At 39.8% G+C, this 144179-nt stretch overlaps 3 protein-coding genes and 1 long non-coding RNA gene across 18 annotated transcripts in view; 1 reads left to right on the top strand and 3 right to left on the bottom strand.

Annotated features, from left to right (window-relative positions):
• The window catches only part of LOC133557135 (cerebellar degeneration-related protein 2-like), a 16924-nt gene extending 12121 nt beyond the window's left edge, over nucleotides 1–4803 (bottom strand). Inside the window, exons 1-2 of the mRNA XM_061907378.1 lie at nucleotides 4740–4803; nucleotides 4281–4394 (exon numbers count right to left, since the gene is read on the bottom strand). Coding sequence (XP_061763362.1) covers nucleotides 4281–4394; nucleotides 4740–4803 — 178 coding nt within the window. The remainder of the gene's footprint in view (nucleotides 1–4280; nucleotides 4395–4739) is intronic.
• Nucleotides 4804–22719: 17916 nt separating this feature from the next.
• LOC133557178 (uncharacterized) lies at nucleotides 22720–73564 on the bottom strand. Of its 2 annotated transcripts, XR_009807717.1 has the most exons (7): nucleotides 73501–73564; nucleotides 71719–72154; nucleotides 71613–71656; nucleotides 57611–57665; nucleotides 54915–55015; nucleotides 52248–52383; nucleotides 22720–22985 (listed from the first exon to the last, which is right to left on the bottom strand). It is a non-coding gene; the product is annotated as an uncharacterized LOC133557178 (long non-coding RNA). The 2 variants fall into 2 exon arrangements; XR_009807716.1 differs by lacking the exon at nucleotides 54915–55015.
• On the top strand, nucleotides 38264–99206 carry si:ch73-127m5.1 (neurotrypsin). Of its 3 annotated transcripts, XR_009807715.1 has the most exons (16): nucleotides 38264–38405; nucleotides 54537–54579; nucleotides 64022–64264; nucleotides 71741–71879; nucleotides 71952–72130; nucleotides 79806–79953; nucleotides 80029–80207; nucleotides 83804–83945; nucleotides 84012–84232; nucleotides 86307–86448; nucleotides 86516–86764; nucleotides 88981–89106; nucleotides 89191–89456; nucleotides 92404–93347; nucleotides 94363–94391; nucleotides 94856–99206. XR_009807715.1 is itself a non-coding variant. In XM_061907441.1 (14 exons), the coding sequence occupies exons 1-14, from the start codon at nucleotides 38331–38333 to the stop codon at nucleotides 92790–92792; spliced, it is 2541 nt and encodes an 846-aa protein (XP_061763425.1). In that variant the 5' UTR covers nucleotides 38264–38330; the 3' UTR covers nucleotides 92793–99206. The 3 variants fall into 3 exon arrangements, 1 of the variants encoding a protein (XP_061763425.1); XR_009807714.1 differs by having other exon boundaries at nucleotides 92404–96044; nucleotides 96103–99206; XM_061907441.1 differs by having other exon boundaries at nucleotides 92404–99206.
• A 6088-nt stretch (nucleotides 99207–105294) lies between these two features.
• Nucleotides 105295–144179, bottom strand: part of LOC133557175 (calcium/calmodulin-dependent protein kinase type II subunit gamma-like) — a 167374-nt gene continuing 128489 nt past the window's right edge. For 4 of the 12 annotated variants that reach the window (XM_061907429.1, XM_061907428.1, XM_061907433.1 and 1 more), the window contains 8 exons: nucleotides 140599–140643; nucleotides 140496–140541; nucleotides 140265–140345; nucleotides 120246–120380; nucleotides 115683–115758; nucleotides 115526–115620; nucleotides 111076–111312; nucleotides 105295–108301 (listed from right to left, as the gene is read on the bottom strand). In XM_061907429.1, the coding sequence (XP_061763413.1) occupies nucleotides 111080–111312; nucleotides 115526–115620; nucleotides 115683–115758; nucleotides 120246–120380; nucleotides 140265–140345; nucleotides 140496–140541; nucleotides 140599–140643 (711 nt within the window). In that variant the 3' untranslated portion in view covers nucleotides 105295–108301; nucleotides 111076–111079. The remainder of the gene's footprint in view (nucleotides 108302–111075; nucleotides 111313–115525; nucleotides 115621–115682; nucleotides 115759–120245; nucleotides 120381–140264; nucleotides 140346–140495; nucleotides 140542–140598; nucleotides 140644–144179) is intronic. The other 8 variants (XM_061907439.1, XM_061907438.1, XM_061907436.1 and 5 more) reach the window with 3 other exon arrangements.

Here is a 144179-nt window from a genome sequence, read left to right as displayed (position 1 = left end):
AATCATCTGGTCCTGACGGGCGACCTGGTGCCCGCGGGCACCGCGTTGGTGACCCCTGCTTTAGAGTAGGCCAACCCATGTTGTTCCTGTGGATGTCAACACAAGTTGTAATTACTGCAGCGACTGAAACAGACAAAGTAATGTGTGAATAATGTAAATAACTACATGAAGCATCTGTGGCTGTGAAGTGAACACTAGAAAGGGTGTTAATACTGTATAGAGTAGGCTAACCCATGTGGTTCCTGTGGATGTCAACACAAATTGTAATTACTGCAGTGACTGAAACAGACAAAGTAATGTGTGAATAATGTAAATAACTACATGAAGCATCTGTGGCTGTGAAGTGAACACTAGAAAAGGTGTAAATACTGTATAGAGTAGGCTAACCCATGTGGTTCCCGTGGATGTCAACACAAGTTGTAATTATTGTAGTGACTAAATAACAGTGAGTGAAAAAGACAGTGATTTATTTGGATGAATGCACTTATGTCAACTCTATCATTCAAACGTTGCCCTTTTTGTATGTTCAATTGCAGAAAAATCAGGAGCTCCAGGTACTGGGCACCAGGACATCTGTCCCCTGGCTTATTTTCTTTCTTTTTTCATTAAATTGAGATCACATGGCTGTTTAATGAAGTGTTTTGTCCGTAGTACCACTAGGACAGTCTGACTATAACATTACACGCCTTGTCAGCACTTTACATGTAAGTCCCAAGTGAGCCAAAGTAATTGTTCACAGCGGTGCATTTTTCTGCTGGGTCGCTTTAAAAACACTTAAGTACACGTCCAAATATGAAGTCATCATGTAAAAAGTGTTTTGGAACTAGAAGTGCATAATGAAGATGAAGTACAGACATTAAAAGGAAGCTGTGCTCCTAAAGAAGTGCAGACATCATCTTCAGCACCACAAACATTCTTCTGAATAAATCTTCCCTTCCTCACATTCATCTTCTTCTTCTTCTTTCACTTTGCAGCTTTCCAACTCCTCATCGACACCAAAGTCAGACGTTGGATCACCAAAGCAACATTTACAGGACAAACATTTATGCCATTTTTACATGAAATCTTTAGCAGGGAAAGTTGATCCAATATATTTTGGAGATTTTAATTTGTACAAGTTTGATGCACATTTCCTAAAAGATAGTTCATCTCACCAAGATAAAATACTCTTAAGATGATTGATCTATTATACAATTATTTATTTATTCTCTAATATAAACTACGTTTGAAAATATATGTTGTTATATCCTCATGAGTACTTTCTTTATTTTAATAAAAGTTGACTTTTTTCAAGTCCACTGACAATTTTTTTTGTAATAATTCAATAAAAAAAATTTTTGTAATAATATAATAAAACATTTTTTGTAATAATATCATAAACATTTTTTTATTTTTTTTGTAATAATATATAATACAACTGCCCTGAGATAAGGTTGCGACTTGTCCAGGGTGTACATCACCTTCCGCCCAAATGCAGCTGAGATAGGCTCAAGCGACCCCAAAAGGGACAAGCGGTAGGAAATGGATGGATGGATTGATAATACAATTAATTTGTACTTTTAGGTTCTATTCAATTAACTATTTAATTTTTTTTTTTTTACCAGGTATTTTAAGCTGGATTTAATTTTTTTTTTTTTTAAATATTTTATCCACAATTGAAGTTTTTCCCACTGACATTTTATGCTGAACTTAAGTGTTTTCAAGTATTTTATCCAGAATTCAAGTTTTTTCCTGGAATCTTACAAGTTTGCTGCACATTTCTTAAAACATTTCTAATAAATCTAACCAAGATAAAATACTGCAAGATAATTTATCCGTTATAAAATTATTTATTTATTCTCCAATATTAACTGTTTGAAAATGTATTTTAAATCCCCAGTAAGCCACACTCTTATGTTCCATTCAATTAAGTAACTATTTTTAAGGTTTCTTTACCAGATGTTTTAAGCCAAATTTAATTGTTTGTCAAGTATTTTATCCATAATTGAAGTTTTTTTTGGAAGGTTACATGTTTGCTGCACATTTCTATTTAATCTAACCAAGATAAAATACTGCAAGATAAAATGATTGATTTATTGTCTAATATAAACTAGGTTTGAAAATATATTTTATACCCCCAGTAATACCTTTTTGATAAAACAAGTTGACGTTTTTTAATTTACTTTGACAATAATAGTTTTTCAGAGATTTCACGCAGAATTTAAGCATTTTGAGGATAATTTAAGCATATTAGGCAGAATCACGTATTTTCAAGCAAATGTGTTTTCAGACATTTTAAGCAGATGTTAAGTGTTTTTCAAGCATTTGGAGCATGGAAAAAAAATCAAGTATTTTTCAGTCATTTTAGGCAGAATCAAGAGTTTTTCAAGTTGAATTAAGAGGTTTTAAAGCGTTTTACGCATAATTCAAGCTTCTACCAGCCACGTTAAGTTATTTTTAAACACTTTTCAGGCATTTTGAGAAGAACTTAAGCATTTTTCAAGCATTTAAGGCAGCAGCAAGTGCTTGAGCAGATTTTGAGTTTTTTCCAGAAATTTTAAGAAGAATTTAAGTGTTTTTCAAATATTTTATCCAGAATTCAAGTCTTTATACACATTTTAAGCTACATTGAATTTTTTAAAGTATTTTACCAAAAATTTTAGTTTTTCCCAGACATTTTAAGCCTAATATAAGTGTTTTTCAATTATTTGATCAAAAATTCTAGTTTTTTTCCTGGAATCTTACATGTTTGCTGCACATTTTTAAAAAACATGTCTATTCAAGCGAACCAAGATAAAATACTGCAAAATGATTTATCCGTTCTAAAATTATTTATTTCTTCTGTAATACAAACTAAGTTTGAAAATATATTTTATATCCCCAGTATTACTTTATAGATAAAACAAGTTGACATTTTTTAATGTACGTTGACATTTTTCGTAATAAGATTAAAAACTAATTTTGCAGCCTCATGGTCCTTTTGGCAACACTTTGATAAATATTTATTGAGGAATTGAAGTGAAATAGTTTTTCAGACATTTTAAGCAGAATTTAAGCATTTTGCGAAGAATTCAAGCATTTTTAAGCATATTAGGCCAAATCACGTATTTTCCAAGCAAATGTGTTTTCAGACATTTTAAGCGGATTTTGAGTGTTTTTCAAGCATTTTGAGCATGAAAAATTCAAGAATTATTCTGTCATTTCAAGCAGAATCAAGCGTTTTTAAAGCAGAGTTACAGTTTTTCAAGTGTTTTGTGCAGAAATCAAGCTTCGACCAGCCACTTTAAATCATTTTTAAACACTTTTCGCACATTTTAAGGAAACTCTAAGCATTTTTCAAGCATTTAAGGCAGAAACAAGCGTTTAAGCAGATTGAGTTTTTCCAAAATGTAATTTTTTTCCTGGAAGGTTAGATGTTTGCTACACATTTCTTTTTAATCGAACCAAGATAAAATACTGCAAGATGATTTATCCATTATAAAATGTATTTAATCTCTAATATAAACTATTTTTGAAAATATATTTTATATCCCCAGTATTACTTTGATAAAACAAGTTGACAATTTTTCATCCACTTTGACAATTTTTGCAATAACATTAAAAACTAATCATGGTCCATTCACTTTGGTAACACATGTACGTACATAAATATACACACACACATACATTATATATATATATATATATATATATATATATATATATATATATATATATATATATATATATGTGTATAAAATATGATCCCTCCTTTAAGACACTTGCATTGACCTTAAAAAGTTGAAACTGGATGCCTGCACTATGGATATGGATATATATATATATATATATATATATATATATATATATATATATATATATATATATATATATATATATATATATATATATATATATATATATATAAAAATACCTCAATTTCCCTCGCACATTGTTCCAGATATGGTTCCACATCCAGCAAGGACTTGCCCAGCTCAGCAGCAGCCAGTGGAGGTCAGCACACAACACAATCAAAGACTTTAAAATCATCTCCAACTATGTGCTTGTCAACATAATTCTCAATGAAATGAAGATGTGAGAAAAGACTAATCATGCTGACAAGGTTGCAGCCATCAATGTCAAATAAATAAATATATATATATTTATATATACTTTCTGCACCTCCACTCATTTGGTCTTTTATCAATAAAGCCATATTCCATTTTTACTTAGCAGCGTATATCCATCCATTGTTCCTACCGCTTGTCCCTTTAGTGTGCAGAAGGTAATTGAGTCGCCCCGATGGCGGGGACATTGCTTACCGCGTTCCAGGTCTTGCTTGTCGTACCATGGCTCCTCCTCCTTCAGCTCGAACTCTTCGTCCACGCTCACGTCCGTCAACATATTCTCAGCTGGAACGTCAATGGCCGACAATACTTGCAAGAATCAGAGTTACATGACGAGGAGACACTTTAATGTGTCTTTTTGTACGGCGCTTGTCTGACTGCTGCGGCATCATCATGAGGACACCCCGCTGTGTCAAGTGCGACCATTTCCGCTTGACGGGACTCCAAAATAAAAGCCCTTATTTGAACCGATCACTTAATTCGGTACAGTGAAGTCTCGTCCCAAAACAGACATATATGAAATCGAATGTTAACTTATTAAAATAGATATTTTTACTGATAAGAAAAGTTATTTTCTATAAAGTGTGTCATGTATTAGTACGCGTAGGTCATTTTCAGCTTTTATATTGAAGGTATGATCTTACGGTTCCTAACCTGCTAGTGACACCTGCGTCTCATGGCTGCGCGCCACGTACTTGTGGCCACAAGAGGGCGCCATTTCAATGACAAACGGAAGACTTCATATTATTATATTATATTAAACTTTGATATTTACCGGTTACTTAACCCGAAAAGTAATTGAATCATTAAAAAAAATGTATTTTCATAAATCTAAATTAATTACTTTTATTAGCCTTACTTTTTTGACTTTGAGTTGGAATTTTTAAAATCATAATATATATATATATATATATACACATTTATATATATATTTATATACATATATAAATATATGTATACATATGTATGTGTATGTATATACATATATATATATACACATACATATGTATACATATATTTATATACATATACATACATAAATATGTATATATATATGTAAACATATATATACATATGTATATATATATACACATATGCATATATACATATATGTACATATATACACATATTTATATACAAACATATATACATACATATTTATATACATATATATATATATATGTATGTACATATATACAGATATACATATACATGTGTACCTATATATATACACACATATATATGTATACCTATATATATATATACATACATACTTATATTTCTATACATATCCATATATATGTATATATTTATATATATATGTGAGTATATATATATATGTATATATGTACATATATGTATATATACGTATATATACATATGTATATATATATATATATATATATATATATAGTAACTTTGATTTATGAAAATGCAATTCTACTAATAATTCAATTACATTTTGGGTTCAGTAATTAGTAAATCTTTTTTTTTTTCCGTAATAAATAACTTCAAATGTAAATATTTTGATTATTTTAAGCATACGCATTTTTTTTTTTAAACGCATCATGACGCCATGAAAGCCGACAAACATAATAAAACATTACTTACTATACGATGCCGATTTATCGAATATTGTTATGGTCCAGTTTAGATGAAGAATGACTGTCTTTTCGCGTCTTTATTATTTTTAGACTGTCAAAGTCAACCAACTATAAATAGTTTTCTGGGCGAAATGGAGGACTTCCCTTTTTCTCCGTCGTAAGCAGACTTTCACCTGCGTGTATTTAGGAGTTGGAATGCATTTAAAAATATACATTTGTCATCACGTCTGAGCGATAGGCAACATTCCCAATAAAGCGTAATACTCCTTTAAAGTTGAATACAATTGAATGCAGTGCATTTATTTGTTTTCTGTCAAAACAGAAAGAAGGAATACATTTAGTAAAAAAAGATAAGAGTACTTAAATGATGTCCAGACTTTTGCGGGCCACATCTGGCCCCCCGGGGCCCTGAGTTTGACACCTGTTGTATAGCACATTATATTGTGTTCAAAGCATACAATCCTTCACTAAAATAGGGACTTTTGTTGAGACTAGTGCCCATTATTCATCTTTACATTGTTTTGGAGCAAGAAATATGCTTCTGTACACAAACTTTTCCATTTACGAACCCTGTTCAAGAACCAATTGAGTTCGTAAATCAAGCTTTTGCTGTATATTAATTTGAGCCACCATCAATTGTAAAATGGCAAATCTTTAGAACGCTCTCCCTGACTACCTGAGGGCACCACAGACTGTGAATGCTTTTTGAAAAAAGGCTTAGTTTGAGCCACCATCAAGTGTAAAATGGCAAATCTTTTGAATGCCCTCCCTGACTACCTGAGAGTACCACAGACTGTGAATACTTTTTAAAAAGGCTTAAAAACCTTTCTTTAAAAAAAAATAAAAAAAATAAAAAAAGCATTTATTAGATACATGTGTGCTCGTTCTAGCGATTAGGCTGTTGTAGTTTTTTTATTTTGTTTTACTATTTATTTGACTTGTTGGGGGCAGTTATTTGTGGTTCTAGCGTTGTTGCTTTTTTAAATGCGCTGTAGCACTCTGAGGTTGTTTGTTCAACGTAAAGTGCTTTTACAAATAAAATCTATTATTATTATCTCCTTCTGGTGCTCCGCCCTCACCTGCCTGTCGCTGGTGTTATCCCCACTTCACCCAGCCATGCATCCATCTTCTCTCCTCCGCCATCTGGGCTTTGCATCTGTCAGCAATAAACTGAGAGAGAGAGAGAGAGAGATAGATAGAGAGAGAGAGAGAGAGCGAGAGAGAGAGAGAGAGAGAAGGTCATACAGCAGGGGTGTCCAAAATGAAGCCTGCGCACATTTAAAAAATTATTTTACGCAAAAAAATATAAAATGTGGAATTAAGGAGCAAACAAGTGTAATGTAACGAGGAAATGTTGCAATATTGACACTAATAAGAAAGCTGCCATGCTTTTTTTTTAATGATAGTTTTACTTTAAAACTACTGAAAAATCAACAGACATAACTGAAGTTGATGTATAGATTTAAGCAGTGAAAGCATTGATTTTTAACATTTTTACGAGCGGGAGCTTTTTGGATCCATAAGATCTTCAGTGTGATTTTTAAAACTTTCCTTGTTCAAAAAAAACAATAATAAAAAAACTAAAAAAAAAACTTAATGCAACGAATAGATTACATCTATAGATTTAAGCATTGAAAGTGTTGATTTGTATTATTTGTATGTAACATTTTAACAGTAATATTAAAAAAAAATGGGGGTAGGGGGGTGTTTTTAAAAAAACATTTTTATGAGTGGGGGATTTCTGGATCATTTAGTGTTTGTTTGTTTTTACTTTCCATCCATCCATTTCCTACCGCTTATTCCCTTTTGGGGTTGTGGGGGGGCGCCCTTTCATTTTTCCAAAAACAATAATAAGTCCCCCCCAAAATTTTGTGTGTTTTTTTTATTTTCACTTTCATTGATCAAAAAAAACAATGATAATTCAAAACCAATGTTTTTGTGTGTGCGTTTTATTATTATATATTTAAGGCTCTCATTACTGCACATCAAATATTCCATTTTGAAAAGTGTGTTATTGCATATTTGGTGTTTTTGCCGTTAAGAACAGGCCTTCATTTAAAAAAGGACACAAAATAGAAAATAATAAAAATAAAAGCTTTTTGCAACAAATAGATGTGAAGTGGATCTATTGATTTAAGGAGGGAAAGTGTTGATTTTGAACATTTTTATGAGTGGGGGCCTTTTGGATCCCCGAGACATTTAGTGTGTTTAAAAAAAACAATAATAAATCAGAACATTTTTTTTCACCTAATTAAGGTTCTAATTCAGGGGTGTCCAAACTTTTTCCACTGAGGGCCACACTGAAAAATCAAAGCAAGCGGGGGCCATTTTGATGTTTTTTTTAAAAAAAACCAATACTATATATGTGTAAAAATATATATTCAGGCCTCCACTCAGGCTTCATCCCATGGACCCCAAAGGGTTTTGGTCCAAAAAAATATTTAAAATGTGTCATTATTTTCTATTATTGTTATTCAAGGTTTAAATCTCTAGAGCAGGGATGTCAAAGTCAAATAAAGAGTGGGCTAACATTCTAAACTGAACAAAGCTGCGGGCCAAAGTTGAACATCCATCCATCCATCGCTTATTCCCTTTTTGGGGGCGCTCACGCCTATCTCAGCTACAATCGGGCGGAAGGCGGGGTACACCCTGGACAAGTCGCCACCTCATCACAGGGCCAACACAGACAGACAACATTCACACACTAGGGACCATTTAGTGTTGCCAATCAACCTATCCCCAGGTGCATGTCTTTGGAGGTGGGAGGGGCCTATCCCCAGGTGCATGTCTTTGGAGGTGGGAGGGGCCTATCCCCAGGTGCATGTCTTTGGAGGTGGGAGGGGCCTATCCCCAGGTGCATGTCTTTGGAGGTGGGAGGGGCCTATCCCCAGGTGCATGTCTTTGGAGGTGGGAGGGGCCTATCCCCAGGTGCATGTCTTTGGAGGTGGGAGGGGCCTATCCCCAGGTGCATGTCTTTGGAGGTGGGAGGGGCCTATCCCCAGGTGCATGTCTTTGGAGGTGGGAGGGGCCTATCCCCAGGTGCATGTCTTTGGAGGTGGGAGGGGCCTATCCCCAGGTGCATGTCTTTGGAGGTGGGAGGGGCCTATCCCCAGGTGCATGTCTTTGGAGGTGGGAGGGGCCTATCCCCAGGTGCATGTCTTTGGAGGTGGGAGGGGCCTATCCCCAGGTGCATGTCTTTGGAGGTGGGAGGGGCCTATCCCCAGGTGCATGTCTTTGGAGGTGGGAGGAAGCCGGAGTACCCGGAGGGAACCCACGCATTCACGGGGAGAACATGCAAACTCCACACAGAAAGATCCCGAGCCTGGGATTGAACCCAGGACTGCAGGACCTTGGTATTGTGAGGCAGACGCACTAACCCCTCTGCCACCGTGAAGCCCAAGGTTGAACAAATTATTAAATGGGACCCAAACAAGTTTTGCATTGAATATTGAACGAGCAAGGCTTGTATAACTTTATAGTGACATGCAAAATCGATTTTCAAATATTGTAGCATCCTGGAAGAGTTAGTGCTGCGAGGGGTTCTGGGTATTTGTTGTGTTGTGTTTATGTTTGGTTACGGTGTGGATGTTCTCCCTAAATGTGGTTGTCATTCTTGTTATGGGTGGGTTCTCAGTGTGGGACATATTTGTAACAGTGTTAAAGTTGTTTATACGGCCACCCTCAGTGTGACCTGTATGGCGGTTGACCAAGTATGCCTTGCATTCACTTGCTTGTGTGTAAAGTCCACATATATTATGTGACTGGGCCGGCACAATGTTTGTGTGGAGAAAAAGCGGACAGGACGACAGGTTGTAGAGGATGTTGAATGCAGTGCCTTTAAGGCACGTCCCCAATGATGTTGTTTGGGTGGAAATCGAGAGAAATTCGGGATAATGGTTGCCCCGGGTGATTTTCGGCAAGGGCACTGAAATTCGGGAGTCTCCCGGGAAAATCGGGAGGGTTGGTAAGTATGAGTATTAGTGGTGAATGTGGTGTTATAATACCGGCGGGCCAGCTCTAATGTTAATTTGATATTACCTCAAGGGCCAAATTAAATTACACGGTGGGCCAAATTTGGCCCGCGGGCCAGAGTTTGACACCCATGCTGTAGATAAACATTAGGTCTACTTGTCAATATAACGTTTTTAAAGATTTAAGTTGTATGCCCGTTTTGTCAAAGAAAACCCTGTTTTGTTATGGAAAAACACACACAAAATATGCAATAGTTTCTGCCAATAGAATTTTAAAGTGGAATATTTGAGATTATAGAACAATTGGAGCCTTAAAAATGTCGACACATAACACCATTGATTTCAAGTTATTATTATTTTAGCAATGACACAACAAAAAAAAAAGTCGCACTATAATTATTGGGGATCCAAAAGGGTCCTACTCATTAAAAAAAATATATATATACATACATATATTTATATATATATATATATATACATTATTATTATTTTTTTTTTACTGTTTACTTTAGACACAATCAACTTGAGATCAACTTCGGATCCATCTTTCAATTATAACTTTTATTGTTGTTCATGTTTTTTGTTTGTTCTTATTTGTCAGGGGTATTTGTTGTTGAACCCCATGATGCAGAGATGGAGGCAGGCATTGGATAAGAAGACATGATTTAATTAAAACTAAACAAGAACAAACAAAAAGCACGCACGTGGGCGGAATAACAAACTAAGGGAGCTAGCACTGGGAGCTAGAAAAACAAAAAGGAACTTTAGCATGGAAGCCAGCAGATAGCAAACAGAAAAACTGGAAATAACTAATGCTAACAGAAACAGCTTACCGCTACGACGACCAGGACAAAGTGTAGCACGACAGGTAGTAGCTGTAACAAAATGACACGACAAGAGTGACATGTGGCAACGACAATGCAATACAATGATCCAGCACTGACTGGAGGAACAAAGCAGGTAAAGTAGGAGCTGGCTGATTGACACCAGGTGTGACCAGATGCCAATCAGCCGCAGCTGACACAGAGAGACAAACAGGAAGCTGTATCAAAATAAGAGCACTAGACAGGAACTAAGGACAGGAAATACTAAACAGACGGAGGAGAAACTAAAACACAAACAAACTGTCAGTGGCAACTCTGACATTATTAGGCCCTTCTTTAGAAAAAACAACTTTTGTTTTTTATATGGCAAACACAAAATATGCAACATTTTCCCCAAAAAATATCTCAAAATGGAATATTTAATGTGACATTGATTTAGATTATTATTATTAAAAAAAATAATAATAATAACAGCCTGCATGGCAGCTTTGTGTTATTGGAGTAAACATTGCAACATTTTCTTGTCACATTTCACCTGTTTTCTCTTTTATACCACTTTTTCTGTTTTGAATGTTTTTAATCTTATTTCTAGAATGAGCTTAGGGACACACCTGCTCTAATTACTTCATATCTAATCTAATATTACATTTTAGAAAAAAAAATTAGGGAATATATTGCAAATTTGGCGTTTTTGCCATTTAAAAATTGTTTTGCCATTTGAAAAAAAGGAAATAAACAAAAGAAAATAAAAGCTTTATGCAACGGACAGATCTGAGGTTGATCTACATATATTTAAGTTATAAAAATAAAATAAAATATTGCTATACGACTAATTTATACACTTTAGCGATCGAGACTCTTTTGGGTCCCCGGGACCTCAAACGTTGCCCAAAATTGAGGTGAGCCCAAAGACAGTGCTTCTCAACCTTTTTTCAGTGATGTACCCCCTGTGAACATGTTTTTAATCCAAGTACCCCCTAATCACAGCAAAGCATTTTTGGTTGAAAAAAAGAGATAAAGAAGTAAAATACAGCACTATGTCATCACTTTCTGATTTATTAAATTGTATAACAGTGCAAAAATATTGCTCATTTGTAGTGGTCTTTCTTGAACTACCGTATTTCCTTGAATTGCCGCAGGGAATATAGTATGTGCCTGCCATTTTCAAAATGGAGGAGGCTGATTTCAATGCCGGTAATTTGAAATCGCACAAAGGGAAGAAGATTAAGAGCTATTCAGTAGGATTTAAGGTCCAAGCTTACATCACACTCAAATTTTTACTGCATACCTTTGGTAAGTGCCGGAGTGAGAAGAGGTTTTAAAATAATTAGCGCATGCTTACTTTTACCGCATGCCTTTGGTAAGCGCAGGAGTGAGAAGAGGTTTTAAATTAATTAGCGCCCCGGTTGCAATTCAAGGTAATACAGTATTTGGAAAAATATATATAAAAATAATTAAAAACTTGTTGAAAAATATACAAGTGCTTCAATTACAAATGCAGATTTCTCCAGATAGAAGTAATCATCAACTTAAAGTGCCCTCTTTGGGGATTGTAATAGAGATCCATCTGGATTCATCAACTTACTTCTTAACATTTCTTCACAAAAAATAAATCTTTAACATCAATATTTATGGAACATGTCCACAAAAAATCTAGCTGTCAACACTGAATATTGCATTGTTGCATTTCTTTTTACAGTTTATGAACTTACATTCATATTTTGTTGAAGTATTATTCAACAAATATATTTATAAAGGATTTTTGAATTGTTGCTATTTTTAGAATATTTTAAAAAAAATCTTGTGTACCCCTTGGCATACCTTCAAGTACCCCCGTTTGAGAACCACTGCCCTAAGGGTTACAATACACAGAAGTCTGGACACACCTTCTCATTCAACAGGAAGTCAGGCATCGTTTGTCTGGATAATCATGGCTGACTAACTACACAGACTTTGCTCCGGAGATTTCTCCTCAAGAGTAAATGGAGCCGAGCGCTTGGTTTTAACGTCCTTTGACCTGGCTTCCTGCCGTGCGTTTAAGAGACACTGCTGTGTTTAGATGAAGACAGGTGTGGACAATATTGGAGACACTTGTCCCCACACCAAAAGTGAACAGCGAAGGAGAAAAACTATTTTGATGTTTTGCAGCAGTTGGCACAACATGTTTATAAAGTCTTTACTTCGTTTACTGGGATTGCTCACTCTTTCTTTATTTAACCGCAAACTGTATCAGTGTTTAAATAACATCGATACTAGCTATAATGTTTTGTCATCTTCTCGAATTGAACGCAGGCTGTGAAGATTGTGTATTCCATGTGAGAGGTATCACTCCCAGGTTTTTTTGTTGTTGTTGAGCAAATTGTTGCACTCAACCACTAGGGAGCCGTTGGAGAAGAACAAAGCTGGTTTATTAGACTTCATCTTCATTAGCAAAACTACTTAATGTTTTATTTTGGTAGCAAAAAGTAAACAAAAGATTGTTTTTTTTTTTGCACTCATTAAAAGTTGACGTTAATGTGACGTCTGTTTGGCATTGTGGTGCAGGGTTCGATTCCCTTGAGGATGCGTCAAAACGATGAACACAACAAAGGTAAGATGTAATAGATTTATGAACAGAAACACCGGAGCTAATAAAAAGGCAAACCAAAAACGCTAGTATGAGTACAAATAGACAAAGTAAAATGGCACGTGGGCACAAAAGGTAAAAACAAATCATCAGTATGTAAACTGGAAAAAACACAAGGGTTTGGCACGAGAAGCTAGCGAGAATATAAAAACAGAGAAAGTAGCAGTCGTCACCTGTTGCATGAGAGCAAATGATGAACCCAGAAAGAATGAAGAAAGAAGGCTGGCTTATATAAGTAGCAGGTGTGCGGGACCGAGACTAGCAGGTGGACTGATGAGTAACCATGGTGACGGACTAAACAGGAAGTAAGCGGGTCGGAAGGAGAATGAACAAACATGTGATGATCTGAGTAACGGATCGCAACAGTTAAAGTAGCAATGACTGTCACACACACACTAAGTGTGGCCAAATTATTCTCTGCATTTGACCCATCACCCTTGTTCACCCCCTGGGAGGTGAGGGGAGCAGTGAGCAGCAGCTGTGGCCACGCCCGGGAATCATTTATGGTGATTTAACCCCAAATTCCAAGCCTTAATGCTGAGTGCCAAGCAGGGAGGTCATGGCTCCCATTTTTATAGTCTTTGGTATGACTCGGCCGGGGTTTGAACTCACAACCTACTGACCTCATGGCGGACACTCTAACCACTAGGCCACTGAGTATTTGTGTTTTTTCATGTCACAAATGTATTACTTCAAAAATCATATATATATGATCTATCATTTTTTGATGAGACGTTACAAAGGACATGATGGTATTGGTAATGGGGGACTAGTTTGAAGAAACTAGAATATAAAACATGTTTTTTTGTTATGTACAAAAGTCCACATGTTCATTCATAGTTTTGATGCCTTCAGTGACAATCTGCAGTGTAAATAGTCATGAAAATAAAGAAAACGCTGTCATAAAAATGTTTGTCAATTATCAAAACAAATTTCCGTTCTCTGAGTTCCCAGTGAACAGACAAGAGGTCGTCTATGTTGCACCCAAACAAGGCTTGGAAAATTCCACTGTGGACGACGGCAAGAGACGGGAGCACTTATCTATTTTGATCCAAGATCTGCCCAAGCCCTCCCACCTCCAAAGACATGCACCTGGCCGATAGGCCCCTCCCACCTCCAAAGACATGCACCTGGGGATAGGCCCCTCCCACCTCCAAAGACATGCACCCGGGGATAGGCCCCTCCCACCTTCAAAGACATGCACCTGGGGATAGGCCCCTCCCACCTCCAAAGACATGCACCTGGGGATAGGCCCCTCCCACCTCCAAAGACATGCACCCGGGGATAGGCCCCTCCCACCTCCAAAGACATGCACCTGGCCGATAGGCCCCTCCCACCTCCAAAGACATGCACCTGGCCGATAGGCCCCTCCCACCTCCAAAGACATGCACCTGGGGATAGGTTGATTGGCAACACTAAATTGGCCCTAGTGTGTGAATGTTGTCTGTCTATCTGTGTTGGCCCTGTGATGAGGTGGCGACTTGTCCAGGGTGTACCCCGCCTTCCGCCCAATTGTAGCTGAGATAGGCGCCAGCGCCCCCCACGACCCCAAAAGGGATTAAGCGGTAGAAAATGGATGAATGGATAAAATGAGATGTTCTTATTTAAACGGGGATAGCAGCTCCATTCTATGTGTCATACTTCATCATTTCACCATATTGCCATATTTTTGCTGAAAGGATTTAGTAGAGAACATCCACCATAAAGTTGGCAACTTTTGGTCGCTAATAAAAAAGCCTTGCCTGTAGCGGAAGTAGCAGACGATGTGCGTGATGGAACGGGTTGTGGAGCTCCTCACATCTGAACATTGTTTACAATCATGGCCACCAGCCGCTAGAGCGATTCGGACCGAGAAAGCGACGATTTTCCCATTAATTTGAGCGAGGATGAAAGATTTGTGGATGAGGAAAGTTAGAGTGAAGGACTAGAAAAAAAAAAAAAAAAAGGCGAGGGCAGTGGGAGCAATTCAGATGTTATTAGACACATTTACTAGGATAATTCTGGAAAATCCCTTATCTGCTTATTGTGTTACTAGTGTTGTAGTGAGATTATACTGTCGTACCTGAAAGTCAGAGGGGTGTGGCCACGGGTGTGGTGACCGCCAGTGTCTCTGAGGGAAGCCAGGCAGCTGGCTCTTTGACAGCTGCAGGAAGAACGACGCAAGCTCCGCTCATGTGTACGGTAAAAGCCGTACACACAATTCTCTCACCGAAACCTGCCGGTTGACGTGTGGTCGGGAACCATTTTCGCTTGACCGCTCTGTTCCATAGTAAAGCTTCACCTTCGGGAATGTAAACAAGGAAACACCGGCTGTGTTTGTGTTGCTAAAGGCAGCCGCAATACACCGCTTCCCACCTACATCTTTCTTCTTTGACGTCTCCATTATTAATTGAACTAATTGTAAAAGATTCAGCAACACAGAAGTCCAGAATACTGTGTAATTATGCGATTAAAGCAGACGACTTATAGCTGGGATCGGACGTCACGCGCACGCATCATCATACCGACGTTTTCAACAGGATACTTTGCGCGAAATTTAAAATAGCAATTTAGTAAAGTAAAGCGGCCGTATTGTCATGTGTTGCAATGTTAATATTTCATCATTGATATATAAACTATCAGACTGCGTGGTCGCTAGTAGTGGCTTTCAGTAGGACTTTAATAGATGTCATCAGTGTTTGAAACTGACTAATGCATCGAAACAAGAAGGCGTGTCCAAACTTTGGCCTGTACTGTGTATACTTTTGGTTCTGAAAAAGAAAATAATATCCAAATGGCCCCTGCATTCTTATATTTTTCAGCGTGTGGCCCTCAGTGGTCTGCACAGCATCTCTGATCTGGTCTCCTGCACAGTCGTCCATTTGTTGAAAAGATCATTCCACAAACGGCAGTCCTCGTTATTTGATCCTGAGATATGTCAGAAAGTGACAAACATCACGTTGACAAATGTGAACGCCAGCACAGGAGGTTGAACCTCGTCCTCCGACGCCAACGCCGCGGAACAGGAAGTCAGATAACGTGAAGGAGAGGAAATTGAAACATCACATGAGATGTGTGTGTGTGTGTGTGTGTGTGTGTGTGTGTGTCTGTGTGTGTGTTTCTACCCTTCTTGAGACATCAACAAGGAAAAGTAGCTTCCATATGAGGAGGTGTGAACAAGTTATAGTCCCAATACAGAACAGTTGCATCTAATAGAGAACGTTGGTGACATCAATTAAAATGAAGATGGTCCCAAAAAGGTCTTTTTATTTTCATTTAACTGTGTCGGTTTTTAAAGAAAAATTCTTACTTTTTTAAATGTAAAACTATGACCTTTTAATGCCAAATGGTGATATTTGTCAAACAATTTTTTGTTGTTGTTATTGTAAAATAGTGACTTTTTTAAAAAAAAATACAAATGATGACTTTTGTCAAAATTTTGCAAAGTAAAATTAAAATGATTGCCAAAATGTAAAAATGTTCTTATAAAAGTGCGACTTTTGTCGAGTAAAATTACGACTTTTTTCATACAATTGCCAAATTTTTACGCTTTTCCTGTAAAATTGTGACTGTTATTGAGTACAATTACAACTTTTACTACAATATTTTTAATTGACTGCCGGTTTTAAAAGTAAAATTATTACTTTTTTGGACAAGCGGTAGAAAATGGATGGATGGATGGATATTACTTTTTTTTACGTAAAATTATGACATTTTTAATGCAAAATGGTGACATTTGTAATATAAAATTCAGATTTTTATCACAATATGGCCAATTCTTTTTGGTGTTCTTGTTAAATAGGAAAAAAAAAGTTGACTTTTGTCATCATTTTGCCAAGTAAAATTCCGATTATTGCCAAAAAGTTAAACATTTCTTACGAAATCGTGACTTTTGTCAAGTGAAATTACGACACTTTTGATAAATTTGCCAAAATGTTAAGCAAATCTTGTAAAATTGCGACTATTATTGAGTAAAATTCCAACTTTTATCATAATATTGCACAAATCTTCAGTTTTCATGTAAAATTTTGACTTGCGTTGAGTAAAATGACGACCTTTATCATAATAATGCCAAAATTCTAAGTTTTTCTTGTGAAATTGTGACATTTTTCTTGTGAAATGCCAACCAATTTTTCACAAAAAACTTTTAGATACTTGCGTGGTATGCAAATATTATTAATGTTGTAAATACACATCTCTATTTATCGAGAAAGGCTGGCCCTAAAGAGGGAGGCATTTTTCAGAGGTCTCAAGAAGGTTAGAAACACGTGTGTGTGTGTGTGTGTGTGTGTGTGTGTTTTTCTACCCTTCTTGAGACATCAACAAGGAAAAGTAGCTTCCATATGAGGAGGTGTGAACAAGTCATGGTCCCAATACAGAACCGTTGCATCTAATAGAGAACGTTGGTGACATCAATTAAAATGAGGATGGTCCCAAAAAGGTCTTTTTATTTTCATTTAACTGTGTCGGTTTTTAAAGAAAAATTCTTACTTTTTTTAATGTAAAACTATGACCTATTAATGCCAAATGGTGATATTTGTCAAACTATTTTTTGTTGTTGTTATTGTAAAATAGTGACTTTTAAAAAAAAATACAAATGATGACTTTTGTCAAAATTTTGTAAAATTAAAATTATTGCCAAAATGTAAAAATGTTCTTATAAAAGTGCGACTTTTGTCAAGTAAAATTACGACTTTTTTCATACAATTGCCAAATGTTTACGCTTTTCCTGTAAAATTGTGACTGTTATTGAGTACAATACAACTTTTACTACAATATTTTTAATTGACTGCCAGTTTTAAAAGTAAAATTATTACTTTTTTGGACAAGCGGTAGAAAATGGATGAATATTACTTTTTTTTAAAGTAAAATTATGACATTTTTAATGCAAAATGGTGACATTTGTAATATAAAATTCAGATTTTTATCACAATATGGCCAATTCTTTTTGGTGTTCTTGTTGAATAGTGACTTAAAAAAAAAAAGAGTTGACTTTTGTCATCATTTTGCCAAGTAAAAGTCCGATTATTGCCAAAATGTTAAACATTTCTTACGAAATCGTGACTTTTGTCAAGTGAAATTACGACACTTTTGATAAATTTGCCAAAATGTTAAGCAAATCTTGTAAAATTGCGACTCTTATTGAGTAAAATTCCAACTTTTATTATAATATTGCACAAATCTTCAGTTTTCATGTAAAATTTTGACTTGCGTTGAGTAAAAATGACGACCTTTATCATAATACTGCCAAAATTCTAAGTTTTTCTTGTGAAATTGTGACATTTTTCTTGTGAAATGACAACCAATTTTTCACAAGAATCTTTTAGATACTTGCGTGGTATGCAAATATTATTAATGTTGTAAATACACATCTCTATATATCGAGAAAGGCTGGCCCTAAAGAGGGAGGCATTTTTCAGAGGTCTCAAGAAGGTTAGAAACACGTGTGTGTGTGTGTGTGTGTGTGTGTGTGTGTGTAACAATAGACTCGGTGTACTCCCTCACAGATTGCTACTCATCCCCTCCCGCGGCGAGTGCGTCTCTCTTGCTGACATTAACCATAATGACTCGCCAGAAGATACAATTTGGTGTCCCGTTTCCATAGCAACCAACCAGCGGGGATTGGATGAGGAGGACGGGCATGAAACAGGATTGGAGAAAAGAGAGGGGGGGAAGAAAAAGGCTTCGGGCGTGATCTTTAGTGTGCGAAGTGTAATTTGTTGTCATTTTCCTCTGGTGTTATTGTACGGGAACATCCATATGTGGAAGATGTGATTAGCATGTGTGTTGCCATGACAACCAAGCAACCTCTGTTTTTATTTTTTTGGGGCATGACATGAAAGAATGAGACAAAGCCACTGGCGAAGCAAACACACACCATGTGCACCCCGGCCAGTTCATTAGGAACACCTGCACATGACTTTACATTCATTTTGTTGGTCAGTTTTATTTGGGTCCCAGGTATCTACTTTGAGGAGCAGACTACAAACTACAAGGAACATATTGCTTACTCATTTTAAGTATGACTTAATGTTCTTTACGAAGGCAGATTGTGTGATATTATTGATATCAGGAGTATCCCATCAACAGTTTCACCTGTGAGTCTACTTTGTTCAAAACTATGTTAAGCCTCCGAAACGACGAAAAACAGACAGAAAGTGTTGTAAATCATATGTTTATTTTTGTTTTAACGTTCAATATTTAAAATGTTTTAACAGCTTTAGACGTATCCATAGATATGACGTTTTTGTGTATTTGTAATGGTTTTCATTTGTCACGTGCTATCCATCCATCCATTTTCTACCGCTTATTCCATTTGGGGTTGCGGGCGGCGTTGGTGCTTTGTTACATGCTATTTTTGTAAAAAAAAAATCAATAAATAAAAATTAATACAGGTAAAACACAACACATATGCACTATTCCCTAAAAGTATTTAAAAATTATTTTTATAATAATAATCATAATTCAATAATAAGAATAATAATTAAATAATAATTTTTTAAATGTTCAATGCTTTAAATGTTTCAACAGCTTTAGACGTATCCATAGATATGACATTTTATGTATTTGTAAAGTTTTTTTTAATTTGTTTTATGCCGTCCATCCATCTACTTCCGCTTATCTGAGGTTGGGTTGCGGGGGCAGCAGCCTAAGCAGGGAAGCCCAGACTTTCCTCTCCCCAGCCACTTCGTCTAGCTCTTCCCGGGGGATCCCGAGGCGTTCCCAGGCCAGCCGGGAGACAGTCTTCCCAACGTGTCCTGGGTCTTCCCCGTGGCCTCCTACCGGTTGGACGTGCCCTAAACACCTCCCTAGGGAGGCGTTCGGGTGGCATCCTGACCAGATGCCCGAACCACCTCATCTGGCTCCTCTCCATGTGGAGGAGCAGCGGCTTTACTTTGAGTTCCTCCCGGATGGCAGAGCTTCTCACCCTATCTCTAAGGGAGAGACCCAAACTCATTTGGGCCGCTTGTACCCGTGATCTTATCCTTTCGGTCATGACCCAAAGCTCATGACCATAGGTGAGGATGGGAAGGTAGATCGACCGGTAAATTGAGAGCTTTGCCTTCCGGCTCAGCTCCTTCTTCACCACAACGGATCGGTACAACGTCCGCATTACTGAAGACGCCGCACCGATCCGCCTGTCGATCTCACGATCCACTCTTCCCTCACTCATGAACAAGACTCCTAGGTACTTGAACTCCTCCACTTGGGGCAGGGTCTCCTCCCCAACCCGGAGATGGCACTCCACCCTTTTCCGGGCGAGAACCATGGACTCGGACTTGGAGGTGCTGATTCTCATTCCGGTCGCTTCACAGTCGGCTGCAAACCGATCCAGCGAGAGCTGAAGATCCCGGTCAGATGAAGCCATCAGGACCACATCATCTGCAAAAAGCAGAGACCTAATCCTGCGGTCACCAAACCAGAACCCCTCAACGCCTTGACTGCGCCTAGAAATTCTGTCCATAAAAGTTATGAACAGAATGGGTGACAAAGGACAGCCTTGGCGGAGTCCAACCCTCACTGGAAATGTGTCCGACTTACTGCCGGCAATGCGGACCAAGTTCTGACACTGATCATACAGGGAGTGGACTATGTTCTGACACTGATCATACAGGGAGTGGACTATGTTCTGACACTGATCATACAGGGAGTGGACCGCCACAATAAGACAGTCCCATACCCCATAGTCTCTGAGCACTCCCCACAGGACTTCCTGAGGGACACGGTCCAATGCCTTCTCCAAGTCCACAAAGCACATGTAGACTGGTTGGGCAAACTCCCATGCACCCTCAAGAACCCTGCCCAGAGTACAGATCTGGTCCACAGTTCCACCACCAGGACGAAAACCACACTGTCCTCCTGAATCCGAGGTTGGACTATCAGACGTAGCCTCCTCTCCAGTACACCTGAATAAACCTGACCGGGAAGGCTGAGGAGTGTGATAATAATTTCATAATAATTTCATAATAATTTCTTAAATATTGAATGCTTTAAATGTTTGAACATCTTTAGACGTGTCATAGATACTGTGTGTTACCTTATACACACACCATGATAATACTCCTATGTTGAAGCACATCACAGCTTAACAAAGTCATACTAAAACATTTTGAAAGATTTTTGAGCGCCGTGTGTAATGTTCTATACTTTCACTGGAACATATGTGAGTGTGAATGTTGTCTGTCTCTCTGTGTTGGCCCTGCGACGAGGTGGCGACTTGTCCACGGTGTACCCCGCCTTCCGCCCGAATGCAGCTGAGATAGGCTCCAGCACCCCACCGCCACCCTGAAAGGGACAAGCGGTAGGAAACGGATGGACATATAAAATGTTGGTGTTGTTTACTTGAGTCATATTGCCATCACAGTGCAGTCTACACGTATCTCTTATGTTTGACTGCCATCTACTGGCATACTTGCCAACCCTCCCGGATTTTCCGGAAGACTCCCGAAGCTCAGCGCCTCTCCCGAAAACCTCCTGGGACAAATTTTCTCCCGAAAATCTCCCAAAATTCAGGCGGAGCTGGAGGCCACGCCCTCTCCAGCTCCATGCGGACCTGAGTGACGTGCCGACAGCTTGTTTTCACGTCCGCTTTCCCACGATATAAAAAGCGAGCCTTCCCAATGACGTTATAACTGTAGAATGATGGAGGGCGAGTTCTTGGTTTCTTATGTGGGTTTATTGTTAGGCAGTTTCATTAACGTCCTCCCAGCGCAGTAACAACACACAACAACAGCAGTCACGTTTTCGTCTACCGTAAAGTAGTTTGTCTGCCGTAAACAGCAATGTTGTGACACTCTTAAACAGGACAATACTGCCATCTACTGTACATGCATATATGACAGTAAAATCTACGGCAGGAGTCACCAACCTTTTTGAAAGCAAGAGCTACTACTTGGGTACTGATTAATGCGAAGGGCTACCAGTTTGATACACACTTAAATAAATTGCCAAATATAGCCAATTTGCTCAATTTACCTTTAACTCTATGTTATTGTTAATAATTAATGATATTTATCTTTGTGGAAACACTGATCATCTTAATGATTTCTCACAATAAATATATATATTTTTGATGTCATGTTTTAAAAACCAATCTGCACTTTTCTAGCTGTAAATATACTCCTCCCCTCTTAACCACGCCCCCACCTCCCAAAATCAGAGGTCTCAAGGTTGGCAAGTATGTCTTCTGGTCACACTTATCATTACACTATGTACAAAATCAAATTGCTTCGAGGTTGGTAAGCAAAACCGGAATTATTCCTTACATTAGGCGCACCGGGTTATAAGGCGCACTGTCGAGTTTTGTGAGAAAAAAAACAGATTTTAAGTGCGCCTCGTAGTTGGTAAAATACGATATTTGTTAAAAAAGGAAAACATGAAAATGCAAAAAAAGAATCAGTTTTTAGTCAAGGCAGACTAAAGGGTTCATGTGTGCTAAGTAAAAGTGTGTAACAGAATAAACATATACAATAAAGATGAATAAATAGCAGAAATGAGTAGAGCAAATGTTTCATGTTGGAATAAAGCACAGCTAAGATGGCCAGAGAGAGCAAAGAAAAGACAAAACAAGATTTGGGTCAAAGATAGCAAGCTCTTATCAAATAAAAGAAAGAAAAAGACAGTGTTGGCAGGCAAGTCCTAAAAAAAGGAAATCATTTTCCCCCAGTAATCTTCCAGCCTGGAGCATGTGCGGGTAAAACTAAAGCGTATGTGAAGTGGATAAAGTTGAATTAATCCCGGCTTGAAGGCAAAGCGGCATGCAGGAGGAGAGATAAAGAGCAGGAGGAAGTCATCTCCGGAAAACAAAGGTCTCCTTCTAGTTTTGCGTGCAGGCCGTACCTGAAGGCAGCACGGGATGGTGGCCTTGCAAGATCAGCGTGGTGGTGCCGAGTCACCTGGGAAGACGAGAAAAAGGACACGGAAGCGTCATTTTCCTGGAAACAAAAGAAGGTGAGGCAGAAATGCTGCTGACAAGTACGAAAAGGCTGCAGTTTCCACATTTCCCACCGCTTCAATCGGCATCAAACGTGGCGCCGAACTTGTGTTTAGTTCCAGAACCAAGAACTCACTTATCTTATTCCTCATTTGTTGACAAATGAAAGTTAATTGAGGGAAACAACAAACTGCTGATCAATACTGCACCAGATGTAGGAGTGAGGAGTAACAAACAGGTGAGCGTGTGGCACACTCACTAGATGTACTGTCACTGCCCTGATACTGTGTCGCTGTTTCATAGTAGTGAGGAGTAACAAACAGGTGAGCGTGTGGCACACTCACTAGATGTACTGTCACTGCCCTGATACTGTGTCGCTGTTTCATAGTAGTGAGGAGTAACAAACAGGTGAGCGTGTGGCACACTCACTAGATGTACTGTCACTGCCCTGATACTGTGTCGCTGTTTCATAGTAGTGAGGAGTAACAAACAGGTGAGCGTGTGGCACACTCACCAGATGTACTGTCACTGCCCTGATACTGTGTCGCTGTTTCATAGTAGTGAGGAGTAACAAACAGGTGAGCGTGTGGCACACTCACCAGATGTACTGTCACTGCCCTGATACTGTGTCGCTGTTTCATAGTAGTGAGGAGTAACAAACAGGTGAGCGTGTGGCACACTCACTAGATGTATTGTCACTGCCCTGATACTGTGTCGCTGTTTCATAGTAGTGAGGAGTAACAAACAGGTGAGCGTGTGGCACACTCACTAGATGTATTGTCACTGCCCTGATACTGTGTCGCTGTTTCATAGTAGTGAGGAGTAACAAACAGGTGAGCGTGTGGCACACTCACTAGATGTATTGTCACTGCCCTGATACTGTGTCGCTGTTTCATAGTAGTGAGGAGTAACAAACAGGTGAGCGTGTGGCACACTCACTAGATGTACTGTCACTGCCCTGATACTGTGTCACTGTTTCATAGTAGTGAGGAGTAACAAACAGGTGAGCGTGTGGCACACTCACTAGATGTACGGTCCCTGCCCTGATACTGTGTCGCTGTTTCATAGTAGTGAGGAGTAACAAACAGGTGAGCGTGTGGCACACTCACTAGATGTACGGTCACTGCCCTGATACTGTGTCGCTGTTTCATAGTAGTGAGGAGTAACAAACAGGTGAGCGTGTGGCACACTCACTAGATGTATTGTCACTGCCCTGATACTGTGTCGCTGTTTCATAGTAGTGAGGAGTAACAAACAGGTGAGCGTGTGGCACACTCACTAGATGTACTGTCACTGCCCTGATACTGTGTCGCTGTTTCATAGTAGTGAGGAGTAACAAACAGGTGAGCGTGTGGCACACTCACTAGATGTACTGTCACTGCCCTGATACTGTGTCGCTGTTTCATAGTAGTGAGGAGTAACAAACAGGTGAGCGTGTGGCACACTCACTAGATGTACTGTCACTGCCCTGATACTGTGTCGCTGTTTCATAGTAGTGAGGAGTAACAAACAGGTGAGCGTGTGGCACACTCACTAGATGTACTGTCACTGCCCTGATACTGTGTCGCTGTTTCATAGTAGTGAGGAGTAACAAACAGGTGAGCGTGTGGCACACTCACTAGATGTACGGTCACTGCCCTGATACTGTGTCGCTGTTTCATAGTAGTGAGGAGTAACAAACAGGTGAGCGTGTGGCACACTCACTAGATGTACTGTCACTGCCCTGATACTGTGTCGCTGTTTCATAGTAGTGAGGAGTAACAAACAGGTGAGCGTGTGGCACACTCACTAGATGTATTGTCACTGCCCTGATACTGTGTCGCTGTTTCATAGTAGTGAGGAGTAACAAACAGGTGAGCGTGTGGCACACTCACTAGATGTACTGTCACTGCCCTGATACTGTGTCACTGTTTCATAGTAGTGAGGAGTAACAAACAGGTGAGCGTGTGGCACACTCACTAGATGTATTGTCACTGCCCTGATACTGTGTCGCTGTTTCATAGTAGTGAGGAGTAACAAACAGGTGAGCGTGTGGCACACTCACTAGATGTACTGTCACTGCCCTGATACTGTGTCGCTGTTTCATAGTAGTGAGGAGTAACAAACAGGTGAGCGTGTGGCACACTCACTAGATGTACTGTCACTGCCCTGATACTGTGTCGCTGTTTCATAGTAGTGAGGAGTAACAAACAGGTGAGCGTGTGGCACACTCACTAGATGTACTGTCACTGCCCTGATACTGTGTCGCTGTTTCATAGTAGTGAGGAGTAACAAACAGGTGAGCGTGTGGCACACTCACTAGATGTACTGTCACTGCCCTGATACTGTGTCGCTGTTTCATAGTAGTGAGGAGTAACAAACAGGTGAGCGTGTGGCACACTCACTAGATGTACTGTCACTGCCCTGATACTGTGTCGCTGTTTCATAGTAGTGAGGAGTAACAAACAGGTGAGCGTGTGGCACACTCACTAGATGTACGGTCACTGCCCTGATACTGTGTCGCTGTTTCATAGTAGTGAGGAGTAACAAACAGGTGAGCGTGTGGCACACTCACTAGATGTACTGTCACTGCCCTGATACTGTGTCGCTGTTTCATAGTAGTGAGGAGTAACAAACAGGTGAGCGTGTGGCACACTCACTAGATGTACGGTCACTGCCCTGATACTGTGTCGCTGTTTCATAGTAGTGAGGAGTAACAAACAGGTGAGCGTGTGGCACACTCACTAGATGTACTGTCACTGCCCTGATACTGTGTCGCTGTTTCATAGTAGTGAGGAGTAACAAACAGGTGAGCGTGTGGCACACTCACTAGATGTATTGTCACTGCCCTGATACTGTGTCGCTGTTTCATAGTAGTGAGGAGTAACAAACAGGTGAGCGTGTGGCACACTCACTAGATGTACTGTCACTGCCCTGATACTGTGTCACTGTTTCATAGTAGTGAGGAGTAACAAACAGGTGAGCGTGTGGCACACTCACTAGATGTACTGTCACTGCCCTGATACTGTGTCGCTGTTTCATAGTAGTGAGGAGTAACAAACAGGTGAGCGTGTGGCACACTCACTAGATGTACTGTCACTGCCCTGATACTGTGTCGCTGTTTCATAGTAGTGAGGAGTAACAAACAGGTGAGCGTGTGGCACACTCACTAGATGTACTGTCACTGCCCTGATACTGTGTCGCTGTTTCATAGTAGTGAGGAGTAACAAACAGGTGAGCGTGTGGCACACTCACTAGATGTACTGTCACTGCCCTGATACTGTGTCGCTGTTTCATAGTAGTGAGGAGTAACAAACAGGTGAGCGTGTGGCACACTCACTAGATGTACTGTCACTGCCCTGATACTGTGTCGCTGTTTCATAGTAGTGAGGAGTAACAAACAGGTGAGCGTGTGGCACACTCACTAGATGTACGGTCACTGCCCTGATACTGTGTCGCTGTTTCATAGTAGTGAGGAGTAACAAACAGGTGAGCGTGTGGCACACTCACTAGATGTACGGTCACTGCCCTGATACTGTGTCGCTGTTTCATAGTAGTGAGGAGTAACAAACAGGTGAGCGTGTGGCACACTCACTAGATGTACTGTCACTGCCCTGATACTGTGTCGCTGTTTCATAGTAGTGAGGAGTAACAAACAGGTGAGCGTGTGGCACACTCACTAGATGTATTGTCACTGCCCTGATACTGTGTCGCTGTTTCATAGTAGTGAGGAGTAACAAACAGGTGAGCGTGTGGCACACTCACTAGATGTATTGTCACTGCCCTGATACTGTGTCGCTGTTTCATAGTAGTGAGGAGTAACAAACAGGTGAGCGTGTGGCACACTCACTAGATGTATTGTCACTGCCCTGATACTGTGTCGCTGTTTCATAGTAGTGAGGAGTAACAAACAGGTGAGTGTGTGGCACACTCACTAGATGTATTGTCACTGCCCTGATACTGTGTCGCTGTTTCATAGTAGTGAGGAGTAACAAACAGGTGAGCGTGTGGCACACTCACTAGATGTACTGTCACTGCCCTGATACTGTGTCGCTGTTTCATAGTAGTGAGGAGTAACAAACAGGTGAGCGTGTGGCACACTCACTAGATGTACTGTCACTGCCCTGATACTGTGTCGCTGTTTCATAGTAGTGAGGAGTAACAAACAGGTGAGCGTGTGGCACACTCACTAGATGTACTGTCACTGCCCTGATACTGTGTCGCTGTTTCATAGTAGTGAGGAGTAACAAACAGGTGAGCGTGTGGCACACTCACTAGATGTACTGTCACTGCCCTGATACTGTGTCGCTGTTTCATAGTAGTGAGGAGTAACAAACAGGTGAGCGTGTGGCACACTCACTAGATGTACTGTCACTGCCCTGATACTGTGTCGCTGTTTCATAGTAGTGAGGAGTAACAAACAGGTGAGCGTGTGGCACACTCACTAGATGTACTGTCACTGCCCTGATACTGTGTCGCTGTTTCATAGTAGTGAGGAGTAACAAACAGGTGAGCGTGTGGCACACTCACTAGATGTACTGTCACTGCCCTGATACTGTGTCGCTGTTTCATAGTAGTGAGGAGTAACAAACAGGTGAGCGTGTGGCACACTGACTAGATGTACTGTCACTGCCCTGATACTGTGTCGCTGTTTCATAGTAGTGAGGAGTAACAAACAGGTGAGTGTGTGGCACACTCACTAGATGTACTGTCACTGCCCTGATACTGTGTCGCTGTTTCATAGTAGTGAGGAGTAACAAACAGGTGAGCGTGTGGCACACTCACTAGATGTACTGTCACTGCCCTGATACTGTGTCGCTGTTTCATAGTAGTGAGGAGTAACAAACAGGTGAGCGTGTGGCACACTCACTAGATGTACGGTCACTGCCCTGATACTGTGTCGCTGTTTCATAGTAGTGAGGAGTAACAAACAGGTGAGCGTGTGGCACACTCACTAGATGTACGGTCACTGCCCTGATACTGTGTCACTGTTTCATAGTAGTGAGGAGTAACAAACAGGTGAGCGTGTGGCACACTCACTAGATGTACGGTCACTGCCCTGATACTGTGTCGCTGTTTCATAGTAGTGAGGAGTAACAAACAGGTGAGCGTGTGGCACACTCACTAGATGTACTGTCACTGCCCTGATACTGTGTCGCTGTTTCATAGTAGTGAGGAGTAACAAACAGGTGAGCGTGTGGCACACTCACTAGATGTACTGTCACTGTCCTGATACTGTGTCGCTGTTTCATAGTAGTGAGGAGTAACAAACAGGTGAGCGTGTGGCACACTCACTAGATGTACTGTCACTGTCCTGATACTGTGTCGCTGTTTCATAGTAGTGAGGAGTAACAAACAGGTGAGCGTGTGGCACACTCACTAGATGTACTGTCACTGCCCTGATACTGTGTCGCTGTTTCATAGTAGTGAGGAGTAACAAACAGGTGAGCGTGTGGCACACTCACTAGATGTATTGTCACTACCCTGATACTGTGTCGCTGTTTCATAGTAGTGAGGAGTAACAAACAGGTGAGCGTGTGGCACACTCACTAGATGTACGGTCACTGCCCTGATACTGTGTCGCTGTTTCATAGTAGTGAGGAGTAACAAACAGGTGAGCGTGTGGCACACTCACTAGATGTACTGTCACTGCCCTGATACTGTGTCGCTGTTTCATAGTAGTGAGGAGTAACAAACAGGTGAGCGTGTGGCACACTCACTAGATGTACTGTCACTGCCCTGATACTGTGTCGCTGTTTCATAGTAGTCAGGAGTAACAAACAGGTGAGCGTGTGGCACACTCACTAGATGTACTGTCACTACCCTGATACTGTGTCGCTGTTTCATAGTAGTGAGGAGTAACAAACAGGTGAGCGTGTGGCACACTCACTAGATGTACTGTCACTGCCCTGATACTGTGTCGCTGTTTCATAGTAGTGAGGAGTAACAAACAGGTGAGCGTGTGGCACACTCACTAGATGTACGGTCACTGCCCTGATACTGTGTCGCTGTTTCATAGTAGTGAGGAGTAACAAACAGGTGAGCGTGTGGCACACTCACTAGATGTACTGTCACTGCCCTGATACTGTGTCGCTGTTTCATAGTAGTGAGGAGTAACAAACAGGTGAGCGTGTGGCACACTCACTAGATGTACTGTCACTGCCCTGATACTGTGTCGCTGTTTCATAGTAGTGAGGAGTAACAAACAGGTGAGCGTGTGGCACACTCACTAGATGTACTGTCACTGCCCTGATACTGTGTCGCTGTTTCATAGTAGTGAGGAGTAACAAACAGGTGAGCGTGTGGCACACTCACTAGATGTACTGTCACTGCCCTGATACTGTGTCGCTGTTTCATAGTAGTGAGGAGTAACAAACAGGTGAGCGTGTGGCACACTCACTAGATGTACGGTCACTGCCCTGATACTGTGTCGCTGTTTCATAGTAGTGAGGAGTAACAAACAGGTGAGCGTGTGGCACACTCACTAGATGTATTGTCACTGCCCTGATACTGTGTCGCTGTTTCATAGTAGTGAGGAGTAACAAACAGGTGAGCGTGTGGCACACTCACTAGATGTACTGTCACTGCCCTGATACTGTGTCGCTGTTTCATAGTAGTGAGGAGTAACAAACAGGTGAGCGTGTGGCACACTCACTAGATGTACTGTCACTGCCCTGATACTGTGTCGCTGTTTCATAGTAGTGAGGAGTAACAAACAGGTGAGCGTGTGGCACACTCACTAGATGTATTGTCACTGCCCTGATACTGTGTCGCTGTTTCATAGTAGTGAGGAGTAACAAACAGGTGAGCGTGTGGCACACTCACTAGATGTACTGTCACTGCCCTGATACTGTGTCGCTGTTTCATAGTAGTGAGGAGTAACAAACAGGTGAGCGTGTGGCACACTCACTAGATGTACTGTCACTGCCCTGATACTGTGTCGCTGTTTCATAGTAGTGAGGAGTAACAAACAGGTGAGCGTGTGGCACACTCACTAGATGTATTGTCACTGTCCTGATACTGTGTCGCTGTTTCATAGTAGTGAGGAGTAACAAACAGGTGAGCGTGTGGCACACTCACTAGATGTATTGCCACTGCCCTGATACTGTGTCGCTGTTTCATAGTAGTGAGAAGTAACAAACAGGTGAGCGTGTGGCACACTCACTAGATGTATTGCCACTGCCCTGATACTGTGTCGCTGTTTCATAGTACTGAGGAGTAACAAACAGGTGAGCGTGTGGCACACTCACTAGATGTACTGTCACTGCCCTGATACTGTGTCGCTGTTTCATAGTAGTGAGGAGTAACAAACAGGTGAGCGTGTGGCACACTCACTAGATGTATTGCCACTGCCCTGATACTGTGTCGCTGTTTCATAGTAGTGAGGAGTAACAAACAGGTGAGCGTGTGGCACACTCACTAGATGTACTGTCACTGCCCTGATACTGTGTCGCTGTTTCATAGTAGTGAGGAGTAACAAACAGGTGAGCGTGTGGCACACTCACTAGATGTATTGCCACTGCCCTGATACTGTGTCGCTGTTTCATAGTAGTGAGGAGTAACAAACAGGTGAGTGTGTGGCACACTCACTAGATGTACTGTCACTGTCCTGATACTGTGTCGCTGTTTCATAGTAGTGAGGAGTAACAAACAGGTGAGTGTGTGGCACACTCACTAGATGTACTGTCACTGCCCTGATACTGTGTCGCTGTTTCATAGTAGTCAGGAGTAACAAACAGGTGAGCGTGTGGCACACTCACTAGATGTATTGTCACTGCCCTGATACTGTGTCGCTGTTTCATAGTAGTGAGGAGTAACAAACAGGTGAGCGTGTGGCACACTCACTAGATGTATTGTCACTGCCCTGATACTGTGTCGCTGTTTCATAGTAGTGAGGAGTAACAAACAGGTGAGCGTGTGGCACACTCACTACATGTACTGTCTATGCCCTGATACTGTGTCGCTGTTTCATAGTAGTGAGGAGTAACAAACAGGTGAGTGTGTGGCACACTCACTAGATGTATTGCCACTGCCCTGATACTGTGTCGCTGTTTCATAGTAGTGAGGAGTAACAAACAGGTGAGCGTGTGGCACACTCACTAGATGTACTGTCACTGCCCTGATACTGTGTCGCTGTTTCATAGTAGTGAGGAGTAACAAACAGGTGAGCGTGTGGCACACTCACTAGATGTACTGTCACTGCCCTGATACTGTGTCGCTGTTTCATAGTAGTGAGGAGTAACAAACAGGTGAGCGTGTGGCACACTCACTAGATGTACTGTCACTGCCCTGATACTGTGTCGCTGTTTCATAGTAGTGAGGAGTAACAAACAGGTGAGCGTGTGGCACACTCACTAGATGTACTGTCACTGCCCTGATACTGTGTCGCTGTTTCATAGTAGTGAGGAGTAACAAACAGGTGAGCATGTGGCACACTCACTAGATGTATTGCCACTGCCCTGATACTGTGTCGCTGTTTCATAGTAGTGAGGAGTAACAAACAGGTGAGCGTGTGGCACACTCACTAGATGTATTGCCACTGCCCTGATACTGTGTCGCTGTTTCATAGTACTGAGGAGTAACAAACAGGTGAGCGTGTGGCACACTCACTAGATGTACTGTCACTGCCCTGATACTGTGTCGCTGTTTCATAGTAGTGAGGAGTAACAAACAGGTGAGCGTGTGGCACACTCACTAGATGTACTGTCACTGCCCTGATACTGTGTCGCTGTTTCATAGTAGTGAGGAGTAACAAACAGGTGAGCGTGTGGCACACTCACTACATGTACTGTCACTGCCCTGATACTGTGTCGCTGTTTCATAGTAGTGAGGAGTAACAAACAGGTGAGCGTGTGGCACACTCACTACATGTACTGTCACTGCCCTGATACTGTGTCGCTGTTTCATAGTAGTGAGGAGTAACAAACAGGTGAGCGTGTGGCACACTCACTAGATGTACTGTCACTGCCCTGATACTGTGTCGCTGTTTCATAGTACTGAGGAGTAACAAACAGGTGAGTGTGTGGCACACTCACTAGATGTACTGTCACTGCCCTGATACTGTGTCGCTGTTTCATAGTAGTGAGGAGTAACAAACAGGTGAGCGTGTGGCACACTCACTAGATGTACTGTCACTGCCCTGATACTGTGTCGCTGTTTCATAGTAGTGAGGAGTAACAAACAGGTGAGCGTGTGGCACACTCACTACATGTACTGTCACTGCCCTGATACTGTGTCGCTGTTTCATAGTAGTGAGGAGTAACAAACAGGTGAGCGTGTGGCACACTCACTAGATGTACTGTCACTGCCCTGATACTGTGTCGCTGTTTCATAGTAGTGAGGAGTAACAAACAGGTGAGCGTGTGGCACACTCACTACATGTACTGTCACTGCCCTGATACTGTGTCGCTGTTTCATAGTAGTGAGGAGTAACAAACAGGTGAGCGTGTGGCACACTCACTACATGTACTGTCACTGCCCTGATACTGTGTCGCTGTTTCATAGTAGTGAGGAGTAACAAACAGGTGAGCGTGTGGCACACTCACTACATGTACTGTCACTGCCCTGATACTGTGTCGCTGTTTCATAGTAGTGAGGAGTAACAAACAGGTGAGCGTGTGGCACACTCACTAGATGTACTGTCACTGCCCTGATACTGTGTCGCTGTTTCATAGTACTGAGGAGTAACAAACAGGTGAGTGTGTGGCACACTCACTAGATGTACTGTCACTGCCCTGATACTGTGTCGCTGTTTCATAGTAGTGAGGAGTAACAAACAGGTGAGCGTGTGGCACACTCACTAGATGTACTGTCACTGCCCTGATACTGTGTCGCTGTTTCATAGTAGTGAGGAGTAACAAACAGGTGAGCGTGTGGCACACTCACTAGATGTACTGTCACTGCCCTGATACTGTGTCGCTGTTTCATAGTAGTGAGGAGTAACAAACAGGTGAGCGTGTGGCACACTCACTAGATGTACTGTCACTGCCCTGATACTGTGTCGCTGTTTCATAGTAGTGAGGAGTAACAAACAGGTGAGCGTGTGGCACACTCACTAGATGTACTGTCACTACCCTGATACTGTGTCGCTGTTTCATAGTAGTGAGGAGTAACAAACAGGTGAGCGTGTGGCACACTCACTAGATGTACTGTCACTGCCCTGATACTGTGTCGCTGTTTCATAGTAGTGAGGAGTAACAAACAGGTGAGCGTGTGGCACACTCACTAGATGTACTGTCACTGCCCTGATACTGTGTCGCTGTTTCATAGTAGTGAGGAGTAACAAACAGGTGAGCGTGTGGCACACTCACTAGATGTACGGTCACTGCCCTGATACTGTGTCGCTGTTTCATAGTAGTGAGGAGTAACAAACAGGTGAGCGTGTGGCACACTCACTAGATGTACTGTCACTGCCCTGATACTGTGTCGCTGTTTCATAGTAGTGAGGAGTAACAAACAGGTGAGCGTGTGGCACACTCACTAGATGTACTGTCACTGCCCTGATACTGTGTCGCTGTTTCATAGTAGTGAGGAGTAACAAACAGGTGAGTGTGTGGCACACTCACTAGATGTACTGTCACTGCCCTGATACTGTGTCGCTGTTTCATAGTAGTGAGGAGTAACAAACAGGTGAGCGTGTGGCACACTCACTAGATGTATTGTCACTGCCCTGATACTGTGTCGCTGTTTCATAGTACTGAGGAGTAACAAACAGGTGAGCGTGTGGCACACTCACTAGATGTACTGTCACTGTCCTGATACTGTGTCGCTGTTTCATAGTAGTGAGGAGTAACAAACAGGTGAGCGTGTGGCACACTCACTAGATGTACTGCCACTGCCCTGATACTGTGTCGCTGTTTCATAGTAGTGAGGAGTAACAAACAGGTGAGCGTGTGGCACACTCACTAGATGTATTGTCACTGCCCTGATACTGTGTCGCTGTTTCATAGTACTGAGGAGTAACAAACAGGTGAGCGTGTGGCACACTCACTAGATGTACTGCCACTGCCCTGATACTGTGTCGCTGTTTCATAGTAGTGAGGAGTAACAAACAGGTGAGTGTGTGGCACACTCACTAGATGTACTGTCACTGCCCTGATACTGTGTCGCTGTTTCATAGTAGTGAGGAGTAACAAACAGGTGAGCGTGTGGCACACTCACTAGATGTACTGTCACTACCCTGATACTGTGTCGCTGTTTCATAGTAGTGAGGAGTAACAAACAGGTGAGCGTGTGGCACACTCACTAGATGTACTGTCACTGCCCTGATACTGTTCTCATATAATGCTCATCTGCCATCTCATGGATTAAAAAAAGTTTAAAAAAAATGCCAATTGACTCAAAATACACCCCAAAGTGGCTTAGTAGTTAGAGCAGGGGTGTCAAACTCACTTGAGATCGGGGGCCACATGCAGAAAATATTTACTCCCAAGTGGGCCGGACTGGTAAATTCACAGCACGATAACTTAAAAATAGAGACAACTTCTGGATTTTTTTTTTGTTAGAACAAGCACATTCTGAAATTTTACAGATAGTAAAGTTGTTTTTTTTTGGCTTACATGTTACCGTTGATAGTATTTCCAACAGGAAATGAAATGGTATTATCAAAAACACTGAACATTTAGGAACACACACCAGAGTAGCAGCAATTGGTGCTGTATATGATGAGATGGTAACAGCAGCCACGTATTGCTTCTTTACTCTGCATGGGTTCAATTACAAAGGTCACATGTGACTAAACATACAGTCCTGGTCAAAAGTTTACATCCACTTGTAAAGAAGATGATGTCATGGCTGTCTTGACTTTCCAATCATTTCTACAACTATCATTTTTGTTGTGATAGAGTGATTGGAGCACATACTTGTTGCTCAGAAAAAAACATTCATGGAGTTTGGTTCTTTCATGAAATTACTTGAGTAGTTTTTTCACAACATACTTTTTACTTTTACTCAAGTAAATATTTGGTGACTACTCCTTACTTTTACTTGAGTAATACTCTAGTGCAGTGGTTGTCAAACGGGGGTACTTGGAGGTATGCCAAGGGGTACGTCAGATTTTTCAAAAATATTCTAAGAAAAGCAACAATTCAAATATCCTTTATAAATATATTTATTGAATAATACTTCAACAAAACATGAATGTAAGAAAATGCAACAATGCAATATTCAGTGTTGACAGCTAGATTTTTGTGGACATGTTCCATAAATATTGATGTTAAACATTTCTTTTTTTGTGAAGAAATGTTTAGAAGTAAGTTCAAAGAATCCAGATGGATCTCTATTACAATCCCCAAAGAGGACACTTTAAGTTGATGATTACTTTTATGTGTCGATATCTTTTTTTATAATTGAATCACTTGTTTATTTTTCAACAAGTTTTTAGTTATTTTTATATCTTTTTTTCCCAATAGTTGAAGAAAGACCACAACAAATGAGCAATATTTTGCACTGTTTAACAATTTAATAAATCAGAAACTGATGACATAGTGCTGTATTTTACTTCTTTATCTCTTTTTTTCAACCAAAAATGCTTTGTTCTGATTAGGGGGTACTTGAATTAAAAACATGTTCACAGGGGGTACATCACTGAAAAAAGGTTGAGAAGCACTGCTCTAAGGTAACAAACAGTACTCTTGAGTACAATTTCTGTCTCTCTACCCACCTCTGGCCTTTACCTCCCTGCTTGGCACTCAGCACATCAAGTGCTGGAATTGGGGGTTAAATCACCCAAAATGATTCCCGGGCGCGGCCACCGCTGCTGCCCACTGCTCTCCTCACCTCACCTCCAAGGGGGTGATCAAGGGTGGTGGGTCAAATGCAGAGAATCATTTCGCCACACCTATAGTGTATGTGTGACAACTTTAAAATGAACTTGAATGTTCTCCACAAGTGTATGTAAACTTTTGAGCAAGACTGTATTTATGACAGTTAAAGTCCTACTGAAAGCCACTACTAGCGACCACGCAGTCTGATAGTTTATATATCAATGATGAAATATTAACATTGCAACACATGACAATACGGCCGCTTTAGTTTACTAAATTGCAATTTTAAATTTCCCGGGAATTTCTTGTTGAAAACGTCGCGGAATGATGACGTGTACGCGTGACGTCACGGACTGTTAGGAAATATTAGCGCTGCGCACACACACACAGCTAAAAGTCGTCTGCTTTAACTTCATAATTACACAGTATTCTGGACATCTGTGTTGCTGAATCTTTTGCAATTTGTTCAATTAATAATGGAGACGTCAAAGTAGAAAGATGGAGTTGGGAAGCTTTAGCCTTTAGCCACACAAACACACGGTGATTCCTTGTTTAAAATTCCCGGAGGTGAAGCTTTCCTATGGATCAGAGCGGTCAAGCAAACATGGATCCCGACCAAATGTCAACCAGCAGTTTTCGGTGAGAAAATTGTGGTAAAAAGTCGCCACTTACCAGAGATCAGCTGAGCGTGTGCCGTCCATAAAGCTGCCGTTGACTTCCATCAGACACTGTCCTCAAGACACCCGTGACACACACTTCCGACTATCAGGTACTATTTAACTCACTAAAACACTAGCAACACAATAAAAAGATAAGGGATTTCCCAGACTTATCCTAGTAAATGTGTCTAAAAACATCCGAATCCATCCCAATATAATCGCCTTTTTCTTTTTTTAACCTTGATTTTTTTTTCTTTTCTTTTCTAGTCCGTCGCTATCAATATCCTCAAACACAAATCTTTCATTGTTGCTCAAATTAATGGGGGAATTGTCGTTTTCTCGGTCCAAATAGCTGTTTTTGTTGGAGGCTCCCATTAAAAACAATGTGAGGAGCCCTCAACCGGGTGACGCCATCGTAGGGGTGTAACGGTACGTGTATTTGTATCCAACCGTTTTGGTACGGGGGTTTCGGACAACTTCGGAAGCTGAAGTCTTCACAAGCTGCTCTGCTTTCTGCCCCTGTCTCTGCCTCATTGTCCCGCCCACACAACCATCTGATTGGTTACATACAAAGCCAATCAGCAGTGCGTATTCAGAACGATGTAACAGCCAATCAGTAGTGCGTATTCAGACTTCAGAACGATGTAGTCAATGCTTTAGCGTCGAGCAGATATTCGTCTAGCAGTGGAGGAGCGGACTATACCCAAATTATACTAAACACTTCCCAGTCACAACTATTACTAACATCACTATGAGCCCGTTGACCTTCTAGAAACTTAAACTGCAGCTCGGCTCACTCACAGTATAGGCTTGAGGTGAGGGCTAATTAGCTTTTAGCGTAACGTTAGCTCATTTTTTTGTGTGAGTCTGTGTTATTTCATTGAACTCCATTTTTGTTTAGGGATGAATAGTCTCTCCTATTGCAATTGTACTATTTTTCAGCTATAGTTACATGAATCACTAGTAATTTAGCAGCCTAGTTTTGAATAGCAGGGTCCCTGCTATCACATGTTGATAAAAATACAACATTTACATAATAAAAGTCAACTACAGTCTTCCCAAATGCTGTAATAAATTAAGCATGATGACTTGACATTAAACAGTTTCAATGGAAACTGTTTAATGTTAAACTTTTTATATGTAGAAGAAAGGTTTTGTCATTTTATTTAATCAAAGCAACAACTTGAGGCAGTTTAATGTGGATTAACGTGGGCAGAATTATTATAATGTTCCCAATGTTAAAAGGATAAAGCCATTGTTTACAAATTTGGTAAATAAATAACCCAAAAATGTATATTTTGTTGATTTCTTACTGTACCGAAAATGAACTGAACCGTGACCTCTAAACCGAGGTACGTATTGAACCGAAATTTTTGTGTACCGTTACACCCCTACGTCATCGTCTGCTACTTCCGGTAAAGGCAGGGCTTTCTATTAATGACTAAGAGTTGAGAACTTTATCATCAATATTCTTTACTGAATCCTTTCAGCAAAAATATGGCAAAATTATGCAGTATGACACATAGAATGGACCTGTTGTCCCCGTTTAAATAAGAACATCTCATTTCAGGAGGCCTTTAAGTTATAAAAGTGAGGTGTTTAAGATTTGACATGAATTTGCATACAGAGAGCAAAAAAGAGGACATTTTTCTGCAGAGCTCAACATATTTCCACTCCACTGCACGGGTGCGCATGCATGTGCGTGCGCGCGCCCGCATGATCTCCATCCCCTTTTTTTACTGCCGCACCCTGCGCTCTACCTCCCTAAACGCCCCCCTCCTCAGCATCATCATCATCGTCATCCTCCTCCTCCTCCAGCAGGGGGCGTGCTGGGTCGCGCGGCCACGGGAGCGGAGGAGCGGCGCGCGCTCTGCCGGACACACGCAGCTGCAGGGCGGGTAAAAGATGGCTCTCAGTGGCCGGCGGCTGTTGTGCTTGATCGGGGGAGCCTGCTTCTGGCTGCCGGTGTGCTGCGGCCAGGTAAGACCACCCTCTATCCCCCTGTGTTGTATTTGATACTGTATGCATAGTGGAGTGGGGAGGAGGATGAGGGGGATGCAGGGGGAGGATGATGGTGCCTTTTCTTCCACGCGTGTGAGTGATGGATTTCATTGATGGTGTCCACAAATCAATGCAGGGAGAGTGAAGCTTTGTTGTTAAGCATCTACCAGCAGAACTATGTGCTTCACGGCTAAATGCACTCCATTTTTATAGTAGAGTCCATTGTCTTATTGTCTCATTTTTTACTTCTTATCATGTCCTGTAGTTTTACCCATACTGGGGTAACTATTACATTGTTTCTTATAAACACATGCTGCAATTTTTTTTCCAAGACTTTTTAATTGTTTGGTTATTGCAAACATTTTTTATGTTTATATGCATTTTTGATGTCTTCATTTTACTGCATGCTGCTTATGTGCATCCATGTCTTTATTTTCCTCTATTTTGTGCACGTACTGTTTTCTTCTCGTGATCTGTAGTGCTCTTATCCACATTATATTTGATATATTATGCATTATCTATATTATGCATATCTTACGCACAATATATTTTCTTCTAGTGGTCTGTAGTGCTCATATGCACATTATATTTGATATATTATGCATTAAATATTGTATATTATGCATATAATATTATGCATATCTTATGTACAATATATATATATTTTTAAATTATGTCTTTATTTTCTTATATTTAGTGCACTTACTCTTTTTTTCTAGTGATCTTATACAAATTATACTTTATATAATATGCATTTTATATTATGCATATCTTATGCACAATATATTTTTTGTATATCTTTATTTTTTTCTATTTTGTGCACATACTGTTTTTTCTAGTGGTCTGTAGTGATCTTATGCACATTATATTTGATATATATTGAATTATATGTTGAAGAGGTTCATTTAGCCTACTGACGTGTATTTATTTATAAATGGATGATTTATACAGGCTAGTAAGGTAAAGTGTTGTTTCCTGACAACTTTTGGCTACCTTGCTTCTCACCTCTGATGAAGGCTGCAGAAGCAAGGTAGCCGAAACTTGTCAGGTACAACACTTTACCTTACTAGCCTGTATAAATCAACCATTTATAAATTATGAATGATATATTATGCAGATTATATTATGCATATCTTAAGCACAAAATATTTTATATATTTTTTCTGTGTATTTATTTTCTTCTATTTTGTGCACATACTGTTTTCTTCCAGTGGTCTGTAGTGCTTTTATGCATATCATATTTGATATATTATGCCTTATTTATATTATATATTATAGACAATATATATATTAAAACAATTTCTATGTAATAACAGTAACACAGTCATCGAAAGTAACGCACTTTATATTTGTTAAAATCTCGAAGTGCTACAAAGTAAAAGAAAAAAGAAAGTTATAATATATAATAGAAAATTAAAAGTGAAATAATAACATTAAAAACACTAGATAAACGGAAACAGATTAAATAGAAATAAAAATATTAAAGTACTAGATAAAAAAGACAGGCAAGTAGTGCATTTAAAAAAAAGAAGGCAGAGAAATTAGATCTTTATTTCCTCCTATTTTGTGCACATACTGTTTTCTTCTTGTGGTCTGTAGTGATCTTATGCACATTTTATTTCATATATTATGCACAATATATTTTATAAATTTTTTTCTATATCTTTATTTTCTTCTATTTTGTGCACATACTGTTTTTTTCTAGTCTGTAGTGCCTCTATGCACATTATATTTTATGCATTATATATATTATACATTATGCATATTATATTATGCATATCTTATGCACAATATATTTTATATATTTTTTCTATACTTTTATTTTCTTATTTTTAGTGCACATACGGTTGTCTTCTAGTGGTCTGTAGTGCTCTCATGCACATTATATTTGATATATTATGCATTATATATTGTATATTATGCATATTATATTTTGCATATCTTATGCACAATATATTATATATTTTTATATATATTTTCCCCAGTGTTTAAAATATTTCATCTTCCCTATTGAATTAAAAGCCCCTTGAGTCAATTAAGTGTGCCTCTTGTCCAATTAAAGCGACACGGTAACGATCTTGAATCCGTGCAGCCTCCTTCCTCCCCTTTAGTGTGATATCATGCGAGGTGTGCTCCCATGTGCGCCCTCAGGGTGTAACCTGCACGCCGCTGCAGGCCAGATGTCATGTTCAGCCATCCCAAAAGCTACACATTCTTATTGTCGGTTTTAACCAGCGCCCCCAATAGGGAATAAGCTGCAGGAAATGGATGGACGGATGGACTTTACCCTCAAAAAATGATGAAGGAATCACTTCATCATTAAAGCAGTGGTTTTCAACCTTTTTCTGAGCAAAGGCACATTTTTTTTCATTGAAAAAATCCAGAGGCGCACCACCAGCAGAAATCATTAAAAAATGAAACTCAGTAGACAATAAAAAGTCGTCGCAATTGCTGGATATGACTTTAAAGCATAACCAAGCATGGATCACTATAGCTCTTGTGTACTGTCACCACCTGCCCTTTTTTTTTTTTTCCTTTGTCATGAAAAAGGGACGTTTTTGTCATTTAAAAAGGGAGGTTTTTGTGGTTGGTGCACTAATTGTAAGTGTATATTGTGTTTCTTATGTTGATTTAATTTAAAAAAATATATATATATATACATATTTTTTTTTTAATTTATTTATAAAAATTAATAAAAAATTCTTCTGCGGCCGCGGTGGTTGGGGACCACTGTTCTAAGGCACAGCCCACGTACTCCACTATTCATTCGGGAGGTCCCTGGTTACATCACTGAGGCTGCTTCTGAAGGAAGGGGGGTAATTTCAGCAGCCATTTCAGCAATATATGATTATTCAGAAATGGAAATGTGCTGACACTCGTGATATCGCCCTGTCTCTGCTTTGTCTGCGTCACGGTACCAGATGTTCTGGACACAAACACTGATACGAGACGACTCGCAATTGAAGATTGCAAAATGTCCCTTTGCACAGATAGAAAAGTACAACTTCAGCACAACTGACAATAACAATAGCAATGGCCTTTAAGCACAAGAGTTGTGTGATAACTTACACATTTATTCTAACTTTGTTTTAGCAATCAAGACTATTTAAGTTGTTGATATCCTACTTTGCGGGGACATTGTTGATTTTCACGTCATGTTCGGATACTCTGTGGATGCCGTCTTTGCTCCACATTTATTAAAGTAGAAAACTATTTAAGCCAAAGTGGAAATTGTTGCTAATTTGTTGTAGAAATACTGACCAAAAAATATTGTGCCTTGTCTGCTGTGGTGTGCAATTGAATTCCCTGATGGGATTTTGTTACTCAAGGGAACATGCTGGAATCTTTTTTCTATCACACACTTGTGGGGATTTATTTTCAATTGGACCATAAGGTCTTTGGTAATTTTTCTTAACTGGAACTCAGAAAGGTTCCAGTTAAGAAAGCCAGTAAGTCTTTGCTGTCGTCCAGCATTCTGTTTTTATTTTGCTGCCAGTTCGGTTTTAGTTTTGTTTTGTATAGCCTTACCTAAGCTTCAATGACTTTTCTTTGGGGTAATCCCCTTTTGTTTAATTTTGGTTTTAAACAGTAGATACCTTTTTACCTGCACACTGCCTCCCGCTGTCGCCTGCATATTGTGATCACGACTAACCATGTTTCCTAGATCTACAAAGCAATTAGCTACAGGCTTCCGCCTACTGATATGGAAGATTGTATCTGGTGTGCCGTGTGGTTGGTTGGGTAGTGTGGTTGAAAAACACTACTTTAGTGTGATATCAGGCGGGGTGAAGTGAAGTGAATTATATTTATATAGCGCTTTTTCTCTAGTGACTCAAAGTGCTTTACATAGTGAAACCCAATATCTAAGTTACATTCAAAGCAGTGTGGGTGGCACTGGGAGCAGGTGGGTAAAGTGTCTTGCCCAAGGACACAACGGCAGTGACTAGGTTGGCAGAAGCGGGAATCGAACCTGCAACCCTCGAGTTGCTGGTACGGCCACTCTACCAACCGAGCTAAACCTATGTGCGCCCTCAGGGTGAAACCTGCATGCCGCTGCAGTCCGGCTGTCACGTTCTAGCGATCCTACAAGCTCCAAATTGTTATCGTCGGTTTTAACCTTGTGACTTTACCCTCAAAAAAAAAAAGATCAGAGAATCAATTAATCATTAAACAACATTCATTTTTCACACTGTAGCTCGTGTATTACAACTGTGTGTGCGTGTGTGTGTGTGTTTAATCATTAGTGCAGAACATTGGGGGGTAAATGGAGGGTTGGTGGGTGAGCAGGAATTTAATTAGTCTTGGTGAAATAGCACACTGCAGAGGAGCTCGGCATCTTTTCCCCCAATCAATTCAGCTCGGAGAACAACACCCCAAAATGTGTTCATGCTAATGCCTTGTTAGAGTGCAGGTCAAAACAGGCATCGCTCTAAAGCGGTGATTCTTAGCAATTGTTGCAGAAGTACTTACTTGTAATAGACTTTTTCACCACCTGTTATGGTTACGGTTTGAGTTTATTTCCAACAATTACAACACGACACATCACAGTTTCCAGTTTTTCTTTTTAACATGTTGGAAAGGGAGCAGAAAGAAGCAGAGTTTATTTTATCCCACACTTTTCCATTACATAGCAAATGCTAGCACGAGTGCGCCTAATGTACGGAATAATCCTGGTTTTGCTTACCGGCATGGGAGCAATTTTATTTGGTACGTAGTGTAATGATAAGTGTGACCAGAAGATGGCAGTCAAACATAAGTGATACGTGTAGACTGCAATATGATGGCAATATGACTCAAGTAAACAACACCAACATTTTATGTGTTTATATTATACATTACACACGGCGCACAAAAATCCATCAAAACGTTTTAGTACGACTTTGGTGAGCTAGGAAGCTGCACCGCTTGATGGATTGGCGTATTAAATTTACCTGTATAAAGTAAGACATTATCTGGCATTTTGTTTCGTAATATTATGTAAAAGCAACTTTTCTTACCTTCTGGTATCTGCTGATCTGTATTTGGGATCTGTATAAGTCATGAAAAATGATGCGCTTCTGTCTTTGCAGTCCGTGGCAACACCGTAGTTGCTAAGCTCCTTTTTTTTCCTCTTTCTTCTTATTATGGGACATTTATCCTCCGCTGTTGCCTTTTCTAATATAAAGTAGTGTAAAGTTCTTACTTATAACAGTCAGTAAACTCGCCATGAAAGTGCTAAAACATACCGGCGTAGTGAGTTTACATTATTCACCCAAGGAACTTTAGTTATTAGAGAGTTCCGGTAAAGTCTGAGTGTCATTAAAACAGCTAGCTCCATCTTTTGACACTTCTTCCACTCCTGTCCTTGGTTATAAGGTGCACTGAAGAGTTTTGTGGGGAAAAAAGGATTTTAAGAATGATAACAAAAACTGGTTAAAGGTTAGAAAAGCTTCTCTTAGCTGCTGATGTTGAGCTTTTTTTTAATTTTTTATAAATGTGTTTTTAAAATCATATTTATGAAAATTATAACATTCTACAGTAATAATTCTAATAAACGATAAGAGAGCAACATAATTTCCAAGCTAATCACAGTTTTACAATTCAATTGAGAAGACAGATAAATATAATAGTACAAAATTAAATAATGTACTAATAAAACAATAAAAATGATAAAAACAGCTATATGAACTATAATAATCATAATTATATAACAACAAAACTGTTGTTTAATATTTTCAACTCAAAAAATTGACTCTTTAAAAAAATTGCTAAAAAATGTTTTTGTTTTTTCTATTATCATTTCTTTTTTAACGATTTTCAAAATTTATGAATCAATTAGGAGTCGGAGTAAATAAAAACCGCGGTTTGAATGTGAATCGATTTAAAGAATATGTTATCATTTAATGACCGTATCACTTTTATTCAACACTCTTATCATATTGTCATCTGTCATGTGACTTACCTGCCCAGGGACTACAGGTGGAAAATAGCAACCTGGCTCAAGGGATCTTCCTTTGTTTGACAAGATTCATGTTTTTCTGCATTTTAAATGAATCAATTCCATTCCATTTTTCCTGAATGAAGCACTTTTGGGCAAAGGTTTAGACACATACAGTAAATATACAGCACACAGACAAAGTATCGGGAAACCAACAGGAAGTTAAATTCTCATTTTTTGCCATTATATGAAGTACCGTATTTTTCGGACCATAAGGCGCACTTAAAATCCTTTAATTTTCTCAAAAATCGACAGTGCGCCTTATACCCCGCTGCGCCTAATGTACACAATAATTCTGGTTGTGCTTACCGACATCGAAGCAATTTTATTTGGTACATGCTGTAATAAGTGTGACCGGTAGATGGCAGTCACACATAAGAGATACGTGTACACTGCAATATGACGCCAGTAAACACCACCAAAACTTTAAATGTTCTGTTGAAAATAAAGAACATTACACACGGCGCTCAGAAATCCATCAAAATGTTTTAGTACGACTTGGAAGCCGCACCGCTTGATGGATTGTCGGCGAATTACGGCTAACGTAGTCAGACATAAAAGTATTACTACGGTGTGTGTATAAGGACCGCAAAATGGTACCTATTGGCAGATACATTATCTGGCGTTTTGTTTCACAATATTATGCAAAACAAACTTTTCTTACCTTCTGTTAACTTCTGATGTGTATTTGAGAGCTGCATAAGTCCTGAAATTTGCGCACTACCTCCACTGTAGTCCGTGACGATACCGTAGTCAATAAGCTTCTTGTTATTCACCCTCTGTTGTTGCCATTTCTAATATAAAGTAGTGTAAAATTCTAACTTATTTCTTGTTATGGAAGCACTTAAACATACCGGTGTAGTGAGTTTACATTATTCACCCAAGGAACTTTAGTTATTAGAGAGTTCCGGTTGGACGTTTTTTCACGGGACACATTTCCGGCCTTGTTTTTGCGTTAGTGAGCCACGGATGAGGAGATGATATTCCGTTAGTAATTGAAGTAGAGTACGAATTTCGTTAAAACAGTTATCTCCATTTTTTGACAATTCTTCCACCCCCGTCCTTGCACGCTACACCGTTACAACAAAGATGAGGGTAAGAAGACGCTGTCAAAGGTGAGCCACGTAAATAAGACCGCCCACAAAACGGCACATCCAGAAGCGATTGTCAGAAAGCAACTTGAAGATGGTCTGTAAAACATCATCTATGCCAGTTTTTTTCAACTACTAGTGTGTAGGGTTGGGTATCGAGTATAGAGTATCGATTGGAACCGGGACTAACTTTCCGATTCTCCAGGAATCGTTCAAAAGTTTAAATTTCGATTCCTAGTTGATACCCTGTCCGCCGACCGGAAAAAAAAAAAAGTCCGCCGACCCGGAAAAAGAAGCCGCTGAACACCAACGAAAAAGCGCCCACTGCCAGAAGTGTTAGCATAGCTGAGCCTATGTAGCCGAGCGAGTCAGTCAAGCATGGATAGCGGGCGTCGACGGTCGAAAGTGTGGCTTTATTTTACTAAAAAAATTTTAATATCGGCGAAATGTAACACGTGCGACAGGACTGTTTCGTGCTTAGGAGGGTGCACGTCGAACATGATGAAGCACCTCCGAGTTCATGGAGTACAAATAAAAGCGTGTCCCGTCTTCGACAGGAGACACTATCTATAAAGAACATGGACATGAAACTGCTACAGAAAAACACCAGCAAAACAGGAAGGGCCACCAAAATAACAAAAATAACAACGCAAGACAAGAACTAAAGCACTACACACAGGAAAACACCAAAAAACTCAAAATAAGGAGTTTCATTTTTTTAACTTTTTCTGCTGGTGGTCTGCCTCCGGATTTTTTCAATGCAAAAGATGTGCCTTGCCTCAAAACATTTTGAAAAATCACGGATGTATGCAACATTTTGACCAAAGAACCATCATCACATGTTATATAGACTACGAAGAAGTCTTTTACATTGAGGAAAAAAAAAAAAAATCATATTTTGACTCCATATAATCCGGTGCGCCTTTTGTATGAAAATAGACCCGCTCATCGGCAGTGCGCCTTATAAGCCGGTGCGCCCTATGGTCCGTAAAACACGGTAATTCCTCTGCGCATTTATTTCCGTTTCCATAGCAGCGCACTTCCAACTTCCGGCAACAATTGTGTGTTCCAATCATGGCAGACTTGGTAACAGAAAACAAAGACAGCTATTTTTGGACAAATGAGGATTCATCACCTTATCTTTTAGAATCTGAATATATGGAGGATGAACTGTTGCTTATAGAAGCCAGCACAAAGGAAGGGTGAGACGTCGGAGCAGACGGAAGCCGGGAGAGTGATGTGAAAGTGACTTTGGCGCTGTAAACGTGGAACTTTGGCCTAAGCTATTTCGACATAAATGGAGTGCTTGCCTAAATCAACCGGGTAAAAGAAAATGTCCCCCAGCCAGCTGTATCAAACACACAACTGTCCGTCGAATGAATCATTATAATATCGATCATGATAGACGCATCACGTCATGATTGTTAGTACAACTACAGTACATACGTTGTCTGGCTCGCTGTGTACAAACAAAACATGAAAAGTTGGCTAATACTTTACAGATACTGTGATATGATTGTTCATGTTCATAATATGACCCGTTTATTGCACCCTAAAATCCCGTGCGCCTTTTGTATGAAAATAGACCCGCTCATCAGCAGTGCGCCTTATAATCCGGTGAGCCCTATGGTCCGGAAAATACGTTAACTGAATACTTTGATCCCCCATTGTTAGAATAATTATGTATTATCACACAATTCTTATGCTTAAAGGCCGTTGCTATAGTTATTATCAATTATGCTGAATGCCTTGCAAGGCGCTAATAACCACGACCCATCAGGAGCAAGGGTGAAGTGTCTCTATCAAGGACACAACGGACGTGACAAGGTTGGTAGAAGGTGGGGGTTGAACCAGGAACCCTCAGGTTGCTGGCAAGGCCACTCTCCCAACCTCGCCACGCTGTACCCAATGTATTTTGGTATCAAGCTAGCGCATTTTTTGGAAAAGTGGAGCCTTACTTTACTCACATTGGAGCGTTTTTTTGAGTCGATTGCTGTGTTGGCATTGAAAATTGTAACATTACCTCTAGGTAGTTTGAGTACTGTTAGAATAATTATGTATATATTATCACACAACTCTTATGCTTAAGGGCTATTACTATAGTTATTATCAATTGTGCTGAAATGTTATTTTTCTTTGTCTATGGCAATCCAAAAGATTGCAAGCCAGTTTCGTATCAGTGTTTGTTTCCAGAATCGGCCTGCTGACTGCCAAGCCGAACATCGAGTACCGTGAAGCAGACAGAGCAGAGACATTTGCATTTTTGTATACCGTATTTCCTTGAATTGCCGCAGGGCATATAGTATGCCGGGTCAAACTCGCGTCACAAAATAATTAGCGCATGCTTAGTACTACCGCCTGGTCAAACTCGTGACGTCACGAGTGATACTTCCCCTGTCATCATTTTCAAAATGGAGGCGGCTGATTTCAACACCGGTAATTTGAAATCGCATAAAGAGAAGAAGATTAAGAGCTATTCAGTAGGATTTAAGGTCCAAGCTTACATCACACTCAAATTTTTACTGCATGCCTTTGATAAGTGCCGGTGAGACGAGGTTTTAAAATAATTAGCGCATGCTTACTTTTACCGCATGCCTTTGGTAAGCGCACGAGTGAGAAGAGGTTTTAAATTAATTAGCGCCCCGGCGGCAATTCAAGGAAATACGGTAATCATATATTTTGTCTAACTGGAGCTGTCGAGATTACCCCCGTCCCCCAACGACAGTTTCAGTGATGTAACCAGGGACCTCCCAAATAAATAGAGGAAGTACAAGGGTTGGACTTTCAGAACGTAGTTTGGATCTGTAACTACAGTACAGCCTGAAACACGTCTCTCCTCAATGAGCAAAATTTAACTCTGTCTCTGCTTGATTCCTTGCTTCTCGTCTGTTTAATAGATGTCATCAGTGTTTGAACCTGACACCCATTCATTATGTACACTTAGAGCAGGGGTGCCCACACTTTTTCTGCAGGCGAGCTACTTTTCAATTGACCAACTCGAGGGGATCTACCTCATTTATATATATCATTTATATTTATTTATTTATGAAAGAGACATTTGTGTAAACAAGTTAAATGTGTTTAATGATAATACAAGCATGTGTAACATATAGATGTCTTTCTTTCGCGAAGACAAGAATATAAGTTGGTGTATTACCTGATTCTGATGACTTGCATTGATTGGAATCAGACAGTAATGATGATAACGCCCACATTTTCAAATGGAGGAGAAAAAAATGTGTCCTTTCTGTACAATACCAGATGAAATTGGTTGGTTTTTGGCATCTAATTCATCCAGCTTCCACACACTTTACAAGAAAAACATTGGCGGCAAATTCCGTAGCTTGCTTGATTGACATTCATGGCACCCGAGGGTCTTGTGAGATGACGCTGGCTGCTGCCACTTCATTATTATGAAAAAATGACAGAGAGGAAGGCGAGAAACACTTTTTATTTCAACAGACTTTCGCGCCGTCCCTTCCGTCAAAACTCTAAAGGCCGACTGCACATTTCCTATCTTCACAATAAAAGCCCTGCTTCATGCTGCCTGCGCTAACAAAATAAGAGTCTCGGAAAGTTTGCGTGCACAAGTGATGTGCACGCCAGCTTTCTGAGGGATCACTTGTGCACGCCAGTTTTCCGAGACTCTGTATTTAGTTAGCGCAGGCAGCATGAAGCAGGGCTTTTATTGTGAAGATAGGAAATGTGCAGTCGGCCTTTAGAGTTTTGACGGAAGGTACGGCGCGAGAGTCTGTTGAAATAAAAAGTGTTTCTCGCCTTCCTCTCGGTCATTTTTAATAATAATGATCTTGCAGCAGCCAGCGTCATCTCACAAGACCCTCCGGTACCGTGAATGTCATTTAAGTGACGTCTTGGTGAAGATTGATGATCACTCATTTTTAGGTCTATTTTTTTTAAAAGCCTGGCTGGAGATCGACTGACACACCCCCCGCGGTCGACTGGTAGCTCGCGATCGACGTAATGGGCACCCCTGACTTAGAGTATGAATGGTGTGTGTCGCCAGCTGTGCAAGCATCACAACAGATTAACATCCTAATTGAAGCGTGTGATTGATATGATTGCAGATATTAGCGCCTGTGTTCATGTGCCCAGGTCACATGTCCTTTGTCTGATATTATGGGGGTATGGCTGCTACTAGATGTGTGTGTCAGCACTTAGAAGGTGAAGCCTCTTGTATTTCTACGCCACTGTCATCACTTTTACCCTCGCACACAGTGTGTGTGTGTTCTGGCAATACTGACTTATTGGGGACATCGCTGTTATACCAGGGGTGTCCAAACTTTCCACTGAGGGCCACACAATGAACAACCAAAGCAAGCGGGGGCCATTTTCATAATTTTTATTTGAAAAACCAATACTATATATGTATAAAAAATATACATTTAGGCCTCCACTCAGTTATGATCCCGGGGACCCCAAAGGGTTTTGGTCGAAAAAAATATTAAAAATTTGTCATTATTCAGTATTATTATTTTCATTATTATTCAAGTTTTAAATGTCTAGATCAACATTTGGAAAAAAAAAATGGAAAAAACAGAAAATATGCAATATTTTCACCCAATAACTTTTTTAGGTGGAATATTTGAGATTATATAATAATTAGAGCCTTAATTTTGGATTTTGATTTATTATTATTTTTCGAGCTATGACAATTAAACAAATCACACTAAAATTGGGGATCCAAAAGTGTCCTACTTATTAAAGTGTTAAAAAATAAATTATACATTTGTTTTACTGCTTACTTTTAGCACAATAATCTCGAGATCAACTACAGATATATCCGTAAATTTTGAGTTTTACTGTTTGTGTTTTTGTTTGTTTGTTTATTTGTTTGTTTCAGGCCCTTCTTTAAAAAAGGAGCTCAGTTTTTTATATGGCAAAACATAAAATATGAAACATTTTCCTCAAAAAATATCTCAAAGTGGAATATTTAATGGCGTAATTGAAGCCTTGATTAGGTCAATAATTCAAATTGACATTGATTTTGATTCATTATTATTTTTAGAGAAAGAAACAGCCTGCATGGCAGCTTTGTGTTATTAAAGCATTGCAACATTTTTTGTTACAATTCACCTGTTTGCTCTTTTATACCACTTTTTATGTTTTTAATTTTTTTCAACTGTATTCTTAAAATGTGCCTACTGAAATGAGATTTTCTTATTTAAACGGGGATAGCAGGTCCATTCTATGTGTCATACTTGATCATTTCGCGATATTGCCATATTTTTGCTGAAAGGATTTAGTAGAGAACATCCACGATAAAGTTCGCAACTTTTGGTCTCTAATAAAAAAAAAACTTGCCTGTACCGGAAGTAGCCGACGATGTGGGTGTGACGTCACGGGTTGTAGAGCTCCTCACATCTGAACATTGTTTATAATATGAGCCTCCAGCAGCAAGAGCTATTCGGACCGAGAAAGCGACAATTTCCCCATTAATCTGAGCGAGGATGGAAGATTTGTGGATGAGGAAAGTTAGAGTGAAGCACAAAAAAAAAGAAAGAAAAAAAAAAGAAAAAGCGACGGCTCCAGGCGGCGGCAGGGGGACCGTTTTAGATGTAATTAGACACATTTACTAGGATAATTCTGGAAGATCCCTTATCTGCTTATTGTTTTAATAGTGTTTTAGTGAGATTGTAAAGTCATTCCTGAAAGTCGGATGGCTGCAGTGAACGCCAGTGTCTCTCAGAGAAGCCGAGGAGCCAAGATCACAGCTGCGTTTTTGAGCTGGAGGAGGAAGTCCCATAATCCACTGAAACCAGAGCCGACTTAATATCACAATTTTCCCATCCAAAAACTTGCTGGTTGTTGTAGAGAAACATGTTCGCTTGACCGCTCTGTCTTAAAGCTTCACAACAAACAAAAACACCGGCTGTGTTTCGGTGCTAAAGGCAGCTGCAATCCACCGCTTTCCACCAACAGCATTCTTCTTTGACGTCTCCATTATTAATTGAACAAATTGCAAAAGATTCAGCAACACCGAAGTCCAAATTACTGTGTAATTATGCGATGAAAAGAGACGACTTTTAGCCGTGTTTGGGCCAGGGCTAATATGTCCGCTACAACCCGACACGTAACAAAAAGGCGTCATCATACGCCTCATCATTCCGTGACGTTATCAACAAGAAACTCTGCGGGAAATTTAAAATTGTAATTTAGTAAACTAAAGCGGCCGTATTGTCATGTGTTGCAATGTTAATATTTCATCATTGATATATAAACTATCAGACTGCGTGGTCGCTAGTAGTGGCTTTCAGTAGGCCTTTAAAGAATGACCTGCGGGCCCCAAATGGCCACCCAGGCTGCACTTTGAACACCCCTGGTTTACACAGTCACCTTTAGGGGACCTCTGACGGTATGGGGACACAAAAACAGGTCCCCTAAAAGGAAACCTTTCCAAATGATTCTGAGGTACATGTCATATTTAATTTGAACTTTTTTTTCCTCCAAAGGTCCTCAGTAGTCATGAACAAACTTGTGTGAATTATGCAAAATTTACATTTGGTCCCCATGAACCATATTAACTCTTTTTTCCCCAGGGTGCCCAGTAAGTATGATCAGCACATTACTTCATCAATCCAGAGATTTAAAGACGTGTATGAGCTAACTGGGCTGTGGCCGTTTGACCTCATTTTTTTGATGCCTCCACAACCTGTAGCAAGGGTGGTCCCCACAAGTCATGATCAACAACTTGGTCCCCATTCCAAATGATAACCTGTATGTGTGTTTGTGTACCTTTGGTGTCTTCCCCTTGTGGAATGTGACCTGATTTCCGGGAAAGGAGACAAACAGCTGTCAAACTTTCTTGCTTTACCTGCTGACAGGAAGCACACCCGCGATACACAAGTGACATCGGTTGTGGTTTTGACTCCTGAAAAACAAAGATTCAGCATCATTTACACATGCAGTCAAAAATTTACATACACTTCTAAAAAACATGATGTCATGGCTGTCTTGAGTTTCCAATCATTTCTACAACTATCATTTTTGTTGTGATAGAGTGGTTGGAGCACATACTTGTTGGTCACAAAAAAACATTCATGAAGTTTGGTTCTTTGATGAATTTATTATGGGTCTACTGAAAATGTGCTGGGTCAAAAGTATACATACAACAATGTTAATATTTGCTTACATGTCCCTTGGCAAGTTTCATTGCAATAAGGCGCTTTTGGTAGCCATCCACAAGCTTCTGCTTGAATTTTTGACCACTCCTCTTGACAAAATTATTGCAGTTCAGCTAAATTTGTTGGTTTTCTAACATGGACTTGTTTCTTCAGCATTGCCTACACGTTTAAGTCAGGACTTTGGAAGGCCATTCTCAAACCTTCATTCTAGCCTGATTTAGCCATTCCTTTACCATCTTTGAGGTGTGTTTGGAGTCATTGTGCTGTTGGAACACCCAACTGCGCCCAAGACCTAACCTCCGGGTTGATGATTTTAGGTTGTCCTGAAGAATTTGGAGGAAATCCTCCTTTTCTATTGTCCCATTTACTCTCTGTAAAGCACCAGCTCCACTAGTAGCAAAACAGGCCCAGAGCATAATAATACCACCACCATGCTTGACGGTAGGTGTGGTGTTCCTGGGATGAAAGGCCTCACCTTTTCTCCTCCAAACATATTGCTGGGTATTGTGGCCAAACTGCTCAATATTTGTTTCATCTGACAACACATGGACAAAGATAAGACCTTCTGGAGGAAAGTTATGTGATTAGATAAAACAAAAATTGAGTCAAGAGGAGTGGTCAAAAATTCAAGCAGAAGCTTGTAGATGGCTACCAAAAGCGCCTTATTGCAGTGAAACTCGCCAAGGGACATGTAAGCAAATATTAACATTGCTGTAAGTATACTTTTGACCCAGAACATTTGCTCACATTTCCATTAGACCCTTAATTAATTAATAAAAGAACCAAACTTCATGAATGTTTTTTGTGACAAACAGGTATGTGCTCAAATCGCTCCATCACAAAAAAATAAGCGTTTTAGAAATTATTGGAAAACACCACATTGTTTCTCTGGGAGCAACTGTGAGTCACCAGCATTAAAATAGATTTAGAAAAAAAAAAGGGTAAGAGAAAAATAACAATACGAAACAATTTGGCAAAGCACTGTGCAAAAGTGCACTAATTAAATGTGTATTAGTGCATTGAAATATTAACAGTTTGATACGATAAACTGTTTAATTTTTAAAAAAATTTAAAAAGGTCAAGGACATGTCTTTTTTGATCAGGTTTTTTACTGAATATGATCCTCTTAGGGATTTTATCTTTTATTCTGTCATGTTATATTTTATTTATTGCTATTATTACTACTATTATTCTGTAAATTTTTCATTATTATTTACATTTTATTTTTACATAATATTTAAATATATTTTAAAGTGTTTTTTAGATAGCGTTAATAATAGTTATTCTCCAATGTGGACGCCTCAAAGGTGGCATTTTTCCTCAACTCTTAGTTGTTTTTTTAGTTGTCTTTTTTTTTTTTTTTTTTTGTTATTGTCATTAGTGATGTGCGTGTGTTTTCTTCTTTTGTGTGTATGTATAGTACTTCATATTGGAACTTGCCTGTGTATGAAAAGTGCTATATAAATAAACAGAGGTCCATTAATCCATCCATTTTCTATCGCTTATTCCCTTTGGGGTCGCTGGTGCCTAAAGGTACACAATAAAAATAATTCACATCCGAATCGTGATTCTTATTTAACTGTTTCTAAGTCGCATCAAAAAAATTTTTTTTCGGTAAGTATCAATTTTTTAAAATATGTTTTGGGCCACCTTTATGCAACCAGAAGTAGCTTTTCTAACCCATAACCTGTTTCAAAAATAAATTGATTATAATTATTATACCAAATAATCCATTGCGAGAATTGGCTTGAATAGAGAATTGATTCCGAATCGAATCGTCATCCCAGGAATGGGAATCGCACCAAATTATTAGGCGCCAAAAATTCACACACTGATGGATAAAGTTTGATTTAATGATTGATTTGTGTTTGTGTGTGTGTGTGTGTGTGTGTGTGCACAGGTGGTGGCGGAAGACAGTTACCTAAACGAGGTGCAGAACTCAGGTAGGCATCCCATAATGCTCTCTGCTCATCCAGAACCACCACCATGCCGCCATTACGCCTCACTTTGCATCTTTTGTTTTCTTACATTCCCTTTCTGTATACTACCATTTTAATTCACTCTTATTTTCAACACCTCCCTCTTTTGAAATGTCAATGATAAATATTGTCAGTGTCAACGTCTAAAAGATCTTGTCAAAAAGACTTGTCAGTAATAAACACAGAGAAGGGGTATGTGGAATTAAATTAACTCTGCTTCCTCCTGCTCCTTTTCGGGACATGTTGACTTGTGCGACTTAATATAACTTATAATAATGTCAGAAATAAATAAACAATACCATTGTTTTGATGCAAAGGAGCCTTTTTTTTTTCTTTCTTTCGTTCTTCTTGTGCTTCACCCATTCCGTCCACATTCCATTTGTCTGTTCCGGCTCCTTCCCTTGAAGAAGAGATAAGGGGGGCAATGATGGGGGTGGGGCGCTCATAAATCAGTGCTTTTCCACTCAGGTTGTTTCCACCATTGAGCACCTGCACTCATTAATGCATGCATACTGCAGCTGTTAGCATCACATGCCATTTATTTATTTGTAAAAATGTGTGTGGTTTTGTACAGTGTGTACGTTGATAAAAACAAAACAAAAAAAACACCCAGACCCCCTCCCCTTCTTCACAGAGCAAGTGTAAACCGTGTCTAATATTCTTTGTGGCGGGGAAATGGATTATACGAACAGGGAGGCTGAGTGTTCCCATAGCGATGATGAGCAGAGTGCTGTTGTCGTGGCAATGATGGAAGGAGGTGGGAGGGGGGCGGGGGGGGTCGTGTTGGCAGTGTGTGTGTGTGTGCGCCCAGAGTTTCATCTCTGGTGGGATGGGGGAGGTGGGAGACAAATTAATTGGCATTGCTCGAACTATTCATTATTTATGAATGCAAATTTTTGAAGATTTTTTTTTTCCAGTGTTGTGAAATAATTTTAAAAATATTGTTTTGTTTTATGGTTGATAATATTTTTTGGGGGACTATTTCAAAAAAAAGAAAAAAAAAAAGTAATATTTCTGTAAATCAATATTTCAGGACTTGATTAAGCATAGTGTATTAGAAAAATAATAATCATAATATAATAATGATGGTAATAATAATAACTATTATCATAATTGTTATTGTTATTATTATAATAAAAATAATTATTACTATTAATATTATTACCAGAGAACAAACTGATAAGCCTGATTTATCTGGGGTTTGGACTGGAAATTTGCATGAAAGGCAACAGCATCAAGCATAACACCACCGGGACAAATAAATGAATTAAAAAAAAAAAAAAAAATTATTATATATATATACAATTTAAAATACTATATATTAAAAAATACAGCATTTCTTCTATGCCAAACTAATTCATCCCACCTCACAAGGTGTGACATATCAAGATGCTGATTAAACAGCATGATTATTGCCCAGGTTTGCCTTAAGCTGCCCACAATAACACCCCACTCTGAAATGTGGGAAAACAACTCAGAGAAGTTCATCCGCATGCTTTTCGTCATCATCGGGTTCTAGACCTGACTGCAGGTCATCGTCGAAACCGGCTTGAGTATGGCATGCACACAGATACCGTGACAAGATCCTGAGGCCCATGGTTGTGCCATCACCTCATGTTACACACCCCGAAGACACCCAACAAAGTAAAACTGCACATTTCAGATGGCCTTTTATTGCGGGCCTTGGGCTGCCCACGATAAAAGCCCACTCTGAAATGTGCACTTTTATCACACCGCACAATGCCACAAATGTCACCATTTTTGAGGGAGCGTGCAGTTAGCATGCTGAATGCAGGATTGTCCACCAGAGATGGTGAATGTTTGTTTCTCTACTATAAGCCGTATCCAAAGGCGTTTCAGGGAATTTGGCAGTACATCCAACCGGCCTCACAACCGCAGAACACGTGTAACCACAACAGCCCAGGACTTCCGTGATCGTCTGAGACCAGCATAACCAAAAAACTGCTGAACAAACTGTGAGAAACCGTCTCAGGGAAGCTCATCTGCATGCTCGTCATCCTTATCGGGGTCTCAAACTGACTGCAGTAAGTGAATGCTCACATTCCATGGCATCTGGCACTTTGGATAGGTGTTCTCTTCACGGATGAATCACGGTTTTTACAGTTCAGGGCAAATGACAGGCAGCGTCTGTGGCGTTGTTTTGCAGAGCGGTTTGCTGATGTCAACCTTGTGAATGGAAAGGCCCATGGTGGGGGTGAGATTGTGGTATGGGCAGCAAGTATGTTACGGACAATGAACACAAGTGCGTTTTATTGATGGCATTTGAATGCACACAGATACCGTGACGAGATCCTGAGGCCCATCGTTGTGCCATCATGTTGTACCATCACCTCATGTTACAGACCCCCAAGACACCCAACAAAGCAAAAATGCACATTTCAGTGTGGCCTTTTATAGTGGGCAGCCTAAGGCACACCTGTGCAATAATCATGCTGTTTAATCTGCGATTGTGAGGCCGGATGGATGTACTGCCAAATTCTATGAAACGCCTTTGGAGACGGCTTATGGTAGAGAAATGAACATTTGATTCACGGGCAACATCTCTGGTGGACATTCCTGCAGTCGGCATGCTAACTGCACGCTCCCTCAAAAATGGCGACATTTGTGGCATTGTGCTATGAGATAAAACTGCACATTTCAGAGTGGGCTTTTATCGTGGGCAGCCTAAGGCACACCTGCGCGATAATCATGCTGTTTAACCAGCATCTTGATATGCCACACCTTGTGAGGGAGGAAGGATTATCTTGGCAAAAATGAAAAGCTCACTAACACAGTTTTAGACACATTTGTGAACAATACTTGAGAGGAATAGGTATTTTGTGTGTATAGTAAAAGGTTTACATGTTTGAGTTCAACTCAAAAGTGTTGCATTTATATTTTTGTTCTGTATAAATAAAGAATAAAAAAATATATATGAAATATTGAATGGAAAAAAGATACAAATTAAATTAAACAAGACAAGTATAGTACTTACATTATTCTTCAGAAGGTGTCACAATGGATGTTTGCAATGGTGTAGGGATGTTAACCTAAAAAAATAAAAATACATCCATCAACAATTTGTGTACAATTTCCTGCTAATTTCTGATAAAAATCTCAACAATAATCTTAAAGAAACTTGTGTGATGAAAAAAGACATTGTTTAACTGAGGGTCAGGTTCAAACACTGATGACATTTACTAAACAGACAAGAAGTAAGGAATCATGCAGAGACAGAGTTCAATTTAGCTCAATGAGGAAGACGTTTTGGCCTGTACTCTTAGTTACAGATCCAAACTACGCTCTAAAGTCCAGCCCACATGCTCCTCTATTTATTTGGGAGGTTACATCACTGAGGGTGCTGCTGAAGAAAGGGGGTAGTCTCAGCAGCCCCAGTTAGACACAATATATGACTATTCATGAAATGCAAATGTAGAGACACCCGTGATATCGCCCTGTCTCTCCTCTGTCTGCGTCACGGCACTCGATGTTCACCCATAGCAGTCAGCAGGCCGGTTCTGGACACAAACACTGTTGCGAGACGATGTCCTTTTGCACGAATAGAAAAGTACAACTTTAGCACAATTGATAATAACTATAGTAACAGCCTTTAAGCATAAGAGTTGTGTGGTATATTACACATAATTATTGTAACACTGAGATTGCAGTTAATATACTTTAGTGTGTAATCAACAGTTGACCAAAATAGAGACAGTCAATCAGAAGCAGTAGAAACTAGAAAAGCACTCCAGCAGCACTGAGAGCGGACTCAGCCAAACGACCTCTAGGTAACGTTGCAATTTTCAATGCCAACCAAGTAGTTAACTCCAAAAAACGCTCCAACGTATGTAAAGTAAGACTCCCAAAATTCCCAAAAAGTTGCTAGCTTGATGCTCATATACATTGGCTTTGCTATTGACAAGCTACTGATTAGCATTAGCGATTTTACTACGCGATTTCAACCCCTCCAAATTTGGTAATGAAAACCACAACTTAAGATGCACGTTACAATCAAAGCTGGTGTGTAAATAAGTACAATACTTACAGTATTAACACTTTCGGGGCGCAACAAAAGACTAGACAGCAAGACACACCATAACTATACATTACTGCCATCTAACGTCTTAACTTTGCAACTGTAATTGAACATCAGAAATGCCATTATAATAAGTTTTAAAAACTGGACATCAGTTATAATAATCCGATCATTGTTAAATGTTGCTATAATTTATTTTATTATCAGAAAACAGTTAAAATTTATTAACACAAAAAAGTACCGAAAATTGGTATCATTGAGTACTGGTATCGATTCCTAGGTGCCTGAAATGTTTGTTTTGTTCATTTGTCACTTCCAAACAGGCTGCAAGAGGCTCCCTTATTGCATCAGCCGCATTTAATTTTTCTTTCCACTCAATTTGTCTCTGTAGGTGGCGGCGGGGATGCAAGCCTATATACACACACGGATAAGTTTAGTCTCATAAAGTTAAAGGACCAATGATTGTCACACACATACTAGATGTGGCGAAATTATTCTCTGCATTTGACCCATCACCCTTGACACAAACGTAGGATAACATTTTAGAATGACCCTCAAAATACAAAACCCAAAACCAGTGAAGTTGGCACGTTGTGTAAATGGTAAATAAAAACAGAATAAAATGATTTGTTTAGTTTTTTTTTTTGTCATGAAAAAGGAAGGTTGTTTTGGGTTGGTGCACTAATTGTAAGTGTATCTTGTGTTCATTATGTTGATTTAATTTAAAAAAATAAATAACAAAAAAATTCTTCTGCGGCCTGGTACCAATCGAGCCGCGGCCCGGTGGTTGGGGACCACTGATTTACACAACGTGCCAACTTCACTGGTTTTGGGGTTTTTAGAATCATGTGTTCCTTTTCCTATTTCTGAATTATCAATGAATTTCCATCAAAATCCGCTCACAGCTTTTTGAGCTATGTAGCCAACTTACTAACTGACTAGCTAACTAACTGACAGACCACAACAACAAAGTACGCTTATGGTAGAAGTAATAAAGAGCACTTTGCTTCGGCTTTGTGTAACTGACAAGTTCAAGTATTCAAATGTGACATCAAATATGCAAGAGGAGTCCATTTTTAACACTGGATGGGGGGTCACTTAAAAGTGGTCCACTTTGTTATGGCGTGCATGAATAATTCACGACGTACAAGAAGACAGCGGAGTGATATGAAAACAGTCCTAATGGGCGACTCTTGTAGCAGCTGCTGTACGAGTTAAATCTAATCACGCTCTCTGTCTGCACTACAACAACAAATAGCAGCATTTCTTCCTATTCTTTGCACTTTGTATTGTTTATTGATCCGGGATGGATGCTCACCTACTTTCTGCTCTTCCTCTTATCTCTCCACAAAGTGAGTTTGACCGTGTGTGTGTGTGTTCTTGTATTTCTACCCTTCTTGAGACATCAACAAGGAAAAGTAGCTTCCATATGAGGAGGTGTGAACAAGTTAGGACATAAATCATGGTCCCAATACGGAAAACCATTGCGTCTAATAGAGAATGTCTCATTTGCACACCTGGTGGTCCCAAAAAGGATGGATTTTTCAAATTGACTGTGTGTCACTTTTAAAAGTGCTCCCCCTCTGGTCAACATATGAAATGACAAGTGGGTGTAAACAATTTGAAGTGCTCCCCCTCTGGCCAATATATGCAATAACAAGTGTGTGTAAAAAATTGAAATGCGCCCCCTTTGGCCAAAATTAATAAAAACCAAATAAATGTGTATATAGAGACATACTGTAATAAAGTAAATAAGAAAAAAATAAGAAAAATAACTAAAAGCAGTCTTATTCTCACAATGTGTCGACTTTTTTCTTAAAAAATTGGGAACACTTTCTCATATTCTTTCTGCTTCTATAGTATTGCAATATTTTCTCGTAAAATTATTACTTTTTAATGTAAAATTATGACTTTTTAACACAAAATTGTGACATTTTTCATGTAAAATTCTGACTTGTATCACTATATTGGCAATTGTTTTGTTGTTTTTGTAAAATTGTGACATATTTTGAATAAGATGATGACTTTGCTCATAATTTTGCCATGTAAAATTCCGATTATTATGACAATATTGTCAACATTTTTAAGTTTTCTTATACAATTGTGACTTGTCGAGTAAAACTACGACTCCTTTAATAAAATTGCCAAAATGTTGAGCTTTTCTTGTACAATTGTGACTGTTTGAGTAAAATTCCAACTTTTATCATAATAATTCACATTTTGTTTTTTTTGTAAAATTTTGACTTGCGTTGGGTAAAATGACGGCTTTTATTATAACACTTCCAAAATTCTAAGTTTTTCTTGTGAAATTGTGATCTTTTTCTTGTGAAATTCCAATTAATTTTTCACAATAAGCTTTTTTATATTTGCATAGAATGTACATATTATTAATGTTGTAAATACATATCTTTATATATCTAGAAAGGGTGGTCCTAAAGAGGTAGGCATTTTTCTCAGGTCTCAAGAAGGTAAGAAATACGTGTGTGTGTGTGTGTGTGTGTGTGTGTGTGTGTCAAAGCGATAAGACTGCTGCCATTAATCACAGTTTGGTATAGCAGCTTGCACAGACAAAATCTCAGGAAGGTTAAAGCAGGCGTGTCCAAACTTTTTCCAGGGAGGGCCGCATAAATAAAATGGAAGGGTGAAGCATTTTGTACATTAAAGATACTAAAACCAGTACAGTGTATGTCAACCAATATATGCTAAACCTGGGCTTCTTTACCTTTTTGACCCCGGGGCCCAACTTTTCCAATACAGAGGGCCCCAGGGCCCCACTCAAACATTAATACTGAATTAGTAATCCTACTTGATTTTTTTTATATTCAATAGTTATATCTAACCTACTTACACTTTACAACATTGTTAAATGATACGAAAACACATAAACCTTAACCAGCAAGAACAAGACATTGATACAACGATTATGCACACCGGATTATAAGGCGCATTAAAGGGGTTATATTATAATTTTTTGGTAAATGGAAAACACATTTACAGTTTTGGTGTTGTTTTACTGCAATCATATTGCAGTCTACACATATCTCTTATGTGTAACTGCCATCTACTGGTCACACTTATTACACCATGTACCTAATAAAATTGCTTCGAGGTCAGTTAGCACAACCAGAATTATGCCGTACATGAGGCGCCCCGGGTTATAAGGCAAACTGTCGATTTTTTAGAAAATGAAAGGATTTTAAGTGTGCCTTATTGTCCGGAAAATACGCTACATGTCCTTTAAAAGTGACTTTGAAACAACGTTGCAAAATAGTTAGCATTTGTAAATTGAGACAACGTTGGATCCACGTTGTTGGTTTGGAAATGACCAAATTTCAATGGTCAAAACAACGTCACGACATTGAATAAACTTCGTCAAAAAGCATGCTGCTTCAACATTGTATTTGTATTGCAGAATATTGGCTGGGAAGTAACAAAATATTTGACGTAACTATTTAACGTATTAACAGGTATCATTTGTCAAGTAACAAAATATTTGACGCTGAGGTGTACTCCTGCAAAATTAGCAAAAAAGCTAACATGCTAATCATTAACGTGCTCACAGGTATAATTTGACAAGTAACAAAATATTTGATGTTGAGGTGTATACCTGCAAAATTAGCAAAAAAGCCAGCATGCTAATAATAACGTGATAACAGTTATCATTGGTCAAGAAACAACATTTTAGATGAGGTGCATGTCTGCAAAATTAGAAAAAAAGCTAACAAGCTATTATTAATGTGCTCACAGGTATCATTTGTCAAGTAACAAAATATTTGACGCTGAGGTGTATACTTGTAAAATTAGCAAAAAAGCCAGCATGCTAATAATAACGTGCTAACAGGTATCATTGGTCAAGTAACATTTTAGATGTTGAGGTGCATGTCTGCAAAATTAGCAAAAAAGCTAACACGCTAATAATAACGTGCTCACAGGTATCATTTGTCAAGTAACAAAATATTTGACGCTGAAGTGTATACTTGTAAAATTTGCAAAAAAACCAGCATTCTAATATTAACGTGCTAACAGGTATCATTGGTCGAGTAACAAAATATTTGACGCTGAGGTGTAAGCCTGCAAAATTTGCAAAAAAAGCTAGCATGCTAATATTAACGCGCTAACAGGTATCATTGGTCAAGTAACAAAATATTTGACGCTGAGGTGTATGCCTGCAAAAATAGCAAAAATGCTAAAATGCTGAGGTGTATGCCTGCAAAATAAGCAAAAAAAGCTAGCATGCTAATATTAACGCGCTAACAGGTATCATTGGTCAAGTAACAAAATATTTGACGCTCTGGTGTAAACTTGAAAAATTTGCAAAAACGGCAACATGCTAATATAAATGTGCTCACAGGCATCATTGGTCAAGTAACAAAATATTTGACACTGAGGCGTATGCCTGCAAAATTATCAAAAAAAAAGATAGCATGCTAATATTAACGTGCTAACAGGTATCATTCGTCAAGTAACAAAATGTTTGACGCTGAGGCGTATGCCTGCAAAATTAGCAAAAATGCTAAGATGCTAATATTAACATGCTAACAGGTATCATTTGTCAAGTAACAAAATATTTGACGCTGCAGTGTATACTTGAAAAATTTGCAAAAACGGCAACATGCTAATATAAATGTGCTCACAGGTATTCGTCAAGTAACAAAATATTTGACGGTGAGGTGTATACCTGCAAAATTAGCAAAAAAGCTAACATGCTGAGGTGTATGCCTGCAAAATAAGCAAAAAAAAAGCTACCAAGCTAAAATTAACATGCTAACAGGTCAAGTAACAACATTTTTGATGTTGAGGTGTATGCCAGCAAAACTAGCAAAAAAGCTAACATGCTAATATTAACGCGCTCACAAGTATCATTTGTCAAGTAACTAAATATTTGACGCTGACGTGGATACCTGCAAAATTAGCAAAAAAGTTGACATGCTAATATTAAATTGCTATCAGGTATCATTCGTCAAGTAACAAAATATTTGAAGCTGAGGTGTATACCTGCAAAAATTTGCAAAAAAAAAGCTGGCAAGCTAATATTAGAATTGTTTGAGGTCCATTAAAAATCAACAGAGGTCTTGCATTGTGCCAGAGAGGAGGTTGAGCCATGGAAGCAGTAAGAGCAGACAATAAAACTTTTATGCGCCGCTGTTACGAGGTCACTTGGGAAGATTTTAGAAAATAAAACCAGCATCTACTTGCTTTTATGGTCTTCAGTCTGAGCGGCTCTGCTTGTCTTGATGCCCTAATTTCTCCTCACATCCGCCTCACACTGTGTCGCTCTTCATGGGGGATTACTCAGAGTGTCAGTTCTTTAACTATTTCTTTTCCAAAGTCCTTTCTAAAGTTATCCAACTATGTTCCATCCCCTGCCAGTCCCCCTGTCCTGCTCCGAGGGATTCACCGAGCTGGGCTACTACAATGGCACCGTGTCCCAGACGGACTCGGGCGTGCCGTGCCTCAAGTGGACCGAGTTCCCCGACTATGTGGTGCAGTACCCGGGCCGGGGGCTGGGAGACCACAGCTACTGCCGGAACCCGGATCGGGAGTCCAACCCGTGGTGCTTCTTTCGACAGAACTCGGGGGCCATCGGCTGGGCCTACTGCGACTGTCACCAGGGTAAGAGCACCAAGGGGGGAGACTGTTTGCTTCGAGTCTTATCAGGACTCGCCGGATCACTTCTAATTACATTCCATGACGGAAAAGCGGTTTAATTTGCCCGTGTCAAACCCACTAATAAGCTGTGCGGAACCACAGCTCACACGCTGACTGATGCGCCCCAGATCCAGAATGCTGCCCACAGTTTTGCAGACTTCAAAGCTGTTTTTCCGATCGTCCTAATAAAATCAAAAGCAACTTCAAACGACACGATATTACCAAAAGTATTTGACCACCCATCCAAATGATGAGAATCAGGTGTCCTAATCACTTAGCCTGGTGTTTCTGGGAAAGAATGGGCCGCTCAGTGATTTCCAGCATGGAACTGGCACAGGATGCCACCCGCACAACAAATCGAGTCGTGAAATTTCCTCGCTCCTAAATATTCCAAAGTCAACTTTATTATAAGAAAAGTGAAGAATTTGGGAACAACAGCAACTCAGCCACCAAGTGGTAGGCTACGTAAACTGACAGAGAGGGGTCAGTGGACTCTGAAGCGCATAGTGCAAAGACTTTCTGCCCAGTCAGTTGATACAGAGCTCCAAACTTCATGTGACCTTCCAATTAGCCCACGTGCAGTATGCAGAGAGCTTCATGGAATGGGTTTCCAAGGCAGAGCAGCTACATCTAAGCCATACATCCCAAAGTCCAATGCATAGCGTGGGATGCAGTGGTGTAAAGCATTGGTTCTCAAATCGGGGTACGTGAGATTTTTTTTAAGTATTCAAAAAAATAGCAACAATTCAAAAATCCGTTATAAATATATTTATTGAATAATACTTCAACAAAATATGAATGTAAGTTCTTAAACTGTAAAAAGAAATGCAACAATGCAATATTCAGTAATGACAGCAAGATTTTTTGTGGACATGTTCCATAAATATTGATGTTAAATATTTCTTTTTTTGTGAAGAAATGTTTAGGATTAAATTCATGAATCCAGATGGATCTCTATTACAATCCCCAGAGAGGGCACTTTAAGTTGATGATTACTTCTATGTGGAGAAATCTGTATTTATAATTGAATCACTTGTTTATTTTTCAACAAGTTTTTGGTTATTTTTAAATATTTTTTTTCCTAATAGTTACAGAAAGACCACTACAGATGAACCATATTTATATAATATAATATTTATACAATTAAAAAAATCAGAAACTGATGACATAGTGCTGTATTTTACTTCTTTATCTATTTTTTTCAACCAAAAATACTTTGCTCTGATTAGGGGGTACTTGAATTAAAAAAATGTACACAGGGGGTACATCACTGAAGAAAGGTTGAGAACCACTGGTGTAAAGCACGTCGCCACTGGAATCTAGAGCAGCGGAGATGCCTTCTCTGGACTGATAAGTCACGCTTTTCCAATCAGGCAATATGATGGACGAGTCCAGGTTTGGAGGTTGCCAGGAGAACGCTACATTTCAGACTGCATTGTGCAGAGTGGGAAATTTGGTGGAGGGGGAATTATGGTGTGGGGTTGTTTTTTCAGGAGTTGAGCTTGGCCCCTCATTTCCAGTGAACGGAACTTTCAATACTCCGGGATACCAAAACATTTTGGACAATCCATTCTCCCAGCCTTATGGGAACAGTTTGTAGCGGGGCCCCTTCCTCTTCCAACATGACTGTGGACCAATGCACAGAGCAAGGTCCATAAAGACGTGGATGACAGAGTCTGGTGTGGATGAACTTGACTGGCCTGCACAGAGTCCTGACCTGAACCCGATAGAACACCTTTGGGATGAATTAGACCGGAGACTGAGAGCCAAGCCTTCCCGACCAACATCAGTGTGTGACCTAACCAATGCGGTTTTGGAAGAATGGTGGAAAATTGCTATAAACACACTTTTTAACCTTGTGGACAGCCTTCCCAGCTGTAATAGCTGCAAAAGGTGGACTGACGTCATATTGAACACTGTGGGTTAGGAATGGGATGACACTTCAAGTTCATATGTGAGTCAAGGCAGGTGGCCAAATACTTTTGGCAATATAGTGTATGATGTCGCTCCACCTTTTGCAGATATTACAGCTTCAACTCTTCTGGGAAGGCTGTCCACAAGGTTGCAAAGTATGTTCATATAGGAATTTTCCACCATTCTTCCAAAAGCGCATTGGTGAGGTCACACACTGATGTTGATGGAGAAGGCCTGGCTCTCAGTCTCCGTTCTAATTCATTCCAAAGGTATTCTATTGGGTTCGGGTCAGGACTCTGTGCAGGCCAGTCAAGTTCATCCACACCAGACTCTGTCATTCATCTCTTTATGGACCTTGCTTTGTGCACTGATGCACAGTAATATTATTAAGTTAAAGTTAAAGTATCAATGATTGTCTCACACACACACACACACACACACACACACACACACACACACACACACACACACACACACGGTGTGGTGAAACTTGTCCTCTGCATTTGACCCATCCCCTTGTTCACCCCCTGGGAGGTGAAGAGAGCAGTGAGCAGCAGCGGTGGCCACACCCGGGAATCAATTTTGGTGATTTAACCCCCTAATTCCAACCTTCGATGCCGAGTGCCAAGCAGGGAGGTAATGGGTTCCATTTTTATAGTCTTTGGTATGACTTGGTCCGGGGTTTGAACTCACAACCTACCGATTGGGAGCATGGACTTGTCCAAAATATTTTGGTATCCTGGAACTAAGGGGCAAAGTCCAAACCCTGAATAACAACCTCATATTGTCAGTTTACGTGGCCTACCACTTGGTGGCTGAGTTGCTGTTCTTCCCAAAATCTTCCATTTTCTTACAATAAAGCAGATAGTCGACTTTGGAATATTTAGGAGGGAGGAAATGTCACGACTGGATTTGATGCACAGGTGCAGGCATCCTGTGACGGTTCAACGATGTTAATCACTGAGAGAGGCCCATTCGTTCACAAATGTTTGTAGAAACAGTCTCCATGCCTAAGTGCTTGATTTGATACACCAGGCCAAGTGTTTAGGACACCTGTTTCTCATCATTTGGATGGGTGGCCAAATACTTTTGACCATGTAGTGCATCTTTCAAATGTGACTAGGAGAGGATGAAGCGTGTCTGCTGCCCTCAAGTGGTTGAATTAGGCAATTAACAACTTAATTGCTGTTTACAAAGCAGTTCTTTACTTTTTCTTTGCTCTACAATCCACATAAAAAATATATAAAAAGTAATATTCGAAACAAACACGATTTTGATGAAGGCCGACTGGGAACTGCTATTTTTTTTTTGTCTATTATTCACATCATGTGAGACAAGAACACATTTTTCTTTTTTTTTTTAAATGCATTCTAAATCGTAAATACATGTTAATAAAAGTCAGCTGACAATGGCAGTAATGAGATTCTCTCTATTGAAGGGGAACATTATCAGCAGACCTATGTAAGCGTCGATATATACCTTGATGTTGCAGAAAAAGACCATATATTTTTTCAACCGATTTCCGAATTCTAAATGAGTGAATTTTGGCGAATCAAACGCCTTTCTATTTATCGCTCTCGGAGCGATGACGTCAGAACGTGACGTCACCTACGTAGTCAACGCCATTTTCTCCACCACATTACACGCAGCAAGTCAAATCAGCTGTTATTTTCCGTTTTTTCGACTGTTTTCCGGTACCTTGGAGACATCATGCCTCGTCGGTGTGTTGTCAGAGGGTGTAACAACACAAACAGGGAGGGATTCAAGTTGATTTACGTAGAATGTGCATCGATTAGCACGGCATGCTAATCGATGCTAACATGCTATTTAGGCTAGCTGTATGTACATATTGCATCAATATGCCTCATTTGTAGCTATATTTGCATCCAGCCTTTCCCTCCACCCACATTTAATGCCAAATAAACACTTACCAATCGACGGATTTAAGTTGCTCCAGTGTCAAGAGATGCGAAAGTCCCTCGTTTGGTTTTTACCGGCGATGCTACGACAGACATGGCACAGAGATGGCAAAAATGTCTGGATATCCTGCGACACTCAAAGCAGATGCCTTCCCAACGATAAAGTCAACGAAATCACAAAGGTGAGTTTTGTTGATGTTGTTGACTTATGTGCTAATCAGACATATTTGGTTGCGGCATGACTGCCAGCTAATCGATGCTAACATGCTATTTAGGCTAGCTGTATGTATATTTGTAGCTGTATTTGCAACCAGCGTTTCCTTCCACCCACATTTAATGCCAAACAAACACTTACCAATCGACGGATTTAAGTTGATCGAGTGTCACAAGATGCGAAACTTCCGATCATTGTTTTGCACATTTTACCAGCGATGCTAAGGCAAACATGGCCGAATAGCGTCAATAGCTATTCGCTCAATAGCTTCAGTTTCTTCTTCAATTTCGTTTTCGCTATCTGCCTCCATTGCCAACCATCCGTTTCAATACATGCGTATCTGTTGAATCGCTTAAACCGCTGAAATCCGATTCTGAATCCGAGCTAATGTCGCTATATCTTGCTGTGCTATCCACCATTTGTTTGTATTGGCATCGCTATGAGACGTCACAGGGAAATGGACAGTGGCTTCGCAGATAGCGAAAATCAGGCACTTTAAATCTTTTTTCAGGGATATTCCGGGATGGGTAAATTTTTTTAAAAACTTCAAAAAATAAAATAAGCCACCGGGAACTGATTTTTATTGGTTTTAACCCTTCTGAAATTGTGATAATGTTCCCTTTTAAGCCTATAAAGCACAAGTGTCAAACTGAAGGCCTGGGGGCCCAGATGTGGCCCGCCACATCGTTTATTTTGGCCCCTCGAATGCCTGGAAATAATATGCATCGATAAAGTACTGTAACTTTTTTTTTTTTACTTGCTCCGAATTACGTTGTTTACGGCCACTAGGGGTCGTTACCGTGAGATTCTACGATGTTTCCATTGTGTGTTTAAAAGTTCCGTTTGTGAAAAACAAAACAAAAAAAACCTAACTTTTAAACATTAAAAAAAGTGTATAATTATCAGCTAATTTTAAAATGTTGCAATAAAACATTTGATTTTATCATCAGAAAACAATTCACATTTATTAACACACAAAAGTACCTCAAACTGGTACCGGTATAGACATTTTTGCTTTGTTCGTTTGTCTCTTCCAAACAGGCTGCAAGAGGTTTCCCTTTTTTGCATCGGGGGCATTTCATTCATTTTTTGAGTAGTGGAACAAAATAAGCGAAGTAAACCCTCCTGTCAGTAATCCACTCCATTTGTCTCTGTGGGCGGTGGCGGGGATGCAACCACGGATACGTTTAGCCTCATAACATGTAACATTTTAGAATGACCCCCAAAATATAATTATGTGTCCCTTTTCCTATTTCTGAATTTTCATTGAATTTTCATCATTTTTGCGGACTCAATTTTGAAACACCAATTTTGATTCAAGGAAATTGTCAGCATGAATTGATGTAAGAAAAATAAATTAAGTTCACAAAATTAGAAATGCAAAAAATCTGTGTCAAAAAAAAGCTTTCATGATAATATAAAAAATAACCTTCATACCTAGCAGCGTTTCACTTTATCTTTTTTTGATTGAACAAAATTTAATAATTATCCTCTAAAGCAGGGGTCACAAAAGCGGTGCCCGCGGGCATCAGGTAACCTATTAGGACCAGATGAGTCGCCCACTGGCCTGTTCTAAAAATAGCTCAAATAGCAGCACTTACCAGTGAGCTGTCTCTATTTTTTAAATTGTATTTATTTACTAGCAAGCTGGTCTCGCTTTGCTCGACATTTTTAATTCTAAGAGAGACAAAACTCGAATAGAATTTGAAAATCCAAGAAAATATTTTAAAGACTTGGTCTTCACTTGTTTAAAGAAATTCATTTATTTTTTTTACTTTGCTTCTTATAACTTTCAGAAAGACAATTAAAAATTAAACCTTAAAAATTATTTTATGATTTTTAAACACATATACCGTTTGACCTTTTAAATTCCTTCCTCTTCTTTCCTGACAATTTAAATCAATGTTCAAGTAAATTAAATTTTTCTATTGTAAGGAATAATAAAAAAATAATAATTTAATTCTTCATTTTAGCTTCTGTTTTTTTCCACAAAAAATATATTTTAAATATTTCTTCAAACTTATGATTAAAATTCAAAAAAATGATTCTGGCAAAGTCTTTTGAATTTCTTTTAAAATTTTTTACCTGGAAAATCTAGAAGAAATAATGATTTGTCTTTGTTAGAAATATAGCTTGGTCCAATTTTTTATATATTCTTACAAAGTGCAGATTGGATTTCAAACTATTTAAAAGATGTCATCAAAATTCTAAAATTAATCTTAATCAGGAAAAATGACGAATGATGTTCCATAAATTATTTAAAAAAAAATTCAAAAGTATTCGAATTAGCTAGTTTTTGTCTTCTTTTTTCGGTTGAATTTTGAATTGTCGAAATTTAAGATAAACTATATTTCAAAATTAAATTTTCTTTTTTTTTCGTGTTTTCTCCTCTTTTAAACTGTTCAATTAAGTGTTTTATTCAGAATTCATTCTCTACAAAAAACCTTCCGTAAAAGGAAAAAAAAACATACGACGGAATGACAGAAATACCCTTTTTTTAAATTTATCTGTTTGTATATATATTTATTGTGAGAAATCATTAAGATGATCAGTGTTTCCATAAAGATAAATCTCATTAATAATTAATAATAACAGAGTTAATGGTACATTGATAAAATTGGCTATTTCTGGCAATTTATTTAAGTGTGTATGAAACTGATAGCCCTTCTCATTAATCAGGACCCAAGAAGTAGCTCTTGGCTTCAAAAAGGTTGGTGACCCCTGCTCTAAAGGCCTTAGTGGCCAAATGCGTGGACAGCACCTTTTAGCTCTTATTTCCAAAATTGTGTACACTACTGAATTGGGGTCTTATGGCCACTTATGTGGACACCTATGCTGCCATCTGGTGGTGTCATAAGAGTATAACATACAATGGAATTTGGGAAAAAAAGTGTGAAAATAAGAATTAGCATTTCATTAAACATGTAGTGCACATTTGTGTACTTATGGACTAAGTACATCATATCAAAAGATGATTCTTAGTTTTTATTTTAATTAGGGTCCTATAAGCCCCAATTGCAAAGAGAACTAAAAAAGCATGTAAACAAACAGCTTGGGCTTTAAGAGGTTCTATAATAAAATAAAATCTAACTTAAAAAAAAAAGTGTATTTTTATACTGTAAAAGTATACTGTGCTCTAAAAAAACCTGATTAAACACAATTGTTATTTTTTTTTTTTTTTTAAGTGATAGATTTGCAACTTTTTTGACAGAGAAAAAGAGGTGGCACTTCAAAATGTCCACAGATGATCATAGATAGCACTTACTGGGAGTCGCTTCCTTTTTCTCCGAGTCATGTTGCTTACGGCCACTAGGGGACGATACTGTGAGATTCTACGATGTTTCCAGAGATTAATGAACAGGCTAACTTACCTTCTGGTTTTCTGTCCTCTAGGCGCGGCTCGGCTGGTGGGCGGCTCGTCATCCAGCAGCGGCCGGGTGGAAGTCTACCTGAACGGCCAGTGGGGGGCGGTGTGCGACTCTCACTGGTCCGACAGAGACGCCAGCGTCATCTGCAGGCAGCTGGGGTTGAGGTAGGCGGAGCCACTGCTGGCGTACGCCATGCGATTGGATGTTCTCACCGGGTCTGGGTTTCTCCCGGACAGCGACATCGGCACGGCGCTGCAGCACTCCCAGTTCGGCTCGGGCTCCGGCCTCTACCACTTTGAGCGGCTGGGTTGCCGTGGCGACGAGAAGAGCTTGAGCGCGTGCAGGAGCAAGACGTTTGTCACGGGAGACTGTAACCATGGAAACGAGGCGACGGTGCTCTGCGCGCCTCCTGAAGGTCAGCAACGTTTTCCCCACTCACCTGCGACCGACACAACTATGTGAAGGAAAATGTTATACATATATATACATGTATGTATGTATACATATATATACACACACATATATAGATACATATATATACATGTATGTATATATACATATATATACACACACATATATAGATACATATATACACATATAAATACATACATACACATATATATACATATACATATATACATACATATGTCTTGATTGGATTATCCAGAGAATAGTGCTCGATACGTCGATATATATATATATATATATATATATATATATATATATCCATTTTCTACCGCTTACCGCTTATTCCCTTTCGGGGTGGCGGGGGGCGCTGGCGCCTATCTCAGCTACAATCGGGCGGAAGGCAGGGTACACCCTGGACAAGTCGCCACCTCATCGCAGGGCCAACACAGATAGACAGACAACATTCACAGTCACATTCACACACTAGGGCCAATTTAGTGTTGCCAATCAACCTATCCCCAGGTGCATGTCTTTGGAAGTGGGAGGAAGCCGGAGTACCCGGAGGGAACCCACGCATTCACGGGGAGAACATGCAAACTCCACACAGAAAGATCCCGAGCCTGGATTTGAACCCAGGACTGCAGGAACTTCGTATTGTGAGGCAGACGCACTAACCCCTCTGCCACCGTATATATATATATATATACACATACATATATATATATATATATATATACATACATACATATAACTACATGCATCTGCTTTTTTCATATCATGGAATGACAAACATATATATATATATATATATATATATACACACACACATATATACGTGTATATATATATATATGTGTATATGTATATGTGTGTGTGTATATATATATATATATATAAACCCTTTTTACTCTTTTATATAGCTTTGAATCATGTTTTTAATCACTGTTTGATAATGTATGGATTGTATTTCTGTCTTAAGTCATGTTATCATGACTTGGACTCCACCTGCTGTCTTATTAGCAAACACTAACTGGAGTTCAGCTTTGACACATTTCTGCTGTGCTTATCATCAATGCAACACTCAACAGTTCGTTTAGCATCTCCTTGTAACATGAATAGCATTTAGCAGCCTATTTTCAAGTATCTCTGAGGATTTAAGTGGTGAACTTTCTCTGAAAACTAAAACTAACTTTATTTTGCTTCGTCACCGTGGTTACCGTCGGACCAACGTCCGCCATCTTAGAAAACAACCCTGAATGTGACTCGTTTTTAACTCATAAAATCAACAAAACAGACCTTAGCTTAACATTTCTTACTCTAAAATGTACATAATAAAGTATGCTACGGCTTATATGTGTTATATGCAAACCAGCTTACCTGCAAAACAATTAAAACTGCGTTACAGCCGGAGCTTGTTGCGTCTGCTTTGTTTCATATCACATACTGACAGTCTTCTTCTACCGCGCCTGCTACTTATAGCAAAGGCACCAAGCGCCCTCTGCTGGTCTAACTAAATATCGCATGCTGCAAAGAAATACATTGTAAACCTTGACGTCATAAAAAATTAGTATATAAACAGTATTTAAATTGAGTTTTCTGACATTAAAGAGTGTTTAATGGGGGGCGCAACTATTTTAATCCACGTAAATCACTTAGTGCCACATCTATTAGAACCATTACAAATTCTTACTTGATTTGGATATTACGAAAACACAACTGCATATTTACGAAAAAAATTGAGCAGTAAAAAAAATGATTCAGCTATTATGCAAACACACATTGAAGGCAAAATTGTGGTTGCTGTTTATGAAATCACGTCTATTAGGGTAATTGAGGACTGATTTGGATGGTTACGAAAACACAAATTAGGGGTGTGGGAAAAAAATCTATTCATTGATTGATTGATTGATTGATACTTTTATTAGTAGATTGCACAGTTCAGTACATATTCCGTACAATTGACCACTAAATGGTAACACCCCAATAAGTTGTTCAACTTGTTTAAGTCGGGGTCCACGTTAATCAATTCATGGTATTCGAATATGAATCACGATTCTCACGTTGTGCGATTCAGAATGGATTCTCATTTTTTTTTTATCGATTTTTTATTTATTTATTTATTTAATTTTTATTGTTTATTTTTTTTTTCAATCCAACAAACCGATACACAGCAATACCATAACAATGCAATCCAATTCCAAAAGCAAAGCTGAGCCAGCAACACTCAGAACTGCAATAAACAGAACAATTGAGAGGAGACACAAACACCACACAGAACAAAACAAAAGTAGTGAATATTATCAACAACAGTATCAATATTAGTTATCATTTCAGCATAGCAGTGATTAAAAATCCCTCATTGACATTATCATTAGACATTTATAAAAATAATCAAAAAGAACAATAGTGTCACAGTGGCTTACACTTGCATGGCATCTCATAAGCTGGACAACACACTGTGTCCAATGTTTTCACAAAGATAAAATAAGTCATAGTTTTGCTTCCTTTAATAGTTCAAACAAATTTACATTATTGCAATCAGTTGATAAAACATTGTCCTTTACAATTATAAAAACTTTTTTTTTTAAATCTACTACTCTGCTAGCATGTCAGCAGACTGGGGTAGATCCTGCTGAAATCTATGTATTGAATGAATACACAATCCTTTTCAATCGGAAATATGTCCTTTTTGAATCGAAAAAATCGATTTATAAGCGAATCGCGACCCCAAGAATCGATATTGAATCGAATCGGCGGACATTCAAAGAATGCATATTTATGAAAACCATAGTTCAGTTAAACTTTCTTCAACGATTACGCAAAAACTTGCTTCAGTAACATTAAAGGCGAAAGGCTAAATCGTCTTCGCTGTTAACGAAATTTTGTCTGTTAGGATCATTACGAATTTTCACTTGATTTGGATGTTACAAAAACACAACTGCATATTTACGAAAAAAAAATTGTTCGGTAAAAAAAGTTCTACAATGATTACGCAAACATGTGCGTAAGACAAGTTGAAGGCTAAATTGTCTTCGCTGCTAACGAAATCACGTCTATTAGGATCATTATGAATTTTCACTTGATTTAGATGTTACAAAAACACAACTGCATAGTTACGAAAAAAATTGTACGGTAAAAAAATTCTTCAACCACTACGTAAATATGTGCGTAAGACACGTTGACAGCTAAATTGTCTTTACTATTTACGAAATCACGTCTCTTAGGTTAATTGAGGACTGATTTGGATGTTTACAAAAACACAAATGCATATTTATGAAAACCATAGTTCGGTTAAACTTTCTTCAACAATTACGCAAAAATGTGCATAACATTAAAGGGTAAAGGCTGAATTGTCTTTGTGTTAACAAAATCACATCTATTAGGATCATTATGAATTTTCACTTGATTTGGATGTTACAAAAACACAACTGCATATTTACGAAAAATATTGTTCAGTAAAAAAAAAATTCAACGATTACGCAAACATGTGCGTAAGACACGTTGAAGGCTAAATTGTCTTTGCTGTTAACGAAATCACGTCTATTAGGATCATTATGAATTTTCACTTGATTTAGATGTTACAAAAACACAACTGCATAGTTACGAAAAAAATTGTACGGTAAAAAAATTCTTCAATCACTACGTAAATATGTGCGTAAGACACGTTGACAGCTAAATTGTCTTTGCTGTTTACAGAATCACGTCTCTTAGGTTAATTGAGGACTGATTTGGATGTTTACAAAAACACAAATGCATATTTATGAAAACCATAGTTCGGTTAAACTTTCTTCAACAATTACGCAAAAATGTGCATAACATTAAAGGGTAAAGGCTGAATTGTCTTTGTGTTAACAAAATCACGTCTATTAGGATCATTATGAATTTTCACTTGATTTGGATGTTACAAAAACACAACTGCATATTTACGAAAAATATTGTTCAGTAAAAAAAAAATTCAACGATTACGCAAACATGGGCGTAAGACACGTTGAAGGCTAAATTGTCTTTGCTGTTAACGAAATCACGTCTATTAGGATCATTATGAATTTTCACTTGATTTAGATGTTACAAAAACACAACTGCATAGTTACGAAAAAAATTGTACGGTAAAAAAATTCTTCAACCACTACGTAAACATGTGCGTAAGACACGTTGTCAGCTAAATTGTCTTTACTGTTTACAGAATCACGTCTCTTAGGTTAATTGAGGACTAATTTGGATGTTTACAAAAACACAAATGCATATTTATGAAAACCATAGTTCGGTTAAACTTTCTTCAACAATTACGCAAAAATGTGCGTGACATTAAAGGGTAAATGCTGAATTGTCTTTGTGTTAACAAAATCACATCTATTAGGATCATTACGAATTTTTACTTGATTTGGATGTTACGGAAACAACTGCATATTTACGAAAAAAAAATGTTCGGTTAAACTTTCTTCAAGGAATATGTAAACATGCACGCAAGTCGTATTAAAGGGTATTGGCTAAATTGTTTTCGCTGTTTATTGAAATTACTTCTATCAGGATCATTACGAATTCATACTTGATTTGGATGTTTCGTAAACACAACTGCATATTTACGAAAAAAAATGTTCGGTTAAACTTTCTTTAACAATTACGCAAACGTGCGTAAGGCTAAACTGTCATCGCTGTTTAATGAAGTCATGTCTATAGGATCATGAAGGACTATAACTTTATTTGGATGTTTACAAAAACATACGTGCATGTTTACGAAAACCATTGTTCCGTTAAATTGGAAAAGATTAAGAAGTTTAAAAAATTTAATAAATAGATGAATTTTGGTGTAGAAAACCATGTTAAATCGTTAATTAATAGTGATGTTAATGGAAATGTAAGTTAGGTTAGATCACGAAAATGTACGTTACATTTACGAAAAAACATTTGTATATTTGACAACACAATGGTTTGGTTCAACTCTCTTAGACTGTTGGGAAAACACATAAATTAGGTACTGCGACAGCAACATTGGCTCCTAGTTGATTTTGACGTCTCAATAAATCGTAAGTTTGGTAATTGAGGAGTCCAAATGATTACAAAAGGGATTATGAAAACGTACATGAGGTTCACTCCTTGACGTTTACGATATCGTATTTGTATATGTACGAAAAAGAACATTTGTTAGGTTCGACTCTAAATGGTGTTCATAGATTACGAAAAGGTATGCTCGGTTTATCGGAGAAATCATTACAAAGACGCATGTTAGGTTGACTGGAAATTAGGAAAATGTTCTAGGAGTGAGCAAAAAATGTATCCCAATTTGAGTCATGATTTTTATTCATTCCAAATTTAAAATTATTCATAAATTTCCATTGTATATTTTTTTCTAAGAATCAATTTTTAATGATACATTTTCAGGTCCTCTACATGCTACCAGAAAAAAAGTATTTCTAATTTGAAAAAGTTTCGTTGTAACTACTGTACCAAATAATACAATGCGAGAATCAGTTTGACTCGAGAATTGCATTTAATCAAGAATCTATACTGAATCGAATTGCCACCCCAGGAAATCGGAATCGGATCAGATCGTTAGGTGCCCAAAGATTCACATCCCTAAAATGTAGTCTGTGTTCATCAAATATTAAATGACTAGCCTACGTTTATTTAAATAAGATTTATCCACGGTGTACAAAAAATGCTAAATGTGTTAGCGCAAAAACGTTCACTGAAGACACCCCAGGAATCGGAATCGGATCGAATCGTTAGATGCCCAAATACTCACACCCCTAAAATATACTCTGTGTTCATCGAATATTAAACGATTAGGCTAAGTTTATTTAAATAAGGTTTATTCGTTGTTTACGAAAAATGCTACATGATATGTGTTAGCACAAAAACGTTCACTGAAAACACCTTAAGAATCGGAATCGGATTGAATCTTTAGATGCCCAAAGATTCAAACCCATAAAATATACTCTGTGTTCATCGAATATTAAACGATTGGGCTAAGTTTCTTTGAGTAAGGTTTATTCGGAATTTACGAAAAATGCTACATGATATGCGTTAGCACAAAAACGTTCACTGAAGACTTCCCAGGAATCGGAATCGAATGGAATCATTAGACGTTCAAAGGTTCACACCTCTAAAATGTACTTTGTGTTCATCGAATATTAAATGATTCAGCTAAGTGTCTTTACATAAAGTTTATTCGCTGTTTACAAAAAATGCTAAATGTGTTAGCACAAAAATGGTAATTGAAGACACCCCAGGATTAGTAACCGTATCGAATCGTTAGATGCACAAAGATTCACACCTCTAAAATGTACTCGGTGCTCATCGAATATTAAACGATTAGGCTAAGTTCATTTAAATAGGGTTTATTTGCTGTTTACGAAAAATGCTACATGATATGTGTTAGCTACAATCGGGCGGAAGCGGTAGAAAAATGGATGGATGGATATGTGTTAGCACAAAAACGTTCACTGAAAACACCTCAAGAATCGGAATTGGATTGAATCGTTAGATGTCCAAAGATTCACACCTCTAAAATGTACTCTCTGTTCATCAAATATTAAATGATTAGGCTAAGTTTATTTAATTAAGGTTTTTCGCTATTTACAAAAAATGCTACATGATATGTGTTAACACAAAAACGGTAACTGAAGACACCCCAGGAATCGGAATCGGATTGAAACATTATATGCCTGAAGATTCACACCCCTAAAATATACTTGGTGCTCATCGAATATTAAACAATTAGGCTTAGTTTATTTGAATAAGGTTTATTCGCAATTTACGAAAAATGCTACACAATATGTGTTAGCACAAAAACGTTCACTGAAGACACCCCAGGAATTGTAATCGGACTAAATCGTTAGATAGCCACAGATTCACAGCCCTAAAATATACTCTATGTTAATTGGATATTAAATGATTAGGCTAAGTTTCTTTGAAAAAGGTTTATTCGCTGTTTACGAAAAATGCTAAAAGTGTTGGTACAAAAACAGTAACTGAAAAAGCCCCAGGAAATGGAATTGGATCGAATCGTTAGATGCCCAAAGATTCACACCCCTAAAATATACTCTGTTTTCATCAAATATTAAAACGATTAGGCTAAGTTTCTTTGAATAAGGTTTATACGCTATTTACGCAAAATGCTACATGTGTTAGCACAAAAATATTCACTGAAAACACCCCAGAAATCGGAATCTGATGGAATCGTTAGATGACCACGGATTCACACTTCTAAAATAAACCCTGCATTCATCGAATATTAAACGATGAGGCTGAGGTTCTTTGAATAAGGTTTATTTGTTGTTTACAAAAAATGCTACCTGTTGTTAGCAAAAAAACGTTCACTGAAGACACCTCAGGAATCGGAATCGGATCAAATCGTTAGTTGCCCAAAGATTCACACCTGTAAAATGTACTCAGTGTTCATCGAATATTAAATGATTAGACATGTTAGCACAAAAACGTTCACCGAAGACGTAAACGTACACAAGGTTAATTAGAGAAAATGTGTATTAAGTTATTTGAAGATCATATATCATATAAAAGACCCTTCATTTTCTTTCGGGTTTTTAGTCGCAGGCTGTAGGTTGCCTTTGATGTTTGTTTGTTTCTCAGCTCTAATTTGTGCCTCAATGTGTGAGAAAAAGGTCATGATCCTAAAAAGTGACGTAAAAAGAAGGCGACATGTGACTTTTGGCCCCGCTCAGGAAGCGGACCTCCACTGCGACTGGTCGGAGGCGAGGAAGACTTCGAGGGTCGCGTGGAGGTCTTCCACAGCGGGAGGTGGGGCTCCGTGTGCGACGACCAATGGGACGACAGGGACGCCGAGGTGGTGTGCAGACAGCTGGGCTACAGGTAGAGACCACACACCATAATACTCCCCGAAGGAAATGTAGCCGAAATAGAATGAAATGTGTGTGTGTGTGGCAGTGGTGTGGCCAAGGCCTGGTCCTGGGCACACTTTGGTCAGGGTGCTGGTCCCATTATGCTGGACGCTGTGCGCTGCACAGGAAACGAGCTGTTCCTGGATCAGTGTTCCCATGGCGACTGGGAGCAGCACAACTGTGACCACATGGAGGACGCCGGCGTCTCTTGCAGCCCATACACAGGCACAGCACGCACACACACACACACACACACACACACACAAGTATTTGTTACTCCTTCTTGAGAGCCTTTCTAGATATATGAAGATGTGTATTTACAACATTAATAATATATACATACTATGCAGATATAAAAAAGCTTGTTTTGAAAAATAAGTTGGAATTTCACAAGAAAAACGTATAATTTGGCAGTATTATAAAAAGTCTTAATTTTACTCAACGCAAGTCAAAATGTTACAAGAAAAACGGAACATTTATGCGATAATATGATAAAAGTCGCAATTTTACAAGAAAAGCTTTGAATTTTGGCAATTTTATTAAAAGAGTCGTAATTTTACTTGACAAAAGTCACAATTTTATAAGAAAACTGTAAAATGTTGGCAACATGTTAATAACAATAATAATCTGAATTTCACTCCGCCAAACTATGACAAAAATGTCACTATTTTATAAGAAAGACAAAAAAAAAATTGGCAATATTGTGATACAAGTCAGAATTTTACATGACAAATGTCAGCATTTTGCATTAAAAAGTAATAATCTTACAAGGAAAAAGTCATAATTTTACAAGAAAATATTGCAATATTACAGAAACAAAAATGATATGAAAATTTGTTCCAAATTTTATAAGAAAAAAGTCGACACATTATGGAAAAAAACTGCTTTTAGTTAATTTATTTTTTGTTGGTAATTGTTTTTCAATCTTCATGATTTACTTCAAGTTATTACAGTATGTCTCTATATACATGTCTATTTTTATTTTTTAACGAATTTTGACCAAAGGGGGCACATTTCAATTTCTTACACCCACTTGTTATTTCATATGTTGACGAGCGGGGGAGCACTTTTAAAAGCGACACACAGTCAATTTGAAAAATCCCTCCTTTTTGGGACCACCCTCAATTTGATAGATGTCACCACCAGGGGTGCCAATGAGACATTCTCTATTAGATGCAATGCTTTTCCGTATTGGGACCATGATTTATGTCCCCACCTCCTCATATGGAAGCTACTTTTCCTTCTTGGTGTCTGAAGAAGGGTAGAAATACCAGAACACACACACGGTCAAACTTCTATTTCTATCTTCCGCACATCAATCAATGATCAGCAAGCAGAAACAGCTGCGTTGATGGAAGTAAGTCCCACACACGGAATGTACGACGGCCTCGAGAGAAGAATAAGTCATAAAAGTATCTAAATCAGCAGGTGTCCATAGTGCGGCCCCCAGATCCCTTTTAAACACTTTCTAAAGCACACGCGTCAAACTCAAGGCCCGGGGGCCAGATGTGGCCCGCCACTTCATTTTATTTGGCCCTGGAATGCCTGTAAATAATATGTAGCAATAAAGTACTGTAACTTTTCTTACTAAATGTATTCTTTCTTTTTATTTTGGGAGGGAAAAAATACATGTACTGCATGTAATCGCAACTTATGTTAACTTAAATATTGTCTAATCATGCAAAAATATATGATCAAATACTCAAGCCATTTTTTTAAATAGAAATAAATACTAATAATAATGACTTTATTATTATTATTGCAAGTTATCCATCAAATTGTGCAATGTAAAAGTAGCAAAAGATTTGATGGGAAATGATGAAATTTACGGTGGTTTTTACAGCATTTTTCTCTAAATGAAAAAAAAAACAGTACTTTTATTTTTACAGTAATAAACTGTGGTGCCTTTTTGACATTTACAGTAATACACCGAAAAATATACAGTTGTTTATTTGCGGGAAAACCCCCCCAAAAAACAACAACTGTCAGCTCAGGTGCCAAAATTTTACTGTAAAATTGCATTTTTTTAATATTAGTAAAAAAAACTCATGTAAGTTTTACAGTAAAATTCGGCATTTTTTTTTTTTTACCATGAAAATAGCATTACTGGTTTTCCATTTACAGTAATAAACATTACATTTTGAGGTGAAATTATTGCAACTTTCCCTTTTTTTTGTACAATTTAGTTAAAAAAACTCCTGATAAAATGCATCAAAAATAGTGTAGTAGTATTATTCACTGTTAGATGCGGCCCTCTGGGGCCAAACATAGCTGCCATGTGGTCCCCAGTGAAAACAAAGATGACACCTCCGTTCCAAAAAATACTATCTAAAAAAACTCCACAAAAAAGTGGAATAAAAGCGCTAACAGGTGTTTTGTAACAATAAGATGTTGAAATGTTGGCTTTAATAACACAATAAATGAAACGACTTTAATGTTTTCAATAATTATTGTCCTATTCAATTACTTTACATCAAATATTACACTTTGAAACATGTTTTGGGGAAAATGTTGCATATTTTGCCATATAAAAGCCAAGGTTCTCTTTGAAAAAGAGCACAAACCAAAACAAAAATTTAAGTTAATAAGAAGTAATTAAAAAAAAAAAATGTATGACTTATTCTAAACACTTTTATGAGTCGGGCCCTTTTGGATCCTGAAGACATTTTGTGTATTTTTTAAAATAAAAAAAACCTGTCATTGTTAAAAAAATAATAATGAATCGAAATAATTTTGTTATGAATTATTGACCTATTTAAGTCTTAATACCTCTCATCAAATATTGTACTTTGAAATTTGTGACGGGCAGAGGAAATTTTGCATGTTTTGTGATTTTGCCATAAAAAAACAGGGTTTTTCAACAACAACAAAATCTAACTTTATATGGAAGGATAACATTGAGTGTAAAAATAAAATATCAACATATAACTACACAGGATTTTTGACATTTACCGAGCTTGAAGGGAGCCCCAAGCGTGCAAGAAAAAAATATCAGTATATTTTTTTGGTTTTAAAATGTAAAAATGTCAAAATGGCCGCTGCATGTTTCGACTTTTCGGTGTGCGGCCATTGGTGGAAAAAGTTAGGACACCCCTGATCTGAATAAGGACATAAAAAAGTAAAATAATAAAATAAAAATACATTAATAGAATAAAAAAATGGATGTAGTGTAATTATACATGTTTAAATGGATACATTAAATACATACTTTGTTGATAAACAATATATACATACATATATATATATTTTTATTATTACTATTGTTATTGTTGTGTATATATATACACATATATACATACATATATGTATATTTTATTATTAGTATTGTTATTATGTATGTATATATATATATATATATATATATATATATATATATATATATACATATTACAATGTTGTTATGAATTATTTAAGTCTCTATACTTCTCATTAAATATTCCACCGTGAAATTTGTGAAATATTGCATATTTTGTGATTTTGTCATAAAAAAAACAACGTGTTTTCACTGACAAAAAGAGAAAAAACATAACAAAAAAAAAATCCAACTTTATATGGAAGGATAGCATAAAACGGAAAAATAAAATATTCACATATAATTACAGGATCGTAAAAATAAAAAAAAATCCATATATTGTTTTGGTTTTAAAATGTAAAAATGTCAAAATGGCCCCTGCATGTTTTGACTCTTCAGTGTGTGGCCCTTGGTGGCAAAAGTTTCGACACCCCTGAGCAGAATATGAATACTACTAAAAGTGATAGCAGCAAAATAGAATGAAAAAGGGATGTAGTGTAAGAATAAATGGAGTGCTGCATGTGTTCAGACGGCGTGGTGCGCCTGGTAGGTGGAGACAGTCCCTGGGAAGGCCGAGTGGAGGTCCTCCACAGCGGGGACTGGGGGACGGTGTGTGATGACCACTGGACCCAGCAGCATGCCCAGGTGGTGTGTGGACAGCTGGGCTACAGGTATGCAGGAGATGCAGGACCGTAGACCCAGGCGCACTAAGAAAAGGACTTGACCTCCGCCCCCAGGGGTCACGCAGAGGTGGTGTCAGGCGGGACGTTTGGCGAAGGTGCGGGTCTGATCCTGCTGGACGACGTCCACTGCGACGGCTCAGAGACCTCGTTGCTGGACTGCCGCCACGGCATCTGGGGTCGCACCGACTGCTCCCATGGCGAGGACGTGGGCGTGCGCTGCAGAGGACGCAGCAGCACCGACACCAACGAGGTTCCCGCCATCGCTCTTTCTACAGGTGAGGAGGCCATCCTCCGTGACATACACCTTTTAATCATACACCTTTTGTATATTTGACATCAAAAACTGAATTTTTACAATTTATACCATTTGAAAAATAAAATAACAAATTTACAATTATTAACACACATAGGACAATTAATAAATACCATTATGTCATAATCAAATATCAGCAGAACAAAAATGGCAATTATAAAACATTTCAAACATTAAATAAATATTTTTTGATGAACTAACTAAAATATGTAAAAAAAAAAAATACTACATATAAAAGATGTATGTAATAATATATATATATATTTACATTAATAAACAGTATGTATGATATAAAATATACATTATTGTAAATATATGTAATTGTTGATAAATTACTATTTATATATTACTTTATATATTTATTACTTTATATATATATATAAATATATATATATATATATATTTATATATATATACACAGATATATTTTTTAATACATAAAAAAGTATATAATTTAAAAAATAAAATAACAGATTTACCATTATTAACACACATACTTAAATTAATAAATACCATTCTGTCATAATCAAATAAAAACAAAACAAAAATGGCATTTACAAATTTCTAACATTAAACAAATCATTTTTGATTAAAAAAGATAAATATGTGAAATACGTAAGAGTTTTTTTTTTAAATATATGTGTATACATATAATATAGGTTTATAGAAGTTGTAGGTAATAATTTATATATATATATATATATATATATATATATATATATATATATATACATATATATATATATGTGTGTGTGTGTGTGTGAATTATTTATATATATATATATATATATGTATATATATATATATATATATATATATATATATATATATATATATATATTAGAAGTATATCTCTGACATTGTTGAATGAATACCAAAAATTTAAATATTCAACACATTAAATAAAAATTTAGTTGAAAAAATCCGACATATACTAAAATATATAAATATACTACTGTAAATATAAATATATATATATACACATATATATACACATAACGTACATATTTAATTACAGTTTTCTTAATAAATACATTATTTAACCTTCAAAATATTTTCTAATTGCCATTTTTGTTTTATTTTTATTTAATATATATATATATATATATATATATATATATATATATATATATATATATATATACATATATATATATACATATATAAACAGACAAAATATTTTGAATACTGTGTATAGTAGGTAAATAAATGATGCAAAACTGAAAATATTTAAAATTGATTTAAAAAACAATTACAAAATGACTGAAAAAAACTAGAAATATTGGATACAACTTAACAGAGCATGAATATCTTAGTAAAAATAATAATGTTTGTGTTGTGTGTCAGGTGACTGTGGATGTCTTGTAACTACTCACCTGGTGTTTATCATGATGTGTCAGGTGACTGTGGATGTCTTGTAACTACTCACCTGGTGTTTATCATGATGTGTCAGGTGACTGTGGATGTCTTGTAACTACTCACCTGGTGTTTATCATGATGTGTCAGGTGACTGTGGATGTCTTGTAACTACTCACCTGGTGTTTATCATGATGTGTCAGGTGACTGTGGATGTCTTGTAACTACTCACCTGGTGTTTATCATGATGTGTCAGGTGACTGTGGATGTCTTGTAACTACTCACCTGGTGTTTATCATGATGTGTCAGGTGACTGTGGATGTCTTGTAACTACTCACCTGGTGTTTATCATGATGTGTCAGGTGACTGTGGATGTCTTGTAACTACTCACCTGGTGTTTATCATGATGTGTCAGGTGACTGTGGATGTCTTGTAACTACTCACCTGGTGTTTATCATGATGTGTCAGGTGACTGTGGATGTCTTGTAACTACTCACCTGGTGTTTATCATGATGTGTCAGGTGACTGTGGATGTCTTGTAACTACTCACCTGGTGTTTATCATGATGTGTCAGGTGACTGTGGATGTCTTGTAACTACTCACCTGGTGTTTATCATGATGTGTCAGGTGACTGTGGATGTCTTGTAACTACTCACCTGGTGTTCATCATGATGTGTCAGGTCCACTGGTGCGTCTGGCGGGGGGCAGCAGCAGGAAGGAGGGGCGTGTGGAGGTCTATCTCCATGGCGACTGGGGCGTCATTTGTGACTCGGGCTGGAACGACCTCAACGCAGCCGTGGTGTGCAGGCAGCTGGGACACAGGTGACTGTGGGCACAGCAGGCCCAGGTAGAACTTAGGACAAGCCTTCACGTGCTCTCGTCCTCACAGTGCCGGGGCGGTGGCCGCCGGGGGCTTTGGGCAAGGCAAAGGCCCGGTGCACCTGGACCAGGTGAGGTGCACGGGCAAGGAGGAGTTCTTGGGCGAGTGTCCTTCCCTGGGCCAAAGCATCATGGGCTGCAGACGCAGGCAGGCGGCGGGGGTCAGGTGTGACGTTGCGGCGGCGGTTCAAGTCCCGCGCCAGGAGCTGAGCTGTGGCCTGAGGAAGCTGCAGGGGGAAGGGGGGAGGAGTACGCTCAGGTAGGACATTGCACTAGGTACACCTGCACAATCAAAGTTTCTATTTACTTACATGTCCCTTGCCAAGTTTCACTGCAATCAGGTGCTTTTGCTAGCCATCCACACACTGATGACATTTATTAGACAGACAAGAAGCAAGGAATTAAACAGAGACAGAATTCAATTGAAGTCATGGAGGAGAAACATCTGGGCTGTACTCTTTGTTCAGTCTTCCACCGCGCTCCGACAGAAGATTGTACACCTCCTGTTTTATTACGTGGCAACAGCTGTTTCTAAAGGCACGGGGGTTGTAAACAGCCGCTGCCTTTGGTCACAAAACAGTTCAAAAGAAAAGGTGCCCGGAGGGTGGGCCAGGTCCTGCTTCCTCTCCGCTTTGCGGATCCCGGGTCAAGACAAAATCTTCCTGTGGATTATATTGGGTCAAAGAAACCGACACCTTCATGTCGCTTCCCATCCTACACAGTGGAGTTTTACAAGCCCTTTGCTTGGTAAGATCAAAGATGTCAAGAAGGGGGGGGGGGGGGGTTGTTCTCCCAGGAAGGCAGACGGACTACTTGGACATGACTTGAAGCTAAAAACATGATTTCATCTAGACAATAACCCCTTTTTCAAAGTTGAACATTTCCCACATTTTTCAACCCATTCAAACCATTGCACCTTCAACACATTCCACCATTTAGGAAATTCACACTCCTCTCCTTCCAACTTCCCCAGAAATTCCAGGAATTCCCAGAATTTCGGGTTTTCCAGAGCCCTATTTCCACCATTTTGTTCTGGCGACTACTCCTTCCACATTATTCAACCAACTTCAACCGTTACACAGTCCCAAAAAAAAATCCTCTTAATAAAGATAAAAAATTAAGGGAAAAAAATCCCGGTTTTCGCGAAATTCCAGGAATTCCATAATACCATTTCTTCATTCAAAATGTTACAACTTCAACATTTCTCAACCGATTTGGAAGACTTCAACACCAACCATTTCAACTCATTCAGACCATTCAAATTCATTTTTTTTCTAACATTTTCAAAAAAAATCCTGCTTTTCCCGAAATTCCCACATTTTTGAGAAATTCCCATTGAAATGATTTGGCCATTCTTCAAACTTCTACAACTCCAACATTATTCATCCCATTCAAACTATTCCACCTTTAACAAATTCAACAATTCTGGAAAGTCAAACTACCCTTTTCCCAAGTTCCAAAAAATTCCACATTTTCCCAAAATTCCTTTATACCATTTATTACTATAACATTTCTTGCCAAATTTAAACAATTCCAATGCCAACAAATTCAATTCATTCAGAACATTCATGCTCCTAATAATTTTTAAAAATCCTGTTTTTCCCCAAATTCCCAAATTTCCAGGAAGTTGGCATTGAAATGAATGGAACATGTTTTCAAAGTTGCACATTTCTCACATTTTTCAACCAATTCAAATCATTCCACCTTCAACACATTTCACCGTTCAGAAAATTCTAACATCTCTCTTTCCAACTTCAAAAAAAATTCCAGGATTTTCCATAATTCCCGGTTTTCCAGAGTCCTATTTTCACCCTTTTTTCTGATGACTACTTTTTCCAAATGTTTCAACGCACTTCAACTGTTCCACCGTCAACACATTCCTCTTCATCAGGACAACAAACAAAGTTGTTTTTTGAACTGGAAAAAATTCCGCTTTTCCCAGAATTCCAGGGCCTCTGTAATACAATTTCTCAATTCAACATGTTACAACTTCAACATTTCTCCACTGATTTGAAACATTTCAACACCAACCATTTCAACTCATTTACACCATTCAAGTTGACTACCATTTTTTTTTAAATTCCCGCTTTTCCCAAAATTCCCACTACTTCAACATTTCTTGCCTCATTTAAATCATTCCAACACCAACCAATTCAGCTCATTCCTGCTCTCAATATATTTTTAAATCCGCTTTTCCCAAATTTCCCATTGAAATGAATGGGACATTTTTCGCAAAGTTGCACAATTCCCACATTTTTCAAACCATTCCAACATCAACACATTCCTCTCATCCTGGACATTCAAACCAACACTTTCCCAAGTTCCAAACCAAGTTCCGGTTTCCGGGAAATTCCAACTCTTCAACATTCCAACTCTTCCGACATTCACACCACATTCTGTCAGCATTTCAGTTCAACTTCAGAATTGGAGCATTCCCAGGTGAAGGACTATAAACATGATGCTGACCCCTCACAGGACGGCGTGGCCCTGGCAGGTGTCCATGTGGCTCCAGTCTCAGAGTGCAGATGGCGGGGGTCCTCTCTGCAGCGCCACCCTGATAAGCGCCTGCTGGGCGCTGACGTCCGCCACCTGCTTCAGCAGGTAAAACACACCTGAGTGCAGAAGTAAGACCCTATTACTGTAAGCAGGAGACAGCGTTTCATCACATAATCCTTCCCCCCGTAGGTTCGGGAGCGACCCGTCCAGGTACGTGCTGCGCCTGGGGGCCTCGGAGCAGACCATCAGTCCCGAGCAGGTGGTGGTCCACAGGAAATTCAAAGGTCAGAGCGGCGGCCACGACCTGGCTCTGCTGAAGCTGCCCAGCGCTAAGGGCCACTGTTTGGCCTTCGATCCCGACGTCAACGCCGCCTGCCTCCCCGCGGCCGACTCGGCACCCGCCGGCGCGCCCTCGTCCTGCGTCGTCATGGTTACCACCGGCTGGAGCGGAGCAGGTGTGTTTTGTTCCTCCTCGAGCCGTGGTGCTCCCACTTCTATTGGGAATATTAAATTGGTCAATAATTAACAACGGCCGCCCGGATCTGAACCCAAGTGGTGTTTTGTTATTGGACTTTAGTGCTTGTTACGAACACCATGTTCAAACATAAGGGTGTCCATGTGTGCACTTGGCACCAGGACACCCAAGGCCGCAGTTCCATGATCGACTTTGTAGTTGTGTCATCGGATTTGCGGCCTTATGTTTTGGACACTCGGGTGAAGAGAGGGGCGGAGCTTTCTACCGATCACCACCTGGTGGTGAGTTGGCTGCGATGGTGGGGGAGGATGCCGGACAGACCTGGGAGGCCCAAACGCACTGGAGGGTTTGCTGGGAACCCCTAACAGAGTCTCCTGTCAGAGAAAGTTTAAATTCCCGCCTCTGGAAGAACTTCGAGGGACACGCTGGACATTGAGTCCGAGTGGACCGTGTTCCGTACGTCTATTGTCGAGGTGGCCGATTGGAGCTGTGGCCGCAAGGTGGTTGGTGCCTGGCGTGGCGGTAATACTAGAACCCGCTGGTAGGGGATGCCGTTAAGCTCAAGAAAGAGTCCCATCGGGTTCTTTTGGCTCACAGGACTCCGGAGGCAGTGGACAGGTACCGACGGGCCAAGCGGTGTGCGGCTTCAGCGGTCGCGGAGGCAAAAACTCAGACATGGGAGGAGTTTGGGGAAGCCTTGGAAAACGACTTCCGGATGGCTTCGAAGCGATTCTGGACCACCGTCCGCATCCTCCGCCTCAAGAAGGGGAAGCAGTGCAATGTCAACGCTGTGTTTGGTGGGGATGGTGTTCTGCGGATGTTGTGGATCGGTGGAGGGAATACTTCGAAGACCTCCACAATCCTACCAACATGTCTACCTATGAGGAAGCAGTGCCTGGGGAATCTGTGGTGGACTGTCTTATATCTGGGGCTGAGGTAGTTCAAGGCCCCAGGGGTGGACGAGATCCGCCCAGAGTTCCTCAAGGATCTGGATGCTGTGGGGCTGTCTCGGTTGCCAAGACTCAGGACAAGACAGGATTGGCAGACCAGGGTGGTGGTTCCTCTCTTTAAGAAGGGGAACCGGATGGTGTGTTCCAACTATCATGGGTTTACTCTCCTCAGCCTACCCGGTAAGGTTTATTCAGGTGTACTGGAGAGAAGACTACGCCAGATAGTCCAACCTCGGATTCAGGAGGAACAGTGTGGTTTTGGTCCTGGTGGTGGAACTGTGGACCAGCTCTATACTCTGGGCAGGGTTCTTGAGGGTGCATGGGAGTTTGCCCAACCAGTCTACATGTGCTTTGTGGACTTGGAGAAGGCATTGGACCGTGTCCCTCGGGAAGTCCTGTGGGGAGTGCTCAGAGAGTATGGGGTATCGGACTGTCTTATTGTGGCGGTCCACTCCCTGTATGATCAGTGCCAGAGCTTGGTCCACATTGCTGGCAGTAAGTCGGACACGTTTCCAGTGAGGGTTGGACTCCGCCAAGGCTGTCCTTTGTCACCCATTCTGTTCATAACTTTTATGGACAGAATTTCAAACTTTAACCTTCATGCTCTTCCATTCTATTTTTTTTAAATGTTTTTTATGAAATACTATTTTTTAAATGTGTCACAGGCCATGACACAATTAGCTGCAGGCCCCAAATGGGCCCCCTGGCCAAATTATGGACACCCCTGTTCTAAAGCAATGGTTCTCCGACATTTACTTGCAATAAGCAGCTTGTGGCGTATTAAAAAAAGCCAATTGTTGGTGAACATGTTTATATATGCAAGGTTATTTTACAAAACCAGTGAAGTTGACACGTTGTGTGAATCATACACATTCTGGCTTTTACACTTTGCACCTAGAACAATCCGGAATGTTCTTTTCCCCTTTGTTCCGAAGACACCACGTCCACAGTTTCCTAAAACAATTTGGAAATGTGGACTCGTCAGACCACAGAACACTTTCCCGCTTTGCATCAGTCCATCTAAGATGAGCTCCGGGTCCCAGCGAAGCCGGCGGCGTTTCTGGGTGTTGTTGATAAATAACTTTCGCTTTGCGTAGTAGAGTTCTAACTTGCACTTACAGATGTAGCGACCAACTGTAGTTACTGACAGTGGTTTTCTGAAGTGTTCCTCAGCCCATATTGTGATATCCTTTACACAATGATATCGCTTTTTGATGCAGTACAGCCTCAGGGATCCAAGGCCGCAATTTAATCGCTTACGTGCAGTGATTTCTCCAGATTTTCTGAACCTTTTGATGATATTACGGACCGTAGATGGTGAAAGCGTTAAATTCCTTGCAATAGCTGGTTGAGAAATGTTGTTCTTAAACAAAATGGTCAGGCGTTTTTAGACAAAGTGAGGACCCTCGCCCCGTCCTTGTTTGTGAATGACTGAACATTCCATGGAAGCTGCTTTTACACCCAATCAGGGCACCCACCTGTTCCCAATTAGCCTGTTCACCTGTGGGATGTTCCAAATAAGTGTTTGATGAGCATTCCTCGACTTTTTTGAAACATCAAATTACAAAAAGAGCTAATATTTCCCAAAAATAACATTAACCAGTTCCAACCTTAAATATCTTGTCCTTGCAGTCTATTTCACTGAATATAGGTTGAAAAGGATTTAGCAAATCGTCGTATTTTGTTTTTATTTTTTTTTGTCATGAAAAAGGAAGTTTTTTTGGGGTTGCTGCACTAATTGTAAGTGTATCTTGTGTTTTTATGTTGATTTCATAAAAAAATGAATACATTAATAAAAATAAAATTAAAATAAATAACAAAAAAATGATTTTGCGGCCCCGGTACCAATCGAGCTGCGGCCCGGTGGTTGGGGACCACTGATTTACACAACTTCACTGGTTTTGGGGTTTGTGTTTAAGCTCCATTGGGTACCACTCGATGATGATGATGATGATGATGATGATGTTTGCGTCCTAGACTCGGTGCTGGCGTCCTGGGTGCCCCTCATGTCGCCATGGCAATGCAAGAAGCGCCACGGCGACAGCTTCTCCAGCCACGCCGTCCTCTGCGCCGGCAGCCCCCCGGACACCAGCCTCCTCCACGGCGACGGTTGCCGGGGCAACTCCGGAGGCGGGCTGCTGTGTCAGGGGGAGTTGGGTCGATGGGTCCTGGAGGGGGTGGTCGCCGGCGACTACGACTGCGCCGAGCCCTCCTCGCCGGCGCTCTACACACGAGTCGGACGCTTGCGGGGCTGGATCGACGAGGTCGTTGACGGCCAGAGCGGCCGACGAGGGGTCACGTCCAGTTCGGAAACCAACGACATCGTCATCGGCCTCAGACGGCAACACCAACACCACGCGGCTTGACCGCCCGGGTCATGTGACCGCCTCGGAGGGGGGGGGGGGGGGTAATTCAAATCTGAACTCACCTCCGCCGATTGGCCAGCTGGCTGTGTGTGGGCGGAGCTTGCTGTGTTGCCCCTGACGACGGCCCCAAAAATGGCGCAGCATGTGCTTTTACTTTGAAAAGAAAACAGTGGCTAGTGTGTGCAGCTACACAACATGCAAGCACACCTTTTGTCCCCACAAAACAAAGAAGAAAGAAGGGCTTTTTTTTTGCTTTTTCTTCATCATTTCAAGCCATGACTAAGCTACTTTCAACATGGAACCTTCCAACGTTTCCGCATTAATACTTCCTGTCTTTCTCACCACTGATTTTACCAATCATCATTCACCAATAACACAAGAGCTGTATGCACTAAATAACCCTCAGTCAGGTATTTATCTGACCAGAACTCTCAGTCAGGTATTTATCTGACAATAACACTCAGTCAGGTATTTATCTGACAATAACTCTCAGTCAGGTATTTATCTGACCATAACTCTCAGTCAGGTATTTAACTGACAATAACACTCAGTCAGGTATTTATCTGACCACAACACTCAGTCAGGTATTTATCTGACCACAGGACTCAGTCAGGTATTTATCTGACCATAACTCTCAGTCAGGTATTTATCTGACCATAACTCTCAGTCAGGTATTTATCTGACCATAACTCTCAGTCAGGTATTTATCCGACCATAGGACTCAGTCAGGTATTTATCTGACCATAACTCTCAGTCAGGTATTTATCTGACCATAACTCTCAGTCAGGTATTTATCTGACCATAACTCTCAGTCAGGTATTTATCCGACCATAGGACTCAGTCAGGTATTTATCTGACCATAACTCTCAGTCAGGTATTTATCTGACCATAACTCTCAGTCAGGTATTTATCCGACCACAACACTCAGTCAGGTATTTATCTGACCATAACTCTCAGTCAGGTATTTATCTGACCATAACTCTCAGTCAGGTATTTATCCGACCATAGGACTCAGTCAGGTATTTATCTGACCATAACTCTCAGTCAGGTATTTATCTGACCATAACTCTCAGTCAGGTATTTATCCGACCATAGGACTCAGTCAGGTATTTATCTGACCATAACTCTCAGTCAGGTATTTATCTGACCATAACTCTCAGTCAGGTATTTATCTGACCATAACTCTCAGTCAGGTATTTATCCGACCATAGGACTCAGTCAGGTATTTATCTGACCATAACTCTCAGTCAGGTATTTATCTGACCATAACTCTCAGTCAGGTATTTATCTGACCATAACTCTCAGCCAGGTATTTATCTGACCACAGGACTCAGTCAGGTATTTATCTGACCATAACTCTCAGTCAGGTATTTATCTGACCATAACACTCAGTCAGGTATTTATCTGACCATAACTCTCAGTCAGGTATTTATCTGACCATAACTCTCAGTCAGGTATTTATCTGACCATAACTCTCAGTCAGGTATTTATCTGACCATAACTCTCAGTCAGGTATTTATCTGACCATAACACTCAGTCAGGTATTTATCTGACCATAACACTCAGTCAGGTATTTATCTGACCATAGGACTCAGTCAGGTATTTATCTGACAATAACACTCAGTCAGGTATTTATCCGACCATAACTCTCAGTCAGGTATTTATCTGACCATAACTCTCAGTCAGGTATTTATCTGACCATAACTCTCAGTCAGGTATTTATCTGACCATAACTCTCAGTCAGGTATTTATCTGACCATAACTCTCAGTCAGGTATTTATCTGACCATAACTCTCAGTCAGGTATTTATCTGACCATAACACTCAGTCAGGTATTTATCTGACCATAACTCTCAGTCAGGTATTTATCTGACCATAACTCTCAGTCAGGTATTTATCTGACCATAACTCTCAGTCAGGTATTTATCTGACCATAACTCTCAGTCAGGTATTTATCTGACCATAACACTCAGTCAGGTATTTATCTGACCATAACTCTCAGTCAGGTATTTATCTGACCATAACTCTCAGTCAGGTATTTATCTGACCATAACTCTCAGTCAGGTATTTATCTGACCATAACACTCAGTCAGGTATTTATCTGACCATAACACTCAGTCAGGTATTTATCTGACCATAGGACTCAGTCAGGTATTTATCTGACAATAACACTCAGTCAGGTATTTATCCGACCATAACTCTCAGTCAGGTATTTATCTGACCATAACTCTCAGTCAGGTATTTATCTGACCATAACTCTCAGTCAGGTATTTATCTGACCATAACTCTCAGTCAGGTATTTATCTGACCATAACTCTCAGTCAGGTATTTATCTGACCATAACTCTCAGTCAGGTATTTATCTGACCATAACACTCAGTCAGGTATTTATCTGACCATAACTCTCAGTCAGGTATTTATCTGACCATAACTCTCAGTCAGGTATTTATCTGACCATAACTCTCAGTCAGGTATTTATCTGACCATAACTCTCAGTCAGGTATTTATCTGACCATAACACTCAGTCAGGTATTTATCTGACCATAACTCTCAGTCAGGTATTTATCTGACCATAACTCTCAGTCAGGTATTTATCTGACCATAACTCTCAGTCAGGTATTTATCTGACCATAACACTCAGTCAGGTATTTATCTGACCATAACACTCAGTCAGGTATTTATCTGACCATAGGACTCAGTCAGGTATTTATCTGACAATAACACTCAGTCAGGTATTTATCCGACCATAACTCTCAGTCAGGTATTTATCTGACCATAACTCTCAGTCAGGTATTTATCTGACCATAACACTCAGTCAGGTATTTATCTGACCATAACTCTCAGTCAGGTATTTATCTGACCATAACTCTCAGTCAGGTATTTATCTGACCATAACTCTCAGTCAGGTATTTATCTGACCATAACACTCAGTCAGGTATTTATCTGACCATAACTCTCAGTCAGGTATTTATCTGACCATAACTCTCAGTCAGGTATTTATCTGACCATAACTCTCAGTCAGGTATTTATCTGACCATAACTCTCAGTCAGGTATTTATCTGACCATAACACTCAGTCAGGTATTTATCTGACCATAACTCTCAGTCAGGTATTTATCTGACCATAACACTCAGTCAGGTATTTATCTGACCATAACTCTCAGTCAGGTATTTATCTGACCATAACACTCAGTCAGGTATTTATCTGACCAGAACTCTCAGTCAGGTATTTATCTGACCATAACTCTCAGTCAGGTATTCATCTGACCATAACTCTCAGTCAGGTATTTATCTGACCACAGGACTCAGTCAGGTATTTATCTGACCATAACACTCAGTCAGGTATTTATCTGACCATAACTCTCAGTCAGGTATTTATCTGACCATAACTCTCAGTCAGGTATTTATCTGACCATAACTCTCAGTCAGGTATTTATCTGACCACAGGACTCAGTCAGGTATTTATCTGACCATAACTCTCAGTCAGGTATTTATCTGACCATAGGACTCAATCAGGTATTTATCTGACAATAACACTCAGTCAGGTATTTATCCGACCATAACTCTCAGTCAGGTATTTATCTGACCATAACTCTCAGTCAGGTATTTATCTGACCATAACTCTCAGTCAGGTATTTATCTGACCATAACTCTCAGTCAGGTATTTATCTGACCATAACTCTCAGTCAGGTATTTATCTGACCATAACTCTCAGTCAGGTATCATCAGACTGAACACTGCTAGAGTTAAGTCCATCATTATGTCCCAAATGACCTCATTTACTACATTTTCTATTTGGAAATGTCGCTCCAAAGTACAAACGCCTGTTTCCGCCACTGAAAAAAAAAATACCCCAAAAATATCTCAGATTTATGAGAGAGAATATCATAAAAATGAGATCAGAAAGTTGAAAATAATCGAGATTAAAAAGTGGAAATGTTGTGTTACATCTTGTTTGTGTCTCACTTTTTATTTCCTAATCCTGACTTTTCATGTCATCATTTCCACGTTATGTCATTCATTTGACATTTTATCCTAGAATTCTGAATTTTTATATAATAATTTTATTTTCATTTCATAATTATAGCTTTTAAACTCATAATTTCGACTTTCTTCTGTCATTGTTTCGACGTTTTATCTCAGAATTCTGAATTTTCATCTAATACTGACTTTATTTCATAATTATGACATTTTTATTTCATAATTATGACTTTATATCTGAGAATTCATAAATTGTTTCTAATAATTATGACTTTAATTCATAATTATGAATTTATTTCATAATTGAGGCTTTTTATCTGATTATGACTTTATTTAAATTTGAAGGGCTTTATTCCATAATTACAACTTTTAATTTTGTATTATAACTTTATCTCATGTGTTGGTCATTTTATTTTATAATTTAACCTTTAATGTCATCATTTTGACTTTATCTCATTAATTAGACTCTGATCTCAGAAGTCTGATTTTTTATCAAATATTTATGACTTTTTATTTCATAATAATCACATTCATATCATATTATCGGAATTATTTCAAAATTCAGGCTTTCTATGTCATCATCCTGACTTTTTATCTCATGATTGTTTTTGTTTTTATTTTCGGGGGCTTTTTATTCCATAATTTGAAATGTTTATAACTTTATCTCATTATTCGACTTTTTATTTTATAATTAAAACATTTGATGTCAGCATTTTGTCCTTCGTTCATTAATTCGACTTTTTATCTAATAATTATGACTTTTTATTTCATAATCATGATTTTCTTTCATAATTATGACTTTTGATGTCATTTCGACTATTTCATTCATTAAAATTTTTATCTCCGAATTTAAATTTTCTAACTAATAATTAGGACTTTTGATGTCATCATTTCGACTTTATCGCATTAATTTGACTTTTATCTCAGAATTCTGATTTTTGTATTTAATAATTGTGACTTTTTAATTCATAATTATGACTATTTCATAATTCAGGCTTTTTATTTCATCATCCTCATGATTATGGCTTTTTTTTGGTGGTTATAATTAGAACTTTATCTCATATTATAGACTTTTTATTTCATGATCAGGACTTTTAATCTCATTATTTCGACTTTCTATCTCAATCTTTCAATGTTTTATCTAGGAATTCCGCTTTTTAAATCTAGTAATTATGACTTATTATTTCATGATTATGACAATTTCATAATTCAGGCTTTTCATCTCATGATTATGGCTTTTTTATTTGATTTTGGGGGGCTTTTTATGTCATAATTATAACTTTATCTCATATTTTCGTCTTTTTATTTTATAATTAGGACTTTCTATCTTTTATCTCAGAATTCTGATTTTTTTCCCATCAAATAATTATGACTCTTTTTATCATAACTATGATCTCATTTCGACTTTATCTCATTAATGCAACTTTTTATCTCATTAATTGGATGTTTTATCCCAGAATTCAGTTTATTTAATCTCCCACGATTATGGCTTTATTTACATGTTTTGGTCTTTTTATTCCATAATTACAATTCATGTTGTAATTATAACTTTATCTCATATTTTCACATTTTTATTTCATAACTTTCGATCTCATAATTTTGACTTCTCAGAATTCTGAATTTCTAACTAATAATTACAACTTTTTATTTCATAATTCAGGCTATGGCTTTTGTAAAATTTTGGTGGGGCTTTTTATTCCGTAATTAGACATTTTTATGTTATAATTATAACTTTATCTCTTATGTTCGACTTTTTATCTCATAATTAGGACTTTATTTCATAATTTCGACTCTTCACATAATTATGACTGATCTCATCATTTTAAATTTTCACGTCATAACTTCGACTTTTTATTTCATCATTTCGATCTTTTACCTCATTTACTTGTAGAACTCACAATTTCGATTTTTTAATCTCTCAATTTTGACTTTATATCATCAATTCGACTTTTAAAAAATCTCATAATTTAAACTATGATAATGACTTACCATTGGGGTATTTTTTTATCGACATAGACGATAAGATTAAAAAATATATATCTTTTGGAAGAAAAAAGGGACACCGTGCTCACCTGCACTAGAAAAAAGGGACACCATGCTCGCCTGCACTAGAAAAAAGGGACACCATGCTCGCCTGCACTGGAACAATCCTTCATGCATTACTAAAATACGTGCAGTAAAACCCTGACACGGCCATTAAATGTACAGAATGTGACGTCAGAAGCCATTCAAAGTGATTTTAGAGTAGAAATGTAGTGCTGTAATGTTTACTTTCCGCCACAAGATGGCGTCCTTCATTCCTTCCTAGTTGATGAGTCCGTGAGGCGGGAAAAGTTGTCTGACATTTTTGTTTTGTTGTGATGTTTGTTGTTGTTGTTGATGTCGTTCTTGCTTGAGCTCGTCCACACGAAGTCATTAAAAGAGAATCCAAGCTTCCAGCAGCACATCTTTGCCTTCTTCCCTCAAACATGGCCGACGTGACGTCACTGCTTAGTCAGCTTGTTGCTGCTCTCGCTTTCACTTTCACTTTCACTTTGGAATCCAGCAGTTAGTTGACTTTCACTTTGAATAAAGCAGCTCCCAAAGGCGGTTATTTAGTTGTTTAAATGTTTCACTTATTTAGTTAGTTAAATGTGTCACTTATTTAGTTGTTTAAATGTTTCACTTATTTAGTTGTTTAAATGTGTGACTTGCATCACTCTTGCTGGCCGTCTTCAGTCTGCATGCAAGATTTTAAGAAGTGGCTGACATGAACATTTTTTAACTTTTCAGCTGCTTTAGTTGACCTAAATTTTATCCGAGCAAAGCAAAAAAAAAAAAAAACCTATTGATTTTAATGGTAACCATAGTAACAAGAACCGTATTGTTTTGATATTGTCTACTCTTAGACTATTTACCTATTTAAAGTATTTTTGGCGTTGAAAGAAAGAACTCTATACATTTTGAAAGCGAGGCGGAAAATGTCATTTCTTTACATGTTTGTTACTGGTCTGTTGGAGCAAGAAACCTATTTATTTATTTATTTTGAGCAACATGTGACACACAATGTCAGACTTTACTACTTTGTTTTTAGTTCTTCACATTTTGGGGATTTGGAATAAGCGGTAAAAAAATGGATGGATGGATGGAAGTAAAAAAAAGGCTGGATATCTATTCATTTTGAGAACAGTCTGCTACAAATCAATTCCAAACACATTTTTTTGGCGTTGAAAGAAATAATTCTATACATTTTGAAAGCGAGGTGAAAATGTCATTTCTTTACATGTTTGTTACTGGTCTGTTGGAGCAATAAACCTATTTATTTATTTATTTATTTATTTTGAGCAACATGTGACACACAAAGTCAGACTTTACTACTTTGTTTTTAACTCTTTACATTTTAATTTTTTTTAAAGAAGAACCAAGATCTCTATTAATTTTGATGCAAATTAATTCTACACAAGTTTCTTTTAGTTGTCGCATTTTTTTGGATCAGCAAATGTTCCTCAGCCAAACAACAACACTTGACTTTATGTTTTTTTACAGTAGCAAGAACACTGTTGATTTTAATTGGTATTTATAGTTAGAAGTGCACATGTTCTAGAACAAATAATGTCTCTTTGCAGCTTCAAATGGAGTTTGTCACATTTCTCTGATTTCAAGCAAGAACCCTATTGGTTTTTTTGTCGGCGATGTAGACAAGATCAATTGGGTTCATGTTTTGAACCTTTTAATCTTCATATTATATATATTCTCTACTCTTAGACTATGTATTTATTTCCCTTTTAGAAGTATGTTTGGCGTCCTAAGAAAGAACTCTATACATTTTGAAAGGTAGGTGAAAATGTCATTTCTTTACATGTTTGTCACCAAGAACTTTATTTATTTTGAGAAGCGTCCGCTACAAATCAATTCAAAAGCGCTATATAAATATAATTTCACAATTTCACTTCAATTCTAAACACGTTTTTTTAAGCTGACATATTTATTTATCCCCCAGTTTTTTAGTATTTTCTTCCTCAGCCAAACAAGAACCCTTTTGATTTGAATGGTTTTTACGGTAGCAAGAACACTATTGATTTTAATTGGTATTTATAGCTAAAAGTGCACATGTTCTAGTACAAATGCTTTCTTTTAGTCTCTTTGCAGCTTCAAATAGTTTTTTTTTACATTTCTCTGATTTAAAGCAAGAACCCTATTGTTTTTTTTTGTCGGTGATGTAGACAAGATCAATTGGGTTCATGTTTTGAACCTTTTAATCTTCATATTATATATATTCTCTACTCTTAGACTATGTATTTATTTCCCATTTAGAAATAGTTTTGACGTTCTAAGAAAGAACTCTATACATTTTGAAAGGTAGGTGAAAATGTCCTTTCTTCACATGTTTGTTACTGGTCTGTTAGATCATGAAACTTATTTATTTTCACCAACATTTGACACATAGTTTGTTTTTAGCTCTTCACATTTTGGGGGATTTTACAGGTTAAGTAAAAAAAAAAAAGCAAGATCTCTATTAGTTTTAAGAAGCATCTGCTCTGATGAAATTCTAGACAATTTTTTTTAGCTGCCGTATTTTTTTAACTGCAAATTTTTAGGATTTCTTTTTTCTCAGCTAAAAAAGAAACCTTCTGATTTTAATGGTTTTTACAGTAGCAAGAACACTGTTGATTTTAATTGGTATTTATAGTTAGAAGTGCACATTTTTGGCATTCAAAGAAGGAACTCTATACCTTTTGAAAGGTAGGTCAAAATGTCATTTCTCTACACGTTTGTTATAGCAAGAAGCTTATTTCTTTTGAGCAGGATGTGACACACAATGTCAGTCATGTCGGGCTTTACTACTTTCTTTTTTAGCTCTTCACATTTTACAGTTCTGTTAAAAAAGCAAGATGTCTATTAATTTTGAGAGCTGTGATTAGATCAATTAGACCCCGCCTTCTATTAGCTACTTTTGTTGATGAATTCTTTATCCTCACATTTTTGTGGACATTTTTTCTCAGCCAACAAGAACCCTGTTGATTTTTAGTGGTAACTACAGTAGCAAGAACACTATTGATTTTATGGCACCTATATCTGGAAGTACAAATACTTTCTTTTAGTCTGTAATAGCAAGACGCCTATTTATTTTGAGCAGGATGTGACACACAATGTCAGTCATGTCGGGCTTTACTACTTTCTTTTAGCTGCTCACATTTTGGCCCATTATTACACTTTAAGTAATAAATAAATAAAAAAGCAAGATCTCTACTTATTTTGGTGGCATCTATAAAACGGCGACATCATTGAATGTATTCATCATCCTTAAAAAAAAACAGACTGATTTTAATCCAACTTTAGCTTACTTTCAGAACAAGAACACTATTGATTTTAGTGGCAACTACAGTAGCAATAATGCTATTGATTTTAGTGGCAACTACAGTAGCAATAATGCTATTGATTTTAGTGGCAACTACAGTAGCAATAATGCTATTGATTTTAGTGGTAATTACAGTAGCAATAATGCTATTGATTTTAGTGGCAACTACAGTAGCAATAATGCTATTGATTTTAGTGGCAACTACAGTAGCAATAATGCTATTGATTTTAGTGGCAACTACAGTAGCAATAATGCTATTGATTTTAGTGGCAACTACAGTAGCAATAATGCTATTGATTTTAGTGGCAACTACAGTAGCAATAATGCTATTGATTTTAGTGGCAACTACAGTAGCAATAATGCTATTGATTTTAGTGGTAATTACAATAGCAATAATGCTATTGATTTTAGTGGCAACTACAGTAGCAATAATGCTATTGATTTTAGTGGTAATTACAGTAGCAATAATGCTATTGATTTTAGTGGCAACTACAGTAGCAATAATGCTATTGATTTTAGTGGCAACTACAGTAGCAATAATGCTATTGATTTTAGTGGCAACTACAGTAGCAATAATGCTATTGATTTTAATGGTACTTAAAGCAAATGCTTTCCTTTAGTCAGTTATAGCAAGAAGCCTATTTATTTTGACCAGCATGTGACACTAGTTTGTTTTTAGCTCTTCACATTTTGGCTGATTATTACACTTTAAGTAAAAAATAAATAAATAAAAAAGCAAGATCCCTACTTATTTTGGTGGCATTTATAAAACTGCAACATCATCGAATGTATTCTTCATCCTTTAAAAAAAAAAAAACAGACTGATTTTCATCCAACTTTAGCTTCCTTTCCCAAAAAGCATCCTAATGATTTTTAAACTATGTTGTCAGGACAAGACTTCTGATGATTTTGAATCACTTTTCACACAATTTCCTCAACCCTGGCAGGTTTTGGTGCAAACCCCAGCATCCAAAACGAAGGGTCCAAGGGGTCACGGCAAGCTGGCTAACTAGAGCGCTTCTGTCCCGGGTGGTGGACTTTGTTCTGTCCCGGGTGGTGGACTTTGTTCTATCCCGGGTGGTGGACTTTGTTCTGTCCCGGGTGGTGGACTTTGTTCTGTCCCGGGTGGTGGACTTTGTTCTGTCCCGGGTGGTGGACTTTGTTCTGTCCCGGGTGGTGGACTTTGTTCTGTCCCGGGTGGTGGACTTTGGAGCCCGCTGACCAAGGACTCATTAATCAAAAGGAGACTCGGGCCGGCGGGAGCTGTCCTGCATCCCGTGGACTCGTGCGCGCCGTCTTAAAAATAAGTGTGCGTGTCGTCCAATCAGGAGGCGGCGTTGGTCAACGCTGTGGCTAAAATAAGAGACAGGAAGTGCTGAGCGATGAACAAATTGTCAGTGGTTGTGTATTTGTGGCGCGGTGGATACGCGGGGATTAGTTGGGACTTAGCGGCGTGACACACTACACGGACACGCGTACTAGGCGTGACCTCATCACCGTTTAAAGGGACCGTGGCCGTATGGAGCTGGATGAAAACGCTGGAAATGTTGATTATTGGAATATTTGGACGTTTACACACACTTGTAAAGGATATCACGTCATGACTGTATTGAGTTTCCAATAATGGAGGAAAGTTCTGTGCTCAGATGAAACAAGAATGGAGCTGTTTGGCCACAATACCCAGCGATATGTTTGGAGGAGAAAAGGTGATGCCTTTAATCCCAGGAACAGCTTTCCTACTGTCAAGCATGGTGGTGGTAGTATTATGCTCTGGTTTGCCGCCAATGGAACTGCTGCTTTACAGAGAGCAAATGGGACAATGAAACTCTTCAAATTCTTCAGGACAACCTAAAATGATCAGCCTGGAGGTTGGGTCTTGGGCGCAGTTTGCTGTTCCAACAGGACTCTGACCCCAAACACACATCAGAAGTGGTAAAGGAATGGCTAAATCAGGCTAGAATGAAGCTTTTAGAATGGCCTTCCCTTAAGTATTGACTTTAAAGGCCTACTGAAATGAGATGTTCTTATTTAAACGGGGATAGCAGCTCCATTCTATGTGTCATACTTCATCATTTACCCATATTGTCATATTTTTGCTGAAAGGATTTAGTAGAGAACATCCACTATAAAGTTGGCAACTTTTGGTTGCTAATAAAAAAGCCTTGCCTGTAGCGGAAGTAGCAGACGATGTGCGCGTGACGTCACGGGTTGTGGAGCTCCTCACATCTGAACATTGTTTACAATCATGGCCACCAGCAGCGACAGCGATTCGGACCGAGAAAGCGACGATTTCCCCATTAATTTGAGCGAGGATGAACAATTCGTGGATGAGGAAATTTGGAGTGAAGGTCTAGAAAAAAAAAAAAGTTAAAAAAAAAAGGCGATTGCAGTGGGACTGATTCAGATGCAATTAAACACATTTACTAAGATAATTCTGGAAAATCCCTTATCTGCTATTGTCTTGCCAGTGTTTTAGTGAGATTAAATAGTACCTGAAGCCGGAGGGGTGTGTTGACGGCAGCTGCATGGACGGCGCAAGCGCCGCTGATGTCTCCGGTAAGAGCCGACTTATTACCACAATTTTCTCACCGAAACCTGCCCGTTGACATGTGGTGAGGATCCATGTTCGCTTGACCGCTCTGTTCCATAGTAAAGTTTCATCTTCGGGAATTTTAAACAAGGAATCACCAAAGGCTAAAAGCTTCCCACCTACATCTTTCTTCTTTGACGGCTCCATTGTTCATTGAACAAATTGCAAAAGATTCAGCAACACAGATGTCCAGAATACTGTGGAATTATGCGATGAAAAGAGACGACTTTTAGCTGTGTGTGGTGCTGGGCTAATATGTCCCCTCCAACCCGAGACGTCACAAACACGCGTCATCATACCCGACCTTTTCAACAAGAAACTCAGCGGGAAATTAGAAACTGCAATTTAGTAAACTAAAGCGGCTGTATTGTCATGTGTTGCAATGTTAATATTTCATCATTGATATATAAACTATCAGACTGCGTGGTCGCTAGTAGTGGCTTTCAGTAGGACTTTAATCACGCAGGGTCAGTTCCGGGTGCGGCGTCCAGAGGTCAAGCAGAAACATCCACAGCCCACAAATAGAAGACAAAGTGCTATAAAAAGCAGTGCTGAAATAGTACTTTCTGCAGAATAAAACCATGATGGAGACCAACTACCACTCAAACACTTTATAGTCGTCAAGTCATGGTTGTATTTCATTGTACATCATGATCATCATGCAAAAAAACTCCAGCGTCCGCAGGAAGGCTGGTGGCGGTGTTGGGAGTGGGGGTGGGTGGTATAAAGCGCAGCCCAATAATCATACCATTACAACGCAGGGAGAAAACATGGAGGGCCTCATACCAAGCTACGGCTCCTGAATCCTTTTTTTGTTGGTTTTTTTCCACTTTAAATTTTGTTTTTTAAATAATAAAAAAAAAGTTGTCATGTCACCTACTCAACATTGGAGACTCGAAAGATGCAAGTATCATAATATCAACAACACCCCCTCTTCATTCAGGCAGGTACATGGTCCGCAACTCAAACATGCATAATAACAATCCCGCTTTTATGCTCCCTTTCCTTTTAAAAACCACCAGGGGGCGGACTCCAGCTCGCCATAATTCAACGCCGGTCCGCTTTTTGCCTCCCGTGCAAAAGCAAAACTTAAAAAAAATAAAAATAGACCAAAAAAAGCGGCGACGGCGACGCGGTCTGAAAGGTGGGCGAGGGCCACGGCTCGCACAACGTTGTGGGGCGGCCGGGATATGTTTTTCAACACAGCACCAGGCGTGCGTGTGATATGGCGCCTTTCAAAACAACACTTTCTCTCTTCAGGTGGGCGGGGCCAGTGGAGAGGTGGGCGGGACATACGGGTACATCCACAGCAGGGGTCACCAACGCGGGCACCAGGTCGCCCGTAAGGACCAGATGAGTCGCCCGCTGGCCTGTTCTAAAAATAGCTCAAATAGCAGCACTTACCAGTGAGCTGCCTCTATTTTTTAAATTGTATTTATTTACTAGCAAGCTGGTCTCGCTTGGCTCGACATTTTTAATTCTAACAGAGACAAAACTCAAATAGAATTTGAAAATCCAATAAAATATTTTAAAGACTTGGTCTTCACTTGTTGAAATAAATTCATTTATTTTTTTACTTTGCTTCTTATAACTTTCAGAAAGACAATTTTAGAGAAAAAAATACAACCTTAAAAATGATTTTATGATTTTTAAACACATATACCTTTTTACCTTTTAAATTCCTTCCTCTTCTTTCCTGACAATTTATATCAAAGTTTTTTTTTTTATTGTAAAGAATAATAAATATATTTTAATTTAATTCTTTGTTTTAGATTCTGTTTTTTCGACGAAGAATATTTGTGAAATATTTCTTCAAATTTATGATTAAAATTCCCCAAAAATATTCTGGCAAATCTAGAAAATCTGTAAAATCGAATTTAAATCTTATTTCAAAGTCTTTTGAATTTCTTTTAAAATTTTTGTTCTGGAAAATCTAGAAGAAATAATGATTTGTTAGAAATATAGCTTGGTCCAATTTGTTATATATTTTAACAAAGTGCAGATTGGATTTTAACCTATTTAAAACATGTCATCAAAATTCTAAAATTAATCTTAATCAGGAAAAATTACTAATGACGTTCCATACATTTTTTTTTAATTTTTTCAAAAAGATTCGAATTAGCTATTTTTTTTAATTTATTTTTTTTCGGTTGAATTTTGAATTTTAAAGAGTCAAAATTTAAGATAAACTATGTTTCAAAATTTTATTGTCATTTTTTTCCGTGTTTTCTCTTTTAAACCCTTCAATTAAGTGTTTTTGTCATCATTTATTCTCTACAAAAAACCTTCCGTAAAAGGAAAAAAAATGTACGACGGAATGACAGACATAAAATACAAATTTTTATATATATATATATATATTTTTTAATTTTTTCTTTATTAAAGGTAAATTGAGCAAATTGGCTATTTCTGGCAATTTCTTTAAGTGTGTATCAAACTGGTAGCCCTTGGCATTAATCAGTAGCCAAGAAGTAGCTCTTACTTTCAAACAGGTTGGTGACCCCTGATCCACACACACACACACACACACACACACACACACACACACACACACACACACACACACACACACACACACACACACACACACACACACACACGCTGCAGAAAAGCAACAAAGGAGGGGAAAAGACGACAAAAAGGAGGAGGAGGAGGCGGGGCCGACATGCAAACGCCACCCGGGCTCTCTGCCGCCCCCTGCTGCATACACACAAGACAGGACGTGCGCGGGAAAAGCTTACACAATATAACCCCCCCCCCGCCCCATTTTCCTTTTTTTTTTCTTCTAAAAACAGTTAAAAAGTAGCTTTAAATATCAATCAGACGAGGGGGGCGGGAGGGAAAAAAAGAAGAAAAAGTTTGTCACGGGACGTGAAAAACACAAGAGAACACGCAACTTTAAATCCGGCCCCCGGTCGACGTTACACCCAGCTGTGGGGCGGCGCGGTGGCGGGGGGGAAACGAGCACACGAAACAAAAACACATAAAAAGCCTAAAAGTTCGACACTTTGGTGCTTCATGTTTTCCATATCAGCTTCCAGCCCCGCCCCCTCCTCTTCTCTTGCGAAAACCTCCCAGAAAACAAAAAGAAGGCGTCGGCTAACTTCACCTGCTCCTCCCTTATTGGATGAAGACTAGAAATGCTTGCTTGGGTTTTGTTGTTTTGTTGTTGTTGTCTGGAACATCGAGTGGTAATTTACACATAAACCGTCACAACTGGAAATCAGCTCCTCCCCCCCGGGACGTCTCGCCTTCGCGCGGGCGCGAGAGAGATGGCTGCCGAGGGGGGGTGGGGTGGGGTGGGAGGGGGAGGGAGGGCCGGAGGGCAAAGACACGCCCTCCACAATCAGGCAGGCGCCAAGATGCATGCATCGTCCCCACGTGGGTGGGGGGGGGGCGGCGGCGACGTCTTGTGCTCGGCCGAAACCCCCGGCGGGTCAAAGGAGAGACAGGATTGGTTGGTATCGTGGAGAGGGATGCGATCCGGCCCGGCCGGGCTCCTGGCACGAGCCCGTCCACGCAGGGGGACGAGCCCCCCCGAAACACACTTGCCGAAAAAAACTGCCCCCAAAAGGCCTCCGGCAGGGCGGAGGCTCAGGACCACTGGGGGGGGGGGAGAAGACAGGGGGACACACATTAGCTAACATGCAAATATTAAATGTGACAAAGCAAAGGAGTAAAACATTTCTTCCAAGGGTGTCCAAAGTGTGACCGGGGGGACATTTGTGGACCGCAGACCATTTTTTACCAGCTTGTGACAGACTGGAGGAACTTGCTACTCATCACTTGTATCAACATGTATCATTTACATCATTATTTTATTGGTTTACTAGCATATATGTGTATATATATATATATATATATATATATATATACAGTGGGGCAAGAAAGTATTTAGTCATCCAGCGATTGTGCAAGTTCTCCCACTTCAAATGATGACAGAGGTCTGTCATTTTCATCATAGGTACTAGAGATGCGCGGATAGGCAATTATATCATCCGCAACCGCATCACCAAAGTCGTCATCCACCCGCCGTCTACCCAAACCAATATTTTATCAGAACCGGAACCGCCCGCTGAAATATATCAGAGGTCGGCCACCTTTACCACTCTCAAAGCTATTTAAATCTGTTTCACAGAGTAATGAAGACAATGGGAGCCGCTAACGTTCTCGCGAATATCCAATGGTGTTCATGTTGATGATAAGAATAAGGGCGTGCTGTGAAGCCATTGCCTTAGACACCTTCAACAACATACACAAATCGACTGTTGGTCCGGCAACATGTGTGCAGATTCTGCAAACACACGTACAAGATTGAAAGGCAAACTGGGTGACACAGAGTACACTGATGGTTGTGATATGAACAACTTCAACACTTACAAATATGCGCCACGCTGTGAAGCCACACCAAACAACATTGTTAAACACATTTCGGGAGAACATCCTCACAGTAACACAACATAAACACAACACAACAAATACCCATAATCCTTTGTATCCGTGACACTTCCTTTGTATCCGTGACACTTCCTGAATATATCTTACACACCTGCGCCCCCAATCCCGCCCACCTTACCGACGCACAGGGGGGGCGGGGGGGGGGGGGGGATTGCTGCTAGCGAGGTGTCTAAAATAGTAATGGATACAAAGGATTCTGGGTATTTGTTGTGTTGCGTTTATGTTGTGTTACTGGGAGGATGTTCTCCCGAAATGTGTTTGTCATTATAGTTTGGTGTGGCGCATATTACGAAGAGTGTTAAGACTGTTTATATCACAAGCATTAGTGTACTCTGTGTCACCCAGCATGCCTTGCAGTCGTGTGCGTGTTGCCGCGGTAACCACACACAACATGTTGCTGGACTGACTAACAGATCGTACATGTTGTAGAAGGCGACAAAGCCAATAGCTTCATAGCACGCCCTAATACTTATTATCTAAGTGACTGCCGGCAGTCATTCTAGAGACTATTAGCGTCTCCTATTGTCTTCTTCGCTTTGTGACACGGGTCTTAAACGGCTCTTTGAATGGTAAAGGATATCGATTCCAGAACCATGTATATCAAATATTTGCGGATGGTTCAATCGCCACCCGCCCAAATCTAATTCAAATCTATTTTTTCGTCATGTCACCCACCCGACCCGCGGATGAGACCGCAAACCTCGCATCTCTAATAGGTACACTTCAACTGTGAGGGACAGAATGGGGGGAAAAAAAAATCCAGGAATTCACATTGTAGGAATTTTACAACATTTATTTGTAAATAATGGTGGAAAATAAGTATTTGGTCACTTCAAACAAGGAAGATCTCTGGCTCTCAAAGACCTGCAAGACCACTGATAATCTCCCTCGATCTGGGGCTCCACGCAAGATCTCATCCCGTGGGGTCAAAATGATCATGAGAACGGTGAGCAAAAATCCCAGAACCACACGGGGGGACCTGGTGAATGACCTGCAAAGAGCTGGGACCAAAGTAACAAAGGTTACCATCAGTAACACACTACGCCGACAGGGAATCAAATCCTGCAGTGCCAGACGTGTCCCCCTGCTTAAGCCAGTGCATGTCCAGGCCCGTCTGAAGTCTGCCAGAGAGCACATGGGAGAATGTCATGTGGTCAGATGAAACCAAAATACAACTTTTTGGTATAAACTCAACTGGTGGTGTTTGGAGGAAGAAGAATACTGAGTTGCATCCCAAGAACACCATACCTACTGTGAAGCATGGGGGTGGAAACATCATGCTTTGGGGCTGTTTTTCTGCTAAGGGGACAGGACGATTGATCCGTGTTAAGGAAAGAATGAATGGGGCCATGTATCCTGAGATTTGGAGCCAAAACCTCCTTCCATCAGTGAGAGCTTTGAATGCTTGACCAAATACTTATTTTCAACCATAATTTACAAATAAATTCTTTAAAATTCCTACAATGTGATTTTTTTCACACATTCTGTCTGTCCCAGTTGAAGTGTACCTATGATGAAAATGACAGACCTCTGTCATCATTTGAAGTGGGAGAACTTGCACAATCGCTGGCTGACTAAATACTTTTTGGCCCCACTGTATATATATATATATATATATATATATATATATATATATATATATGTATGTATGTATATATATATATATATATATACACATGACTTATTTTTCAATGTTTTAATGACTAAAACCTTCTGGGTCCCCAGATCCAAACTTGAGGGGAGCCCTAAAAGGGTAGAAAAAAAAATCGAAACTGAAAACGATGAAAATGGTTTCCCGCCGCTTTGACTTTGGGAAAAGTTTGGACACCCCTGAAGTAACTCCCTCAAATTCAAACACACGATGGCTTGCGTTCGACAGACCAGGTGTTTGATGACAACCTAAAAGGGGGCGGGGCTACCTGATCACTGTAGTGGCGCGGCGGGCGCTCCCGAGCAGTGGAAGTGAACGTTGAGCCACTTTCCGTCGCGGCGGTGCCACACCCGGGTCTCCTCCGACTGGCTGGAGCGCGGGCGACCGGTGGCGTCCACAAACTGCGTCAGGCGGATGTAGGCCACGCAGGCGGCGTCCTCGCCGATCAGGTGCACGTGGGGGTTTAGCAGGGTGGTGTGCACCGGCTTTTTGTTCTTGCTCAGCACTGTGCGGGCAGAGAGCAGGACTTATGGTACCAAAAGTGCGTCGATGGGAACGGCTCTAAAAATATCACTTTCATCACCTGATGATACAATCGGACTATACCCGTGTCTGCAGTGATCACTTTGCAAAATGCCTGAACATTAAATTTGTTTGAGACATTTTCGATGATGTAATCAAGTTTATTCTGTAATATTTCAGAAGTGTTTGAGAGCAGGATTAAAAGTCGAAGGGAACAGCTCTAAAAATATCACTTTCATCACCTGATAATACAATCGGACTATACCCGTGTCTGCAGTGATCACTTTGCAAAATGCTTGAACATTTAATTTGTTTGAGAACATTTCTATGATGTAATCAAGTTTATTCTGTAATATTTCAGAAGTGTTTTGAGAGCAGAACTATAAGTCGAAGGGAACGGTTCTAAAAATATCACTTTCATCATCCGATGACACAATCGGACTATACCTGTGTGTCTGCAGTGATCACTTTGTAAAATGTTTGAACATTAAATTTGTTTGAGAAACTTTCTATGATGTAATCAAGTTTATTCTGCAATATTTTAGAAGTGTGAGAGCAGAACTAAAAGTCGATGGGAACGGCTCTAAAAATATCATCATCTGATAATACAATCGGACTATACTTGTGTCTGCAGTGATCACTTTGCAAAATGCTTGAACATTTAATTTGTTTGAGAAACTTTCAATGATGTAATCAAGCTTATTCTGTAATATTTCAGAAGTGTTTGAGAGCAGAACTATAAGTTGAAGGGAACAGTTCTAAAAATATCACTTTCATCATCTGATGATATAATTAGACTATACTTGTGTCTGCAGTGATCACTTTGCAAAATGTTTGAACATTAAATTTGTTTGAGAAACTTACTATGATGTAATCAAGTTTATTCTGTAATATTTCATAAGTGTTTGAGAGCAGAACAAAACGTAAAAAAAGGACAAAATATTGCATTAGTTTGTGTTGTTTTATAGAACTACGAAGACCTGACTGTACAAAAAAACTAACATCCTGTTAAGTCCTAGCAATAAATACTGTGATTGTTGGTCCAATCCACCTAACATTCTTTGTTCACTTTCATAACAGAAACTAAAATCTTAGTTGTTGTTGTGCAGGAAAACCAAGTCAACACCACATTGTAGTATTTGGTGATATTTGTTAACATCTAGAACAGTGTTTTTCAACCTTTTTTGAGCCAAGGCACATTTTTTGTGTTAAAAACTAGCAGAAATTCATTAAAAAAAACGAAACTCAGTTAACAGTAAAGAGTTGTCTTCGCAATTGTTTAAAGCATAAGCAAGCATGCATGACTATAGCTCTTGTCTCAAAGTAGGTGTACTGTCACCACCGGCCACATCACTTATTTGGACTTTTTTGCTGTTTTCCTGTGTGTACTGTTTTAGTTCTTGTCATGACCTCCTATTTTGGTGGCTTTGTCCCTTTTTTTTTATATTTTCCTGTAGCAGTTTGTCTTCCTTTGAGAGAAATTCCCTGCACCTGCTTTGTTTTAGCAGCCCAGAATATTTCAGTTGTTTTTATCCTTCTTTGTGGGGACATTGTTGATTGTCACGTCATGTTCGGATGTACATTGTCTTTGCTCCACAGTAAGTCTTTGCGGTCGTCCAGCATTCTTTTTTTTATTTGTAGCCAATTCAGTTTAAGTTTTGTTCTGCATAGCCTTTCCCTAAGCTTCAATGCCGTTTCTTAGGGGCACTCACATTTTCTTTATTTTTGGTTTAAGCACTAGACACCTTTTTTACCTGCGCCCTGCTTCCCGCTGTTTCCGACATCGACAAAGCAATTAGCTACAGGCTGCCACCTACTGATATGGAAGAGTATTACACAGTTACACAGTTAAGGTCCAAGCTATTGAATATGCTCAAAAGAACAGTAAGCAGCTATGTTTTATTAATATACCGTAGCTGCGTGTGTCAAATATGAGTCATTAAATGACTCCCGCCTCCTGGTGGTAGAGGGCGCTAGTGATCCTTCTTGCGACTACTCGGCTGCAGAAGAAGTGACAACAAGCAGCCATCCTTTATTTTTTCCTCTCGCTTGCACTTTTAACATGGAGGATTACATATCTAAAATAAAACAGTTTTCTAAACTGGACTTTCAATGGAAGCAGGAGGTAATAAAGGAAGATCTCCATTGAGACAGAGAGACTTTTAAAACTGAAGAAAGATAAGGAAGACTTCTATAAACAAGTTATCGATGCTTTTGATCAGAAGGAGCTGAGCATGGACTTCATTTATAAGTAAAGGTAAGACCATAACAACGTTTTTTTTTTAATTAAATGTGCTTTTCATGATGGTATCCTTACATCACACTCAAATGTATGAGCGCAGGCCTAAAATTACCGCATGCCTTTGGTAAAAACCGGAGTGAGAAGAGGTTTTAAATTAATTAGCGCCTCTGTGGAAATTCAGGGAAATATGGTAGGTGAAATGAGATAATCTAGTGTGCCGCGGCACAGTGGTTGAAAAACACTGATCTAGAAGATATCCATAATAGTATAAATCAAGTATAGTGCGCTATCAAGTCTTGATATCGCGAGCAAACATTCTTCATAACTTCACATTAGAATTGGAAATCAACTGCAAAGAAAGGTGAGGATGACATCACAGCAGACTTTATTTCAAATTAAATACCTGACTTAACGATGCACCAATCAATCCTACTTTGTCTTTAATTTGTGGACCCTCTCAGATGTAAAGACATGATGTGCCTCTAATCATCCATCCGAGGTCAGGTCGCGGGGGCAGCAGCCTAAGCAGAGTCTTCAGTAATGCGGACGCTGCATCGATCCGTTGTGGTGAAGAAGGAGCTGAGCCGGAAGGCAAAGCCCTCAATTTACCGGTCGATCTGCGTTCCCATCCTCACCTATGGTCATGAGCGTTGGGTCATGACCGAAAGGATAAGATCACGGGTACAAGCGGCCGATATTAGTTTGGCGGGTCTCTCCCTTAGAGATAGGGTGAGAAGCTCTGCCATCCGGGAGGAACTCAAAGTAAAGCCGCTGCTCCTCCACATCGAGAGGAGCCAGGTGAGGTGGTTCGGGCATCTGGTCAGGATGCCACCCGAACGCCTCCCTAGGGAGGTGTTCAGGGCACGTCCAACCGGTAGGAGGCCACGGGGAAGACCCAGGACACGTTGGGAAGACTATGTCTCCTGGCTGGCCTGGGAACGCCTCGGGATCCCCCGGGAGGATCTGGACCAAGTGGCTGGGGAGAGGAAAGTCTGGCTTTCCCTGCTTAGGCTGCTGCCCCTGTGACCCGACCTCGGATAAGCGGAATAATAATAATAACTTAGATTTATATCGCGCTTTTCTAAACACTCCCAGAGAAGTGTGAAGCCATCATTCATTCACACGATGGTGGTGGTAAGCTACATCTGCAGCCACAGCTGCCCTGGGGTAGACTGACGGAAGCGTGGCTGCCAGTTTGCGCCTACGGCCCCTCCGACCACCACCTGTCATTCATTCATCATCTATTCACCAGTGTGAGCGGCACCGGGGGCAAAGGTGAAGTGTCCTGCCCAAGGACACAACGGCAGCCATTTTTTGGATGTCAATTAGTGGGAAGCGAACCTGCAACCCTCAGCTTTCTGGCCGGCCGCTCTACCCACTACGCCATGCCACCCCTACAAAAAGATGGATGGATGGATATTTAGGTCACTGCCAGCTTGGCCTCGCCGGTTATTGTCTCCATAAACTCCTCTCGTGCATGCACCTGCTTCACCAGTTTTTGCTACTTTGTCCGGAATTCCCTAACCTCTTGTGTGGTTATCTCCTAGTCCCCCCTTGAGGTAAAAGGATTTTTTGTGTTGCACTCTTGCCCTGCTCAGTGTGCCCTGGCCCTTTCCATTTTGTCCAGATTACATAGTGTGCGTTTCTGCCCCATGGCCCTTAGTTATCCCTTTTTGTCTCATTCAATTTTAAACCTTGTCTCCCGTCTCTGCATCCTGGGGTCAACCCCACTTGACCAAGACCCAAACACTTTATACCTTTTTGTTTTCGCCCTCTTTTTATCCTTTCCATCCTTTGTAACTGAGGTACCGTGTGGAACAATTTCCCTCGTGGATCATTAAAGTCTGTCTAAGTCCCTCCAGGTCACCTGATTGCAACCCAGCTATTCAAAGCACAGTCAATGTTTGGATTTTAAAAACCCGACATATTGTAAAGAAACCCCGCGTGTACTCACAGTTGTCAAAGTAGAACTTGTGGAAGTCCATACCCTCCACCAGGTTGCCCAGGGCCTCGGGTTCGAAGGAAGTGAGTCCAGGATCGCAAATCCTCCTGCGCAGGAACCAGCCAGGTGAGATTTTGAAGTCCAATCGGCGTTTTGCTCAGTAACTCACGTGTAGGCCTCGAAGTCGCCGTTGTTGATGGCTTCGATCAGCTGCTCCGTTATCTTGATGATCTCTTGCTTGCGAGCTAGCGGGGGACACACAGAGGGGGGGGGGACGCTCAAACTGGGCGGCGGACCTGGAAACATTCCATCGCCTTCCTCGAGAGCCTTTCTTTTTTGACAACGACAAAGTGGTCTCCGCCGCCTTATTACCTGTCAGCACACCTCTAAGTACAACCTGGTCTCAGCAAGAGGACTATCTAAGTACAATCTGGTCTCAGCAAGAGGACTATCTAAGCACAATCTGGTCTCAGCAAGAGGACTATCTAAGTACAATCTGGTCTCAGCAAGAGGACTATCTAAGCACAATCTGGTCTCAGCAAGAGGACTATCTAAGTACAATCTGGTCTCAGCAAGAGGACTATCTAAGTACAATCTGGTCTCAGCAAGAGGACTATCTAAGTACAATCTGGTCTCAGCAAGAGGACTATCTAAATGCAATCTGGTCTCAGCAAGAGGACTATCTAAGTGCAATCTGGTCTCAGCAAGAGGACTATCTAAGTGCAATCTGGTCTCAGCAAGAGGACTATCTAAGTACAATCTGGTCTCAGCAAGAGGACTATCTAAGTGCAATCTGGTCTCAGCAAGAGGACTATCTAAGTGCAATCTGGTCTCAGCAAGAGGACTATCTAAGTGCAATCTGGTCTCAGCAAGAGGACTATCTAAGTGCAATCTGGTCTCAGCAAGAGGACTATCTAAGTGCAATCTGGTCTCAGCAAGAGGACTATCTAAGTGCAATCTGGTCTCAGCAAGAGGACTATCTAAGTACAATCTGGTCTCAGCAAGAGGACTATCTAAGCACAATCTGGTCTCAGCAAGAGGACTATCTAAGTACAATCTGGTCTCAGCAAGAGGACTATCTAAGCACAATCTGGTCTCAGCAAGAGGACTATCTAAGTACAATCTGGTCTCAGCAAGAGGACTATCTAAGTACAATCTGGTCTCAGCAAGAGGACTATCTAAATGCAATCTGGTCTCAGCAAGAGGACTATCTAAGTGCAATCTGGTCTCAGCAAGAGGACTATCTAAGTGCAATCTGGTCTCAGCAAGAGGACTATCTAAGTACAATCTGGTCTCAGCAAGAGGACTATCTAAGTGCAATCTGGTCTCAGCAAGAGGACTATCTAAGTGCAATCTGGTCTCAGCAAGAGGACTATCTAAGTGCAATCTGGTCTCAGCAAGAGGACTATCTAAGTGCAATCTGGTCTCAGCAAGAGGACTATCTAAGTGCAATCTGGTCTCAGCAAGAGGACTATCTAAGTGCAATCTGGTCTCAGCAAGAGGACTATCTAAGTACAATCTGGTCTCAGCAAGAGGACTATCTAAGTACAATCTGGTCTCAGCAAGAGGACTATCTAAGTACAATCTGGTCTCAGCAAGAGGACTATCTAAGTACAATCTGGTCTCAGCAAGAGGACTATCTAAGTACAATCTGGTCTCAGCAAGAGGACTATCTAAGTACAATCTGGTCTCAGCAAGAGGACTATCTAAGTACAATCTGGTCTCAGCAAGAGGACTATCTAAGTACAATCTGGTCTCAGCAAGAGGACTATCTAAGTACAATCTGGTCTCAGCAAGAGGACTATCTAAGTACAATCTGGTCTCAGCAAGAGGACTATCTAAGTGCAATCTGGTCTCAGCAAGAGGACTATCTAAGTGCAATCTGGTCTCAGCAAGAGGACTATCTAAGTGCAATCTGGTCTCAGCAAGAGGACTATCTAAGTGCAATCTGGTCTCAGCAAGAGGACTATCTAAGTGCAATCTGGTCTCAGCAAGAGGACTATCTAAGTGCAATCTGGTCTCAGCAAGAGGACTATCTAAGTGCAATCTGGTCTCAGCAAGAGGACTATCTAAGTGCAATCTGGTCTCAGCAAGAGGACTATCTAAGTGCAATCTGGTCTCAGCAAGAGGACTATCTAAGTACAATCTGGTCTCAGCAAGAGGACTATCTAAGTACAATCTGGTCTCAGCAAGAGGACTATCTAAGTGCAATCTGGTCTCAGCAAGAGGACTATCTAAGTACAATCTGGTCTCAGCAAGAGGACTATCTAAGTACAATCTGGTCTCAGCAAGAGGACTATCTAAGTGCAATCTGGTCTCAGCAAGAGGACTATCTAAGTGCAATCTGGTCTCAGCAAGAGGACTATCTAAGTACAATCTGGTCTCAGCAAGAGGACTATCTAAGTACAATCTGGTCTCAGCAAGAGGACTATCTAAGTACAATCTGGTCTCAGCAAGAGGACTATCTAAGTACAATCTGGTCTCAGCAAGAGGACTATCTAAGTACAATCTGGTCTCAGCAAGAGGACTATCCAAGTACAATCTGGTCTCAGCAAGAGGACTATCTAAGTACAATCTGGTCTCAGCAAGAGGACTATCTAAGTAAAATCTGGTCTCAGCAAGAGGACTATCTAAGTACAATCTGGTCTCAGCAAGAGGACTATCTAAGTAAAATCTGGTCTCAGCAAGAGGACTATCTAAGTACCAATTGCAGCGTCAGACCAAGGACTTTTTCCTGTTCCCGCTGCACCAAAGGCACGGCTGCATGAATATGAATGTCGAGCAGAGGTGTCCAAAGTGCAGCCTGCAGCTCATTTTTAACACCCCCCCCCCCCCACATTCTAAAAATACCATTGCAAACAAAAAGTGGACTAAAAGAGCAAACAGGTGAAATGTAACGAGAGAAAAAGTTGCAATGTTGATTAAAACAAAACTGCCATGTAGACTATTTCCCCCCCTCAAGGTTGTCATTGCTCAAGAATAATAATGAATCAAAATCAATGTTGGGAATTATTGACCCATTAAAGGCTGCAATGACATCAAGTTTAATATTTCACACAAAAATATTTTTGGGGAAAAAAATAATAATTAGAAAATCAATAATTTAAGACTTCTTTCCAACACTTATAAGTGGGGGCCTATTGAATTAAAAAAAAAAAAAAAAAAAGGCTTCTATAATTTCACATCAAATACTGCACTTTAAGGTTTTTTTTTGTGACAAAAAGGGCATAAAGTAAACAAAAACAGCAACTTATAATGGACAGAGAGATCTGAAGTTGATGTAGAGATTTAGGCATTGAAAATAAAAATAAATTATTTTGGACTTCTTTCCAAAACCTGTGAGTGGGCCCCTGATCATTTTAGTGGGATTTTTTTATTTTTTAAGTATTTGCGCAAAAAACAATAATGAATCAAAATCAGTGTTATGAATTATTGACCTAGTTAAGGCTCCATTAATTTAACATCAAATACTGCACTTTGAATTTTTTTTTGGGGGGGGGGGGAACTTTGTTTGCCTTAAAAAACATGTTTTTAATGACAAAAAGGGCATAAAGCCTAATAAACAAATTAAAAAAAACTATAATGGACAGAGATCTGAAGTGGAGGGATGTCAAAGTGGTTTGTTTGCATCGCAGTAGTGCCTGCTTTTTAAAAATTATTTGACATTACGTGTGTGATTAATCATGATTAATCGAAATCGCATATGCATTTGATTTTTGTTTATGTAAAACTTGTTTTAAAATCGTAAATAAAGGTGACGAGCAGATATTTAACTATTTGTTTCTATCTCACAAAAAAAGTTTTGCAATAAATTATAATTTGCATGATCGGATAAAATTAAAGTTTAAAATATGCATTTTTTCCCTGCCAAACTTGAAAGAGGGAATGCAGTTAGTGGAAAAATAAAATAAAATAAAAAATATAAAAATAAAATATTTTATTGAAAACCATTTTTGCAGGCTTTTACGGGCCACAAAAAAATCATGTGGCCGGCTAGAACTGGTCGCCGGGCCTTGAGTTTGACACCTGTGATGTAGAGATTTAGGCCTTGAAATTTAAAATAAATAAATAAAAAAAATTAGGACTTCTTTTCAACACTTATGAGTGGACACCTTTTGGATTCCTGATCATTTTATTAGGATTTAAAAAAACAAACAAAGAGAAAAAAACACTGTCTTTGCTCCAAAAATAATAATTAATCAAAATCAATGCTATGAATTACTAACATATTATTTATTAAATAATGCACTTTGAATTAATTTTTTTGGGGGAGGGGCAAATATTTAATGCCATAAAACAGGGTTTTCTGTAACAAAAAGGGCGTGAAACAAAAAAACCTTTTTTAGCGACAGATCTGAAGGTGATTTAAAGATTTAAGCATTGACAAAAAATATATATATATAAATTTATATGGCTTTTTTTTTTTTTAAACTACTTTTCATGACCCTGGGACCAAACTTGAGGGGGGCCCAAAAAGTGACCAAAATCTATATACTGTATTGGCTTTGAAAATAAAAAAATATCAAAAATGGCCCACACATGCTTTGATTTGTTGTGGAAAAAGTTTGGACACCCCTAACGTGGAAGAACCCTGACCTACTTGCCACCAACGGTGACAGTTTGGAATAACCAGATTAACCTGCAACTAAAAGGAGCTTATCGAGCAGAAGTGGGCAGCGGTGGCCAGCAGGGGGCGCTGAAGCTGGGTGGGTTAGTGGGGACGTGCGCTTACTGGGCTTGTCCTGGTTTTTAGCAGCGACAGAGTGGCCCGCAACGGGCGCACAGGCCTGCGACAGATCCGAGTCGGTGCAGGAGCCGTTGTCGCCCGTGCTCTTCCAAGCCATGCGCTTTGCGTCATGCGGTGGTACTGAAACACACAACGGATGGTCAACACACACACACACACACACACACACACACACATGGAGACGGATAGAAGATTGATGGGAATGGTGATAGACGACACGTCATGCTGTTTAAGGTGAAACAAAATGAGACGCAGGAGCAGAAACAAAAACACCAAGAGCATGCGGGGTGACCACACACACGACCACACACACACACACACACACACACACACACACACACACACACACACACACACACACACACACACACACACACACACACACACACACACACACAGGATATCAGTTGGAATGGGGACCAAATTTTAGATCAGAACTTGTGGGGACCAGCCTTTCTACAGGTTGTGGAGGTATAACAAAAATGAGGTAAAATGGCCGCTACCCAGTTAGCTCATACACGTCTTTAAATCTCTGGATTGATGAAGTAATGTGCTGATCATACTTACTGGGCACCCTGGGTAAAAAGAGTTAATATGGTTCACGGGGACCAAATTTAAATCATTTTGCAAAATTCACACACATTTGTTCCTGACTACTGAGGACCATTTAAAAAAACAAACAGCCTTCGTTACGGGGACCAGGTAGAAGTGATTAACTATACACGGAAGAAGTGTGAGCGGAGCAGTGAGTGCAGTACCAGCTACAGCCTGATGAGGGGGCTGCTGTGCAAATGTTTCACACTCAAACTAACCAGTAGACATGTTTTATGGGCCAAAGCTTAAAAATCACTTAGGCATCTTCCGAATGGATTTGACTATCATTTAAAAAGGTTCCCCTTTAAGGGGCTTGTTTTTGTTTTGCTCATACCGTCAGAGGTCCCCTAAAGGTGACTGTGTAAACAGAACCATGTCCCCAATAAGTCAGCATTGCCAGAACACACACACACACACACACACACACACACACACACACACACACACACACACACACACACACACACACACACACACACACACACACACACACACACACACACACACACACACACACACACACACACAGGTTATCATTTGGAATGGGGACCAAATTTTAGATCAGAACTTGTGGGGACCAGCCTTTCTACAGGTTGTGGAGGTATAACAAAAATGGTGTAAAATGTCCACAGCCCAGTTAGCTCGGACACGTCTTTAAATCTCTGGATTGATGAAGTAATGTGTTGATCATACTTACTGGGGACCCTGGGGAAAAAAAGAGTTAATATGGTTCACGGGGACCAAATTTAAATCATTTTGCATAATTCACACACATTTGTACGTGACTACTGAGGACCATTTAAAATAAACAAACCACCTTCGTTACGAGGACCAGGTGGAAGTGATTGACTATACACAAAAGTGTGAGCGGAGCAGCGGATTGACTATACACAAAAGTGTGAGCGGAGCAGCGAGTGCAGTACCAGCTACAGCCTAATGAGGGGGCTGCTGTGCAAATGACTCACACTCTAACCCAGTGGTTCTTAACCTGGTTGGACTACCGAACCCCACCCTTCTTTAGTGAAAAATATAATATCTATATATATTTTTTTCAAATTCAAGACAAAGTTATGCACAAAATTAACTGTGCATGAACGCCATCTTGTTCAAAGAAAAACACAAACACAAATCACACACTTGCAAATCAGATGGAAAATTGTTTGGAAGTATCCGTAATACGTCAATAAGGAGAAGTTTTTATTTACACGATGACTTGGGTGTGTCTTGACCTCAGCGGTGGAGGCTCCGCAAAAACCCCTTGAGGCCGACTCACCGAACCCCTAGGGTTCGATCGAACCCAGGTTAAGAACCACTGCTCTAACCAGTCAACATGTTTTATGGGCCAAAGCTTAAAAAAGTCACTTAGGCATCTTCAGAATGGATCTGACTATCATTTAAGAAGGTTTCTCTTTAGGTCCCCACATTGTCAGAAGTACCCTAAAGGTGACTGTTAACAGAGCCATGTCCCCATTAAGTAAGGATTGCCAGAACACACACACACACACACACACACACACACACACACACACACACACACACACACACACACACACACACACACACACACACACACACACACACACACACACACACACAAGGATGGCAGCTGGAAGCGGGATGAGTGCAGCCCTGATTATGACGCGGTGGATGTCATGTAACTGCTGGCCAGGTTGTTAATGCTGGCGGCGGCCAACGCTCACGTTTAACTGCTGCTAGAGGGCGGGGCGCTCGATGTTAAAGACAGACGGTTGGTGCAGGTGGGTCTGACAAGAGATCAAGAGCGGCGGGATTAGCAAAGGAGAGGACCTCGCAGAAGTCAATTAAGAGATCTTTAAAACAGGCTAGAAGCCGTATATGAAGAAAGGCAGAATGTGGCACTAGAAACTTCTGAGTGGGGACACCTGAACTTCTGAGTGGGGACACCTGAACTTCTGAGTGGGGACACCTAAACAAAGTCCCCAGAAAAGGCGACACCACAATTATAAATGGAAGAAAAAAAAATGAGACGTCCGACTCAGTTTTGAACGTTAGAAATGTTCATCCGTTTATCCTAATCCTACAAATTCTGCCTAGCAACCGAGCAGTTGCCTGTTGCCGGGCTCAGGATTAAAGGGGAACATTATCATCAGACCTAAGTAAGCCTCAATATATACATTAAAGGGGAACATTATCAGCAGACCTAAGTAAACCTCAATATATACCTTGACGGTGCAGAAAAAAGACCATCTATTTTTTTAACCGATTTCCGAACTCTAAATGGGTGAATTTCTATTTATGGTGACGTCACCTAGGTAATAGAGCTGCCATTTTCTCAAACACATTACAAACACTGCGTCTCAGCTCTGTTATTTTCCGTTTTTTCAAATGTTTTCCGTACCTTGGAGACATCATGCCTGGTGGGTGTGTTGTCGGAGGTGTAACAACAGTAACAGGGAGGGATTCAAGTTGCACCACTGGCCCAAAGATGCAAAAGTGGCAAGAAATTGGACGAAATTTGTTCAAAATACGAGGGTGTGGGGAAAGCCGACGAAATGGTCAGTCGTTTGTTCCGCACACTTTACCGACGAAAGCTATGCTACTACAGAGATGGCAAGATTGTGTGCATATCCTGCGACACTCAAAGCAGATGCATTTCCAATGATAAAGTCCAAGAAATCTTCCGACAGACCCCCATCGAATGTTCCGGAGTGTCTGCACATTTGAGCGGCGATGCTAAGACAGACATGGCACAGAGATGTATGGATAACCTGCAGATGCATTTGCAACGATAAAGTCAACAAAATCACAAAGGTGAGTTTTGTTGATGTTGTTGACTTATGTGCTAATCAGACATATTTGGTCGCGGCATGACTGCCAGCTAATCAATGCTAACAGGCTAGCTGTATGTACATTTGTAGCTATATTTACATCCAGTGTTTCCCTCCACCCACATTTAATGCCAAACAAACACTTACCAATCGACTGATTTAAGTTGAACCAGTGTCACAAGATGCGAAACTTCCGATCGTTTGGTCCACACATTTTACCAGCGATGCTAATAAGGCAGACATGGCCGAATAGCGTCAGTAGCTATTCACTCAAAAGCTTCAGTTTCTTCTTCAATTTCGTTTTCGCTATCTGCCTCCATACACCAACCATCCGTTTCAATACATGAGAGTCCAGTCCATGGTGGATCTAACATAATAGTGAGAGTCCAGTCCATAGTGGATCTAACATAATAGTGTGAGAGTCCAGTCCATAGTGGATCTAACATAATAGTGAGAGTCCAGTCCATAGTGGATCTAACATAATAGTGTGAGAGTCCAGTCCATAGTGGATCTAACATAATAGTGTGAGAGTCCAGTCCATAGTGGATCTAACATAATAGTGTGAGAGTCCAGTCCATAGTGGATCTAACATAATAGTGAGAGTCCAGTCCATAGTGGATCTAACATAATAGTGTGAGAGTCCAGTCCATAGTGGATCTAACATAATAGTGTGAGAGTCCAGTCCATAGTGGATCTAACATAATAGTGAGAGTCCAGTCCATAGTGGATCTAACATAATAATGTGAGAGTCCAGTCCATAGTGGATCTAACATAATAGAGAGAGTCCAGTCCATAGTGGATCTAACATAATAGTGAGAGAGTCCAGTCCATAGTGGATCTAACATAATAGTGTGAGAGTCCAGTCCATAGTGGATCTAACATAATAGTGTGAGAGTCCAGTCCATAGTGGATCCAACATAATAGTGAGAGTCCAGTCCATAGTGGATCTAACATAATAGTGTGAGAGTCCAGTCCATAGTGGATCTAACATAATAGAGAGAGTCCAGTCCATAGTGGATCTAACATAATAGTGAGAGTCCAGTCCATAGTGGATCTAACATAATAGTGAGAGTCCAGTCCATAGTGGATCTAACATAATAGTGAGAGTCCAGTCCATAGTGGATCTAACATAATAGTGAGAGTCCAGTCCATAGTGGATCTAACATAATAGTGAGAGTCCAGTCCATAGTGGATCTAACATAATAGTGAGAGTCCAGTCCATAGTGGATCTAACATAATAGTGAGAGTCCAGTCCATAGTGGATCTAACATAATAGTGAGAGTCCAGTCCATAGTGGATCTAACATAATAGTGAGAGTCCAGTCCATAGTGGATCTAACATAATAGTGAGAGTCCAGTCCATAGTGGATCTAACATAATAGTGAGAGTCCAGTCCATAGTGGATCTAACATAATAGTGAGAGTCCAGTCCATAGTGGATCTAACATAATAGTGAGAGTCCAGTCCATAGTGGAACTAACATAATAGTGTGAGAGTCCAGTCCATAGTGGATCTAACATAATAGTGTGAGAGTCCAGTCCATAGTGGATCTAACATAATAGTGAGAGTCCAGTCCATAGTGGATCTAACATAATAGTGAGAGTCCAGTCCATAGTGGATCTAACATAATAGTGAGAGTCCAGTCCATAGTGGATCTAACATAATAGTGTGAGAGTCCAGTCCATAGTGGATCTAACATAATAGTGTGAGAGTCCAGTCCATAGTGGATCTAACATAATAGTGTGAGAGTCCAGTCCATAGTGGATCTAACATAATAGTGTGAGAGTCCAGTCCATAGTGGATCTAACATAATAGTGAGAGTCCAGTCCATAGTGGATCTAACATAATAGTGAGAGTCCAGTCCATAGTGGATCTAACATAATAGTGAGAGAGTCCAGTCCATAGTGGATCTAACATAATAGTGAGAGTCCAGTCCATAGTGGATCTAACATAATAGTGTGAGAGTCCAGTCCATAGTGGATCTAACAAAATAGTGAGAGTCCAGTCCATAGTGGATCTAACATAATAGTGAGAGTCCAGTCCATAGTGGATCTAACATAATAGTGAGAGTCCAGTCCATAGTGGATCTAACATAATAGTGAGAGTCCAGTCCATAGTGGATCTAACATAATAGTGAGAGAGTCCAGTCCATAGTGGATCTAACATAATAGTGTGAGAGTCCAGTCCATAGTGGATCTAACATAATAGTGTGAGAGTCCAGTCCATAGTGGATCTAACATAATAGTGAGAGTCCAGTCCATAGTGGATCTAACATAATAGTGAGAGTCCAGTCCATAGTGGATCTAACATAATAGTGAGAGTCCAGTCCATAGTGGATCTAACATAATAGTGTGAGAGTCCAGTCCATAGTGGATCTAACATAATAGTGTGAGAGTCCAGTCCATAGTGGATCTAACATAATAGTGTGAGAGTCCAGTCCATAGTGGATCTAACATAATAGTGTGAGAGTCCAGTCCATAGTGGATCTAACATAATAGTGAGAGTCCAGTCCATAGTGGATCTAACATAATAGTGAGAGTCCAGTCCATAGTGGATCTAACATAATAGTGAGAGAGTCCAGTCCATAGTGGATCTAACATAATAGTGAGAGTCCAGTCCATAGTGGATCTAACATAATAGTGTGAGAGTCCAGTCCATAGTGGATCTAACAAAATAGTGTGAGAGTCCAGTCCATAGTGGATCTAACATAATAGTGAGAGTCCAGTCCATAGTGGATCTAACATAATAGTGAGAGTCCAGTCCATAGTGGATCTAACATAATAGTGTGAGAGTCCAGTCCATAGTGGATCTAACATAATAGTGTGAGAGTCCAGTTCATAGTGGATGTAACATAATAGTGAGAGTCCAGTCCATAGTGGATCTAACATAATAGTGAGAGTCCAGTCCATAGTGGAACTAACATAATAGTGTGAGAGTCCAGTCCATAGTGGATCTAACATAATAGTGTGAGAGTCCAGTCCATAGTGGATCCAACATAATAGTGAGAGTCCAGTCCATAGTGGATCTAACATAATAGTGAGAGTCCAGTCCATAGTGGATCTAACATAATAGTGAGAGAGTCCAGTCCATAGTGGATTTAACATAATAGTGAAAGAGTTCAGTCCATAGTGGATCTAACATAATAGTGTGAGTCCAGTCCATAGTGGATCTAACATAATAGTGAGAGAGTCCAGTCCATAGTGGATTTAACATAATAGTGAAAGAGTTCAGTCCATAGTGGATCTAACATAATAGTGAGAGTCCAGTCCATAGTGGATCTAACATAATAGTGTGAGTCCAGTCCATAGTGGAACTAACATAATAGTGTGAGAGTCCAGTCCATAGTGGATCTAACATAATAGTGTGAGAGTCCAGTCCATAGTGGATCTAACATAATAGTGAGAGTCCAGTCCATAGTGGATCTAACATAATAGTGAGAGTCCAGTCCATAGTGGATCTAACATAATAGTGAGAGTCCAGTCCATAGTGGATCTAACATAATAGTGAGAGTCCAGTCCATAGTGGATCTAACATAATAGTGAGAGTCCAGTCCATAGTGGATCTAACATAATAGTGTGAGTCCAGTCCATAGTGGAACTAACATAATAGTGTGAGAGTCCAGTCCATAGTGGATCTAACATAATAGTGTGAGAGTCCAGTCCATAGTGGATCTAACATAATAGTGAGAGTCCAGTCCATAGTGGATCTAACATAATAGTGAGAGTCCAGTCCATAGTGGATCTAACATAATAGTGAGAGTCCAGTCCATAGTGGATCTAACATAATAGTGAGAGTCCAGTCCATAGTGGATCTAACATAATAGTGAGAGTCCAGTCCATAGTGGATCTAACATAATAGTGAGAGTCCAGTCCATAGTGGATCTAACATAATTATGTGAGAGTCTAGCATGGGAATACATCGGCGGCTACATCCAGCGGCCTGTGAAGCAGGGGAGTCTAGTAGCAGCGGGGGCCGTCTACGGAGCAGACGCCAGCGGTGTGATCGGAAACGCGGATGTCGAGCGGGGCTAAAAACAAAGCAGAAGGCTAATCCCCACAGAACACCACTTTCCTCCATCCCGAAGACGGATTTAGATGGAAAATGCGAGACTACTGGTCTGGGTAAGGAGTCTGTTAAATTAGAACAAGTTTTTTCTGCTTTGAGTGTTTCAGAGTTGGACATGTGTTTTACTGAGGTGGCTAACTATGATGCGTGCAGTTTATCAAAGCAACAAACAAACAATCGGAAAATCCCCGTTACCGAGGTGGCTAACCATGATGCGTGCAGTTTATCAAAGCAACAATCAAACAATCGGAACATTCCCGTCGTATCAATTCCTAGATATGGTCGTAACTATACTAAATGCACTGGGCATAATAAACACAACATTATTAATATTGCTACTACGGATAATTTGATCAAAAACTCCCTAAAACAGCCCACTACCTATAATATAGGTTTTTTAAACATAAGATCATTGTCTCCTAAAACGTTGTTAGTTAATGATATTATCAGAGACAACAATCTTAACGTCATCGGTCTCAGCGAAACCTGGCTTAAACCAAACGACTTTTTTGCGCTAAATGAGGCATGTCCTCCTAACTTTACACATGCGCATATTGCCCGTCCGCTCAAAAGGGGTGAGGGGGTCGCACTAATATACAACGAAAACTTTAACCTTAGTCCTAACATAAATAATAAATATAAATCGTTTGAGGTGCTTACTATGAGGTCTGTCACACCGCTGCCTCTACACCTGGCTGTTATCTACCGCCCCCCAGGGCCCTGTTCGGACTTTATTAATGAATTCTCAGAGTTCGTTGCTGATCTAGTGACACACGCCGATAATATAATCATAATGGGGGACTTTAATATCCATATGAATACCCCATCGGACCCACCGTGCGTAGCGCTCCAGACTGTAATTGATAGCTGTGGTCTCACACAAATAATAAATGAACCCACGCATCGCAACGGTAATACGATAGACCTAGTGCTTGTCAGGGGTATCACCGCTTCCAAAGTTACGATACTCCCGTATACTAAAGTATTGTCCGATCATTACCTTATAAAATTCGAGGTTCAGACGCATGTTCGTCAAACTAATAATAATAATAACTGCTATAGCAGCCGCAACATTAATACGGCCACAACGACAACTCTTGCTGACCTACTGCCCTCGGTAATGGCACCATTCCCAAAGTATGTGGGCTCTATTGATAACCTCACTAACAACTTTAACGACGCCCTGCGCGAAACCATTGATAACATAGCACCGCTAAAGTTAAAAAAGGCTCCAAAAAAGCGCACCCCGTGGTTTACAGAAGAAACTAGAGCTCAGAAATTATTATGTAGAAAGCTGGAACGCAAATGGCGCACGACTAAACTTGAGGTGCACCATCAAGCATGGAGTGATGGTTTAATAACTTATAAACGCATGCTTACCTTAGCTAAAGCTAATTATTACTCAAATCTCATTCACCGTAATAAAAACGATCCTAAATTTTTGTTTAGTACGGTAGCATCGCTAACCCAACAAGGGACCCCTTCCAGTAGCTCCACCCACTCAGCTGATGACTTTATGCAATTCTTTAGTAAGAAAATTGAAGTCATTAGAAAGGAGATTAAAGACAATGCGTCCCAGCTACAACGGGGTTCTATTAACACTGATACGATTGTATATACGGCGGATACTGCCCTCCAAAATAGTTTCTCTCGTTTTGAGGAAATAACATTAGAGGAATTGTTACAACGTGTAAATGGAATAAAACAGACAACATGTTTACTTGACCCTCTTCCTGGGAAACTGATCAAGGAGCTCTTTGTATTATTAGGTCCATCAGTGCTAAATATTATAAACTTATCACTCTCCTCGGGCAGTGTTCCCCTAGCATTCAAAAAAGCGGTTATTCATCCTCTTCTTAAAAGACATAACCTCGATCCTGACCTCATGGTAAATTACCGACCGGTGTCTCACCTTCCCTTTATTTCAAAAATCCTTGAAAAAATTGTTGCGGAGCAGTTAAATGAACACTTAGCGTCTAACAATCTATGTGAAACCTTTCAATCCGGTTTCAGGGCAAATCACTCCACGGAGACAGCCCTCGCAAAAATGACTAATGATCTATTGCTAACGATGGATTCTGATGCGTCATCTATGTTGCTGCTCCTCGATCTTAGCGCTGCTTTCGATACCGTCGATCATAATATTTTATTAGAACGTATCAAAACACGAATTGGTATGTCAGACTTAGCCCTGTCTTGGTTTAACTCTTATCTTACTGACAGGATGCAGTGTGTCTCCCATAACAATGTGACCTCGGACTACGTTAAGGTAACGTGTGGAGTTCCCCAGGGTTCGGTCCTTGGCCCTGCACTCTTCAGCATCTACATGCTGCCGCTAGGTGACATCATACGCAAATACGGTATTAGCTTTCACTGTTATGCTGATGACACCCAACTCTACATGCCCCTAAAGCTGACCAACACGCCGGATTGTAGTCAGCTGGAGGCGTGTCTTAATGAAATTAAACAATGGATGTCCGCTAACTTTTTGCAACTCAACGCCAAAAAAACGGAAATGCTGATTATCGGTCCTGCTAGACACCGAACTCTATTTAATAATACAACTCTAACATTTGACAACCAAACAATTAAACAAGGCGACACGGTAAAGAATCTGGGTATTATCTTCGACCCAACTCTCTCCTTTGAGGCACACATTAAAAGCGTTACTAAAACGGCCTTCCTTCATCTCCGTAACATTGCTAAAATTCGCTCCATTCTGTCCACTAAAGACGCTGAGATCATTATCCATGCGTTTGTTACGTCTCGCCTCGACTACTGTAACGTATTATTTTCGGGTCTCCCCATGTCTAGCATTAAAAGATTACAGTTGGTACAAAATGCGGCTGCTAGACTTTTGACAAGAACAAGAAAGTTTGATCACATTACGCCTGTACTGTATATACCTTTATATACATATATACATACATATATACCTATACTGTATATACCTTTATATACATATATACATACATATATACCTATACTGTATATACCTTTATATACATATATACATACATATATACCTATACTGTATATACCTTTATATACATATATACATACATATATACCTATACTGTATATACCTTTATATACATATATACATACATATATACCTGTACTGGCTCACCTGCACTGGCTCCCTGTGCACTTAAGATGTGACTTTAAGGTTTTACTACTTACGTATAAAATACTACACGGTCTAGCTCCATCCTATCTTGCCGATTGTATTGTACCATATGTCCCGGCAAGAAATCTGCGTTCAAAGGACTCCGGCTTATTAGTGATTCCCAAAGCCCAAAAAAAGTCTGCGGGCTATAGAGCATTTTCCGTTCGGGCTCCAGTACTCTGGAATGCCCTCCCGGTAACAGTTGGAGATGCCACCTCAGTAGAAGCATTTAAGTCTCACCTTAAAACTCATTTGTATACTGTAGCCTTTAAATAGACTCCCTTTTTAGACCAGTTGATCTGCCGTTTCTTTTCTTTTTCTTCTATGTCCCACTCTCCCGTGTGGAGGGGGTCCGGTCCGATCCGGTGGCCATGTACTGCTCGCCTGTGTATCGGCTGGGGACATCTCTGCGCTGCTGGTCCGCCTACGCTTGGGATGGTTTCCTGCTGGCTCCGCTGTGAACGGGACTCTCTCTGCTGTGTCTTGGATCCTCTTTGGACTGGACTCTCGCGAATGTGTTGTATCCATTGCGGATTGAACTTTCACAGTATCATGTTAGACCCGCTCGACATCCATTGCTTTCCTCCTCTCCAAGGTTCTCATAGTCATCATTGTCACCGACGTCCCACTGGGTGTGAGTTTTCCTTGCCCTTATGTGGGCCTACCGAGGATGTCGTGGTGGTTTGTGCAGCCCTTTGAGACACTAGTGATTTAGGGCTATATAAGTAAACATTGATTGATTGATTGATTGATAGTCCATAGTGGATCTAACATAATAGTGTTAGAGTCCAGTCCATAGTGGATCCAACATAATAGTGAGAGTCCAGTCCATAGTGGATCCAACATAATAGTGAGAGTCCAGTCCATAGTGGATAGGCACCAGCGCCCCCCATGACTCCAAAGCAAATAAGCGGTAGCAAATGGTTGGATAGTTGGTTAGCTTCAGAATAACAATTTTATTAAAAAGAATAAGAGACTTATTATACTCTAAAAATGTTTGTCTTACTTAAAAATGCACGCATTGTATTCGGTGTTAAAACAAATATATGTCTCTTACGGAAATACATTTTACAATATTTGGATTTCATGGCTCTCTCAGCCAAAATGGTTCCCGAGCCCTGGTCTAGACCATGGCCTCTAGGTCACGTGACTTCAATCCAGCGATTGCAAGTTCACACATTAAAAAAAAAAAAATAACCGCAATTTTCAAAAGGGGAGTTAAAAGTGTTTTAAAAAAGCAGCGTTTGAATGGCCTGAAGACAGCAGAGGAAAAGGGGAAGAAGTAGGGAGTGGAACAAGGTCCTCAGTCTGGTTGTAAGGAGGCCAGCTGGAGCTGTCACATGAGGGGGGGGGGGGGGACATGCAGTCAGGAGGGGGGACATGCAGTCAGGAGGGGGACATGCAGTCAGGGGGGGGACATGCAGTCAGGGGGGGGGACATGCAGTCAGGAGGGGGGACATGCAGTCAGGGGGGGGGACATGCAGTCAGGGGGGGGACATGCAGTCAGGAGGGGGGACATGCAGTCAGGGGGGGGGGACATGCAGTCAGGAGGGGGGACATGCAGTCAGGAGGGGGACATGCAGTCGGGGGGGGGGACATGCAGTCAGGAGGGGGGACATGCAGTCAGGAGGGGGACATGCAGTCGGGGGGGGGGACATGCAGTCAGGAGGGGGGACATGCAGTCAGGAGGGGGACATGCAGTCGGGGGGGGGACATGCAGTCAGGAGGGGGACATGCAGTCAGGGGGGGGGGGACATGCAGTCAGGAGGGGGGACATGCAGTCAGGAGGGGGACATGCAGTCGGGGGGGGGGACATGCAGTCAGGAGGGGGACATGCAGTCAGGGGGGGGACATGCAGTCAGGAGGGGGGACATGCAGTCAGGAGGGGGGACATGCAGTCAGGGGGGGGGACATACAGTCAGGAGGGGGACATGCAGTCGGGGGGGGGGACATGCAGTCAGGAGGGGGACATGCAGTCAGGGGGGGGACATGCAGTCAGGAGGGGGGACATGCAGTCAGGAGGGGGGACATGCAGTCAGGAGGGGGACATGCAGTCGGGGGGGGGGGACATGCAGTCAGGAGGGGGACATGCAGTCAGGGGGGGTGACATGCAGTCAGGAGGGGGGACATGCAGTCAGGAGGGGGACATGCAGTCAGGGGGGGGGACATGCAGTCAGGAGGGGGGACATGCAGTCAGGAGGGGGACATGCAGTCAGGGGGGGGACATGCAGTCAGGAGGGGGACATGCAGTCAGGAGGGGGGACATGCAGTCAGGAGGGGGGCATGCAGTTAGGAGGGGGACATGCAGTCGGGGGGGGGGGACATGCAGTCAGGAGGGGGGACATGCAGTCAGGAGGGGGGACATGCAGTCAGGAGGGGGACATGCAGTCGGGGGGGGGGGGGGGGGGGACATGCAGTCAGGAGGGGGGACATGCAGTCGGGGGGGGGGGGGGGGGGACATGCAGTCATCACACATCTTGCTCTTTAGTTAAGGAGAGCAGCATGTGTCCCAGCTGAGGTCTGATCCTGTAGGCTGCATGGAGACCAGACCAGACCCTCCTGATGCTGCACTAGTTGGGCTCTTAACCATTGTCTAATCATGGCCACCAGCAGCGAGAGCGATTCGGACCGAGAAAGCAACAAATTTCCCCATTAATTTGAGCGAGGATGAAAGATTCATGGATGAGGAAATTTAGAGTGAAGGTCTAGGAAAAAAAAAAAAAGGCGATTGCAGTGGGACCGATTCAGATGCAATTAGACACATTTACTGGGATAATTCTGGAAAATCCCTTATCTGCTATTGTTTTGCTAGTGTTTTAGTGAGATTAAATAGTACCTAAAGTTGGAGGGGTGTGTTGATGCCAGAGTCTCTGAGGAAAGTCACAGCAGCTGCATGGACGGCGCAAGCGCCGCTGATGTCTCTGGTAAGAGCCGACTTATTACCACAATTTTCTCACCGAAACCTGCCGGTTGACATGTGGTCAGGATCCATGTTCGCTTGACCGCTTTGTTCCATAGTAAAGTTTCATCTTCGGGAATTTTAAACAAACAATAAAGTTGGCAACTTTTGGTCGCTAATAAAAAAGCCCTGCCTGTAGCGGAAGTAGCAGACGATGTGCGCGTGACGTCACGGGTTGTGGAGCTCCTCACATCTGAACATTGTTTATAATCATGGCCACCAGCAGCGAGAGCGATTCAGACCGAGAAAGCGACAATTTCCCTATTAATTTGAGCGAGGATGAAAGATTTGTGGATGAGGAAAGTGAGAGTGAAGGATTAGAGCGATTCAGATGTTATTAGACAAATTTACCTTATCTGCTTATTGTGTTACCAGTGTTTTAGTGAGATGATATGGTCGTACAACCTGAAAGTGGGACAGGTGTGGCCACAGGTGTGGTGACCACCAGTGTTTTAGTGAGATGATATGGTCGTACTTGTACAACCTGAAAGTGGGACAGGTGTGGCCACAGGTGTGGTGACCACCAGTGTTTGAGGGAAGCCACGTTTCTGGACGAGACAAAGGCAGCCAGGCTGAGATTTATTTTTTCTCCCCTCCTCCACAGTGGAATCATCCGACGGTCGGGGGCGGCCGGGGGGAGGAGGCAAGAGAGTCCACAGCTGCCTCTTTGACAAGTGAATTATATTTATATAGCGCTTTTTCTCTAGTGACTCAAAGCGCTTTGTATAGTGAAACCCAATATCTAATTTTAACATTTAAACCAGTGTGGGTGGCACTGGGAGCAGATGGGTAAAGTGTCTTGCCCAAGGACACAATGGCAGTGACTAGGATGGCGGAAGCGGGGATCGAACCTGCAACCCTCAATTTGCTAGCACGGCCACTCCACCAACCGAGCTATACCGGAGGAACGACGCAAGCTCTCCGCTCATGTCTACGCTAAGAGCCGACTTATTACCACAATTTTCTCACCGAAACCTGCAGGTAGACATGTGGTCGAGAACCATGTTCGCTTGACCGCTCTGTTCCATAGTAAAGCTTCACCTTCGGGAATGTAAACAAGGAAACACCGGCTGTGTTTGTGTGGCTAAAGGCAGCCGCAATACACCGCTTCTCACCTACATCTTTCTTCTTTGACGTCTCCATTATTCATTGAACAAATTGCAAAAGATTCAGCAACACAGATGTACAGAATACTGTGTAATTATGCGATTAAAGCAGACGACTTATAGCTGGGATCGGGCTGGAACATTGATATATAAACTATCAGACTGCGTGGTGGCTAGTAGTGGCTTTCAGTGGGACTTTATGTCAGTTTACAAAGTGGATTCAAGTGCTATTAGTCCATTTGGCCTTAAGTCGTTTCATATTTCAATAAGTCTTACAATATTGATGACAGGACAGGGCTGGCTGCTATCTCGATATATCGCGGGTTTGTCTCGAGTATATGTTCTCACACAGTTGCTTTTAGCTGCGGGCGTTACACTGCAGCCTCTTCTCACTCTTTCTTGTCTCTCCTTCTCACAGAGACATAAAACAAGCGCAGGAAAGGTAGCAGCATGGCTAACATTAGCTGTGATGCTAGCGGAGTGGTGCGAGTGCTAATACCAGAGAGAGAAGCTGCCAATCTGCTAACAAATGAAGGAAGAAGTCATTGCACAGAAAAAAGAGCAGGGGCTCCGTCGTCTGGCGGTGGTTTGGCTTCAAAAGCGTATGCGGCAAAAGCGTTGTTACAAAAAGTAGCGCCTGCTGCTGATTTCTAGCATCATTTGAAAAGTCATCCGCTGGTCGGGAAGCTTTTTGGCGGAGAGCCAAGAAGCAAAATATTTTAAATGTCTTTCCATAAGAGCCATATCAGATTTTTTTTAACACTGAAAACAACTATCCATCCATCCATCCATCCATCCATTTTCTACCGCTTATTCCCCTTTGGGGTCGCGGGGGACGCTGGCGCCTATCTCAGCTACAATTGGGTGGGAGGCGGCGTACACCCTGGACAAGTCGCCACCTCATCACAGGGCCAACACAGATAGACAGACCACATTCACACACTAGGGACCATTTAGTGTTGCCAATCAACCTATCCCCAGGTGCAGGTGGGAGGGGCCTATCCCCAGGTGCATGTCTTTGGAGGTGGGAGGGGCCTATCCCCAGGTGTATGTCTTTGGAGGTGGGAGGAAGCCGGAGTACCCGGAGGGAACCCACGCAGTCACGGGGAGAACATGCAAACTCCACACAGAAAGATCCCGAGCCTGGGATTGAACCCAGGACTGCAGGACCTTCGTATTGTGAGGCAGACGCACTAACCCCTGTTCTACCATCAAGGTGTTCAAGTTAAAAGTAACAATGATTGTCACACACACACACACACACACACACACACACACACACACACACACACACACACACACACACACACACACACACACACACACACACACACACACACACACACACACACACCCGCACGCACGCACGCACGCCCGCCCGCACGCCCGCCCAACAAAAAAAACAACCATCAATAAAATCAATTTAAGAACCTTTTTTTAAATCGTCTGCAACAACAACAAAAAACCTCAAACTTAGCGATAAAATCAATTTATCAGCCAGGCTTAATTTCAGGATAAAATGGCTCCAATATTTTAATAAAAATTAACCCAAGAAGGAGGGGAACATTTTTTTTTTTTTTTTTTAAATAGCTCCAACAACCAAAGTCTGCAACATCAACAAAACCTTATCAATAAAATCAATTCAAAAACTTTTTTTAAATCGTCTGCAACAACAACAAAAAAACTTGAACTTTTCGATGAAATCAATTTATCGCCCAGGCCTAATTGCAGGATAAAATGACTCCAATATTTGAATGAAAATCAACCGGAGAAGGAGGAAAAAATGTTTTTAAAAATAGTTTGCAACAAAAAAAAAACCTTATCCACACAATCAATTTAAAAACCTTTTTTAAATCGTCTCCAACAACAACAACAAAAAACACGAACTTTTCGATAAAATCAATTTGTCGCCCAGGCCTAATTGCAGGATAAAATGTCTCCAATATTTTATTAAAATTAACCCAAAAAGTGGAGGAAAAATATATTTTTTTTTTTAAATAGCTCCAACAACCAAAGTCTGCAACATCAACAAAACCTTATCAATAAAATCAATTCAAAAACTTTTTTTAAATCGTCTGCAACAACAACAAAAAAACTTGAACTTTTCGATGAAATCAATTTATCGCCCAGGCCTAATTGCAGGATCAAATGACTCCAATATTTGAATGAAAATTAGCCGGAGAAGGAGGGAAAAAACGTCTTAAAAATAGTTTGCAACAAAAAAAAAACCTTATCCATACAATCAATTTAAAAACCTTTTTTTAAATCGTCTCCAACAACAACAACAAAAAACACGAACTTTTCGATAAAATCAATTTGTCGCCCAGGCCTAATTGCAGGATAAAATGTCTCCAATATTTTATTAAAATTAACCCAAAAAGTGGAGGAAAAATATATTTTTTTTTTTAAATAGCTCCAACAACCAAAGTCTGCAACATCAACAAAACCTTATCAATAAAATCAATTCAAAAACTTTTTTTAAATCGTCTGCAACAACAACAAAAAAACTTGAACTTTTCGATGAAATCAATTTATCGCCCAGGCCTAATTGCAGGATCAAATGACTCCAATATTTGAATGAAAATTAGCCGGAGAAGGAGGGAAAAAACGTCTTAAAAATAGTTTGCAACAAAAAAAAAACCTTATCCATACAATCAATTTAAAAACCTTTTTTTAAATCGTCTCCAACAACAACAACAAAAAACACGAACTTTTCGATAAAATCAATTTGTCGCCCAGGCCTAATTGCAGGATAAAATGTCTCCAATATTTTATTAAAATTAACCCAAAAAGTGGAGGAAAAATATATTTTTTTTTTTAAATAGCTCCAACAACCAAAGTCTGCAACATCAACAAAACCTTATCAATAAAATCAATTCAAAAACTTTTTTTAAATCGTCTGCAACAACAACAAAAAAACTTGAACTTTTCGATGAAATCAATTTATCGCCCAGGCCTAATTGCAGGATCAAATGACTCCAATATTTGAATGAAAATTAGCCGGAGAAGGAGGGAAAAAACGTCTTAAAAATAGTTTGCAACAAAAAAAAAACCTTATCCATACAATCAATTTAAAAACCTTTTTTTAAATCGTCTCCAACAACAACAACAAAAAACACGAACTTTTCGATAAAATCAATTTGTCGCCCAGGCCTAATTGCAGGATAAAATGTCTCCAATATTTTATTAAAATTAACCCAAAAAGTGGAGGAAAAATATATATTTTTTTTTAAATAGCTCCAACAACCAAAGTCTGCAACATCAACAAAACCTTATCAATAAAATCAATTCAAAAACTTTTTTTAAATCGTCTGCAACAACAACAAAAAAACTTGAACTTTTCGATGAAATCAATTTATCGCCCAGGCCTAATTGCAGGATCAAATGACTCCAATATTTGAATGAAAATTAGCCGGAGAAGGAGGGAAAAAACGTCTTAAAAATAGTTTGCAACAAAAAAAAAACCTTATCCATACAATCAATTTAAAAACCTTTTTTTAAATCGTCTCCAACAACAACAACAAAAAACACGAACTTTTCGATAAAATCAATTTGTCGCCCAGGCCTAATTGCAGGATAAAATGTCTCCAATATTTTATTAAAATTAACCCAAAAAGTGGAGGAAAAATATATTTTTTTTTTTAAATAGCTCCAACAACCAAAGTCTGCAACATCAACAAAACCTTATCAATAAAATCAATTCAAAAACTTTTTTTAAATCGTCTGCAACAACAACAAAAAAACTTGAACTTTTCGATGAAATCAATTTATCGCCCAGGCCTAATTGCAGGATCAAATGACTCCAATATTTGAATGAAAATTAGCCGGAGAAGGAGGGAAAAAACGTCTTAAAAATAGTTTGCAACAAAAAAAAAACCTTATCCATACAATCAATTTAAAAACCTTTTTTTAAATCGTCTCCAACAACAACAACAAAAAACACGAACTTTTCGATAAAATCAATTTGTCGCCCAGGCCTAATTGCAGGATAAAATGGCTCCAATATTTTTATAAAAATTAACCGGAGAAGGAGGAAAAAAATGTTTTTAAAAAAAGTTTGCAAGGAAAAAAACCCTAATTAATAAAATCTATTTAAAAACCTTTTTTTTAAATCGTCTGCAACAACAACAAAAAAACTCAAACTTATCGATAAAATCAATTTATCGCCCAGGCCTAATTGCAGGATCAAATGTCTCCAATATTTGAATGAAAATCAACCGGAGAAGGAGGAAACATTTTTTTTTTTAAATAGTTTGCAACAAAAAAACTTCAACTTTTCAATAAAATCCATTTATCGCCCAGGCCTACAGTATTTGCAGGATAAAATGTCTCCAATACTTTAATAAAAATTAACCCGAGAAGGAGGGGAAAAACATTTTTTTTTTAAATAGCTTCAACAACCAAAGTTTGCAACAACAACAAAACCTTATCAATAAAATCAATTCAAAAACCTTTTTTTAAATAGTCTGCAACAACAACAAAAAAACTCGAACTTTTCGATAAAATCATTTTATCGCCCAGGGCTAATTGCAGGATCAAATGACTCCAATATTTGAATGAAAATCAACCGGAGAAGGAAGAAAAAATGTTTTTAAAAATAGTTTGCAACAAATAAAAAACCCTAATCAATAAAATCTATTCAAAAAATGTTTTTAAATCATCTGCAACAACAACAGAAAAACTTGAACTTTTCGATAAAATCAATTTATCACCCAGGCCTAATTGCAGGATAAAATGGCTCCAATATTTTATTAAAATTAACCCAAAAAGTGGAGGAAAAACTTTTTTTTTTTTTTATATAAATAGCTCCAACAACCAAAGTCTGCAACATCAACAAAACCTTATCAATAAAATCAATTCAAAAACTTTTTTTTAAATTGTCTGCAACAACAACAAAAAAACTCGAACTTTTCAATCAAATCAATTTATCGCCCAGGCCTAATTGCAGGATCAAATGACTCCAATATTTGAATGAAAATCAACCGGAGAAGGAGGAAACATTTTTTTTTTTAAATAGTTTGCAACAAAAAAACTTCAACTTTTCGATAAAATCAATTTATCGCCCAGGCCTAATTGCAGGATAAAAACCGAGCATTTCAGAGAATTGCAAGTCTTGTGAGAACCCTGCGATCAACATAAAAATAGGTGAGGAGGGGCTGAAAAAGGTGTGAGAAGACTGGCGGTGACGACAGGAAGCCGAGGTGGGAGTAGGAGGAAGAGTGGGGGGTGTGGGCGGTCAGCTCCTTGGGGGTGGGGGGGTGAGGAGGGGGTCACCGCATAGCTTCCAGTGTTAAAACCCAACTTACTGGCAGGTGAAGTTTGAGGTGAGGGCAGAAGTGGGGGCATCTCCTCGGTGGCGCTGCTCTGACTCAGCGCTGTACTGTCGGCTAGAAACACACAATGCAGCCACCAGACGCACAACATGGACAAACACCCACAAGGTCATGAGAGACGCCGGAGTCTCTCCGCACACCCGCTCTCTCGCCGCATCCAGAGTGGAAAAAGGAAAAGCAAAAGCAGTGGAGCCCACCGCCTACCTTTCATTTCCTCCTCCTCGTTGGTGGCGTTGCTCTCGGTGGATCCCTGCGGGCGACAAAAGCATTAGTGGGAGCGTTGACTTACAGTACCAACACTTCTCACCTTGACGCCGTCAGGAGGATTTTGCACCACCGTGCTTTGGGATTCCTGCAAGGCAAAACAAGAGTGGCTACAAGATGTCTAGACCATGGACCGCCACGTCTCTATGTGGGCCAACTTTCCACCGAACAGAAACTAACGCAGACGGACCACAGACTAGCTTTCAATGTTTCAATTTTCACGTTTGAACTTGTTTAGTTAGCTTAGCAGCCCTCAGGCCGGCAAGCTCACAAACCAATAAATAACTTAGACATGCATCACAACAAAAAGGGGAGTATTAAAAAATCGGATAAAAGTTGGTAGTCCAACTCATACTGACAAGCTAGGAGATAGCAGTAGAAAAAACTGCATTTAGGTCAGATAATGAGTCATATGACATCCATTATTTAAAGTTGTTTTAACTATTAAATGAACCTAAAATATGACTTCGTTTATCTTTGTGAAAAATACTGGACACGTGTTGTCGAGCTGATGAGATTCGATGCAAGTGTAAGCCACTCTGACACTATTGTTCACTTTTTAAATGTTTTTATTGTGATGATAATATAAATTAAAGCTGCAAGCAGCGATGGACGGGACCGAGTATTTATAGCCATCTTTTGTATTGAAGGGGGAATTGCAAATTTCATGTTGATTTTTGCTGGGGATTGTCAGTGTATGAAATATAGGTCTGAGTGAGACCTACATAGAGGTTTTTGTTTCATGTGTCTACGACATTCCTACTGGGAATTAGAGGCAGTTTGGTCTGTTTTCTTCATAGGGGGCGCTAGAGCGCAATTTTGAGCTTTGGGGTTTGGTTTTTTGATTAGATCGCAATTTTCGCCAGTCCTGATGTGTGTGTCCAATGTATATATATGAAATTGAAATTCACTGAAATTCAAGTATTTCTTATATATATATATATATATATAAAAATTTTGGGGGATTGGATTATCCAGAGAATAGTGCTCGATACCGTGGTAGAGCGCAATATGTATGTGTGGGAAACATCACAAGACTACTTCATCTCTACAGAACTGTTTCATGATTGAGGGAACCCCTCATGAAACAGTTCTGTAGAGATGAAGTAGTCTTGTGATTTTTCCCACATATATATATATATATATATATATATATATATATATACATAAAATACTTGAATTTCAATGTTCATTTATTATATACACACACATAACACTCCTCTACTCGGGGCGGTATAGCTCGGTTGGTAGAGCGGCCGTGCCAGCAACTTGAGGGTTGCAGGTTCGATCCCCGCTTCTGCCATCCTAGTCACTGCCGTTGTGTCCTGGGGCAAGACACTTTACCCACCTGCTCCCAGTGACACCCACACTGGTTCAAATGTAAAAAGTAGTTATTGGGTTTCACTTTGTAAAGCGCTTTGAGTCACTAGAGAAAAAGCGCTATATAAATATAATTAACATTAACTAACTACTCATTGTTGTATTTGAAAGTGCAATGCTTTGCAGCCAGTAGCACAGCCTTTGAAGGAGCACAGGTATGGGCGGCATCTGAGACATTTAATTTGCAGGAAAGAAGTGAGTTTAGGGTTGAATTGTCCATCCTCGTTCTATTCTCTATCGTTATTTTTTTTGGACATTACTACTTGCCGTAGTTTTGAAGCAATGCATGATTTGAATCCTGGATGTTGTGTGTCAGTGTATTCACGTGCCGGGTGGAATAAACACACGCTGGGAAATAGCTCCGTGCCTACCTACTTTATGGGGTTATAGATCAACTTATGGATAACAGAGACATATATAATAGTCTCCTTCTTGTTAGCCGTAGATGTTATTACGTGACTGGGCCGGAACGCTGTTTGTATGGAGGAAAAGTGGACGTGACGACAGGCTGTCCTCACTCAGGACCGGCTGGAAATCGGGATGGTTGTCACTGAAATTTGTGTGTCTCCCGGAAAATACGGGAGGGTCGGCAAGTGTGCTGTGCAGCAGTGGTCCCCCGGTACCAGGCTGTGGCCCGATTGGTACCGGGCCGCAGAAGAATTTTTTATTAATTTTTAATAATATATATAACCGGTATAGCTCGGTTGGTAGAGCGGCCGTGCCAGCAACTTGAGGGTTGCAGGTTCGATCCCCGCTTCCACATTCCTAGTCACTGCTGTTGTGTCCTTGGGCAAGACACTTTACCCACCTGCTCCCAGTGCCACCCACACTGCTTTAAATGTAAAAATTAGATATTGGGTTTCACTATGTAAAGCGCTTTGAGCCACTAGAGAAAAAGCGCTATATAAATATAATTCACTAATAAAAAATAAAACATTTTTTAATTAAATCAACATAAAAAACACAATATACACTTACAATTAGTGCACCAACCACAAAAACGTCCCTTTTTCATGACAAAGAAAAAAAAAAAAGAAGGACACGCCCCCACCTGGGACAAATGATTAAGCGTTGACTGGTCCGCGGGTACAAAAAGGTTGGGGACCACTTGTGTACAGCACTTTGGGGCAGTAGTTTTCAGAGGCGCTATATATATGTAAACCTTGACCCAAAGCAGCCTTCCACAATGGCAAACCAGGTGGGATTATAATGTAAAGCAGGACTTTTATAAAGTACTATAAAGCAAATACAATACTACACTTCTTTTTTTCCCAACAAATACTGGATGTATTAATTAAGCTTGCCCAATTTAGCCAAATATCTACACATAATTGGCACCTTACAAGGTTATTTATTATTATTATTTGCCCTGATGTGGGATCTGAGTAGAGGATGTCGTCGTGTCTCGTGCAGCCCTTTGAGACACTGGTGATTTAGGGCTATACAAGCAAACATTGATTGATGGATGTACTTGACGCAGATGTTTTTAACCCGCAAATCTGGAAGCGGACGTGGACTAAACTGGACTTCTCGGTGGAAAAGCTGGCTTTGACGTGACCGCATCCGCGTGGTCTCTCCAGGCCTCGAGTAACGCTCGTCCTCTTCGTCCGACTCATCCCACCCGCCTCCAGTTGAAAAGTCACCGCGCCAGATTGGTGTTACGTAAGATGCAAGGCCAGCCATTTGTCCGACATCCAAAATGAAAAAAATACAAATAAAATACAACATGCCTCTACAGCAGAAGAACAAGCGGTCAGGTTAAGTGTGTTGTTACTGGGGGAAGGAATGCTAGGGGAGCACAGAAATGTGGAAGACGATGGCAGAAAACGGGCTGGTAGTTGGGGGGCAAAAAAGGATGCAAAACCTCCAAATAACCGCTGCTGGGTGCATGATCTCTAACGAGCACCGGGTCGTTAACAACATCCGTGGCTGAGGGCAACGTCCTAAATGATTTGTTATTAACTCCATAAAGGCCGACTGACATGAGATGTTCTTATTTCAACGGGGATAGCAGCTCCATTCTATGTGTCATACTTCATCATTTCACCATATTTTTGCTGAAAGGATTTAGTAGAGAACATCCACCATAAAGTTGGCAACTTTTGCTCGCTAATAAAAAAGCCTTGCCTGTAGCGGAAGTAGCAGACGATGTGTGCGTGACGTCACGGGTTGTGGAGCTCCTCACATCTGAACTTTGTTTACAATCATGGCCACCAGACGCTAGAGCGATTCGGACCGAGAAAG

This window comes from Nerophis ophidion, linkage group LG08 (assembly GCF_033978795.1).
Source record: "Nerophis ophidion isolate RoL-2023_Sa linkage group LG08, RoL_Noph_v1.0, whole genome shotgun sequence".
NCBI classification, from domain to species: domain Eukaryota; kingdom Metazoa; phylum Chordata; class Actinopteri; order Syngnathiformes; family Syngnathidae; genus Nerophis; species Nerophis ophidion.
This window is presented reverse-complemented; position numbering and strand designations above follow the sequence as displayed.

Excerpts from the sequence above, each read along its gene's own strand:
- si:ch73-127m5.1 (XM_061907441.1), top strand. The coding sequence starts at position 38,331 with ATGGCTCTCAGTGGCCGGCGGCTGTTGTGCTTGATCGGGGGAGCCTGC. Across the intron at positions 84,233-86,306 it reads CGCCATCGCTCTTTCTACAG|GTCCACTGGTGCGTCTGGCG; the intron begins GTGAGGAGGCCA and ends ATGATGTGTCAG. Across the intron at positions 89,457-92,403 it reads CACCGGCTGGAGCGGAGCAG|ACTCGGTGCTGGCGTCCTGG; the intron begins GTGTGTTTTGTT and ends TTTGCGTCCTAG.